General features: G+C 39.6%; 1 protein-coding gene across 2 annotated transcripts; it reads right to left on the bottom strand.

The window, feature by feature from the left end:
• Positions 1–16,184: 16,184 nt before the first annotated feature.
• On the bottom strand, positions 16,185–110,141 carry LOC149205059 (putative RNA 3'-terminal phosphate cyclase-like protein). Of its 2 annotated transcripts, XM_089394880.1 has the most exons (8): positions 110,020–110,141; positions 109,613–109,900; positions 93,981–94,261; positions 93,591–93,740; positions 60,261–60,442; positions 59,977–60,152; positions 16,825–17,044; positions 16,185–16,704 (listed from the first exon to the last, which is right to left on the bottom strand). In XM_089394880.1, exons 3-8 carry the CDS (start codon positions 94,183–94,185, stop codon positions 16,495–16,497), a joined length of 1,143 nt encoding a protein of 380 aa, XP_089251006.1. In that variant the 5' UTR covers positions 94,186–94,261; positions 109,613–109,900; positions 110,020–110,141; the 3' UTR covers positions 16,185–16,494. The 2 variants fall into 2 exon arrangements, with proteins under 2 accessions (XP_089251006.1, XP_089251005.1); XM_089394879.1 differs by having other exon boundaries at positions 109,613–110,086.
• Positions 110,142–144,179: the final 34,038 nt, after the last annotated feature.

Here is a 144,179-nt window from a genome sequence, read left to right on the forward strand (position 1 = left end):
ACCTCTCAATGGACCCTGCTCAATTTCAGCCTTCTTGGGACTATCACTTCACATCGCCCCACCTCACACCTGGAGGTATGGTTGCATGTGATCCCTCTGCTACTTGACTCGAAATTTCCCCCTACTGGAGGTCTCTGCATGAGTGGATGCCTCCACTCGATCTCATCTCAGCATCTCCAACTGTGGCTCCTCCACAATTTTCTGAGACTTCTTCTGGAGCTATATGTTGAGAGGTAATTTACTCTCCCTCTCAACCACCAAGTCACTAACATTTGCCTTGCTCCTCAAGGCTTTGCATGCATCTTGAACCTCAAGAGAATACAAGTTCTTGACTCCTGAACCGATCTATTTCACCTGTCTCATTGTGATGTGTCTAAGGAAAACCTTTCCCTTACTAAAAACAACATAATAGCCTTTTTCCTCCAACATCGCGATCGCTACCAAATTCTTCTTCAGTCCAGGCACATACTTCACATCTGTTAAGGTGATAAGAGCTCCATTCTCCCTCTTAAAAGTAACCGTGCCCACTCCTAAAACACTATACCTTTCATTGTCACCCATCTCTATGCGCATCTTGAGGTCTTTCTCCTCCAAGGTACTGAATAAAATTTTATCATCAGTCATGTGAAATGAGGCTCCACTGTCAAGATACCAACCACAACCCATCATCGATGACACCATGCATACGATGAGGGTGAAGTCCATTTCGAACTAAGAGGCTAATGCCGCACCTTCATATCTTTCTGAGGATCCCTTCTTGGACTTCTTCGATGGGCAATTAGTCGCATAATAACCCATCTCGTGGCAATTAAAGCATCTCACTTTAGACTTGTCAACCTTCTTCCCTCCATGAGAAGAATTCAATTTGGAATGAAAATCCTTCTCCTTCCCTTTCCTTGCCTTACTTTCTAAGGCTAGATTTTCTTCATCATCCTTGGATGAAGAACCATCTCATGTGCTCCTCCTGATCTCCTCTTGCATGAGATCCAACTACAGTCGTTCCCAATCCGGCGGTTTCTCCCTTCCATTCACAGAGTCTTGGTAGCTATTCCAGCTCTTTGGAAGGCCAAGAAAAGAAAGGCTCACCATATCATCATCAGCAATAGTTATTCCCACACTGCTAAGCTCATCTCTGCAAGTCGTGAGCTTGTTCAAATATGTGGAAATAGTATCGCAGTTCTCCATCTTGATTCCTTGAAGCTTATCCTTGAGCACCAATTTCCTCTGGTCGCTACTGTTCTGGTAGAGGTCCTTCAATGTTTTCCACATTGAATATGGAGTATCCTTCCCATAGAGACTCGAGACAATATGGTCTCGAACTCCCTCAAGGATGATCTGTCTCACCCTCGCCACACACTTCTTCCACTCAGCCAACTCTTGTGCATTAGTTGAAGTTGGCTTTTGGATTTCTTTATCAATGAAATCCTTCAAGTCGTTGTCTTCTAATATAGTCTCCATGTGATCTTTCCATGCTATGTAATTTGAGCTGCCTTCCAAGGCATACTTGAGTCTCAAGCCATAGAACGCCATTGACCAACCTTGAAGTATGAGATGAATTCGATTTGCACCTGCAACCCCAAACTTCAAACTTCGAATTCTGTTCTTTGTATGTTGTTCACTGCTCCGATAAACTAGGCTTCGATACCATGTAGAAATTCTGACTGTAGATTAATCTGATAATGCAATATAACTAAAGCAAAATACTTTAATCTACTTCCACAATCAATTAGCGGAAGCTTAAAAGATTTGAGCAATATCAAGCTGAATGTTGAAAATAGCAACAAGAAATGCTAAAAATATAAGTGTTAAAAATAGCATTGTTATAAATAGCAGTTCGGGTACCAGTGTTGGACATAGGAACAAGGAATGAAAAATGGAAGTGCTAAAAATAGCATTGCTATAAATAGTATTTCGAGATACCTTCCTATTTTAGTTAGTCCCCGAACTAAAATAGAGAAGTAAAATTCGAATTTGATCTTAGCAGTTGTTTGTAAAATAATTAATTAATTTATCTTGAGTTAATTAGTTGTAGAAAATCAAAGATGAAGTCTATGTGAAGACATGCAACAGTTTCTCCATTGATTGATGAATTTATCCATCAGTTAAAGAGATAAGGATGAGTTGTAATTTGCGTTGTAATTAATTATCTCAGTTATCTGGTTTAAGTCCAATTAGATTAGTTCCAACAGTTTGTGGAATTAATTGTGAGTTCAATTAGTTAATGCATGGATGCATGTAACTGCTGCACTTCAGATAACTGAATAGTCTCTCATAAATAACTCATGCATGTCAGTTCAGAGAAAGACCCAGTTGATATTAAAGGAAGGGACATTGTACTATCAGTTGGAGGATTTTTCCTATAAAGGAAACTCATCCATGCAAAAGGAATTATCTCCTTCAAGATTGTGCAGTTAGATCAGAGGTTAGTGAGTGTGTGAAGAGTCCAATTCACACAGGTGGTAGCACTGAACCCCAAGGAAAACTGCACAAGGAAACAGGAGGCTTGGAGGGCAGAGGAGAAGTTTTGTGAGAAGCCTTTGACTATCTATGAGCAGTAGTTGGATTGCAGAGAGAGTGGAATAGGTTGTGAGCTGATTCTTTTTATAATCTGAGCATATTTCCACTTGTATGATAATACAGAGATTGGGGTTTTGGGCTGAGGCTTTCCTCAGGTTATTCTTCTGTGTTCATGTGTGATTGATTTCTCATTCTCAATTATATGTGTTCTAATTGATCTTGCTCATATTCGATTAAGCTTCTGCAAGTTTGTTGTAGAAGTAGATATTGTATTTTGCTTGAGTATATTGCATAATTTGTTGATCTACATTGGAAATTTCTACACGGAACACATATAACCAAAAGAAGAATCAATGCACATGAAACACGGAAAATACTCAGGGGAAAGCCTCAGCGAAAAAACCCCACTATCTCTATTATCATACAAGGTAGAAATATATCAGAATAATAAAATGCCTTAGCTCTCACAGCTAACCAGCTCTCAGTACAATCCTCCTGGATGCTCACAAGCAAACAAGGCTTCTCACAAACCTTCTCCTCTGCCCTTCAAGCCTCCTATTTCCTTGCATTGTTTCCCCTGGGTGATCCTACTGTTACCAAGTGTAACACTGATCACTCACACTGATTTCACACCCTGTAAAACTGTGCAATCCTCAAGGAACCTTGTTCCTTCTGCATGCATGATTTTCCTTTATAGGAGAAAACATACAACTGATAGTACATTGTCCCTGTTTTTAATTTCCACTGGGTCTTTCTCAGAATAGACATGCATGAGTTACTGAGGGGAGAATCTTCAGTTATCTGGAGTACACTAGTTGGATGTATGCATGCATTAACTTACTGAACTCACAATTAGTTCCTCAAACGGTTTGGAACTAATTTAAATGGATTTAACTCAGTAAATTGAGCTAACTAATTACAACTCAAATATAACTCAATCTTATCTCCTTTATTAAGGGATAATCTCCTCAATTTAAGAGATAACTGTTGCATGAATTCAGAAAGAATTCTAACTTGAATTTCTCCAACTAATTAACTCAAGATGAATTAATTAATTATTTTTCAAGCAGCGAGTGAGAGTAAATTCAAATTTAAATTCAAGGACAAATTAAAATTGGAATATTCTAGATTCTATTTTTATCATTTCTTGTTGCTATTTTCAACACTAAATTGTAAATTTGAATTTGTAGTTTAATCTTATGACATTTCCCTATACCTTCAATTTTTTCCCATCTCCTACAATAACTTTCATATTGGTCATTGAGTATATCAAAATATTCAACCTTTTTGCAATTTTGTGTCCATGAAATTATGAGTACTTCTTGTATCTATTAGGACCATTACATTGCTCTTCTTGATGTGCCCTTATAATTTTAAGGTCTAGGGTTGAGCTATTATTGTCATGGTTGATAATGGTATTTGTGGCACATTCTCATTATCTAAATCTAGGGAGAAATGTTGATGGTCTTCAACTTCTTCCTCAACTAAATCCTTACTATCTAAATCCTCTTTCACCTCACATTTATATAAATTCTTAGCATTATTTCCCCAAATCCATTTATGTTTGTGGTCCCATTTTTTCCCATAATTTTTGCATTTACCTTCATTTGTTTGTTGGGCTTCCAAATTAGGTTTGATTTATTCTCTTTAACTATGGTGGAAGGCATTTTGAATTTTCTATTTCTATAGTTTGGGGAATCCTTCATCTTGAATATAATTTCTTAGATTTTGGCAACAACACTCTCAAATTTCTTCTTTGTAGGTTTTGATTTCCATATTTCGTCTTCCATAGTTGAAATATCTGTGATGTTAGATCGAACTAGACAACCTGTCCATGATCTAGATATACCATTCTTACAGGACCTTTAACACAGATATGATAAAATAGCAAGGTGGCGGAAAATTGAACAACATCTTTTATTATTTATGGATGCAGATGATACAGAGACAAAATCTCTTCCTCAGATGGACTGCTGCAGCGTTTAGTAGATATGAGTTAGCCGAAGCGTAACAAATATACAGGCTACCTGGCATACAAGCAGACTGAGTCTCGAGATTAAAACAGATTTACAGACTCATAAGACAAACTATGAACCGGCCACTTTAGGTTCACACTGGCGTCAAGCACCAATGCGCAGGCTTCTCAATTCTCCTAAAGACTTGAGCTCTTCTCGTGTTGCAAGCAGTTCAGACTAAAAGTCCGTAGATGTAGAGCAGGAGAAAAAGTTTGACTCAGACTTCTCAACCCTCAAACTCCCCAAAACCCGAATGATTCCTACTTCGCAGCCACTTCTTATTTATAACGTTGGAAGGGAACAAAAATCCGTGAATGGACTATGTACAGACTGATGACTCAAAAGTAAACCACTGAGCAGATCTAGACAAATCGCCGAGAACTGTCCCATGTTATCTCGTCCCTTCTCCTTTTACGGATAGCCATAGGCATGTGGGGACCGAATCTTGGTACAAACAGTAATTACACAGAGGAAATTCATCAAAAGAGAACCCTTGAAAGACTGAAAAGACTAAAAGTTGAGATTCTGCAGATCTCAAAGGTACAAGATTACAGAGTGGAAATTCCAGGACAAGGGAACCCACGAAAGCTTGTCCAACACCATCGTCAGTTGGAAAGACAACACTTAATCCATTGTATAATATTCTATCTGTGGATGTGTATAATGCTGGTACCAGAATCGTTCAACCAGATAATTGTTGAAGTATTGCACTCTTATTTCCTTTTTTGTTTCCCAGGTCTGCGAACTGTTTCTGTCAGGAGGTTCCAAAAAGTTGATATTATGGAAGGGATTTGATGAGATATCAACTTGGTTGTGGAAGTCTTCATAATTTGTACTGGAAGATATCGTCCTTGCTTTGTAGTGGTTTGTGACAAACCATCTGATATGACCACAGCGTCGGATTCCCATTCAAGACTTGCAGTAATGATGAAAGCAGAATTGCGGCTTTCTTTTGTAGGAGAAATTGCGACTTCCTCGCGTACCGAAGTACGAATTCTCGTCCAACGTCTTCAACACCTTCAACCCCAACACACGGCAACAACAGGCTACAAACGCTATTCAGGACTCAAGCGAATTCGCGATCCACTCAAACAATACTTGGCTCTGATACCATTCTTACAGGACCTTTAACACAAATATGATAAAATAGCAAGGTGGCGGAAAATTAAACAACATCTTTTATTATTTATGGATGCAGATGATACAGAGAGAAAATCTCTTCCTCAGATGGACTGCTGCAGCATTCAGTAGATATGAGTTAGCCAAGCGTAACAAATCTACAAGCTACCCGGCATACAAGCAGACTGAGTCTCGAGATTAAAACAAACTTACAGACTCATAAGACAAACTATGAACCGGCCACTTTAGGTTCACATTGGCGTCAAGCACCAATGCACAGGGTTCTCAGTTCTCCTAAAGACTTGAGCTCTTCTCGTGGTGCAAGTAGTTCAGACTAAAAATCCGCAGACGCAGAGCAGGAGAAAAAGTTCGACCCAGACTTCTCAACCCTCAAACTCCCCAAAACCCGAATGAGTCTTACTTCGCAGCCACTTCTTAGATCTCCTCAGTTTTCCGCTGAATTCATTTTTGAGGGGAAGCTCCACTTCCTGCTTCTTGATATGCTAGAAAGCATTTGGGTCATCTGAACAACACTCTTTGAATTTAGCAGTGAGGTCTGCTATTTCAGAGGCATATTTTCCCTTGTCCAAATGTTCTTCTGTTTTCAAAATCTCCTTCTTCACTTCCATTTTCGCTAAGAGGTTCTCCAATCTCTCAATTCTCTTTATTCTATTAGGTGAATTGGAGTTTATAAATGGAAAGAAGATTTCTTTATTTCCTAAATTAAAAAAATAACCATACCTTTGGCTATTTTCATCAAGCTTTGCTCCATGCTTCTTGAAATTCTGAAAAAAAAGGAGTTCCTAGATATATAGCACAGTCTATACCTGGAACTACTGGACAAACTAGATGTACTCCAACATTTTCAGTTAGGAAAACATCTATTTCTGTTTCATGTTTAGTGGCAATTTCACCACTTGCCATAATGACTCTGGGGCAGGCAGTAGGGCTCCATAGATGCATACTAACCACAGTATTGCTGACAATGTTTAATCTGGAGCCAGTATCCAACAATACTTTCCAATACTCAAACTTTCCACCAATTTTTACTTTCATTTTGACACAATACATTACATCTCGGCTCATGGTATTGCATCCAAAATCTGTTCTATCTTTCTCTCCCTCTTCTTCTTCTGGACTATTTTGCTGGTGAATTTTTGTGATAACTGGTTCTGAATGAAAAGTCCAGTTTTCTGTTTTCCCTGATAACTCTGGTCCTTGTGAAGTTGAGGCAGAGGCCCATTGAGCATTCAACAATCTGACATTTAATTCTTCATGCTTTTCTATGCATAATCTCCTATTGTCTTTAATTGTCCTTCTTAGTTCTTTAATTGCCTGATGAACTGCGGGCAATGTTTGCGGCAGGTCTTCACCAAAATCTTCATTCCTGAACTGCCGAGTCAGAGCTTCAACTGAGAATAAGGTGGCAGGAGGCACATACCCTTTATTAGGAGACTTCTTTGATTCAGCAGGTGCTTGCTTCAGATGTTCTGTTAGCAAAGATTTGTACATATTCTTTATTTGAGGCTCAGTAGCATTCATCATTTGTGCAAATATATTCCTGCTGGTCTCATCATAGTCAGATTTCATCATTCTGACTGCATTACATTTACAGACATCAAGGTCACTGCAATCACAATCCCTACATTCTGTGCAATGAGGGTCCCTGCAATATTCATCTTCAGAAGTATCTTTAGAATCAACAAAATTCAAATCATGTTCTGATTCTGAATCAGAAGATATTAATTCATCACAGCTACTTGGTAAATCAAAGAAATTTACTTTTCCTTTTTTATTTCTATACTGGATCTTCCTTTGATTTGTCTTTCTTCTTGTTTGGACAATTTGGAGCTGTATGGCCTTTCTTGTTACAATTGTAACAAATGATTTCTTTGTCTTTAGAAAACATCTTTGTATGCTTGTAAGTTTTAGCTTTGTGATGTTTTCTTTTTGGTTCTTCTTGGGAAAACTGGGAATTCTTTTTGAAATGCCTTTTCTTTCTGCGTTTATGCCCCTCAGAATTTCCAGCTTTACCCAGGTGCCATTGCTTACAGAGCTGCTGATAGCCATGGGGCTTTTTAGGATTAGTAGCTGCTCTAGCAATCTTCATTTGTGAGCATAATTCAACAATGATAGCTTTTACAGCTTGCCTGATTATGCCAAATTTGTAATCACCAACCTTCCCTAGTAATTTACTAACAACAGCAGAAGAGACCCACTGGGGAAGAGATGCTACAAAAATTTCCTTCCATTTTGGCTCAAGGATGAGATCTGGAGTAAGAGTGTGTAGCCTGTGGAGGAACTCATTGAAGTATTCTTCAAAATACTGCATATTATGCAGTTTCATGGCAAGCAAAGTAATTGTTGTAATGTCATTGGTAATTTGGGGAAAACCAATGAAATTGACTGTAATGCCATAAAGGAGACTTCCTATCATATTGCTGACAGGCATATGAGTGACGGGATCCATGTGGGTAGATCCATCTTCATTAAGGACAACAGTTTGTTCCCAAGATGTCAAAAGATTTAGATGTTTGAGGGTTTCTGCTTTTAGCCAAGAATCCAAAATACCCTCAAATCCTCCTATAATCCTCCTGGTGGCATTAATGGGACCTATATCATCTGCAAGATAGGTCCTATAACAAACAAGCATGGAATGCAAAACAGACATAATTTCAGCTTCAGTGCAATTATCTATATTCCATGAATATGTAGCATTAGCAGACCAGTCCTTATGATATTCAGATTTCATAAGGTCTCTGCAATCAGGAGCAGGATTCCAGGTGGTATCCCATCGAGATCTGGAAGAGGTAGCATTTACCTAGTCTTCAGTATCATCAAACTGCTCTCTGTCTGAGATAGAGAAATTGTTGATACAAGCTTCAAGGTCTTCAATTTCTGGCTCAACATCTATCTTATGAATACTTGTATCAAAATCTTCTTTTTCTTCTTCATCTTTAGAAGATGAACCAAATACAAAATCAGAAGTTTCTTTGCTGGTCTCTTTAGTTCCTTTAGTTTTAGGGATAACTTGACTAGGACTGAAGAAGCTAGGATTGGCAAATAAAGAATAGGGATGAGTAGAAGTAGGGGGTGGAAAGGTTATGGAACTGGGTGTTCTTATGAGACTTTCCACAGAAGGAGTAATAGAATAAGGAATGGTAGTCTTGGGTTCGGAGAACAAGGTTGCAGACTTGTATGCCTCTACCCGGGGTTTCTTTTTCAAAGATTCTACTCCTTTAGATACTTCCCATCCCTGTTTCTTAACAATATCCAAAGAAATGCTGATTTTGTCTATTTCTTTTCCATGAGCAAAGGCAGCATCATGGATCTTCCTTTCTGTCTGTAAAGATAATCTGTCAAGACTCTAAGCAAGAGCCTTATCATTCTCTGCTAGGGTAGTTACACTGCTATTCAGACAAACTGTGTTATAATCTTGCTTTCGCAAAATACTTTCAAGCATAGTCTTCATTTCAGAATTAGCAGTTTCAATATTCTCAAATTTAGACCTGACAAATTTTTCAAGACTGGACAGAGCTAGATTGGTCCAATTGGTAGCTGCAATTGAATCTCTTGCTACTAAGGTAGGATCATCATAATGTGATGGAAGTAATTTGTACAATTTTCCATCTTGTCCTCTTATCACAAAATTCTTCCAAGGGGGAAATTTTGTATCTGTCTCCAAGAGATTTCCATCAAGGAGTTCCCACTTGTGTTTATTTGGAGTTCCAATTCGCATCATATTTACATGGAGCTGGGAACAAATCCTTCTTAGTAATTTCTCACCTTCAGTTTGAACAACCATCAGAGATCTAGGAATATTTGGCTTATCCATCATACTCTGAATTTTTGGTTGGAAAACATGGGCTTTCAAAGGTGGAGGAATTACTACAGGGTTTTCTTTCAATTTTTCTTCCACAAATTTCTCTGGATCCTTGATTCTCTTTTGCTTGGCTTGATTTCTGAATTGTTTCATCAAGGATTGTTCTACTATATTTGCAGAAGGGTAATACCATTCATAGAATGATATCCATTGGTTTTCTACCTTCATCCATTCTTTCCAATTTTCAACATTCTGTCTGTTGAAGGTAGGACGATCATCTCTTGGAAGAAGCCTTACTTCTTCGAGGTATAGATGTTCCTTTTCATGTGTAAACATGTCCCAATTGAACATTTTCTTTTTCCATTGATCTTCTGGATCATATGGACTGATACCTTTAGAGATTTTCAAAAAAGAAATTATCTCTGAATCAGAAGGAATTTCTACATGCTTTGGAATCTTATCAATAGGATTCCTTCTATATTCAGGAATAGGTGAAGAATCAACATAACCTAAACCACAAGTAGAAGAACCAGAGACTGTATGTACAAGAAGTTCTTCTTGCGGATTAAAAAATACAACTCTTTTGTAACTTTCTTCAGAAGAGTCAGATGGAGGAGTAAATCTGATCATGTTGATTTTATGACGGTCTGATGACTCACCATGTGGTGTTGGTGGTTCTGAAGAAAACTGACAAAATGTTTTAGAGCAGTGTGGATGGTCACAGACTGAGCTGAATGGCTGAGAAGGGCCTGGCTGTGAAAATAATCTTCTGATGGAATCATACACTGCTTGGTCAATTACAAACTGCGGAGCAGGAGCTTGCGCAGGATGTAATTGATGGATTGTAGTAGGGATAGTAGAGACAGAGGGTCCACCATGTTGTACTGTGTTTACTCTGGGAAATCTAGTGGTTACTTTGCCATCTACTTCCGTGATGATTCACTGGGCTGCAGCAACATTTTTCTTAGTCGGTTTTCGCAAATTTGTTACCCAATCGTCGGGAGGACATAGATCATTACGGGAAACATATACTGGTGCTACTGGATTGCAAGCAGAGTCATATTGTATGAGGGTGACTCGACCTTCATCTTTATCAGGAGTATGTAGTACAGCAGGAACAGTTGTGTTATAGAAACGAACACAGGTGATGTAGAAAATAGCCAAATCTTTTGATTTTGATTTAAAGTTTTCATATCCGGCAGTCTGGATACCTAAAGTTAGGCATTGCAAGATATTGGGATCATCTAATGCAACAGAAAAGTCGGGAAAAACATCATACTGTATAGGGCCTTCAGAGAGGCTAGTCTCAATACCACCTATCATGGCTTGTGTGAATGTAGTCCATCGATTATCAAATAGAGCTGAAAAAACATAAGCTTTCTGTCATTTTCTATGTAAGGCATTCAGTGCTATCCTCACCATCCCCAGATGGGCGTACTGATAACCGGCTTTGAGCGCTGCTTTGACATGTTTGTGCTCAAGAAGAGGAATGGTCATCATGGAATTCAATGTTAGATCAGCATTGATGGATTTTTCTTCGATTTTTATCTGACTAAGGGAACGGAAATTGAAGGATGAAAGACCTCGATATACATCATAAGGTGAGACCGCTGGAAGTTTCCAATCGATAGAAGGGTCGGTCTCTTCTTGTTCAATACAGGCAGAATTACTAGAAGTAGATTTAGAACGACATAAGCTGTCCAAGCCAGATCTTAATTCGTCTTCAGTTTTTATAGATTTGAAATGCTTAGAACCAAACATTCCCATAGACTCAGAAGATTCAGCAGATGAATTTCTACTTGATGCATCCATTTTAAGATAAGTAAGAGAAATACCCATTCAAGAATGGTATCAGAGCCAAGTATCTTTAGCTAGTAATTCATATTCACGAGTAAATTCATCCGCATTTCCTTTTCGTTGCAGCTTGGTAAGTTTTGTGAAAAAAGCATATCCCTTGATACCTTGGAGTCATTTAAAGAATTCATCTTTAAATTTATTCCAATTTATTTAATACTCTGATTTTTTCCACCATATATACTAATTATACGCATCTCCTTTTAGTTGCATGGATGCATATTTGATGTTTTCATCACCGTTATCATAGATCTCAAAATATTCTTCCGTTTGTTGAACCAGGGCACACCTTTTTTTTGTTCCCATCAAATTTTGACAATTCCAATTTTGCGTTGGGTTGATATGCATAAATTGGTTGACTATATGGTGGGTATTGGTTTTAGATCATCGTGCCATCAGTAGGTTTATTTAATTGTGGATTTGAAGTATTAGGCGAGCTCTAAAGATTATTTATTTATGGATTTGGTATGTTTGTGGTGTTTGTGGGTTGAATGTATCTGAAGCATTTTGTTGCGGACTAGCAATGTTTAACGGCATAGTAAGTCTTGTTGTGAGATCTTGTAATATAATGAATTGGTCTTTTAATTTTGCATGATTTTTGTCAGCCAAATTCCTTGGCACTATTTGATCTTGTCGTATGACATTGCAACTTTAATTGATCTACTCTTTTAATTGTGCATATTCCTTTCTAGTTCCCTCTAAAGTACATGATGTTGTTCATCCATTCTAGTCAACCTCATACTGAATTTGCTCGTAAACATTCTCTTAGTGATCAGTGGAGTTTTTTAATCTATTTTAAAGTACTAATACCTCAAAATTTTGTGTGTGTGTGTAATTTTTATTATCTTATTTTATTAAAACTTAATTTTTAAAAAAAGGTCAAAATATATGGTGGAACTTCTTTTGATGCACAAACAGGTAGAGCTCCTTAAAAAACAAAAACAAAAAAAATCACCTTAGTAGTGTACAATCGAGATTGGATAGATCGTACAATGGTTGTGAGGATTGGATAGACGACATAGCGGAGATGGAGACTGTCGGTTGCACTTCGTAAAACAACGACAAACAACGGAGGACTAATAGTGTTGACAAATTGTACATGAATTGTGATGGCCAAACTAAGTGTAGCAATACAATGTGATAGTGAATGATAGTGGATGCATATGAAATTACAACAAATGAGTTCAAATGACGACGGAATAATAAAATAGTAATTGTACAGTGGATTGGTTTGGGTTGTACAATGAATTGGTACAAATTGTATAGGGAATAGCAATGAAAGCCCATGAATTGGCTATGACACCAAATGACACGAGGAACATAGGTTATGCAATATATATTATATATAGAATAAGAATGAATAATAATTGATTGATAAGATGATGGATATTATAGTGAGGACCCCTAATATAAATACCTAGGTGGGGTGCATTTTCACTAATGAACACATCTTTTTTATAAGACGTGTTTTCACTAACTAGTTAATTATTATTTATTATTTTTATAACATATTTCTATTGGCCAAAGCTTCAACAAAACATCTATCGGATTATCAGGTTGTGCACTACTTATGCCATGGCTAAACTAGCCATCAAGAAGTAGGGGGTGTACACTCCTCTTCCTACCTCAGGCAAGCCTTGAGAGTCGGTATCCATAGATTATAAGTCAATTTTTTTCTCAACCACGCATGGTAATGATTGTGTGTTTGTGATTGTCAATTGGTTCTCTAAGATGGTCATTTTGGCACCATAAAAAATAAGTATCATAACCGAAGCCACTACTAAACTCTCCTTTTTGAGTGTGTTTGGGTTCATTTTGGGCTACTTCGAACCATTATTTCAAATAGGGATAACAAGTTCCTCAATACTTTTTGGTCCAACCTGTAGTTTCTTATGGATACCAAGTTGACCAAATCAACCACCTTTCGTCTCCAAACTGAGGGACAAACAAAAGTTGTCAATAGGATTATTGTGCATGTACAACTCCAAGCATCTACATACATTATACAAATATTTTCCATATGTTCAACGTAGCTATACTAGATCCCTCCAGAACTCAATTGGCCAGTATTTTTTAGGTGTGCTTAGGGTTCCAACCATCAGCGCCAACTGATGTAGCTCTACCCATTTCATCTCCACCTACAGATTCCTCCCATGCTCATGCCAAGGTAGATAGAGGGGGCAAATTTGTTTAACATATCCAACACCTCCAACAACAACTTCATGATATCCTACAAAAAGTCAATGCCAAGTACAAGCAATGATATGACCAACATCAAGTTCCACACAAGTTTCAAGTAGGTGATAAAGTGTGGTTGCATCTACAGAAAGAGCGTCTCACAAGTCCCCATAGAAAGATCAAAACACTTCAATATGGTCTTATATAATCACAAAGGCTATGGGTGAAAATGCTTTTTAATAGAGTATTCAGCCCTTCTTTGGCTTGCACCTAGTGTTTAATGTGAAGTTGATTCGACCATATTTTCTACCTTTATTAGACACCTTGGAAGCAATGGCACAATTCAGCCCCGGATAACTCAATCCTATCTACATTGCACAAGCTACAATGGATGGGATCGTAAAGACCAAGATGAAGCATACCTGCTAGCAGAACATACAACTTTATTGTGTTGTCAGAGAAAAGCAACTTCTTCACCAAGGGAAGTGGCTCACCAAGAGCCAAACACAACAAAAGCTTCCTCATCTAATGAGGAAACTTGACGTAATGGAGACCATAGCTTCCCAAGGGGGACGAATTGATCTAGGTGGATATCGATGGCCACCCACCACTTCCATTGGCTCAATTGTTCGTTATCTTCTTGGCAGTGTTCTCATGGTATTTTGGGTACCAAACTTCCAAGGTCATTCAGGGTGCTAAGGGTTGCCATGGAATTCCCTAGCCCTGTATGAAAGTTGTAACGTTAGATGGTTCTTTCCAACGAGCTATTGTGTGCCCCAAATAGAGATTGTATTCAAAAGTTTTGTTCCTTAGTTGATGTACCAACCACCTAGGGGCCCACAAACTTTCTAGCACTTCATTTAATGTTAGAGTTTTCAAACTATAGAGGTCCTTTTATGTTAAAAATCCATTTTTTCAACCTCTTCTAAAAACTTTTGGGAAATACGTGTAGCCACCATATCTCTCTCTCTTTGAAAATGTCTACCACCACTCTAGCCAATTTGTGTTCTACAGTCTTCTACATTTTTATTTATTTTTATTTATTGATAAAGGTTGGATTGTTGGTAAAGTAACTAGATTCGATCTTCATAATTATCATTGTACTTGTGAAAGTATAAAAAAAAAAAATTAAAAACAAATATTATTTCCTCTAGTCAAAGCATTTGCTTAATGTTCATTGGGTTTATTGAGTCAAAAAGAATATTTATTATTAGTCAAAGAGTCAAAGTCACGGTTGGAGTTCTTGGAAGAAAAGAGGAAAATTATTTTATCTTGAATTAAAAAGTCAATTTGTCCTCCACAAGACCACGTCGACCCTCTAGGCGGACAAGTCGGCCTGCCCAAAGGACGTGCCCCTTCGCATAGGCAAACAACTATATATTTGCACTTGTTCTCCTTCATTTTGGAAATTAGTTCATTGAGTTTTTGTGGCAAGTTTTAAGGCTTAATGCGAGTTCTCTGTGGCATAGGATCTGAAAAGGTGCGAGTTTCTCTATGGAATAGGGTCTGAAAAAGTTGAGCCTTTCTGTCGCAGAGGATCTGAAAAGATGCAAGTTTCTGAGGCCAGAATTCAGTGAAGTCGTGCAAGTTATTGAGACTATCTCTTTGTTGACACGTGAGCTAAAGGACTATGATATATGTGAATTGTGAGCCATAAAAGGATTGAAATGACTGTGATATGCAAGCTACAAGAGAACTATAAGGTCTGCAAAATGTGACCTACGGAGAAGACGAGTATCCCTGTGGAATAAGGCATCTAAAGGACAGGCTTGTGACAAACTAGTTCATCATATTGAGGTTAAAACATGACAGAGAATGGAGGGCTGACTTGGATCTTGTGGGTGGTCTTGGTCTTGGTCTTGGTCTTGGTTTTTGGGTCTTGGATTTCTCACTTTGATCTGATTCTATAAGAAGAGGAGATTGGTTGGGTTTTCCCCTTTGTGGGGTTTTGCCCTAGCTTGGAACCTATATTTTGTGTTCTTTGTCTCTTGTTATGTTCATGTTTTAGGTTTTTTATAATTGTTTGATGAGAAACATCATAAGAGAATAAGAATCCAACAAAATTCTCACAGACAATTATCAAGTAAGAGAAATCAACCCTAACTGCTAGCCTATTGGTTTCTCAACAGTTTGCACTATATTATTGTGCTCTCCTATATTCTTCAATGTCTGTTTCATTTCATCTATTACCTTTCATTTTGTTCCTTATACAACCCAAGATCATTGTTTAATTTCACTGATAGATAGACTCTCAAGTCCTTGTCCTTGAATGGTATTCGTTTTAGAAACTAAGAGGACCTGATCATTCAGTTTGCATAGCCAGCATCTGCCAGATCCTTCCATCAAGCTGCTATATGAGTTTTTCAAGATTTTCTACCTAGAGACAACAATGGTTTTCAAACATGAAAATATCAACTCACCACTATACATTTCTGGTCACTTCTTTTGAATATGAACTGAGAGTGCTTTGTGGAGTTATTACAAAAAAATTAAAATAAGATGGCCACAAGTCTATTGGAAAATTTGCTCCTTGCTCCATAACGGATGCAGTAAAGAAGAGGAGTACAATGTTAGTGGTCAGGATTACAATGTCAAATAGAAAAGAAATAAATGCACAGTAATTTGGTGCTCTTCCTCAAAATGTGCAAAATACAAACCAAGAAAACTTGGTCTGCATGTATAAATGTGATAAGAACATTTTTATGAAATATTGTTGTGGTCATCATATTAATTCTAAACAGAAGAAAAGAAACATCCTTGCCATTAAATCGCTGGCAAGAAGGGAAAGTCTGACAGATGGGAAAGAGAAATATCGCAAATGCCAGGGTTGTGATTCCAAACTTTAGTAAATGCTTTCCAATACCCATCAGATGTAAAGGTTCACCAATAACCATCAGATGTAAATATCAACCTTTTCTGAGACAAAAAAATGTTCAGTACACAACCTAATATGCTGACTTCACCATCCAGCAATACTGTAGTCTGAACTTAAGAAACTTTCCGTGCAAAATTCTTGTAACCACAACCAACACACGTCAAAATTACAGTGCCTGTTGTCGGATCTGGTTTGATATTAAACTGAACACCAAGGAAATCCTTGATATGCCGTAAGGTCTTTATGCCATAAGTGGAAAGTTTCCCAACACGAACCTTTGAAACATCCTCTGGACATAAAGCGCAAAGAAGAAATAGTAGACCCTGCAATTAATAACCAGAAACATTATCTCCAGGACTAGCATAGATGGGGCAGATCCTTCTAAACCAAATGAATTGTAGCTTGTAAATATGCTTAATGGAAATGAAACAGAATATAATTACCTGGTGTGTTGAATCAACCACTCCACCCTGTTTGATTTCTTCAAGGAGCATCATTGCACCTTGTGAGCCAATATCTTCTGGAAGAATTGGTGCTTTCTGATTCTTGGCATCAGAAACATCCCCCTCCTCTTCATTTGCAGTATAATTAGCAGCACACTCAGCAGATATCAGGCAACCACTTGTGGTCTCAGCCACTAAAGAGATGCCATAACCTGGAGATCTTCCAAACAGATTATGCAAACAATCAGGTGACCATGATTAATGTTGGAATTCAAGTTGAAGTAAACCTATCAAAGATGAAGATGCACTAAAGAACTAACTAAATAAACCAGTAAAAAGAGCAGGCTTGCAAAAAGCTCAAGGATGGTCTTGAGAAATGAGGTTAGGTAACGATGTCATCTAACATTGAAGCAATAAACAGAAGAATTTATGGCGTTAATCTTCTACTTGTTGGGAAATTACTTATAATCTCCAACAAAACAACAGTGTCATTCATCTTATGGAGTTCTTTATGTAGTCTATGTGTATGGTGACAAGATTAACAGTCAAACCTTTCTTAGTGTATCCTTAATCACCTTCAACGGAAGAGCCTCTTCAACAGATAAGTGATCATATAAAAACCAAGATCATACTCAGATGAGCTTCGAATCTTACATTATCCATAACATCCATATGCAATGCATATCATTTCATTGATGAACGGGTGCCTTAGAACAGTATATATAACATTATTATAGTTTTCACAAGAATGAATATGCAAACTCACTTCCTCATTAACAAAACATACTATCAATGTAATGATATCGAACTTGTGAAATCGCCTACTATTCACCAAGGTTACTAGCATTGTAGCAGAAGTACAACATCAAAGCTTGCTATGATTTCTTCAAACACTTCGCAGGTAATTATGAATGAAGGCAATACCAAAAATAAACCAGCAATATTACCACATGTAACTTGTAAGAAAAAATCTTCTAGCACAATAACAACTCAGCCAATATACATAAAATTCATACTAACAAACTCAGCCAACTGTTTATTAAATCTGATCATGAAATTACATGCTGGGCAGTAAAATCAATTTACTAGGAGCCTGGCTAATAGCACATTTTTTTCTGAGTAGATGGCAGCACTAAAACATCCTGTAGATGACCTTGCTCGACAAGCTTGAGGAGCTGAGTCAACCCTCCTTTTTTGGATGCCACGGCCTAGCAATTGTTGGTTTGTTTGGTATATTGACAGTGGGGCTTCTTCCCACATGAAGAGAGTGAAGGAATACTTCCCCATCTTGAAGGAGAAAAAAATGGACTTCTACATAGAACTTGGGGACAATGCCAAGTACAAGGCAGCTGGAGTTGGCACTGTAGAGCTTCAGAGGGAATCTGGTAAACTCTTGCTGGTAGAAGATGTGTTGTATGTTCCAAGAATGACCAAAAATCTGATTTCTCTTGCTAACTTGGAAGACAAGGGTTATATTATGATCTTTGAGGATGGTAAGATGTACATTTGACCTAAGGATTCCAGGACAGCCAAGGTGATAGGAGTTAGAAAAGATAACCTATTCAGACCTAAGGTCGACCCTGCACGAGCATTGGTAAGTTGCAGCCGAGAGTTGGGCGAGATGTGGCACAGGAGGATGGCTCATCTACACCATGGAGCACTCAAAGTGCTCAAGGAGACTGTGACAGGACTGTCAGAGTTCAGGGTCAAGCAACATAATGGGTACAACGGCTACGCACAGGGCAAGTATGCCAAGACCACCTTTCTGAGCAGCAATACTAGGGCCAAGGCCATTTTGGACCTAATTCACTCATGTGTGCATGGGCCCCCCATGTTAGCAGTATCCTCAAGTGGATACCACTATTATCTGACATTCGTAGATGACTTCTCTAGGAAGATCTGGATATAATTCATGAAGAAGAAGGACGAGCTTTGACGTTGGTTTAAAGAGTAAGAGCCCTTGCAGAAAACCAAACTGGGAGAATGATCAAAGCACTCAGGTCCGACAATGGAAGCAAGTACACCTCAAATGCCTCGAGGACTTTTGTGCGCACAAAGATATCAAAAAAGAGCTAACAGACAACCCTTAGTAAAATGGGGTTGTGGAGCGAAAGAACAGGGCTATTATTGAAGCAGCCAAGGCTATGCTACACAACCAGGAGTTGCCTATGTTTTTATGGGCAGAGACTTGCAACATTGTTGTTTATTTGCAGAACCGGAATCCAGTGTTTGGCAGGTTGACACCTGAGGAGGCTTTCACAGGAAAGAAACCAGATTTGTCACACATTCACATCTTTGGTTGTTTAGTATATAGCCACATTCCTTCAGAAAGAGGACCAGGTTAGAACCTACTTCGGAGAAGGGAATTCCTGTGGGGTACAGTGACAGCTCAAAATCCTATAGGATTTACATTCCAGCATTTAGGAAAACAATGCTACGCAGGGATGTGTAGTTTGAGCAGCAGCGGCCTATCAGGAGGTCTTGCAACACAGATTCCTCTACAGTGGAGGTTCAAGAGCGGGAGACACTGAAGACAAAAACAGTACAGACAGCTCAAGATACCATGACAGAGGCGTTAGCAGAATGAGCAGGCCAAACAGGAGGAGCAAGACGAGGAGCAGAGGTTTCTTCTCTTGCAGGCTCAGACTTCTAGCACAGTGAGGAAGAAGGCCAAGTGGGCAGAGCAGACACTGAGAGATGCTTAGGAGTACATGGGTAATCCTAGATATTCAATCAGAGAGAGTAAGGCACCACAGCAATATTCAAGCTGTATGGCGTTGATGAGCGAGCTGATTGAAGCCGAGCCTTCCAGCTTCCCAGAAGCATCTGAGCATAAGGTGTCAATGGATTCTATGGTGGGAGATGTTGAATTTTGTAGCTATGGTCGGTCTTCATATTAATCTATTTATCATTGATATTTATGTAAAGCATGTTCTTCATGCTCAAAAGAAAATTTATATATTTGTCAAAAGAAAATACAAAGGGTATGTTCTTTGTGACCTTTTAGAAAAGAAAATTTTGAATTTTTGAATTTTAGTTTTTGGCTACACAAGATGTCCAAGTCAGCCCTCCAAACATCAAGTCGACCCAGCCCTTCATGGCACCCATTCGGCCTATTGATCACTTTATATATAAGGTATTCAAACTCTTCTCAAGAACCATTGATCTGATCATCGAGTCTTCTAGCTATATGAAGGAGAAAAAAGAGTGGAACAAAGAGCAAATAAAAGTCATTAAATTACAGGACGAATCTCAGTGAAGGGGTCAAAGGACTGTGGTTGTTCTCTGTGCTAAAGGACCAAAGTTCCTATGGTGAATACTCTGTTACAACTTACAGGGGCCAAAGTTCTCTGATATTTATCTAGCTAATGAGGCCGAAATTCTGTGGTTATATTCTGTGCAAGGAGGCCAGAAATCTGTGATATCTCTCTACTATCAAGACCAGACTCCTGTGGAAGGAAGGCCGAATTTTTCAGACCTCTTTACAGTCCCTTGACCGAGTTGACTAAGGCGGATTGAGGAGAGCTTGACTTGGACTCTTGATGGACGTCTTTGCGGACCAGTTTATCTTGACTTTGATGTCTCTTGTTGAATTGATGCTCTAAGCAAAGATTTGTTGGGTTTTTCCCCGTGTGGGTTTTCCCAAGGTAAATATGTGTGTTATTGTATGGATAACTCTTTACGATCCTTATGACATTTCTGTTTTACAATTAAGCTCCTTTGTGTAGTTGCTTTATGATTGAAAAGATCACAAGAAAAGAACTAAACAAATGGATATCATATGAAAAATTTAGCCTAAATCTGCCCTATTGTCCATGATTTGAAAATCAAAGGAAGTCAAAGATTCGCGAAAGAAAAAAAAAAAAAAAATCATGATCATATTCTAAGGTCAAAGCATCTATGAAACCCTAGCCTGAAATTCTCCAAAGATCCCGGGACCAAAATTCTTAGCAAGTTGCAGAGGAGCGAAAGTCTCAGTAAGCATGATCAAAAATTCAACTAAAGGTCAAGCCTCCTAGAGCAAGATATTGTTGATGCTACAATGTTTCGTTTTTGGATATAAACTTATTGGAAATATGGGGTTTACAAACCCAAGCTGGAAAACAAGGCTTGAATAAGAAAAGCTCTAGGGTTTATGGCCAAAATCCTAGGATTAAACCTAAATAAATGTTTCAGCTAAAAGAAGAAACCATAACCCTAGCAAGGAAGGAATGCCATCATGATAATGATGTGGATGAAGTTGACAAAGTTGCAGATGGATGCGAGAAAACTAAAAATCAAGAGGGAGTTGACTTTCTCCAATTGTTCTTCCATGACATCCTAATGACCTCCAATTTCGATAAGTATTCATGGAGTTATGAATTTATTTGTGTTATAAGACAATTCGTCAAGGTCGGCCAGCAACCAAATAAACCCCACGTGCTCAACGTTTTAGTATAAAAGGGGATAACTTGAGAGTCATTTCTCACACACACTTCTATCTTGATTTCACTCCACTTGTCTTGGGTTTTAGTGGAAGAGAAATCTAGGAGTGGAAGCCCTAGACGTTGGAGGAAAGAAGACTAGGGGAGCTTCCCTAGAGGAGATGCCCTAGCCCTAGAAGTTGTCAAAGAAGAAGTCAAAAACATTGTCAAGGAAGCATGCCCTAGCCGCAGTCTTGGAGGAATCTTATCACAACAAAGAGAGGCCCTAACGTTGTCCAAAAGGCAGCCCTAAACGCAGTCTAAGAGCAGCGCTAAACGCTGAGACCGAATATATAGCTACGAGTATGACCTCGTGTGAACCTGCCTGGTTGTGGAAGCTCTTCAGTGAGTTGTTTGTACACATGATGGATATCACTGTGATCTTCTATGTCAACCAGGGGGGGATTCGATTGTTGAGGAATCCAGTATTCGATGATTGCTCCAGCAGAAAGAGATCAGATACTACCTTATCTGGGATATGGTACGTCGATGAGTGAGGAGGATCCATCGCATTGAGACTGATTTACAGGTCGCAGACATTTTTTCAAAGCCCCGAGGAAAGGTCAAATCTGTGACTTTCCCGAACGACTTAGAGTCGTTGAGAGACCTTCTTATAAGGGTCCTACATGTTGCATGCATTGAGATCTGGGAGCTCCGGGGAGCTTGGGGTACTTACTGGAGCAACGCACAACCATAGGGGTACTCACTTACTGGGGTGCGTTGTGTACAGAGTGAATGGCTCAACCTTCCCCTGTGATACCCCGAGGCGACTTAGGGACAAGATGAATGGTTCTCCTGTCGAGGCATCCTACCCATGCAGTCTGGTACTCATGGGAAGTACCTCTCATCTAGCCAATGAGCAGGGAAATAGGGTTAGGGATCATAGTATTACTATCGATGGACGCATCATTGTATCTACCATACTCCCTATGCTAGTATGACCTCCATTGATCTGGAATCAGTATGAGTGGTTTGAGACACTCTCTTGTGATATTGATCTGGGATCAAAAAAACTGACTTCGGGTCAGTAGAGAATGGTATGCGACATTCTCGATCAATTCTTCTTCTTCATGGTTCAGCAGAGCAGTGCAGCGCACTGATGCCAGAGATAGTACAGTCGGACATATGGATCAGGGGATGGAGTTCTCCCTAGTTGAGAGGGAGTGTTAAAATTGGCAACTAGGGCCAAACTCCATGTGGGTCATCTTATTTATGGCAGCTAATATTTTTCTTGGATCTCTCTCATCGAGAGGTGTAGGATTGATCTAAAGATAAATCTGATTCCAATAAGTATTCATGGAATTATGAATTTATTTGTGTTATAAGACAATTTGTCAAGGTCGGCCAACATCCAAATAAACCCCACATGTGCTCAACGCTTTAGTATAAAAGGAGATTACTTGAGAGTCATTTCTCACACACTTATATCTTGATTTCTCTCCACTTGTCTTGGGTTTTAGTGGAAGAGAAATCTAGGAGCAGAAGCCCTAGACATTGGAGGAAAGAAGACTAGGGGAGCTGCCCTAGAGGAGATGCCCTAGCCCTAGATGTTGTCAAAGAAGAATTCAAAAATGCTATCAAGGAAGCATGCCCTACCCGCAGGCTTGGAGGAATCTTATCACAACAAAGAGAGGCCCTAACGTTGTCCAAAAGGCAGCCCTGAATGCAGTCTAAGAGCAGCCCTAAACGTTGTCAAAAGGCAGCCCTAGACATGGTCTAAGAGAGGCCCTAATGTTGTCCAAAAGGCAACCCTAAACGCAGTCTAAGAGCAGCCCTAAACGCTGTCAAAAGGCAGCCCTAGACGCAGTCTAAGAGCATCCCTAACGCAATCTAAAGGGAGCCCTAACGCTAACCTATAGTGCCCTAGATGCAGGCCTAATACGGCTGAAAAGGTGGGTTGTAGGTGACCCTCAAAACAGGGACAACATGAGAGTTTGAGGACTCAAACATGCCTAGGACAGCAATGCTAATAAATGGGAAAGTTGGGCTACATGGTGCTGCTAAGACACATGGGACAACAGCAGGTATGGCAAGGCTAAGGGGACAGCAGCAAGGTATAGCATGACTGTTAGGGACAACAGCTACACCTATATATCTAGGCAGCAGTGGCAAGGGACAGCTGTATAGTAAATGGGACAGCAAAGGAATGCTAAGGCAAGCATGGTGCTGTAAGCACATGAGACAGCTGTGTGGCAGCATGATCAGCTTCAGAACTATGATGGGACAGGAATGACATTGATGGGATAGCAGCATGTTGGGACAGAACTATGACGGGACAACAATGACACTGTGCAGCGATGGCACAATGGGATAGCAGCAACAGCAAGGTGTAGCAATGGCACAATGGGATAGCAGCAACAGCAATAGTACTTGGGACAGCAATGATGCTTGGTGCAGCAAGTACATGGTACAGTCATGATTGGTGAAGCATGATGAGATGCAACATAGTGATGATGGGTGCAGCATGGTGCAGCACGGTGAGGTGCAACATGATGACGAGATTCAACACAATGATAGGTGAAGGAGTCACCTTGGAGAATCAGTTAAAGCAACATGTCTTCAACTGATCTCACGTATCATCTTCTTAGAGATAATCTATGCTCTTATCTAGATAAGTCAAAGTGTTGACTTGTATTGTAAATGTACTATCTCTCTCTCTCTCTTCGCTGAACTATTGAAGAACATATAAGAAGAATTGATCAAGGGTTTCCCCACATTGGGGTTTGTCCCTGGCTAGCGCCACATCTTGTGTCCTCTTGTCTTGGCTTGTCTTCTGCGATTTATGTTTATGTTCTATCTGCAGTTTACTTTAATGCTAATGTGATTACTAATCTGGAAAAGATGTTGAGCTAACTGTGAAAATTGAAATAAATTGCTCTAAGCATAGAACGTACCTAAAATTAACATGGTATCAGAGTTGAGGTGAAGACAAAGCCCAAGCAAGAGTGAAAGAGCAATCACCGAAGACAGTTGGGAAAGGAAAAAAGGATCAATGTATTCCTCATCCCTCTTCAAATTCACCAAGGGTGAAGTCGAAGCAGAGAATATTATCAAAATGGCGCAATGGAAGCTTCTGATGGCCTACCTAAAGATCACTTCAATGGGAAGTCCAGATCTAAGAGTGGAAGGAAAGGTAGATCCCTTGGTTGTAATAAGTTCGGCCATTATACAGGGACACATCACTTGATGATGATAACAATCATTCCAGGGACATCTTCAATGATCGGAGGAATAACAGGTAATGCAAGTCATCAAGGAAATAGCCGAATCTTCAAAGAAAGCAAGGAACCCCAGGTATGAAAAATCAAATGTTGTTTCTAATGAGAAAAAGAAGCATTATCTTATATTGGCCCTCTCCTTCAGACTCTTTGGGAATCTGGCTTGATTGTAGTGCTTCAAGGCACTTCGTCGGATAGAAGGGTGCTCTCTCTAATTTGGTAGAGATGGAAACAATCGTGGGATTATACTTGGAGTTGATGCCACCTATCCCGAAAAGGGTGTAGGGAATGTTACCCCTCAATTGAATGAGGGTAACTCAATTCATTTACAAGAATCTATTTTATGTACCTGGTCGCAAGAAGAACCTAGTGTCCATTTCGGCAATGGAAGTCAAAGGTTACAGGGTGGCATTCATCGATGGAAAGGTACATGTTTGAAAATGAAATTTTCAAAGATGCTTTTACTCATGGGTTCAGGGTTAACAATTTGTATCAAATTGCAAGATGGTCCATTGGGGACCATGTCAGTTAGCACATCTCATTTATGGCACCGGAGGTCTACTTATTATGGGGCCCTGCCCGATGGGAGTCAGATGGTGACAAGGATGCTTGAATTCAAGAAGAGCATGAAGGTACATGTCTAAGATGTACCGAAGGAAAATCTTGCAAGGGGACCATTCCCCTCATGTAGCAGGTCCACAGGTTTGGAACAACCCGAGGGGTTTGAGATTCATGATCGGGAATCTCATGTATGCAGGTGGAAGAAAGCCCTTTATGGCTTGAAGCAAAACTCTCAAGCTTAGTATGAGAGGATTGATGGCCCTCTGATGAAGCTGAGATTCACTAGGAGTGAAGTCAATCCAAACCATTGCTTGAAGGTTGTGGATGATAGACCTCTCATACAGGCACCTTCTGAGGACGACCTCTTTCTGATAGGTGCAGACCCTCTCATTTGCAAAAGTAAGAGGGAGTTGGATTCCAGATTTGGAATGGTGAACTGCAAACCCGCGACTACCTCGATGGATCTTAACTTTCAGAAGTTATGTGGTAAGGATACCGGACCTGTTTTGGGAAATGCCTCTGAGTTTCACAAACTCATACTAGCATTGATGTTCTTGGTGAACTCTTCCGGATATATGTTTTGCAGTTAGCATGTTGGGCTCATATTTGGTTGAGCCTCACTGAATTGATGCCAAGAATCTTCCAAGATATCTTCAGGGCACAATCTCTCATGGATTGAGATACACTGCCGGAAATGTGAAGCTGCATGACTATTCGAACGCTGACTGGGCAGACAGTGTGGAGGATCGCAAGAGCACTTCTGGGTGTTGATTCTCTTTGGGTTTTGCTCGATATACTGGATGAGCAGGAAGCAGAAGACGATTGCTTTGAGCACTGCTAAGACCGAATACATAGCTACGAGTATGACCTCGTGTGAAGCTGCCTGATTGCGAAAGCTCTTCAGTGAGTTGTTGTACACATGATGGATACCACCGTGATCTTCTGTGTCAACCAGGGGGGGATTCAATTGTTGAGGAATCCCATATTCGATGATTGCTCTAGCAGATAGACATCAGATACTACCTTATCTGGGATATGGTACGTCGATGAGTGAGGAGGCTCCATTACATTGAGACTGATGTACAAGTCGCAGACATTTTTTCAAAACCCCGGGGAAAGGTCAAATCTGTGACTCTCCCGAACGACTTGGAGTCGTTGAGAGACCTTCTTATAAGGGTCCTGCATGTTGCATGCATTGAGCTCTGGGAGCTCCGTGGGGGCTTGGGGTACTTACTAGAGCAACACACGACCATAGGGCGACTCACCCTCCCCTAATGGTGCGATGTGTACAGAGTGAATGGCTTAGCCTTCCCCTGTGATACCCGAGGCGACTTAGGGACAGGATGAATGGTTCTCCTGTCGAGGCATCCTACCCATGCAGTCTAGGACTCATGGGAAGTACCTCTCATCTGGCCAATGAGCAGGGAAATGGGGTTAGGGACCATAGTAGTACTATCGATGGACGCATCGTTGTATCTACCGTACTCCCTATGCTAGGATGACCTCCATTGATTTGGGATCAATGAAACTGATCTGGGATCAGTATGAGTGGTTTGAGACACTCTCTTGTGATATTGATCTGGGATCAATAAAACTGACTTCGGGTCAGTAGAGAATGGTATGAGACATTCTTGATCAATTCTTCTTCTTCATGGTTCAGCAGAGCAGAGTAGAGCAGTGCAGGGCACTGATGCCAGAGATAGTACAGTCGGACATATGGATCAGCGGATGGAGTTCTCCCTAGTTGAGAAGGAGTGTTAAAATCGGCAACTAGGGCCAAACTCCATGTGGGTCATCTTATTTATGGCAGTTGATATTTTTCTTGGATCCCTCTCATCGAGAGGTGTAGGATTGATCTAAAGATCATCCGATTCCGATAAGTATTCATGGAGTTATGAATTTATTTGTGTTATAAGACAATTCGTCAAGGTCGGCCAGCAACCAAATAAACCCCACATGTGCTCAACGTTTTAGTATAAAAGGAGATGACTTGAGAGTCATTTCTCACACACACTTCTATCTTGATTTCTCTCCACTTGTCTTGGGTTTTAGTGGAAGAGAAATCTAGGAGTGGAAGCCCTAGATGTTGGAGGAAAGAAGACTAAGGGAGCTGCCCTAGAGGAGATGCCCTAGCCCTAGACGCTGTCAAAGAAGAAGTCAAAAACGTTGTCAAGGAAGCATGCCCTAGCCACAGTCTTGGAGGAATCTTATCACAACAAAGAGAGGCCCTAACGCTGTCCAAAAGGCAGCCCTAAATGCAGTCTAAGAGCAGCCCTAAACGTTGTCAAAAGGCAGCCCTAGACGCAGTCTAAGAGAGGCCCTAACGCTGTCCAAAAGGCAGCCCTAAACGCAGTCTAAGAGCAGCCCTAAACGCTGTCAAAAGGTAGCCCTAGACGCAGTCTAAGAGCAACCCTAACGCAGTGTAAAGGGAGCCCTAATGCTAACCTACGGTGCCCTAGATGCAGGCCTAATACGGCTGAAAAGGTGGGTTGTAGGTGACCCTCAAAACAGGGACAACATGAGAGTTTGAGGACTCAAACATGCCCAGGACAGCAATGCTAATAAATGGGACAATTAGGCTACATGGTGCTGCTAAGACACATGGGACAGCAGCAGGTATGGCAAGGCTAAGGGGACAGCAGCAAGGGGACAACAGCAAGGTATAGCATGACTGTTAGGGACAGCAGCTACACCTATATATCTAGGCAACAGTGGCAAGGGACAGTTGTATAGTAAATGGGACAGCAAAGGAATGCTAAGGCAAGCATGGAAAGCATGGACAGCATGGCAAGCATGGTGTTGTAAGCACATGACACAGTTGTGTGGCAACATGATCAGCTTCAGAACTATGATGGGGGTCGGGACAGCAATGACATTGATGGGCAGCAGCATGTTGAGACAGAACTATGATGGGACAGCAGCATGTTGGGACAGAACTATGATGGGACAGCAGCATGTTGGGACAAAACTATGACGGGACAGCAATGACACTGTGCAGCAGTGGCACAATGGGATAGCATCAATAACAAGGTGCAGCAATGGCACAATGGGATAGCAGCAACAGCAATAGTACTTGGGACAGCAATGATGCTTGGTGCAGCAAGTATATGGTACAGTCATGATTGGTGAAGCATGATGGGATGCAACATAGTGATGATGGGTGCAGCATGGTGCAACACGGTGAGTTGCAGCATGATGACGAGATTCAGCACAATGATAGGTGAAGGAGTCACCTTGGAGAATCAGTTGAAGCAACATGTCTTCAACTGATCTCACGCATCATCTTCTTAGAGATGATCTATGCTCTTATCTAGATAAGTCAAAGTGTTGACATCTATTGTAAATGTACTATCTCTATCTCTCTCTCTCTCTTTGTTGAACTATTGAAGAACATATAAGAAGAATTGATCAAGGGTTTCCCCACAATGGGCTTTGTCCCTGGCTAGCGCCACATCTTGTGTCCTCTTGTCTTGGCTTGTCTTCTTTGATTTATGTTTATGTTCTATCTACAGTTTACTTTAATGCTGATGTGATTGCTAATCTGGAAAAGATATTAAGCTAGCTGTGAAAATTGAAATAAATTTCTCTAAGCATAGAACATACCTAAAATTAACAGTTGCTCAACATGTGATGGAGTACCAACATGGTACAATTCGTAATGGATTATTTGAGAAGTACAATTGCAGATTTGGTTTGGGCAAAGAGTGCTAAAGACAGAAAGAAATCATCAAGATGTCACTTCAATTTGAGCTTCGTTATAATTTCTTGGATGAGCATGAAGTAGCCATCTGTCACACTCAGTATGGCAAAGGAAAGAGTATATTGCAGTTGGATTAGCAAGTTGAGAAGCAGTGTGACTTCAAAGGTTACTTGCAGGATTATCTTGATCAAGTGCTGGTAATGACAATGATGACAGGTCGAAGCACATTGGGATCAAAAAAAACTTCATTCGAGACATGGTGTTGAAAATAGTGGTGACGCTCCAGTACATCTCCATTGTTGAGCAAATTGTTGATATTCATGCAAAGCCTCTTTCTGGAGGGATGTCTATGTACTTCTAGGGCAAGCTTGGTCTCGTGGAAAATACCTCTCTCTTATTGAGAGGGAGAGTTGATGAGACACCATTATGAATGGACATTCTCCCTATGTCTTCACGACCTTGGTTGGAGAATGGTCTGATATTCTCCTTGTGTCATTATGACCTTGGTTGGAGAAGTTCTCCCTGTGTCATTATGACCTTGGTTGGAGAATGGTTTGACAGATTAGATAGCATCATGGACTGACATTCTTCCTATGTCTTTATGACCTTGGTTGAAGAATGGTCCGGCAAACTGACATTCTTCTTGTGTCACTTTGACCTTGGTTGGAGAATGAACATTCTCCCTGTGTCACTTTGACCTTGGTTTGAAGAATTGCCCGGCAGAGGATATTCTCACTGTGTCAGTTTGACCTTGGTTGGAGAATAGTCCTAAAGGTCGCTCAAATGAGCAGGAGCCTCCTAGCATCATGCTCGGATCTCTTTCTATAGTGAGCTTGTTTATCATTGATGAGGCCTCTGGTGTTTCACCTAGATTATTTCTATAAATATTTGATGGTGAATCTTGATTATGTATGGTTGATGTTGGTGATTATGATAATGATAATGATGCTTATCTTAATCTTGATCTTTCCTTAGAGAATATATCAACTTGAGAACATCTTGACAGGCATTATGAATACCTCCCTAGCTAAGAGGGAGTGTCGAATTTTGTAGCTATGGTCGGTCTTCATATTAGACTATTATGAAATGCATGTTCTTCATGCTAAAAAGAAAATTTTATATATTTGTCAAAAGAAAAATACAAGGCATGTTCTTCGTGACCTTATCAAAAAGAAAAATTTGATATTTTTGAATTTTAGTTTTTGGCTCCACAAGATGTCCAAGTCCGCCCTCAAGACATCAAGTCAGCCTAACCCTTCATGGCACCCATCGACATATTGATCACCATATGTATGAGGTATTCAAACTCTTCTCAAGAAGCATTAATTTGATCATCAAGTCTTCTAGCCATGCAAAGGAGAAAAAGGAGTAGAACAAAGAGCAAATAAAATTCATTAAAGTACAGGATGAATCTTAGTGAAGGGGTCAAAAGTCTATGGTTGTTCTATGTAAATAAAGGATCAAAGTTCATGTGGTGAATACTCTGTTAAAATGGGTCGAATTTCTATGAACATTATCTATGCTAATGAGGGTGAAATTATGTGGTTATACTCTGTGCAAGGAGGCCAAAATTCAGTGATATCTCTTTGTTGTCAAGACCAGACCCCTGCGGAAGGAAGGCTGAATTTTCCAGACCTTTGTACAATCCCTTGACTAAGTTGACTAAGGCAAATTGAAGAGGGCTTGACTTAGACTCTTGATGGACGTCTTTGTTGGTCAGTTTGTCTTGACTTTCATGTCTCTTGTTGAATTGATTATCTAAGGAAATATTTGTTGGTCCCCCCCCCATGTGGGTTTTCCCAGGGTAAATATGTGTGTTATTGTATGGTTGTCTCTTTATGATCCTTGTGGTATTTTTGTTTAACTGTTGAGCTCCTTTGTGTAATTGCATTATGATTGAAAAGATCACAAAAAAAGAATTAAACTAATGAATATCATAAGTAATTATTAGTTTAGAGGATGCCCTAAAAATCAACATAAGAGTACTCTTCCATCGTGAAGAACAATGCCTAGGAGGTTGTGCCACGACCAAAGGGAAAATTTGGGATTCGCTCTAGATGGGTATACAAGATCAAGTTGTTGTAGATGGTAGGGTTGAAAAGTTTAAGGCCCAATTTGTGGCTAAGGGGTTTTCATAGAATGAAGGGATTGACTACGATGATACCTTCACCCCAATTGCCAAATACTCATCCATCAGGGCAGTGATTTCTATTGCAACATAGATGGGTTGGAGGATTCACCAGACGGACGTAAAGACAACCTTCCTCAATGGTGTGGTTGAGGAAGAAATTTATATTGAGCAGCCAAAGGGGTTTGAAGTGCATGGGAGGGAATCCCATGTATGCAGATTGAATTATATATTAAAAAAAACAAATATATATATATATATATATTAAAAAATAACAAATTGGTGAATTACACATACAAAAATGATACATAGACACAAAGAATCAATTTTTTTTAGAATTTTGAAACTAAAGCATTTACATGATGATGATACAAATTCAACCATACAACTAGTCCTACATCAATGATGACCAAATGATGAACACACAAAAAATTAGACCCATAAAATGCATCTTCTCTTTAAGTCATCAAAATCAAAATGCATTACATGGATATTGAGTCACTACCACTATAGGTGGGAATGTCAATGGAAAATACAAAATAGGGTAGATACTAGAACCGTAGATGGAAGAATCTCATAGCTCGTGATTGTCAGTAGACTATCTCCCTATCATCATCATCAAAATCAGTAACAATGCCATTGCTCTCTCCTACATCCTCCTTTATATCCATTCCAATCTCTACATCTATTGGTCTCGAGGATGACCCCTCAAGAGGATCATCATCGTCAAAAGTGATTGGTTCTAGCACTAGTTCATTAAGATACAAGTTAACTAATGACAACTCAACACTTGCCCAACACTAGGAATCCCTTCAACGCTACACAATAATGCTTGGCCACATTCCAAAATGCTCTAGACGTCCAACCCGTTGAATAAAATGAAGTGAAATGATGGACAAATCACTCTTTTATAAGTTGCAAGCCATTTTTTGGAGGGCCACATGTCCAAATCATGAGACAGGTTGAGGGCATGTGTCAAACACACGTTTGGCATATTTCTTCTGAACAGGACACAAGCCAAATGCATGTCCGACATGTGTCTTCATGAATTCATGACATGTGACTCTATTGGACATGTCACATAACTTAGTTGCAGATTTGCTAGTGCAAGATATACACAAATGATGTTTGCACCCGATATGTACAAATGCACTGAACAACGATGTGAGCATCAAACCTATGTAAAGCTAAATGAGAATGGATGAAAATTGCAAATGTTGATATGCACCCACTACTACTCAATAGCCATTCATATCAAACATGTAAATATGAAGTAGTTGAAGCTTGTAGACACAACCTTTACTCCATACCCCATTCTTTCTTGACAACTTACTAGATGTAAACACCACTCTATGTACAATTAATGGCACTGAAAAGGACACATCTCGAATGGAATCATCTATTAAAGAGGTTTTCGAGCTAGGATTATAGCATATATCGCTCTTAAAAATAGTGATTGGTTTTATGTGATTGAACTAGAATGTGAAAAGATCTATTTATAAATCAAGTAAATCATCTTTAAAATGAACCATATGCATAGGGAGAATTAAGTTCCCAATAAAGAAGTTTATCCTCATTACATTAATATATAGCACTCTAATTTGGCTTACGGTTTAACCATCTAACCACTAACCTTAACACCCCAAAGTTATAATGGTCACATAACCACTGCCAATAATGTCTACTAACATAAAATTCACATAATATAAGAGATACAGTCAGTCAGAGTTCAATGTTCCCTCCTCCTAAAGTGCATAGGGAGGATTAAGTCCCTAAAAAATATGACAGGTGGAGGTTTCTATCCATCGTTATCAAAGATGAGACATGACAAGTCTAAGAACCTAAATATATTTCCTCCCATGAGATTTTTTGCCAAAAATTAAATAAACATCAAGAGACAAGGATTGTGTGCCCTGATGCGTCACAATTTTGAAGAACTATGGTAATAAAGAAGATCCCACACTTATTCCACATCAAATTTCAAATATCATTCATCCATGAAATATGGAATAGTGAAGGCCTTGTGTAATAGGTTGGTAGCAAAGGATCTTAGAAATTGGTGTACATTATGAGTTTCAATATAAGTCACCTGACATGCTGACATGGGACATGGAGGACACAAAAATATGAGTGTTTGACACGTGACATGGCACCTTAGAAAGAGGACATGGAGTACACGGTTTATATATATATATAACAAATTACCCATACAAAAATAAAATATAGACATAATGATGCAAATTTTGTTAGAATTTAGAAACTAGGACATTTACAATATACAAATTCAATCATACAAATAGCTACTACTTAGTACTTACAAGTACTACATCAATGATGATCAAATGACAAACACATAAGAAATTAGAACCATAAATTACATTTTTCTCATTAAGTCATCAGAAGCAAAATGTATTACATAGACTCTAGGTCACTACTGCTATAGGTGGGATGCCAATGGAAAATACAAAATGGGGTACATAATAGAACTATAGATGGAAGAATCTCATAGCTCATGACTGTCAATAGTCCTCCTCCACATCAGAATCAACAAATCAGCATCACTGCCACTACTCTCTCCTCCATCCTCACCCTCCAACTCCTCTATATCCAATCCAACTTATGCATCTGTTGGTCTGACATTCAAGAAGATCACCATAATTAAAAGTGATTTGTTGTAGACTAGTTCATTTGTTGAAAATTGGCAGCTCATGGATGAACTTCCTTGAATAGAATCTCATTTCTAACAATTCTGGAGTGACTTTCTAAAATTAGAAAGCCATGTCTAGCATTTCAAGTATGACTTTCCAAAAATACCAAATCACCTTGCATCAATTGGTAATCAAGTATAGTTGAAGGAAAATCACTTAACTTGTCATTAGTCAATCCTAATAGTTCAATCTTGACTTAATCATCAATATTATTAATATTATTATTAATCTCTCTCTCTCTCTCTCTCTCTCTCAATGATACATTACACTCTCTCTTACGCACTCATTAAAAAACATGGCATATTCCTCTTACACTCATTAAAGGCATGTCATAAAAGATTCCTCTTACGCTCTCTTTAATGCATATGTTACACTCTCCTTAATTAAGGCATGTGTACCTCTCCTTAATGGCATAAGTTACTAAGGCATGTGTTTCTCTCCTTAATGGCATGAGTTACACTCCCCTAAATGGCATATGTTACTCTTCCTCAAGGCATGTGTATTGCTCCTCCTTTATGACAAGAATTCATTGCTCCTCCTATATGTGTGTCTCATGTCTTCTCACCTGACCACTACTACTTCTACATTGTGAAAGAAGAATTCGAACTTGTGAGAGAGAGTTGGAGAGACGAAGAAGATCGTGCGAGATAGAAAGACTTGGAAAGAAAGAGCAGAACTTGGTGAGCCAAGGTTGATTCAGTACTCCACTGTTTCAGTGTTGATTCATTTGAAGGGAAGGTTGATTCAGTGTTTGCATTTGTTGTTGCTACCAATGATCTTCATACTACAACTTGTTTAGATTTTGGTGGACTTACTCATTCTCTTGATCTCTCACTGTACTTTGTATCTCTATTGAACAATTGATATCTAATAGAAGAAGAATCTGGTTGGGTTTTCCCCTTGTGGGTTTTGCCTTGGTCATTGGACCTAAATTCTCTGTGTCTCATTTTGTTCTTGGTTGTCTTCTATTGTGCATTTGGTTTATGTTCTATCTACAATTACTTAACTAATATTGCAACAGAAAGAAGTTTTTTTTGGAATAAAAGTAGAAAGAAGTTTTCTTGGAATAAGTAATTGTTTCAGCATAGAACATTAGAATTTCAACATGGTCTCAGAGCTTTGGTGAAGAAAAGTCCAAGAAGATAAGAGTTGTCACTCATTTTGCAGAAATTTTACTTCAAAGAGATCTTGTTGCTGAAATTTGTTGCCTAAGAGAAATTCTACTTCAAAGAGATCTTACTTGCTGTTGAAATCTTACTTGATGCTCCTTTGAAGATCTTACTTGTTGAAATATTACTTGTTGCTCCTTTGAAAATCTTACTCACTGCTGAAATTTGTTTGACTTGATCAAGATGTTTTCTTTTTACTTCAAGAATGAAGAGAAGTTTAATGATTCTTTGAATTTTGGTCCATGGAAGGCAAGATTGGATATTACTCATGAAAAACATGATGTACTTGAATATGTGGAAAGCAGGGTAGCAAAACCACCATAAAATTTGAATGTTGTTGTCAAGGTCAGATTCAAGAAGGGAGAAGTCAAGGCTAAGAAGATTATCCTCGATTCTCTTCGAGACCATCTCATCACCTATGTCTCTAAGTTGAAGAAATCTAAGGAAATGTATGGCAAGCTGATTGAAATGTATCAAGTAAACAACTTGAGTCAAATCAGAGAAGAGGAGATCAGAGGAGAGACCATTCAAGCATACTTGATGAGAATATCAAAAATCAAGGATCAGTGGTCAATTGTTGGTGAAATTGATAAAGAGATGGTGTTGATTACGCTTGGAGGCCTTTCCCCAACTTGAGAAACTTTTATTAATACCTTTAAGCAACAATGATAAGTTTCCCACAATTGATGAAGTCTTGGGAAAGTGCAGTCAAAAAGAGGCCAAAATGATTTCCAGAGGAAGAATTCCCAAGCATGAAAAGGGAGAATCTATTGTCTTTGTTGTCCAAGGCAAGAAGCAGAAAGGAAAAAGAGGTCATCACTTTTCAAGAAGGTTTGCTCCCAGATCCAACAGTTCCTATAAATGGAACAGGGACTTATCAAAAGTTCAATGCTACAATTGCCATAAGCATGGCCATTATGCTCGTGACTATCTAAAAAATGGAAGTGAACCAAGATCCAACCACAACAATCGTAGCAACAATTTTAGATATGATTATAGAACAAGAAGAGAATCTCTTACTATGTGTAAAGAAAGCTACCATTCTTCCAAGAGTTCAAGGAACCCAATGTATGATAATAATGCAACTGAAACAAAATCACAATACTTTCTCATTTTTTCTCTTTCTAGTTCCTCTCCAACAAATTCTTGTGAAAATCGGTTGTTGATAGTGGTCTTCAAGACACTTTACTAGTTATAAAGAAGTTCTCTCAAATCTGGTTGAGAGGGAGACAGATCTGAAAATCATTCTTGGAGATAACTCTACATATCCTATAAAGGGATCTGGTTTTGTTTCTTTTCATTTGGATCAAGGTAAAACTATATCTCTTCAAGAAGTTTTGTATGTACCTGGTTTGAAAAAAAATCTTGTATCTATATTTGCCTTGGAACACAAACGAATGAAAGTTGCTTTCATAAATGGAAAAGTTCTCACTTGGTTAATGAGATATAGCATGAGAGATGCCTTCACTCTGGGATAGAGATTTTAAGGTCTTTATAAAGTCAATGGAAGACCAATCCATGTGTTGATTCATGACAGCAATCATCAATGTGAACTTTGGCACCAAAGGTTTACTCATTTGCACTATAAAGCATTGCCTCATGTGAGAAAGATGGTTTCTGAAATGCTTGAGATTAGAGTGGATCATGATGGTGTCTGCCAAGGGCATGCAAGTAGAAAGCATGTAAAGGGACCATTCCCTTCAAGCACAAGAAAAACCATCCAGGTACTTCATCTTATACATTCTGATTTATGTGGACCTATGCCTGTAACTTCTCTTGGTGGCTACTTGTATTATATAATCTTTGTGGATGATTTTTCTCGCAAGACATGGATTTTCTTTTTGAAAAACAAAAGTCAAGCATTTAACATGTTCAAAGACTTCAAAGCTCTGGTAGAAAAACAAACTAGAAAGCAAATCAAAATCTTCAGATCTGACAATGGAGGAGAGTTCACTTCAAATGATTTCATTGACTTCTGCAAAGAAGTTGGAATCAAGAAAGAGACCACCGTACCATATAACCCAGAACAAAATGGTGTGGCTAAAAGAAAGAATAGAACTATCATGGAAGCAGTCAAAGCTATGTTGCATGATCAAAAGCTACCAAAGTTTCTATGGGGAGAAGTTGCTAACATTGTTGTCTATGTCCAAAATAGATCTCCACACCAAGCCTTAAACAACAAGACTCCTGAAGAAGTCTTCACTGGTGAAAAGCCCGAGGTTAGGCACTTAAAGATCTTTGGTTGTCCTGAGTCCTGTCCACTTTCATGTGTCAAAGGAAAAGACGACCAAGCTAGACACTTCAAGTAAGAAAGGTACGTTTGTTGGTTATTGTGAAAATTCTAAAGCTTACAAAATATACGTACTTGGTGAAAGAACTATAGAATTTAGTGTTGAAAATGTAACTAGTTTCGGTCTTCATAATTGTTGTACACATTTCAATATGTATCATATATAAAAAACAAGATAAGAACAAGAAAAAGTTATTATTATTAAAGCATGGGTTTCATGCTCTTTATTGATGATCTTCTAGGTAGAAGCATGTTCTTCATGCTAGGGTTTGTTAAGTCTTGGGATTTATTGTCATGAGTCAAAGGAGTCAGCATCATGTTTATAAAACCCTTCCGGGCAAAATATAATTGTAAAAAGAATTATTTTTGAGTCTAGAAAATCCTGGAAACTCTTAAAGTACAAGTCGGCCCTAGTAGCATCAAGTCGACCTAATGGAGGGAATTTGACCCCTTGAGAAGGTTATATAAAGGATCAGTTCGACCTCATTTAACACTCACTCACTCCACAGGTTTGATGTCTCAAGAAGAAGTTTGGTCTGTAGGTGGAAGAAGCAGAAAAGGAGAGTGAAGGTCTAGAAGAAGTTGGGAGGACAAAATATCTTGTTTTTGGGCTCTATATCTCTCACGCATGTGAAACTCTAGGGTTTATGGGCTACAGAAAGAGGTCAAAGTTGCAAATCCAAGTTGCAGTAGGACAAAGTGCAGCATCTTATAGCTGGAAGGAAGAAAACTTTGTCTAGACCTCGTTGACCTTAAGAGCAGCTATCTTTCTCTAGGGAGGTCTCAAGAGGAGGCTGAATTAGGGATTCCTTGGAAGTTGCAAGGTTGAAATTTGTTGGTGCAAAATCAAAGAAAGACTTAGTCTAGGGTTTGGATTTTTGTATCTCATTTGAAGCGGATTATAAGAAGAGGAGTTTTTCGAGTTTCCCCCTTGGAGGGGTTTTTCCATGGCTAAGAACTTAAATATCTATGTCCTCTTTCGTTGTTGTTTCTATTCTTGATATTTGTTTGATAAAAAGATATAAGTAAAGAACAAAAGAAGACTAATAAGTTTACAAGCAAATATTAAAGTTAAAGGAAAAATAAGAATCAATTGCTGCCACTTTGCATTTTCCAACATTTAGCAGGGATGTAACATTTGATGAAGATGCAACTCTTGGAAAGGCAAGAGACACTCCTCTTCCTCCTGCTAATGTTGATAGACAAGATCATGCCTTTGAAATTCAAGAAGATCCTGAGCCTAAGCCTAACCCTAATCTTGTTGATGAAACCATGGATCCCATGGACCCCTTGGATCCTCCTCCATGTGGTCTATTGTGACTTCTAAATGGTTGTATAAAATTAAACATGGTGTGGATGGCAATGTTGAAAAATATAAAGCTAGATTTGTGGCTAGAGGTTTCTCTCAGAAAGAGGGAATACACTATGATCATATTTTTGCACCAATTGCCCGATATACAACCATCTGATCTATTGTGGCTCTGGCTACTAGCCAAGGATAGACTCTTCACCAAATGGATGTGAAACTGTTTTTCTGCATGGCTTCCTCAAGAAAGAAGTATTTGTGGACCAACCACAAGGCTTTGAAGTACATGACCAAAAAACTCATGTGTCTAGACTGAAGAAAGCTCTCTATGAATTGAAGTAATCCTCAAGAGCTTGGTATGCCCACATTGATAACTTCTTGATGAAGCTTGGTTTTACCAAAAGTAACGTTGATCCAAATCTCTACTTCAAAACGGTCCAAGGTATGCCATTGATTTTGGTATATTATATGTTGATGACTTATTCTTGACAAGTGGAAATGAAAGATCTTCATTTGATGCACTACTTTTTGAGCCTAAAGGTATGGCAAAGACTTGGTGAGATTTTCCTTTCTCAAGGAAAATATGTTGTCAAGCTACTGAAAAGATTTGGTAGGACAAAATGTTAGTCCATGAATACACCAATGGAAATGAATTTCAAGACGTTATGTGGTGAAGTTACATATCTTGATTTGACAAATCCTTTTAAGTATCGAAAATTGATGGGGGCACAGATGCTCTTAGTGAACATTAGACCGGACATATGTTTTGCGGTCAATACTCTAAGCCAATATATGATTAATCCATTACATGCACACTGGATTGCTGCAAAACATGTGCTGAGATACCAACATGGGACCATCAATCTTGGATTGAGATATACTGTCAGAGATATGAGACTACATGGGTACTCTAATGTTGATTGGGCTGGTAACTTTGCTGACAGAAAGAGCACATCTAGACGCTGCATTAGCTTGATATCTGCCATGATATCTTGGATGAGCAGAAAACAGAATTTTGTAGTGCTTAGCACAACTGAAGTCGAGTACATTGCTGCTAGCATGGCTAGTTGTGAGGCAATATGGCTGAGAACGCTCTTTAGAGAGTTGTTTGAGCATGTATTAGATACAACAGTAATTTACTATGACAATAACAATGGGATTTGACTTGCAGAAAAATCTTGTGTTCCATGATAAGTCCAAGCACATTGAGATTAAATATCTTTTAATTTTTTATGACAATGGTATGTTCTATGCTTAGAGCAATTTTACTTCAATTTCTTTATTAGCCCAATATCAATATCCAGTTTAGCAATCACATCATCATGATAGTAAAAACGCAGATGAACATAGACAATAACAGTAGAAGACAAGCCAAGACAAGAGGACACAAGATATGGCACTAGCCAAGGACAAACCCCAATGTGGGGAAACCCTTGATCAATTCTTCTTATAATTCTTCAAAACTTCACCAGAGAGAGAGAGTACAATATGCAATATTCACTTGCCCAGTCACAGTGAAATCTGATTGGTCAAATAGCAGAAACAGAAATCCCTAACCAGAAAGTCAATGCTAATCAACAGGGCAGATTTTGACCTCCAAAACAGCGCGGTCAAACGCAATCAACTCAGCCTCCAACAGTAAGTCAAATCAGCCCAAAAACAATCTGAAAATATCTAGTCAAACCTGGTCAACAAAAGTCAACGCATCAGCAATCCCTAGCACAGTCAATGCTAGTCAAACAGAGGTCAAACAACCTCAGATTTCGTGCCCTGAACTACGGCCTGCCCAAACAAAAATACCCCATACAAAACCGCAGTCAAAGATGGTCAACACTGGTCAACGCTGGTCAAAACAGCCTTCTGCAATTTTCGATCAACTCTGGTCAACACAGGGACAGCAAAGGAACAGTCCCTTCTTCGCACGTGTGGAGAGAGAGAAACCTCAGAAATTTGTACCCAATCAAGAAGAGAGAGGTGTGAATGAGTGAAGTGTCCAAATGAGGAGAAGGCACCTTGTATTTATATGCAAACATTGAGGATGAATAGACATGACTATTGGGCTTTTGAGCCTACACGAGTTTGTTGGCCGACCTTGACAATTTGTCCATAATCAAAATAAATTCATAATTCCTTTTTTACATGTCATAATGGGATGATCTTTAGATCAATCCTACACCTCTCGGAGAGAGGAATCCAATAAAAATATTAGCTGTCTCATATGAGTTGTCCAAGGTGAAGTTTGGACCTAGTTGCCAAAATTAACACTCCCTCTCAACAAGGGAGAACTACTATCTAACAATCTTTACCATCCCTGTCTCTGCTCTGCTGAACCATGAAAAAAGAAGAAATGATCGAAAATGTATCATACCATTCTCCACTGACCCGAAGTCCTCTCCAATAATAGAGAGTGTGCCATGCCTCTCTTAACCGACCCGAAGTCAGTTTCCATTGATCCCAGATCAATATCAACATCCTAGCATAGGGAGTACGGTAGTACACGATGCATCCATCGATAGTACTATGGTCCCTATCCTCATTTCCCTATTCATTGGCAAGATGAGAGGTACTTCCCATGAGTCCCAGACTGCATGGGTACAATGTGCCAGCAGGAGAAGGTGAACCACTCATCCTGCTCATATGTCATAGGAGAAGGTGAACCACTCAACCTATGCATATGTCACCATGGGGTATCACAAGGGAAGGTGAACCACTCACCCTGTACATCGCGCACCATTAGGGGAAGGTGAATCACTCACCCTATGGTCGCTCATCGCTACAAGAAGTACCCCAAGCCCTGTAGGAATTTACAGGGTAAGTTCCTCAGAAAGAATACCAAAAGGACACCGCTCACAACCAGATCTCAAATCAATACACCAGTATTTTTGACGTGGTTAAAACCCTCAGAGTGCAAGGAGGGAAACAGTCCACGGCCTGTCCCAACGTGGGTACAGACAATTTATTAATCAAAGAATGAAAATTTACATAAGCTTCTCTCATGCACGGATTGCCCGAACAATGACCCTCCATGCGCTTTAAATAGAACTCATGGACCAATCGGGTGTCAAGCCACGGATCAAGTGTCGGTAATACCGAGGTGAGAGTGAACCGTCGGATCACTACATATCGTGACCGTCGGATTGTAAGTTACAAAATGTACAACGGTAAAGAAACACACTTTACCTAACTCTAACCTAACTCTATGCTAGACCAAGTTGAACTTAACTATATCCTATGTGTCGGAATATCCTAACATCCCCCCTTAAGAACAACTTGGGATAGGATTGAAGGATTTACAAATATGACACAATAGGAGAAGGAAGGAGGCACTAGAGCCTATCCCCCCTTAGTGACAACTTCCTGAACTCCAAGCATATATCGAAGTTTAGTGAACTTCGCCTCTGTGAGAGCCTTTGTGAAGATGTCTGCAACCTGATCATCCGTTGGACAATATTGCACTTCAAGAACATGGTCATGAATGAGCTTTCTGATGAAGTGCATGTGTAGTTCAATGTGTTTGCTGCGCTGATGCTGGACTGGATCTTTGCATAGCTGAATGGCACTTTGATTATCACACCAAAGTGTGGTTGGATGCTGCTGCTCAAAGCCAAATTCGGATAGGATCTGACGAAGCCACAAGGCTTCCTTACTAGCTTCCACGGCACCACGATACTCTGCTTCTGCTGACGAAAGAGAAATGGCAGCCTGTTTCTTACAAGCCCATGTAATAGGTCCTGAACCAAGAGTGAAGACATAACCGGCAGTAGACTTCCGATCATCAAGGTCACCAGCCCAATCAGAATCAGTGAAACCAACTAACAGAGGAGCTGCTTTGGCACTGTAATGAATCCCAAACTGTACTGTACCTCGAACATAACGAAGTATTCTTTTAGCTGCTTTCCAATGACTTTCACGGGGGTTTTGCATAAAACGAGCAACAAGGCCAACAGCAAAGGAAAGATCAGGACGAGTATGGGTTAAATACAAGAGTTTTCCGACAAGTTGACGGTATAAGGTAGCATCAACTTCAGGAGAAGTACAAGAGACTGAAAGTTTGACTCCAGACTGAAATGATTGACGATGACATGCAGAAAGTGTCGTTCCGGAAGTTGAAGTTGAAGTAGGCTCCAGATGGATGTTATGTTTCTTCATTGCGGCTTCCAAGGCTTCCATCTTCTTAAAGCATTTAGATTCTAAGTGGCCATCTCGATTACAAAAGTTACAATGTCTGTCAGTCCTCTTCCATTTGTTTTTATTGGTCTTGTCATTTTGCTGAAATGATCTTTCATCTTGAGGCTGAGTTGGTTTAGGACCATTCCTTTGAGGATAAGACTTCTTAGGATTCTTTGAATTTGGTTGCTGCTGAGCGGCTAACGCTTTCGAGGAAGAGTTTCCAAGATTAAGAAGACCAAGGTGTAAGAGTTTTTCTTGTTCTCTTATTAAGGAATCACAAAAGGAGTCAAAGGAAGGGGGTTTGTAGTCTTTGCCTTGACAAATGAAAGCTTCCCTTGTAGAATGGAAAGTGGAAACAAATACAGAGTAGGCTGGTCCCAACTTAGTAAGGATGGAATAAATAAGGTTACCATCTTCTTTCTTAACTTTAACACCTTCCAAGAGATATCTAAGGGTCTTGAATTTGGACAAGAAATCTTCAATGCAAGAAAAATTATTAGGATCCAAAGTAAGCAACTCATTCTCAAGTTGATGGGCTCTAATTTCATTTTTAATCCCAAAAACTTTAGCAAGTTTTTCTAATGCTTCATGAGGAGTTTCAATTTCTGCAATGTGGAATCTAAGATCAGGAGAAACAGACATTCCTATCAAACCACGTGCTTGATCTTGTCTATTTTCCCATTTTTCGGCCTTGTCTTCATCTTTGGGTTTCTTCTCTTGGTCTGTGGCTATTCTGAAGAGACCTTTACTTCTAAGTAAATCTCCCATGTAGGCTACCCATTGGAAGTAGTTAGTGCTGTCAAGAATGACTTGGCATGGACTTTCCATTTTTTGAAAAAAAATCTTGAAGCTGAAGATGCTGAAAGTAAGTGGTCCAATGGATAGATCTCGAAAAAATAGGCGGTTTTAAAAAAAACGGCTCTGAAAAAGGCTTCCGGATGAAGAAGATATGGCTTTTTGAAAAAAAATTGTTGACGTTGCCGGCAAAGTGCGCGAATGTGCGGGAATGAAAAAATCCGCCCCCACAAAATGGAGACTTGAACCCAAGACCTCTACTCTCTTAAAAAGTCTTTGAACCAATTGATCTATACAAAATATTTGAGAGAGAGAGAGAGAGAGAGAGGGGGGGGGGGGGCGGGGGGGGCCTCGATTTGCGTGCTTGCCTTGGGAAGGCTCTTTTCCCCTACAAAACACAAAACACAAAACCCAACACGAATATGCAAAGAAAAACGAACCTTACGGCTCAAAGTTAGCTTTAGCCAAAAAACTAGAATTTTTAAAAAAAAAAAAAAAAAAAATCTCAAAGTTAGCTTTTAACCGAAAAACTAAATATTTTTCTCAATGTTTCTGATTTTCCAAGATCACACTAAGGTGCAGGGAAAAGAGCATACGCATGAGAAAAATCCTTTCTTTCTGTTTCTGATTTGCCCAGATCGCACAGAGTCGCAGGGCAAAGAGCATACGCAGAAATGAAAGGTATAGATCCGGGAAAAAAAAGGCTAAATAAACCGAAACCGAAATAAGCAGAGAGAAAATGACAGTAAACTGCAAAAAAAAACACTGTATACCTCCCGATCTGAAAAATGACGCAGCTAGGGCTACCGGAAACCTTTTCGCGTGAAACGAAAGGGGTTCCTCACTGAAACAGATGCTCCGAACGCAACAGAGCAGTCCTCTCGGCCCGAAAGCAGTCAGAAACAGCAGATCTAGGAAACGACAGCCGCATGCAGTTCTACCGGCTTCAGATTTGGATCACCAACGGACGCGGCCCTCAAATAGCTCTGATTCCATGTAGGAATTTACAGGGTAAGTTCCTCAGAAAGAATACCAAAAGGACACCGCTCACAACCAGATCTCAAATCAATACACCAGTATTTTTGACGTGGTTAAAACCCTCAGAGTGCAAGGAGGGAAACAGTCCACGGCCTGTCCCAACGTGGGTACAGACAATTTATTAATCAAAGAATGAAAATTTACATAAGCTTCTCTCATGCACGGATTGCCCGAACAATGACCCTCCATGCGCTTTAAATAGAACTCATGGACCAATCGGGTGTCAAGCCACGGATCAAGTGTCGGTAATACCGAGGTGAGAGTGAACCGTCGGATCACTACATATCGTGACCGTCGGATTGTAAGTTACAAAATGTACAACGGTAAAGAAACACACTTTACCTAACTCTAACCTAACTCTATGCTAGACCAAGTTGAACTTAACTATATCCTATGTGTCGGAATATCCTAACAAGCCCCCCGGAGCTCCTAGAGCTCAACATCTATCTCATACAAAACCCTCATAAGAGGGTCTCTCCACAACTCCAAGTCATTCACGGATGGTTAAGAATTTGACCTTCCCCAGGGGCTTCATAAGAATACCAGGTTCTTCTTTAGATCGGGTACATATAGTACTTCTTGTAGATGAATGGTGTTACCTTGATTCAATTGAAGAGTAACATTCCCAACTCCCTTTATGGGATAGGTGGCACTGTCTCCAAGGATAATTTCCAAATTTTTATCCTTTTCAATCAGATTTGAAAGAGCTTCCTTATACCCAGTGAAGTGCCTTCAGGAACCACTATCAATCAACCAATTTCCCAAAGTGTCCGGAGGAGATGCAGTGGAGAGGGCAGATATAAGATAAAATAAATTCTTTTTGCTTGTTATCAACAACATTAGATTCATCTTACCTAGTGCTTTTTGATCTCTTGGGAGGGCGACCATTTCCTTGATGAGGAGTGGGAGCATTCCTTCTCCCTTGGTTGTTGAATCTGTCGTTCCTTTGATTGTTGTTGCCCCCAAAATTGTTGTTGTTGTGGTTGTCATCATCATGAGGTGTATCCCTTCTATTAGGACACTCCCTAGCATAGTGACCAAACTTGTTGCAAATGAAGCATCTTCCCTTCCTTCCATTTTTGAAACCCGGCCTTCCTTGACATTGCTTCTTTGAACTTGCATTGTTCTTCTTTTTAGCATGAGTGGAGAATGCAGTAGGATCATTCCTATTTGAAGGCATATCTAGTTCCATCATCCTTATTTCTTCTTGAGAACATCTGGTCAGCAATTCTTCAAAACCTGGAATCATATCGTTGTTAAGAATAGTAGTGTTGAACACGTGCCATTCACGAGGGAGTCCTCCAAGGGCAATGAGAGTAATCTCCCTATCAGCAATAGCTTCTCCAATCAAAAGAAGATCATTTTTTATCTCAGTAATCCTCATGAAGTAGGATTGAATATCTTCATTTCTTCCCTTCTTTATATCCTTCAGCGTGTTCTTGAGGAAAAGAATTTGGTTTGCATTGCTAAATTTGAACATGCCAACCAACCTGTCATATATCTCCTTTGATGTGTTCAAATCGGAGATGTAAGCAACTAAATGCTTATGAATAGAATCCTTGATGATCTTCTTGGATTTGACTTCACCCTTCTTGTACTTTGTCTTAGCAGTAGCCAGTGCATTTGAAGGAGGTTCCGAAATCTTTCCCTGCACATAATCCATAACATCTTGCTCTTCTAATGTCAAATCAAAAGACATCTTCCATGCATGATAATCAGACTTATCATGAGGTAGGATGTGAATGCCATTGAATCTTGTCCTTAATCAGTGATTGCTCCTCTTAGGGATTGCTCTTCTCACTCTTGCTTGGGCTTTGTTTTCACCTCAGCTCTGATACCATGTTAATTTTTTATGACAGTGGTATCTTTTATGTTTAGAGCAATTTTACTTCAATTTCTTTATTAGCCCAATATCAATATCCCGTTTAACAATCACATCATTATCATAGTAAAATGCAGATAGAACATAAACAATAACAGTAGAAGACAAGTCAAGACAAGAGGACACAAGATATGGCACCAGTCAAGGACAAACCCCAATGTGGGGAACCCTTGATCAATTCTTCTTATAATTCTTCAAAAGTTCAGCACAGAGAGAGTACAATATACAATATTCACTTGCCCAGTCACAGTGAAATTTGATTAGTCAAACAGCAGAAACAGAAAGTCCTAACCAGAAAGTCAACGCTGGTCAACAAGACAGATTTTGACTTCCAAAACAGCTCAGTCAAACTTGGTCAAATTAGCCTCCAATAGTAAGTCAAATTAGCCCAAAAACAGTATGAAAATATCTAGTCAAACCTAGTCAACACAACAGCAAGCCCTAGCATAGTCAACACTGGTCAAACAAAAGTCAAACAACCTCGGATTTCGTGCCCAAAACAGCGCCCTACCCAAACAAAAATACCCCATACAAAACCACAATCAAAGATGGTCAACACTGGTCAACGCTGGTCAAAACAGTCTTCTGCAATTTTTGGTCAACTCTGGACAACACAGGGATAGTAAAAGAACACTCCCTTCTTCGCACGTGTGGAGAGAGAGAAGCCTCAGAAATTCGTACCCAATCAAGAAGAGAGAGGTGTGAGTGAGTGAAGTGTCCAAATGAGGAGGAGGCACCATGTATTTATATGCAAACGTTCAAGATGAATAGACATGATTGTTGGGCTTTTGAGCTTACATGAGTTTGTTGGCCGACCTTGACAATTTGTCCATAATCAAAATAAATTCATAATTCCATTTTTACATGTCAGAATGGGATGATCTTTAGATCAATCCTACACCTCTCGAAGAGAGGAATCCAACAAAAATATTAATTGCCTCATATGAGTTGTCCAAGGTAAAGTTTGCCCTAGTTTCCAAAATTAACAATATCACTACATCCGAGATATGGTGAAGACAAGTGCAGTGAGACTCCATCATATTGCGACCAACGATCAAATAGATGACATACTTACCAAGCCTTTGCTGAAAGGGAAGTTCTTAGTATTTAGAAAGCATCTTGGACTAACAGATGTGACCCATCTTCGTGGAGGTGGTCATGGATGATTAAGAACACTAAGCTATGCTCTTCCATCTTGTTTAAGCTCACAAGTTGGGAATGGATCCAGGAGAGAACCTAGCGTTGAGGGAACTCTTGACTATAGGTTGTGCGTGATCCTTGTCATGTGTTGACAAGAGGTAATCCCCCCTACCATCATCTCTGGGACTTGCCAATAGTATAACCCGGTATGCATCCTTCCCCCAAGCTAGGCTTGTTGAGATTGCCACCCGTCTGGCCAATGGGTGTGGTAAAGCTTGGTTGTGCGTGATCCTTGCCATGTGTTGACAAGTGATAATCCCCCCAAGCAGAGATGAGACTTGGTTGTGTGCAATCCTTGTCATGTGTTGACAAGTGGTAATCCCCCCAAGTCTATGTCAAGATAGGAAGATCAATGGATATAGGGTGAGAGATGAATCTCTCCTATGATGATTCTTCTTCATTAGATTGAGACATCATTTTTCCAACGCAGAGATGAACAGAGATAAGCAACGAAAGCACAAATCTTTGTTGCAAAAAGAAATTCCTCCCTAGCTGAGAGGGAGTGTTGAAGATTGGAGAGCTCAGGAATGAATTTCCTTAAATAAAATATAATTTCTGACAATTTTGGAGTGACTTTCTAAAATTAGAAAGTCGTCTCTAACATCTCAAGTATGACTTTCCAAAAATATTAAATCACCTTGCATCGATTGGTAATCAAGTATAGTTGAACAAAAATCACTTAAACTTGTCATTAATCAATACTAATAGTTCAATCTCGACTTAATCATTAATATTCTTATTATTATTATTATTATTATTATCCTTTTATGATACTATGATATTCTTATTAAAAGGAATAACAAGTCATCTCACCTTCATCAGCTCAATTACTTCACACCTCTATCCTTGATGACTCACATGACAATATGTAACTCTCTCTCTCTCTCTTAATGATACGTTACACTCTCTTACGCACTCATTAAAAGACATGGCATATTCCTCTTACACTCATTAAGGCATGTCATGAAAGATTCCTCTTACGCTCTCTTTAATGCATATGTTACACTCTCCTTGATTAAGGCATGTGTACTTCTCCTTAATGGCATGAGTTACACTCCCCTAAATAGCACATGTTACTCTTCCTCAAGTGTTAAATTATGGTATGTTCTATGCTTAGAGCAGTTTACTTATTTTTCTTCTTATTAGCCACAAATTAGCAATCACATATACATAAAGTAAAGCGCAGATAGAACATTAAAAGATCAATAGAAAACAAGCCAAGACAAAAGACACAAGATGTGGCGGCTAGCCAGAGACAAACCCCAATGCGGGGAAACCCTTTGATCAAATCTTCTTTTATCTTCAATAGTTCAGCAAAGAGAAATAGTACAAAATCTGAATTCTGTAATTTTATATCAGCAGCAGCAAACCCTAGATCAGCAAAGTCAAACTTGGCCAAACTAGCTGAAATTGACCTCTAAAATATTTGGTCAATTTCCAGTCAACTTGTCCTCGAACAGCTTGAAGAAACATCCCTTGAACAGCCCCAAAAGTTCAGTCAATTTGCAGATTTATGAAGTCAACTTGCAACCCTAAACTAGGGCAGTCAATACCGGTCAAAACAAAGGTCAAAGGTCAAATCACCTCGATTTTCGTGCCAAAAATTGCAACCTGCCTAAAAGAGGCAACCACACCCAATCTACACTTCTGGAAGGTCAACGCTGGTCAAAGAGATGACCTGCTGCCCTAGCGTCCTTCTTTCTGCGTTTTCTTTGCCCTAGGACGTCTTCCTTTCAGCCACACGTGTGAGAGAGAGAGGCTCCTTTTATGCATAGGAGAGAGAGAGAAAAGATGAGTGAATTGAATTTATCAAATGAGGAGAATGCTCCTTGTATTTATATGCAAATGTTGAGGTTGAATAGACATGACTATTGGACTTTTGAGCCTACATAAGTTCGTTGGCTGACCTTGACAATTTGTCCATAATCAAAATAAATTCATATCTCCATAAATACTTATCGGAATCGGATGATCTTTAGATCAATCCTACACCTCTTGATGAGAGGAATCTAGGAAAAATATTAGAAGCCATAAATAAGATGATCCACATGGAGTTTGGCCCTAGTTGCCAATTTTAACACTCCCTCTCAACTAGGGAGAACTTCATCTGCAATCCGTCAGACCGTCGCTGCTATCCATCCATCAAATGCATTATCCTGTACAACTTGACTCCACTCTGCTCTGCTCTATTTTGCTCTGCTCTGCTCAAACTATGAAGAAGAAGAAATGATCGAGGATGTATCATACCATCCTCCACTGACCCGAAGTCAGTCTCAGAGTGTGAACCACTCTCATTGATCCCAGATCAATGGAGGTCATCCTAGCATAGGGAGTACGATAGATACAGTGATGCGTCCATCGATAGTACTTCTATGGTCCCTATTCTCATTTCCCTGCTCATTGATCAGATGAGAGGTACTTCCCATGAGTCCCAGACTGCATGGGTAGGATGCCTCGACAGGAGAACTAATCATCCTGTCCACAGGAGAACGAATCATTATGTCTAGTGGATGCCACAGAGAACTAATCATCCTGGCCTACAGGAGAACTAATCATCCTGCTCCATAGTCGCCATGGAGAACGAATCATCGTGGCCCACATGAGAACTAATCATTTTGTTCCACAGTCGCCACGAGGTGTCACAGGGGAAGGTTGAACCTTTACCCTGTACATGGTGCACCACCAGGGGATGGTGAGTCGCCCTGTGGTCACATGTCGCTCCAAGAAGTACCCCGCGCCCCCATGGAGCTCCTAGAGCTCAATACATCATACTTGACCCTCATAAGAGGGTCTCTAGATTTGACCTTTCCTAGGGGCTTTGTCAAAATGTCAATGACCTGTTCATCTGTACCGATATGTTGGAGCCTTATTGCTCCTCACTGCACCATATCTCGAATATAGCAGTACCTGATATCGATATGCTTGGAGCAATCATGAAATACGGGATTATCTGATAAACAGATCTCGCTCTAGTTGTCACACAGAATCACGGTGGTATCCAATGTAAATCCAAACAGCTCACTGAAGAACTTTCGCAACCAGACTACCTCACAGGAGGCCATGCTAGCAGCAATGTACTCTGCCTCGGCGGTGCTCAAAGCCATCGACTTCTGCTTCCTGCTCATCCAAGATATCAAGGCAGATCCCAAAGAGAAACAGCACCCAAAAGTGCTTTTTCGATCCACTACACTGCCTGCCCAATCAGCATCAGTATACTCAAGTAGTCTCACATCTCCGGCAGTGTATCTCAACCCATGAGTGATTGTGCCACAAAGATATCTCAATAGATTCTTGGCACCAATCCAATGTGAGTGTTGAGGCTCAACCATATGTTGACTGCAAAGCATATATCCGGACGGGAGTTCACCAAGAACATTAATGCTCCGACGAGTTGATGATATTCAGTAGCATTTCGTAAAACAGGGCCGGCAACACTACCGCTTAACTTCTTGAAGTCAAGTTCCATCGGGTAGTTACGAGCTTGCAGTCCACCATGCCGAATCTCTCCAATATCTTCACCACATATTTTCCTTGAGATATGAAAACCTCCCCTGGTTTCTGCTAGACTTCCAATCCTAGGAAATAGTGCATAAGTCTTAGCTCTTTCATCTCGAACTCAGGAGCCATCTCCCTCTTACATTCGTGAATGAGAGGGTCTGCACCTGTTAGAAAGAGGTCGTCAACATATAGCACCAATATGGGAGGCTTGTCATCTATGACCTTGAAGTCAAGGTTAGGGTCGGCTTCACTCCTAGTGAATCCCAGCTTCATCAAGTAGCTATTGATATTCTCATACCATGCTCGGGGTGCTTGCTTTAGCCCATAAAGGGCCTTCTTCAACCTGCACACATGAGATTCTCAATCATAAATCTCAAATCCTTCGGGTTGCTCCACATAGACCTCCTCTTTGATCGAACCATGTAAGAACGCAGTGTTGACATCCATTTGATGTAGGTTCCATCCTTGCAAAGCAACAAGGGCTATGATCGAGCGGATGGTGGTATATCGGGCAACAGGTGCAAATATCTCGTCATAGTCTATACCTTCCTTCTGGGAGAAGCCACGAGCGACAAAACGAGCCTTATACTTTTTCGCACTTCCATCAACTGCATGCTTTATCTTGTAAAGCCATTTTGAAGTGACAACTGCTTTGTCCTGGGGTCTGGGGACCACATCCCAAACATCGTTTTTCATAATGGACTCATATTCCTCGGTCATAGCATCCTTCCATACTTGATGCTTGACAACATCTGTGAATGACGAAGGCTCATTTTGGATGATCGTGCTCATGATGGTCAAGTATCCCTGATACCTGTTCGGCTTCTTACTTTCACGGAAGGTTCCTCGGGGTGCAATGTGTCCTTCAGCATCATCAAGTGTCCCCCTAAGCCATGAAGGCCTCTTCCTAGAAGAGGAAGGCTCTTGTGGAGGAGGATCAATAGGATCCATAGGTTCTTCCACATCGGGCATCGTCTCATCTTCCTTTTCCTTCGGTTCCCCGATGTCAACTTCTTTAGATCCCCTTAAAGTAGGAAGATTGTCTACTTTACTAAAAGCCATATCTTTGTCAAAGGTGACATCATGACTAATCTCGACTTCCCTTTGACCAACTACATAGATTCTATAGCCCTTAGTATTTTCGCTATAGCCCACGAAGATTCCTTTCTTTCCAGATGCACCCAATTTATTCCTTTTCTCTTTTGGCACATGAAAATATACAGGACTTCCAAAAATGATAAAATGAGATACGTCAGGTTTCTTACCGATGAACATTTCTTTGGGAGTCTTGGAACCCAATGCTTGATGAAGGCATTGGTTTTGTACATATACGACAGTATTTGCAGCTTCGGCCCATAGAAACTTCAAAAGTCTTTGATCATGGAGCATAGCATGGACAGCTTCCACAATTGTACGATTCTTCCTTTTCGCCATACCATTCTGCTCAAGAGTATACGGTGTAGTAGTCTCCCTCTTAATCCCAACCTCTTTACAAAAGTCATGGAACTCATTGGATTCATATTCAGTCCCATTATCAGTCCTTAAGGTCTTGATCTTCTTTTCGGTTTGATTCTTGATCAAGGCTTTGAAGTGTCGAAACCAGGAGAACACTTCATCCTTCTTTTTCAAGAAGTATATCCAAGTCTTGTGAGAATAATCATCTGTAAAAGTGAGGTAATATAAATATCCTCCCAAGGAGTTCACAGGCATCATACCGGATATGTCTGAGTGAACCAACTGCAATATATCGGAGGTCTTGCTTTGGCTTGAGGGGAATGGTCCCCTTTTGAGCTTTCCTTCGGCACATCCTGGACATACACCTTCTTGCTCTAATCTGAACTCGAGCATCCCGGTCACCATTTTTCTTACATCGAGTAGAGCTTTATAATGGAGGTGAGCAAAACTCGATGCCATAGTTCGGACTGAAGAGATGTGTCACAAGACATGACACCCAGCAGACTTCCTCTGACCTGATATAATGAATCAACTCAAAACCCAAGAGTAAAAGCATCTTTAAAGTTCTTTTTCCATACACGTACCTTGCCATCACTGAAATCCACCTTGTAGCCTTTGTCTTCCATTGCCGAAATGGACACCAGGTTCTTTTTGAGATCAGGTACATATAATACATCTTGTAAGTGAATGGTATTACCCTGATTCAATTGAAGAGTGACATTTCCTACGCCTTTCATGGGATATTTTGAATTATCTCCAAGAACAATTTCCAGGTTGGTTTCCTTCTCTATCAGATTATAGAGAGCTTCTTTGTAACCAGTGAAGTGCCTTGAGGTACCACTATCAATAAGCCAATTTCCTAGCGAGTCCAGGGGAGCAGTAGTAGATAGAGCTGCTGGTAGATAATATTCATCTTGCTTATTGTTAACAGTGTTAGATTCATATCTGGAATTTCTTGCCTTCTTGAATGGTTGTCCTCTTTCTTGATTTCCGGCACTTTTTTTACCTCTGCCATTCCATTGATTGCCTTAAGAGGGATTTTGATCATCGTCCCGGTGTGAGTCCCTTTTATCAGGGCACTCCCTTGCATAGTGACCCGTTTTATTGCAATTGTAACATCATCCTTTCCTTCCACCCTTTGGTCCAGCCTTTTCCTTTGAATTTAGCCCCGGAATTGTTTCTTCTTTTAGTATGAGAAGAAAAGGCAGAGGGATGACTTTTAAGTATGGGCATTTCTTGCTCTTCCATCCTCATTTCTTCTTGAATGCATCTGGCCATTAATTCCTCAAATCCAGGAATTACGTTATTGTTGAAAAGAGTAATCCTAAATATATACCATTCAGATGGCAGTCCTCCAAGAATTGTGAATGTCATTTCCCTCTCAGGAATTACTTCCCCAATAGATAGGAGATCATTCTTGATCTCGGTGATCCTTAAGAAATATGCTTGCATACTCTCATCTTTGCCCTTCTTAATTTCCTTCAGCTTATTTCTAAGAAGCAAGACTTGATTTGCATCATTAACTTTAAATAAACTCACCAGTCTATTGTAGATTTCCTTGGAGGTGTTCAGCTTGGAAACATAGGCCACCAAGCGCTTGTCGATAGAGTCCCGGATGATCTTCCTTGCTTTGACTTCTCCCTTGGTCCATTTGTTCCTAGCAGCAGCGGATGCATTTGATGGAGGCTCAACAATTCCGCCTCTCACATGGTCCAACACTTCATGTTCTTCTAATGTTAGATCGAGAGACATCTTCCATCCGTGATAGTCAGATTTCTCACGGAGTTTGTCTTCAGCAAGGAAGTGTGTTAAGGACCACATGTTTTCTTTTTAAGATAGCCTTGCCAACCTTCTCTTCGGTGATTGCTCTTGCTCTTGCTCTTGCTTGGGCTTTGTCTTCATCTCAGCTCTGATACCATGTTAAATTATGGTATGTTCTATGCTTAGAGCAGTTTACTTATTTTTCTTCTTATTAGCCACAGATTAGCAATCACATATACATAAAGTAAAGTGCAGATTGAACATTAAAAAATCAACAGAAAACAAGCCAAGACAAGAGACACAAGATGTGGCGGCTAGCCAGGGACAAACCCCAACACGAGGAAACCCTTTGGTCAAATCTTCTTTTATCTTCAATAGTTCAGCAAAGAGAAATAGTACAAAATCTGAATTCTGTAATTTTATATCAGCAACAACAAACCCTAGATCAGCAAAGTCAAACTTGGTCAAACTAGTTGAAATTGACCTCTAAAATATTTGGTCAATTTCTGGTCAACTTGTCCTCGAACAACCTGAAGAAACAGCCCTTGAACAGCCCCAAAAGTTCAGTTAATTTGCAGATTTCTGAAGTCAACTAGCAAGTTGCAGCCCTAAACTAATGCAATAATACCAGTCAAACCAGAGGTCAGATCACCTCGATTTTCGTGCCAAAAATTGTGGTCTGCCTAGGAGAGGCAACCACACCCAATCCGCACTTCTGGAAGGTCAATGCTGGTCAAAGAGATGACCTGCTGCCCTAGCATCCTCCTTTTTGCGTCTTCTTTGCCTTAGGACATCTTCCTTTCAGCCACACGTGTGAGAGAGAGAGAGGCTCCTTTTATGCGTACGAGAGAGAGAGGAGTGAATTGAATTTTTCAAATGAGGAGAATGCTCCTTGTATTTATATGCAAACATTGAGGTTGAATAGACATGATTGTTGGGCTTCTGAGCCTACATAAGTTTGTTGGCCGACCTTGACAATTTGTCCATAATCAAAATAAATTCATATCTCCATAAATACTTATCGGAATCGGATGATCTTTAGATCAATCCTACACATCTCGATGAGAGGAATCTACAAAAAATATCAGAAGCCATAAATAAGGTGATCCAGATGGAGTTTTGCCCTAGTTGCCAATGTTAACATCAAGGCATGTATATTGCTCCTCCTTTATGACAAGAATTCGCTGCTCCTCCTATATGTGTGTCTCATGTCTTCTCACCGGACCACTACTACTTCTGCATTGTGAGAGAAGAATTTGAACTTGTGAGAGAGAGTTGGAGAGACTTGAAAGAAATTATGAGAGAGAGAGACTTGGAGAGTAAGAGCAAAACTTGGTCATCCAAGGTTGATTCAATACTTCAATGCTTCCGTGTTGATTCAGTTGAAGGGAAAGTTGATTTAGTGTTTGCATCTGCTGCTGCTACCAGTGATTTTCATGTTATAGCTTGTTTAGATTTGGGTGAACTTACTCATTCTCTTGATCTCTCATTGTAGTCTATTGCACAATTGATATCAAATAGAAGAAGAATCTGGTTGGGTTTTCCCCTTGTGGGTTTTGCCCTGGTCATTGGACCTAAATTCTTTGTGTCTCATTTTGATTTTCTCTACCTTCTATTGTGCATTTGGTTTATGTTCTATCTACAATTTCTTAACTAATATTGCAGCAGAAAGAAGTTATTTTTTGGAATAAGTAATTGTTTTGGCATAGAACATCATAATTTCAACATCATTAGGATCCAAGTTGGGTAATTCCAAATCATCACAGCTGTCCAAACCCATATCATCAGGAAAACCATCCCACATCTTTGTCTTTCCCTTCGACCACTCCTCCCTTTGCCTGTACATGCCTCCCACATCTGCTTTTTGACAGGACATGATTCCTAAACCTTAGACATGAGTAGGGCAAGTCTCAGACACGAATTTGGCACATCTCCCGTGAACAAGACATGTGCCAAACTCATGTCCAACACATGGGATATGCAACATGTGACCCCCTAGGGGCATGTCCAGTGACTCAGGTTTCAACTAATGGTCATATCATTAGATTCACAAGTTGTCAATTCCTCCTCTAGTGGAACGAGTTAGATTACTCATCTCTCATCACTGGATGGAAAAAAATAGACTCAAAGATATGTAACTGGAACCTCTGTTATGTGCCTCATTTCCTAATAGGAAACTTTTCCCAGAAAATTTTATAGGTGAAAACGCATGGGAAAAATCTAGGAAGCAAATCCTGGAAGTTTGTGTAAGAAAAAAGCCTGGGAAATTGAAGTGTTTCCTAACAGATTCCAGTATGTCATTTTAAACTGTAGAAAAACAGGTTTAATTTAGCTAAGTTAGGTATAAGTAGGCCCCAAAAACTAGAAGCTGGAAAAATAATCAATAATAATTTAAAAAAATCCATCGCATCAACTCATTTGACTTAGGGATGTGTACTCTACATGACATCATGCACATGCTTTAATTGAATGGAATCTTTTCCTTGTCTATTTTTCCCAAAGCAAAAGCCTCCTAATTTAGAAAGGGAGCTTTACTTGAAGATTCCTCTTTTCAATTTTTAGTGTGATTTCTCATTTATCCTTTCTTCTACAAATGGGGCTAATTTCTTAAGAAGCCTCCTAGCCTCCTGTTTTGGTTTTCTCATCGATGTGCTACAGAAGTCATACACCCTCCCTGAGACTAATATTCATCCCTTCTTCTTCCCTACATGCAGGTACTCCGGGCAGTATATAATGCTTTTGAAGGGGGTATTATTAGCAGCAGCAAGGCACCCCACCATGGCTTTTCACTGACTTTTTAATGCATGTGAAGGGAGTCTTCTTCACTCCCAGCTGGCAAGTAACTAGTGTGCTTTTGTTGGAGATCCTAAAAAGGTTTTATATGTACAGTCCCATGCTCATTCTATAAAAGATGGAGAGGTGACTGAGAATTCTTCTTAATTATATGCTCAAGTCCCTCAACATTTGTTTTCTATTCCTTTCAAGTGACTGTGAGGGAGTCGTCTTGACCCCAAGCTGGTAAGTAACTAGTGCGCTTTTGTTGGAAATCCTAAGAAGGTATTATATGTACAGTCCCATACTCATTCTATAAAGATGGGGAGGTGATTGAGATTTTTCATAATCATATGCTCAAGTCCCTTGTCATTTGTTTTCTATTCCTTTCAAGTGACTGCGAGAAAGTATACCACTTAGAGTTGAAGGTACTTTCATCCTGTCCATGAGATCTACCTGGACTTGGTCATGAACGATGCTTTGGTAGTGATTTGGGTCCCCTGTGGTACTTTGAGCCTAAAACCTATAGGGTCAAACATTGTATACACATCTTAGGTGTAAAGGTATTAAGTTTTGGCAGTGAAATCTCTCTTTTTGGTGTGTTTAAGTGTTGCCATTAAAAAAATTTTGAGTTGGTTGACCTCAGGAATCACTCAACTAATTTTCTTCCTCCTTCAACTCCATACCCAATGGAATCAAGGATACCAGTCATATAATTGATAATTCTGAGTTTTTACTTCACTGTTTTTGAATTTTTATCAGCAGATCAGCAAAATTAGTTTGCTGATTTGAGGTGTTTCAAGGAAGATTTGCATGGAAACTAAGGCAAGATTAATATATCAAACTGTAAACATGATATGTATTTGCTGCTCAGAACCAATTGTTAGCATATTTAATTTCTTACTTTGACAGGACAGTAAGCTTTTTTATGCAGATATGATGTTTTTTTCTTTATAAAAGGTAAAATATTGTCTTCAGATCAACTAGGGATTCACAACCCCCCCCCCTCTGCCCCAGCCAAAATTAGAAAGCACTAACCCAAAGTGCAGAGGGAACACATAGAGGTCACAGCAATGTGCAGAGGGAACATATAGAGGTCACAGCGTAACATCCCTAATTACCTCTTATGAAGATGGTTTTAAGCATTAACAACTCTAAAACAAAATAAATGCATTTCACTATATAACAGGAAACAATGAAGACATTCTATACACAATTTTCTGAGGTAATAACAAGAGGATAAAATAGCGGTGCAAGTACTGACAGGTGAAAAGGCCTTGGTGTTGGATCTAGGGTGGGTGCTCTCCTTCCTTGGCTATGAGAAGAGGTGATATACTCCTTGACTCAGCTAACAAGGAGGTATTCCTCAGTTTTGTCTGTCTAAGTGAAACTAATCAAGAAAAGTTAGCAAGGATTATGATATGAATTATGGACATGTTTAGTATGTATGTGTGGGTTGGCATGAACGCAGTTCCAAGTGGAAATTCTTGGGGCAAGGGCTTCACATCAACATCCTAAATGGACAAAGTGATCAACAGATGAAATTTTTAAGGAAAAAATCACCCAACAGTATATTGGATCCCATGGGACATCAGCAAAAGAGTCTATATCACAATTCACATCATTATAATATCGCAAGTAATAAATCAATTACCAAAGTAATTTATCACTCTTGCACTCATGGATGGTGCCAAGTATCCTAATAATGACAAAAGAGTTACCAAACAAACAGCTTTGGCTATCTAATGCACTCCATCGAAATATTGAGAGTGATGTTAAAACCAAGAAAATGTCATCAATAATTAAGGATGTTCATCATTTAACAGAATCATAGTTACACAGACAGATTCAGGCTAGATGGGGACTTAAAATAAAGATTAACAGGTTATTCAAATAGCTTCAGCCTCGAGATAAAATCCACTAATGCTCATAACATGTAAAACCATGAGATAAATTTAAAAAATCTACCATGAAGAAAGATGTCTTCAAATCCCCATAACATTGCTAGGGTTATTTTTATCCAAAATGACCACTAAGAAGCTTATATGTTATCAGTTAATGCTTCATGCCACCATGTTAATTCACCCATCTGCTTAGGAATACTTCAGCACAAAGAACAACTGTCAAAGGAGGAGCATTCTTCTTTCACTGTTTTGCATTACTTATCATGTCTAATTAGTACTTATTAATTCTCATTCTTTCTAATACTATACATATTTTCGTAATTCATAATCATTTTAGAATACCCATTTTTACAGTATGTGTGTTTTTACTTTTTAGTATTTACCATGATGGACAGAGTGGTCCTCTGTCAACACCATATTGGTATATGAGGTTAATAGCTAAGTTGCACGAAACGGGGAAACGCGGAAGCGAAACGAAACGGGGAAGCGAAACGAAACGCGACCTCCCCAAATTTTGGAAACGGGGAAACGCGAATATATATAATAATATATATATATATTAAAAATATTTAAAAATTATTATTATATATATGTGCAATTATAAAGCATGAATGATACATTTACTTACATAAACATTTAAACATTAAGATTAAATTTACATCACATTTACTACCTGGAAACCCTAAAAAAAATTAAAAAACAAGTGTTTTTTTTGGGGAAACGTGGCACGTACGGCCTGGAAACGCGTTTCCGGCCGTATGGCCAAGTTTCCGTTTCGGGAAACGTGGCCGTACGGCCGGAAACGCATTTCCAGGCCGTACGGTACGGGGAAACGAGTTTCGTTTCGTTTCCCCTGGGGAAACGGACCCCCTGCCCACGTTTCCTGCAACTTAGGTTAATAGTTAAAAAGTAAGTTTCCCTTGTAATTCACATGATCATATGCCCAATAAAATGGAGAATGTAAGTCATCCTGCAGCACTGTACTGGATGCACATCCTACAGTGGATGCACACTCCAACAAGGTGGGGGTTCCATCCACTGTTGAATATACACCCATCACAGACTTGCTAATCTCCTCCTAAAGAGCAACTATAAGAACATTACAAGATTTGGAAACTGTGATTCATATCATACCTCCCTGAAAGTTGACCTGAGTAATGATCAGTGAAAATATAGACATCTGGTAAGAGTCGATTAAGAATGCCACGAGAAGCATCTACCATGCGATTAGACATTTGAGGCGATACTCTAGTTGAATAAGCCACTCCCCTGATTCTTTTCACCATACCCTCATCGACCCATGTGACAGCCTGCAACACCAATTGAATTGATTCTTGCAAAGACAGAAAGCAGATAGGGAGAGTAATCAAACATTTAATCTTCAATGAATAATGAAGCAACAGAAAAGAGATCCTTACTGTCAAACTATTTTGCACAATAGGAACCTTCAGACGCACTTCTCCACCTCCATTAGGAGGTGCCCCTCGACTAACAATTTTCAGTTCTAAGTCCTCTAAGGGAATGCCAAAATGCTTTAGCATAGGCAAGGTAGTTGTTCGAAAAGTATCAACACAAGGGTCCTTATTATCATTTGTAATTCCTGCAAATAAAATAAAAACTTATCAAGTGAGAAGAACCGCATACCTATTTTACATTGAAAGATTCTCTTTTGGGAACTTAAAAGGAATTAAAGTTCTAAGGTAACATCCATTGCATTGTATAAAATAAGATAAAAAAAAATTATTGATGTCTGACAAAGGCCCGCAAAAGTAGGTCAATGGGACTAAAAGAGTACATCAAGTGTAGATAATAGATATAGATTGGGAATGCAAAAACAACTCCCATATCAACGCAATAAAAAGGCAAATAAAGATAAAGGTCTAAGTATCAATGTTTTAAAACTCAGATAAGGACTCAGAATCAGTCAAGAGTCAACTCAGACTTGGAATGACCGGGACTGGTCTGATTTCAATGACAAAATACGTAAAATATTTAAATTTTAATGGAAAAAAATATATCTTAAAGAGTCTAAACCATTGGAGACACAATATGCAAAGTCTGCTCATGCATATACCATGTAAAGGTGAATATATCAAAATGACACCAAGGGCAATAATATCAGCAGCCAAATACATAATCAATGAAGCTTTAAATGGCCTCTAGAATATAGAGTCTGAAAAATATGCTACAAGCATCTCCTTTCACCTAACCTTCTTTTGCAATACATCTCCTCATCAACAAGATCAACATGGATCCATACAAGGTCATTGACTCATGGGGCCATGATAGAATTCCAATCTGCACATTCAAATATGCAACATTGCAAATACTATCTTTCATGTTTCAAACTTCAAACTCATAAAAGGCAGAAAGTACAAAATTTTGAAGACAGATTTCAGATCTGCAATTTAATGAGAAAAAACACAGACAGACTTATCATTTAACTGTTAACATACATGGGAAAGATCACTGCTCTTCAAAGCTGAAACGAAACTCCAAATGCTCAATGAGAGAGGTGTGAGGCAAATGGCGTAGGGGATTTCTAGTTGTTTGGTAGGGTGGATCTTTCCAATTTTTGAGCTGGGGCGGTTGGAGGCTTTTAAGACCCCTTTCTTTCTGATTGGTGCTTATGCATTCTTCCAGCTTATGCATTCTGGCCGAATCTTCTGAGGCACATTGCTCTATGGATATGCGAGTTTTGAAGGGTTGAAAATATGTGTTATGTAAGATCTCTGATTTCTTATACAAGCTCTGTAACATCTCTTTCATGCAAGCTCACTTATGGCACCATATCTCTGTTATACATGCAATCTTTTGGCACAAATTCTCCATGAAATTTGCAGACCTGGAAAGACCTGTGAGGTGAGCCTAATAGAGGTCTGTGATTCGTGCACTGTAGATATGCGAAGTCCTAATATATATATATATATATATATATCCGAATTCATCTCCTTGGCTCCTTATGCAAGCTCACTATGGTATCATCTCTGTTGTTCATGCGAACTACCAGTGGCAACAATAATCTCTATTCGTGAGTGAGCTTGAACATGTTTCTAAGTCGGATTTATTATTTGAGGTCTACACTATAAACAACGGGCTACAGTTCTGGAAGCCACAGGCGTATCTGTGTTCTTCTAACTAGATCAATGAGCCAAACAAAGAATCGACCAGGTCAGCAACTCTTCTCATGTAAGCATCTCTGTGGCAAGGTTCTGTGGATTATTGTGCAAACTCTGTAACACCCTTTTGGGATCTCCAGTCCGATTTCTGTATGGTCCATGTGAGTGTACAAGTTTCTGTTATACGAACCTCTCTGTAGCATGGTATGCGAGCTACTCTGAGGTATATTACAGTGTGGACCTGAGGCTTTGACTCTCTGTGGAATCTATGCGGATTTTCGGTGGAAAAGGCACAATATCTGAGCCTTTTCTCAAGGTATGTAAATTGATCCATGTTTCCCGTGGTATATCATGCAAGTCTGGGCTTGTTATCTCTACAAAATTCTATGTGACATGAGATTCTATGAACTTTCTAATCATGATACAAGGTTCTTTGTAATAAAGCCAAGGACACTGGAATAATTCAAAGAAGTTTGAGGACTGTGTGTGTGTGACAATGGAACTATGCTAAGCTATGCTAGTCGAGGCCTGTTTGAAATCTATGTTTCCTGTGCATAGATATATAGTGATATCTGAAGGCTAAGAAGTCCCGGTACTTCTCTGCATGTCCAGTAGTTAGAATTCATCCCTAAAGCAGGATCCGATCCAAGAAAACTCTGAGACGTTGCTGAACAATCTGAAGGACTGACCTGATCTTTATCCTATACATAAGAGAAGAACGAATTTCTGAAAAAGAAAATCGCACTAACTGGTACGTATTATTTGAATTATTAACTCCTGTGAAGTATTATCTGAAAATTGTTGTTGTGAAGTGAAGCTTGAAATATGAAAATTTGAAGAATGAAGTCTGAGACATAAGTAGAAAATAAGGAAGGTCTCTGATTTCGAAGAGTTCAAGATTTGAATACTACTTTAGATGAAGGATTTCCTAATTGAAAATTTTAGAACTTGCTAACCCTAGCTAACATCAAAATTAGAACAAGTATGGACCTAGGGTTTGTTGACAAAATCCAAAGATGATGAAGATTACACCTCCTGCTAAGCAAGTCGGAACTCCTGAGAAGTTGCATTGAAATAAATATTGTCACAAACCGGAAAGTGTTGTGATGGGTGGCTTTGTAAAGGACAATAAAATTGCAAGTCTGCAAAATGGCTTCTATTAAGCATCAAGTAGATGTTGCGTGTTTCTTGAAGATCAATGTCTCTCTGGATGAAATCCCATGTTTAAGGATAATCCTAGACTTGAATGATGAACCGATGTTGTTATTACAATAACGATGTCATAACAGAATTTCTTGATTTGAAAAATTATTGCATGCATGTAGCTTTGGACAGTGAAATCAAATGCAAGCAAAGCAGAAATAATAGGAGGTCAAAGCCTGAAAGTCTAAATCAAACTATTGTTGAGATCAATGTTTTGGGTTTGTAAAACCCTAGTAAGGATTTGAACAAGAATGACCAAGGGTTTACAGTCAGATCTCTCATAATGCTAATCAAGAATAGTGAAGTTGGATCAGATGAATGTTACTCATCTAGGGTTTGCAAACCCTAGACTAAATTTTAAAAGTTATTAGGGTTTGGAGTCGAAACCCTAGCCAAACAAATGTTAAACCTATCGAGACAAAAGGGGTTGGAAATGAAAGTCCTCAGTCTGTGGATTGATTGCTTCCACTTAAATAAAGAAACCCTAGCTTCTAGAAGATTTGACATCTTGAGGATGAGGATGTTTTGCAAGTTAAACGCAGAAGACTAAAGGTCAAGAGGGAGTTGTCATGATCTCCAAAGATAAGTCTCTTGTATTTCCTTAAGTGTTTTAATCATTATTGACATTGGATTGTTTATGGTTTGTAAACCCTAGGTAGGGTTTAAAAGAAGATCTAAGGCTTATGAACCAAATCCTATAACTGATTATGTTTGTTTGAAAGAAGCAACCCTAACTCCATAATGATGTGGATTTCTTGATGATACTATGGATTTCTTGATGATGATATGGACTCCTTGATGATGTGGATTTCTTGATATGGACTTCTTGATGATGTGGATTCATTGATGATGTGGACTCCTTGATGATGATGATGTGGACAAGATTAACTCCTTGATGAGTTGAACGAGGTTGATTGGACTCAAAGAAAACTACGATCAAGAGGGAGTTGACATGCTCTCAAGAGATAAGTACTTTCTTGATTGTTTCATTATGAATCTCTTGTCTTTGTATGTCTTGCTTGATTGAGATTGTTCTTCCATGGCCTCCTAGTAAGGATTGCAGGAACGTGATGAAGTATGTCAAGGTTGTGGCAATCATTGAAAAGATGAAAGAACAAAGTGACAAGAAGACTTGTGATTGGATGGGATTAGACTTAGAGGGAGTAGACAAAATCGGCCTAATTGAAGCATGTTTTTATGTTAAAATTGGCAACTAGGGCCAAACTCCATGTGGGTCATCTTATTAATGGAAGCTGATATTTTTCTTGGATCCCTCTCATCGAGAGGTGTAGGATTGATCTAAATATCATCCGATTCCGATAAGTATCCATAGAGATATGAATTTATTTGTGTTATGGGACAATTCGTCAAGGTCGGCCAGCAACCAAATATACCCCACTTGTGCTCAACGTTTTACTATAAAAGGAGGAGGTCTTCAAGTCATTTAGACACACACTCTTCTTGTGATCTCTTCCTCTCCACATGTCTTTGGGTTTTGGTGGAAGGAGAGATACTAAGAGTATACGTTGGCCTAAGTCTTATGATGCCCTAGCCGCAGTAAGGAGGATGCCCTAGCAGCAGTCTAGCCACAAGGAGGAACATCTAGACGCAGTCAAAAGAGAAGGCTCTACGCAGATCTAAGGAGCAACTAGAGGAGGCCTCTAGCCACACCATTTAAGGGTGCCCTAGGCCGCAGTCAATGAGGATTTTTATGCAGCAAGAAGAGACACTTACTGCAGTCCTCTATACACAGCTAATCACAAGGCATAATGTAGACTCCATACGTTGTTCTATACGCAGCAAGAAGAGGGACTTCACTGTCCCTAACACAGTCATGGAAGGAGGTTAAACGCAGGCCTTATCTGCTGGCCTTATTCCACTCATACGCTGGAAAGAACACAGCTCTAACGATGCCCTAAATTACAGTCACGGAGAAGCCCTAGACGCAGTGAAGGAAGGAGCCTAATTGAGACCTATACGCTGTCCTAAAAGGGGTTCTAACCACTGTACAGAAGAGCCCTAATCGCTGATCAAAGGAGTCTCCTTATACGCAGTCAATGAAGTTATCTAGCCACAGGTAAAGGAGATGCCTAGCCGCAGTTTGATAAGAGATCTATCAGCTGTCTTAGGGAACATCTATACGCTACAAAAGAAGTCCTAAAGAACCCTATCTGCTGTCCAAGGAGGAGCCCTAATCTGCTGTCAAGCTGCTGTAAAGTGCAGCCATAATCCGCAGTATATGAAGGACAATGGAGCCCTAGCCGCAGCAAGAGGAGCCCTCATCATAGCGTATAGAAGTCTAGATGGACAGCGTTGATATCTTTGGTAACAGCAAGATAAATAAGGCAGTCTTAAGTAACTATAGCCTAGCTGCTCTGCTAGGCTGCAAGCCATAGCAAGCAGCTAAGGCTGATATACATTTGCAGCAAAGTGGACATTGTTTGATAAGAGCAACAAAAGTATTGCAGCAGCATGATGTAGCAACAAGGTATTGCAGCATGATGATGATGATGTATTGAGTATGCCTTGAGTGTATGATTGGGTGAAACACAGTGACAGGTGCAACTGATGATGAAGTGCAGCATAGCAATCATTGAGTACAAATCAGTGATGGTGCAGCATTGAGTAGAGATCAGCGTTGAGTGCAGATCAGCGATGAGTACAACATTGGGTGCAGATCCGTGATAAGAGCAGCTCAATGATTGGAGCAGTACAGTGACAGGAGCAGAAACATGAAGTGCATAGCATGGCCATTGGGTCCAGCACTGTGATGATAAGTGCAACATGGTGCAGCACGATGAGGTGCAGCATATGGACGAGATGCAGCACATGACAGGTGAAGGAGTCACCTTGGAGAATCAATTGAAGCAGCATGTCTTCAACTGATCTCATGTAGAGATGGTTGATTCTCTTATCTAGAAAGTCGAAGTGTTGACTTTTGTTGTAATTGTATTATCTCTCTCTCTCTATTGAACTATTGAAGAACATAGAAGAAGAATTGATCAAAGGTTTCCCCACATTGGGGTTTGTCCCTGGCTAGCGCCACATCTTGTGTCCTCTTGTCTTGGCTTGTGTTCTGCGATTTATGTTCTATCTGCAGTTTACTTTAATGCTGATATGATTGCTAATCTGGAAAAGATATTGAGCTAACTATGAAAATTGAAATAAATTTCTCTAAGCATAGAACATACCTAAAATTAAAAATCCATATAAGATGACTTGAAGTCTTGAAGATTAATGTTGATCCAAATCCGCTGAAGAAGAGCCCCCGACTTTTTTGCTGTGTTGATGATAGTTTTTTTACAAGGACTGAGGTCCTCTTCGTCCAGTGTAAGAGGGAGTTAATCGAAAAATTGCAAGATTAAAACTATGACACAAGTGTGGTGAACTCCTTGCCGAGGTTGCGGCATAATGGACTGTGAGTCCATGGACACTTGCTTGAGGAAAATTTGAAAAAGTTGTGAGACTTTGTTGTTGATTTAATGAATCACTCTAATTGGCTCGTTGAACCACTTGATGCATGAAATTGTTGACTCTATCAAAACTAGATGTATTATGGGTGTTGTATGACATGGATGGTCCTGTTGCATGTAGCACGATTGAAGCTAGAATGTAGTTGATTTATGGCGTTGGTTGTTGATTTGCAAGTTGCTAATATTTGCTTCTGTGAGAAAGTTGCTTAATAAGAGTTGATTTTTCTAGGGCACACAAGCTAGAAAAGTCATTTCCTTCAACAGGTAACTACATCCAATGACTAGTTCGCATTTATAACATTTAATATCAGTAAGAATTTACAGAGAAGAAATTTTCAACCATAAAAACATGAAAGAGCAGTAAAGACAACCATGAGACAATAAGCCAAGAGAGACAGAAAATTTAGGGCTGAGGCCAAGGCAAAACCCACAAGGGTAAACCTGTAAAATCTTTCCTTATTTGAGAGAGAGTTCAATTCATCAGTACAACAGAAACCATCATATAAAGATAATAGTCAAACCAATATTCAAGAGCAACAGAGATCCCAAGCTAAATGTCAAGCCTTCCTTCCTTCAGATTTCAGCCTCCTCCTTCTGCTCCCAACTTCGCTGGATCAGAGCTTAATAAGAGATAGATCGATGTGTCAAATGAGGAGGAAACCTCTCCTTTATATAGACTTCCAAGTGAGTCAAATGGGTGCCTCTTGGGGGCCCAGCTGACCTAAAATAATAGGAGGCTGACTTAAATATATTTTGGAGGGAAAATATAAATTCAAATTTTCAAATTCTTCACATGATGAAAATACCGACCATGGATACTATATTTCCAACAAAATTTAGGAGGGAAAAAACCCTAAGACAAACTATATGGGAGGAGGAGGAGGTTCATTCTCATCATGATGGATTGCAAATCTTTCTAATTTTTGAGTCGGGGCTCTTGGAGGGTTTTAAGACCCCTTTCTTTCTGATTGGTTTCAGTGATGAAAAATTCCACCCTAGTCAATCCCTTTCTCTATACTCTGTTTAGCACAAATTCTGAAACAACATTCATTCATTTTTCTAGTAGCGAGGAATATATGTTGTTGCCTAGCAGTGAAGCATCCCTGTGACAAATCTAAGGTAGCGACCTGTCTTAGAGGAATTTTGTGGAAGCATAAGCTCGTGAGGCAAAGTTGTGTGACAACAGTGACAAGTTTTGAGGCCACCCCTGTTCTAAGGCAGTGAGGGTTTGAGTAAACCCTTCTCTGACTACAGACCATTCCTAGAGTTTGTCTTATGGCAATGGCTTGTATTTAAGGACATTTCTGAGGATTAATTTGTAGTAGTGTATCATTTTGAGGCTAAACCTGAGTCAATGGACCCCCTTTTAGGGATTGATCTATGGCATCGTATCTTTCTGAGTTTAAATCTTTGGCAGCAAATCCTTTTGAGACTAGACTTGAAGGGTCTCTAAGGTTAGATCTTTGGCAACGGGGCTTCCCAAAGTTAGATCTGAGACAGCAAGACCTCTTGAGGCCAGAACTTAGGTAGCGAAGGACTCCTGAGGTTGAATCTAAGGCAGCAAAAGGTTGTTGAGTCTCAACCTGTGGCAGTAGTAGCTGAGGTGTTATTCCAGAGGTTGTTGGTAATAGAAATCAACAAAAAGGTTGTGAGGAAAAAGAGGAGCAGGACAAATACATCTCAAGCAATCAACAAGATCTAATCCAAGGCAGCTAACTGTCCAGGAGAACCAGGACTGTAGTTGGTTGTAAGGACAGGTCGATGGTGTAAGGGCAGTAGGGTTTGTTGATGCAATTAGCATTAGTTTGTGAAACTACATTATAGTGAGTTATTGGAAGGATTATGGATTCGCAACCTATTGTTGAATGGGCTTCATTTTATGAATTGTTGGTGGGATAAAATACTTGTTCACATTGTTTGTGCATTCAATATTATTTATGATTGCAAAATTGACAAAATATTGTTAGAATGCAAATTTTGTCATTTACTCTCTCCAATAGTCAAACCTAAGGGATATTACAGAGTTAGCGAGAAACTTAACCCCCCAACCCCCATGGCATGAAATATGAAATGTCTAGGCCGACGCGTTTCGAACCAACCAGTGTGGTCCATCATCAGGACAAGATGAACCACACTGGTTGGTTCGAAACGCGTCGGCCTAAATATACCAATGTGATTTTTTCCGAAGTTGTTTTCAAATCAGAATATGAATCACAGAAGCTTGAATTTGATTATATGAAATGTCGTCAATTGTATGAAAACAACCATGTTCTTGGCTCACAGAGTCTTGTGATGATATTGTAAAGGGTCTCCAAAATGCCAATGCCACGAAGCCTTTAAAACAAGGCCTCCCTCAGGACTGTGTCAAACACCTTCCAAAAGTCCACAAGGCAACAAAAGATTTGTGAAAAGCAATGATGAGCCTATTCAATAATGACACTCAAATTGAATATATAATCAATAATCCAAAAATTTGGGCAAACCCCACATGTCCTTTAGTCTTTTCGGGTGCCTTCTCTCGAGTCCATTTGAGATCCAAATATGGACTATAGCATAGAGCTCAGAGAAGATGTGTCCAACCATCATGGTCTTATAATTACTCAAATCTAGTCTAGCCCCTCATTTGAAAATGAAGTGGGTGTTATGTTAGAACCATGCCTAAGGGATCCAAATCAAACAACATATTAAACAAATCAGCAATGGGGGAGTCAAGAATATGAATACTACACTTGGGGAACTCGACTTAGAAGCCTTCCTCATCAATTGCCTTACTCGTGCTCATAACCTTCGCAGTTTACTTCATATGTCATTCAAGAAAAGATGACAAGAGTGGGAGAGGAAACATGAATAGAGGATTACACATGTTCATCACAAAGGGAGATAGTATAACATCGATTGAGAATCTAAGTCAAGCAAAAGAGGATTATGTCAAGGAAAAAAGGTGCACTACAATGTTTTAGGTGAGTAAAGAGGGGCTTCGCAAAACTCAATCTCCTCGAAGAAAGGAAAGCCCATTTTTTATGACAAAAGATGGCAATGGTATGATTTTCAAAGATGGGGAAAAGAGGGGGTTGTTTGTAAAAGCAAAACAGAGAAGCCTATGGTGGAGTTTGCGCTCTTCATCAAATTAACAATTCATGAGGCAAAAGTTAGGGTTAGGGGCATGGGTGGGCTACCTGATGAAATGAGGAAAGAGTCAAGAGAAACTTCTAGAAGAGTAGTGCAAAAAGGCTTATATTTTGTTGTAGTTGTCTCAAGCGATAAGAAATGGGAGAGGGGAGAGATCAACTAACAAAAATGAGCAGTGTAAGTGTTGGCATATTCCCTATCAATAAAGATAGTAGCATGAGGAGCATTATAGGGGGGGCTAGATAGGTGAAGATGGAGACGTAGAGATGAAGAAGTGTAGGAAGGCATGTGTCGGAAATATTGAGAGGGTGGTGAATCGGTATTTCACTTACAATTAGTTAATTATTAATTTCAAAGCATTAACATCAAATCAAAAACATAAATCATCAACACATCACGAGAGCAGTACACAAGAAATATTTAGGTGGAAACCCTTTTGGGAGAAAAACAACCAAACGCTTTTCTAATAATTTATTTAGTGCAAGATCTCTCAGCTCCAACTCCCCAGTACTCTAGAAAAGCATTCAATTTATCATAAGCTCCAACTCCTAAAACAATGCTTGCTTCTACACCCTAGTTTTACCAACTCCAACTAGAAGGACACTCCAACGCCCTAGTTTTATCAGCTGCCACTGAAAGGATTCTCCAACACCCTACAAGCTCCAACTTGCCCTAGCACCACCCTGCCACCCCGAAGTATTTTCAGGTTCCAACCTAAAGGAGACTTCACTCTCCTACCTTGCACCACCCAACCACCCTAAAAATATAAAATAGAGAAATGAACTATGGGCCCTCGTACTAGGGACAATGACCCACTACAATGACATTCAATAAACCCACTTTTTACTACCGACAGATATTTAATGATGTACCAACAATATTAATTGCCAACCTTCAGAAAATCTCCTTGTATACTGTCAACTATTAACTGTAAAACTTGATAATGCCTTCAGTCAACTTAATTAAATTTCATAGCATGTTTACATACCTCAAGTTTGCTAATGTAAAGTATGCCACTAACTGCCACGTGTTGTGAAGATGTATTCCTCTGCCATTGATTTGTTGTTCCTTTGATTGCAACACAATGATGCCTTTATCCACTGTTGTAGATGAGACCCCCATTTTTATTGCTTTCAATGGCTGACAAGATAAGGCTTTTATGCTCTCAAGTGGGTCTGAAACTGATCATTGCTCATAGGGTAACTATGGCCCAAATATTATAATAATTTGAACTTAAAGAGGACCTTGGATATCCCTCTGAAATGGTCTGCAATCTAACAATGAAAGTATGCTACACAAATGCTAAGTGCATCACAGATAGACTGAAGAGAAATAGAGATTTGGACACTTGGACAAAGAGATAGTTCTAAGAGTTACGTCCAAGTGGCCTTACCTCAACTAGTCCAAAAGAGGTAATTCAATGAAGCCCTTACCTCGTATTTCATCTGCTCTTGTCTGCACTATAAAGATCAACCTTCAACACTTGGACTTTAGATAATGGCTTCTTGCTAACAAAGAGAGGTCACAAGTGTAGGTGAATTGTACCAAGGAAAATATGCTCTCAGAGGTGCACATAATAAGTCTTCAACAGTGAGCTAAATTTGTCTCAGACTCCACTCCAAACCATTCAAATGGACCTCAGAAAACACAATTGTCTTGTCACAACATGCTTCAAGAAGACATCTCACAGAGGGCTCCACAAATCTGCTTCAATTAGTCAAAAGGAATCTCACCAGACAAGCCTCAAACTGCGCCAAACAGGGCCTTGTATAGCCATGAAAAAAAACCTAAAACAACTCACAAATTAGCCCTTGAATAAACCTTGAATACAATTGAGTATGTCTCCAAACAAGCCTTAGGACTGCCCAGCATTGCGGGGGAGCGCCCCCCCCCCCCCCCCCCCCCCCCGATCCCACTCCCCTAGGCTATCTGAATAGAACAAAGATATTTCAGATTATTGAAGGGAGTATCAAACGCCAGGAGAGGATACTCAGGCAGCCCCGACCTTTCAGGAATTTTGTGACATTAAGTACAAAGGTAGGCCCAAATATTATGGTAAAGGTGCACAACAGAAAGCAATCGTGAGGGATTGGAATGAATTTTGGACTAACCCTATCCGTGATCTTTATTAGTATCCATATGTGGAACAACTGTTGAAGGATCCAGTGAAAAGGACAAGTTTTTCAAATGTTTGGGGTAGTAAGAATAGTCATGGTTCTACAAGCAGCAAGGCTCAAAATAAATTTGGGAATGATGAATCTAAACAGTGCTTATCAAATGGGCAGAATTCAGGCAGTGACGCTGAGTTTCAGTGTTTAGTTGATGAATCTCAGGGTATTTCAATGGAGGAGCAGAAGCTTGAATTATCACCCTCAGTTTTTGTGACCTGCAAGCTCGAAGAAATAAAGAGTGTGGTGGTGAGGAGAACAAGCTGGAAGAGAATTGCAAATCCCAATCTTGGGACTTGGAAATTGAAGGCATTGCCTGCAGCCATGAGGAGAAGTAATTTGAAACTTTGTTTGTATTAAAGGTAGACAAGGTCACTGCATTGGAGTGTGTAGTAGAAAAATCCACTGAGCTTAAATCACATGCTGTTACAGTGAATGATGAAATTGAAATGGAGTGTTGCCAAATGGGGACTGTGAGCTGGAGCCTCATTCTGGTGATAATAATGAGCTTCAATCAGGATATTTCAATAATGAGGATGATTAAAAACACAGGTCAATGGATAAAAGGATTAAAGAGAGCTTACATACAGAAGGTTTCTTAACTCAAGAGCAGGTTGATTTAGATGATGAATTTGATGATGGAACTATGAATGAGCGAATGATACAGATGACAAAGAAGAAAATGATTCTTGAGAACCTTGTTGTTAGCCGTATTAAAACTCAAACAACCCTCAATCAGGAAGAGTTAGATGATATGTTACGGTATGGAGCGCAAGAGCTGTTTGCTGACTCAAATGATGAAGATTTCAGGCCACATCAAATTCACTATGATGATGCAGTTATAGAGAGATTACTGGATCAGGCACAAATCAATAGTGGAGATGCATTAGCTGATGAAGAAGAAAATGGATTTCTGAAGGCATTTAAAGTTGCAAATTTTGAGAATGTAGATGAAGAAGAGGCTGAAGCAACTAGAGTTGAAGAGGCGAAATATCAAGCAGAGACAAAAGAACAGGTCTTGGTAAAGGAGAGCACAGCCGAAAACAAGTTGTATCTATTGAAGAAGAAGATCTAGGTGGATTGGCGGACGTCAGTTCAGATGATGAAGAGGAGGATTGAGGAAGTGACTGGCTGGAAGCTTTAAGTCCAGGTAGAGGATTGACGGGCTCATCTGGACGAAAGTCACATGCTTCAAGAAAGCAAGCATGAGTGGATACGATAGAACCGCCACCTCTAATGGAAGGTGAGGGAAAGTCATTCAAACTGCTAGAATTCACCCAAAGTCAACATGCAAATTTGGTAAAAATATTGATGAGGTTCAGTTTGGGAGATTTTGATTGGAGTGAAATTATTCCCCAAATGAAGCAGAACACTCCCAAGGAGATTAAGGAGTATGGCACTCTCTTTCTAACTCATATTGCCGAGGATATAACTGATTCAATGACATTTTATGACGGTGTACCCAAAGAAGGTCTATGGATACAAGACGTTCTTGTCCGCCTTGCAATTTTGCACCTGCTAAAAGACAAGGTGAAGTTATTAGCAGAAAATCCTGCTATACACTTGTTTGCCATTGATTACTACAACAAAGTTCCTAGACTAAAGAACTCCAGAATTTGGAAGGAGAAACATGATCGCAAGCTGCTACATGAGATCCTTGAGCATGATTGTAGGAGATGGCATGTTATTGTAGACGACAATGATCTTGGATTTCAACTTTCAACATGTCATCCGAAAGGAGTAGCGGTGACCACCCTTAAATATATCTACCATGGGAGATCCATTAAATAAAAATGCTGGAGTCTCCTTTGCTATAGAAAACAAAGGTCCCCATATACAGGAGGATGGTTGTAGCAGCATGGTAGAAGGTCAAGTGAGGCTACCTTCTGTAGAACGTGTTTGTGAGGTTGCAGGTGTTGGTGAAGTAGTAGCAAAATCGGCAACTGAGAAGAGAAGCCAGCTACCTCGAGCTGGATCATCAAAGAGTCTTCTTGTCCAATCAAGAGATGTACAAAAGAGGCTCCTTGAGTTTATCAGGAAGAGAGCCCTTCCAGAAAAAACACTAAATGCTGAGTACCAGAAGGAGTCAATAATTGCAGAGCAGAAGGTATTTGAATCTATTGATAAAGAACCTAAGCAAGAGGCTAAAAATGCAAATGCACCAAGCCCTATAAATCAACCACAGACAGAAACCGGTAACTCTGTTTTTCCTACCCTATCCCCTCTAGCTCCAAAAGAGGTGTCAACATATGCTTTGGATAATGAGTCAACTTGCCTGGAATTAGCCTGACTTTAAAATGAGATGTGTAAGGTGATCAATGAAAATGAGCTGGAGGGGTCTATTGACAGACAACAGCAAAGGCTTTCATAGCTGGACAAGAAGAAAGGGGCCACTGCCCAAGGGTGATCATAATTGGCAAATGACAAACCTATACGCCTCATCTAAAAGCAGCTATCATTCAGTCCCAAAAGAAGAAGGTTTCACAAATGTTGGTAAAGAATATGAACCTTCGATGATTGATGAAGAATGTGATGGTGATGCAACTGTTGGAACAAGTAAAATGGAGGTTCAAAATGCATGGTTGAACATGAAACCTGCTTCAGTAGTAGCACCAATTTGTACTCTTGACCCAGAATTGATCTATGATTTGGTGAATGAAAGCAGTAACTATTGCATGGTGGCATCTCCAGCATCAGAAACCAGCATTTTGATTTTAGGATTGCAAGAAATGGAGATAGGGCTGGTGTTCTGGCTATGGCAACTGCAAAAGAAAGTATTGAACTTTGAAGGGAAGTTCTCAATTTTGAAGATGGGAGGACAAATTGTGCAGCACCCAAACTTGCAATTGTTTGAGGACAAGCAATGTCGGGAAGGGGGAACTATAATGTTCCCTTCTAATTAATGGCCAGTAGGGTACAAAGTAGCCTATCCAACCCCAAAGGCTATAGTCAATGATAAAGGGGGGAAATCCACTATCCAATGTTTTTGGGGCAACATTGGGTAATTTGGGGTAACTGGGGCAAAATTGTTGGACACCTAATCCACTAAGGGTTATGGTGAGGAAGTTGAACAGTCAAAGGGAGTCCAAGGGACCTTGGAAGATGAATCCAAGGGTCACTCCAATGTACTATAAATGTATATCATGTGAATAATATATGCATTCAATGTTTATCCTTCATGTCTCCTGTCTTCGCCATTGTTGTGTTTAACATGGTATCGGAGCTGGTACGTTCATAATCTACTCAATCTTTTGTGAGCCACTTGTTTTTGTGGCCTATGTAAACCTGCGCATCTCTGTGTCTCTACCTATTTGTGTAAGGTTTCAAGGTTTTCTCACATGTGTTTTGCCCACATTGGTGTTATGCTGCAATGTCATGGAAATTGATGCAGAGACTAGAATTTTAAATGTAAAATCGTTGAATTTTTTGCATTTTGATGGTAAATTTATGGGATTTCATTCGGCAACTTAGGATTGGATGGTGCATTCTTGGTTTCTAATTTTGAGATGGACAGTTTGAAAGGGTATTTTTAATTGGAATGTTGTAGAATATGCATTGGTTTTTGCATTTGGGCAGCGACAGAGGCGTAGAGCCTTAGAGGTTAACGCTTAAGCCAGCTTCCAAGAAACGCTCTTCAAACCTTAACGATCTTTCTTCAGTGTCAGTCTTTCCTACATTGCATTTATTTACCTATCACAGTTCTGGTGCCTACTTGAATAGTCTCCTGGTGGTCGTTTCTTTGTCAGTGCGTCAGGCCTTATCTTGCAACCTCCAAAACGCCTCTCGATTGTCCTCTGGCTAATTCTTAGACGAGTGGTGTCTAGATAATTATAGAAATGGTAAACAATACAAAATCCCAATAATCTAAACACAGCCACTGCCTCCACTCAATGACTGCCTCTGGACCCTGATATACATTTCCCATTTTGGGTCATCTTGCTCGATAGATCGGCTTCCTTCAACAAAAGAAAGCACAAGCAGTTCTAAGCGTGCATGCCATTCTCGTATCTGTGGTTCGCTCAATTCAAGGCGGAATATCTCGAACGAGACTCCCATCTCTCTAAATCTCCTTACGTAGACAAAACCTTATCAGTCAAAATCTCACACTCACCTTCATTGTGGATCATACTTTCGATAGATTAAATGTTACTTGAAAATTGTGGATAAATGTGTCAGGCCAGAGTAACTCCAAAATGGGCAGAAGAAACCTGATTGACTATTTCATTAGACAACTATTGTTTATATACATAGAATGGACGGATCAGTTCATCTTCTTGATGACTGTTCACGTTCCAGTTTACCCAACCGTTGAAGATTAGGTGTGAACATTCCCCCCCTTAATCTAAAGGGATGTTGGTGAGTCCAAGCATCGTTCTGAATCTTTCAAGCTTTTCTCTTCCAAGCGCTTTGGTGAAGATGTCTGCAATTTGCTCATTTGTGGAACAATGACGGATATGGATTGTTTTGGCCTCAACATGATGTCGGATCAGATGATATTTAGTATTGATATGCTTAGTACGATCATGGAACTTTGGGTTCTTGACCAACTTTATTGCAGAGGTGTTATCAATCATGAGTGGAGTTGATTGTACTTGTTTTACCTGCAAATCTTCAAGAATTTTCCTGAGCCACACAATTTCTTTCATTGCTTCAGCTGCTGCCACGTATTCTGCTTCTGTTGTGGAATCTGCTGGAACTGATTGTTTGCGTGATCTCCAGGAGACAGCTCCTGATCCAAGACTCATAGCATATCCTGAAGTAGATACCCCAGTTTCTTTGTCTCCATCGAAGTCTGAATCAGAGTATCCAATCAAGCTGAAGTCGTCCACCTATGTATACTTGATTCCAAGGTCTTGAGTTCCCTTCAAGTACCTTAGAACTCTTTTTGCAGCAGACCAATGTCCCTCACAAGGCTTTTGCATAAACCTGGAGAGGATTCCAACAGCAAATGAAATGTCTGGTCTGGTAGTAGTGAGGTAGATGAGACTTCCTACAAGCTGTCTATACTTTGTTGCATCCTCAAATTCCTTTCCTTCAATAGATGTGAGCTTCAAGTTTTGTTCCATTGGAGTAGAAAGAGGATTGCACTCTGTCATGCCAAATCTGTTTAACAAAACTCCAATGTATTTCTTTTGAGAAAGAAATATGGATTTTGGATGTTGGGTTACTTCAATGCCAAGATAGTAATGAACATAGCCCAAATCAGTCATTTCAAAACTTTTTCCTAATTCTTTCTTTATGGATGCAATATAGCTTTCATTGTTCCCTGTCATTAAAAGATCATCTACATATACCACAAGATATACAATTGTTTTGCCAACTTTCATGACAAATAAAGTTGCATCATCAAAATCAAAATGTTTGAAGTTGAGTTTCAGAAGATGCTCAGTTAGTTTTTCATACCAGGCTCGTGGTGCTTGTTTGAGGCCATACAAGGACTTCACAAGTTTGCATACTTTATGTTCATGTCCTTTCACAGCAAATCCTTCAGGCTGGGACATAAAAACATTTTCTTTTAGATCTCCATTCAAGAATGCAGTTTTTACATCCATTTGATGGACTTTCCAACCGTTCTGAGCAGCTAGTGCAAAGAGTGTCCGGATGGTGGCCCATTTTGCTGTGGGGGCAAAAGTTTCCTCATAATCGACCCCTTCCTTCTGTGCAAAACCTTTTTCCACAAGCCTAGCTTTGTGCTTGTCAAGTGAGCCATCAGCTTTGTACTTGTTCTTGTAGACCCACTTGCAGCCAATTGGTTTGATTCCAAATGGAGGATCAACCAGCTTCCAAGTGCCATTCTTTATGAGGGCATCATACTCCTTCTGCATCGCTTTTTTCCATTCATCATGAGAAGCAGCTTCTTTGAAGGAAGTTGGTTCAAAATCTGTAGACAAGTTCAATTCACAATCATAAGTAACATCCATATCAACAGGTGAATTAGAGTTATCTACATCACCTCCATCTTGTCGGTTTGTATTTCTGGTTCCTGTTTTTCCAATTTCATCAGGATGAACACTTTCAAGTGTCTTTGTCAGCCACTTTGGGGGACCTTTCTGAGATGGTCCAGGCTGCTCTATTGATTGAGTTGGGACTGAATCAAGATTAAGTCTCCCAATTCTATCAATTACATCACTTAAAGCATCATCTGTTGTTGGAGTGTCATGCAGGGGAGATTGTTCTTCAGAAGAAGATTCCACATGTTGATCTAGTATAGGAATCCCCCCTTCAAGATGTGGAATCTGATTATCAAACTCTTGAAATGATTTCGGTTTTGTGAATCTATCCAAGCGATCAAGTTGCCGCTCAACAACACTGTCAGATTTGGATGATTCAAGAAAAATGACATCTCTAGATACAACAAACTTTTTATTTACTTCATCATAGAGACGGTATGCTTTAGAGGTGTTTGAATACCCCAGGAAGATACACTTACGACTTCTAGCACCAAGTTTGTTTCTATGTACCTTTGGTATTAAAGCATAACAGGTGGAACCAAAAATCCTGAGATGTTTTACCGAAGGAACATGTCCATACCACAATTCATAAGGAGTCTTGTTTCTTATAGCACTAGATGGACATCTATTCTTTATATATGCAGCACATAGAACAGCATCAGCCCAAAACATTATCTTTACATTTTTGAAGAAAAGCATGGATCGTACCATATTCAAGATTGTTCTATTCATTCTTTCTGCTACACCATTCTGTTGGGGATTATAAGGTACAGTTGTTTGATGTTTCATCCCATGTTGGCAAAGATAGTTTTCAAATTCATTTGATGTATATTCTTTTCCATTATCAGTGCGAATAGACCCAATATGAGATTGTGCATCATTTTCAATCCACTTATGAAAATTCTTGAATGTTTGAAAAGCATCAGATTTGTTCTTCAATAAATAAACCCAACACATTCTGGTGTGATCATCAATAAATGTCATGATATATTTATTTCCATTTGCAGAAGGAACACGCATTGGACCACATAAATCTGAATGAATGAGTTCAAGCTTCCTATGTGCTCTTGAATGTGAATCATGAAAAGACTGTTTGCTATGCTTTCCTAGAATGCAAGCATCACATTGCTTATGTTTTCTAGGAATTGTAGGCAAACCAGCAACACCATTTTTCTTTAATAAGCGAAGACTGTCATAGTTTAAATGTCCAAATCTAGCATGCCATAATAAACTTGATGGAAGTGTACCTTCTTCATGATGAGAAATATATGAGAAATGTTGTGCATGAGCAGAGGTTCCTTGCAGTTTAAGAAGTCTTTCTTCTTCTATTCCCCTCATGACAAGTGAGTGGTCAGATGCCTTTCTTACCTCAAGCTTTCCATCAAACATATGAATGGAGTGACCTTGCTGGCGGATGTGGACCAAGGACAGCAAGTTTCTCTTGAGCTGTGGGAGATATAGAACATGATCCAGAAGAAAGTCTGGAAGACCAGGCAGTTTAACCCTGATTGTGCCAAGCCCTGATGGCTTGATTTTTTACTGATCTGCAAAGTATACTGCTCCATCAACATTGTCAGTGAAATCTTCAAAAAGTCTTTCCTATGGGTCATATGACAGGTTGCTCCTGAATCAAGCAACCAATCATTTTTCGAAGAAGCAAGTGAAGCATTAAATAAATCTTCATTTACTCCAATGTTACATTGTGCCTCAATATAGTGAGCGGATTCAGGTGCTTTACCTTTGTCTGTGTCATCAGTTTTACTTTTCTGCTGGTTTCTTCTCTGCTCAATTTTGTCCCATGGTAGCTTGCAAGTAGAAGCATCATGTGATCCATTTCGTTTGCAGCGAATGCAATGCAGATCTGCCTTTTCTCCTTGAGAATGTCTGCCCCCCCTGCCTCTGAAGTATCTTCTTCTTTCTCTTGAATGCATACTGTAACAAAAATTATTTCTGCTGATAGAAAATCTTTACGTTACAGCCTTCAAATCTCTCTAATATTTGCTAAAAAAACATCAGTATTTCATTGTACATATCACTGCAATACTACTATGTTTTGAAAAATGCGCAAGGGATCACTTCAATACTTCAATGTATTAATATATCACTTCAATATATCAATGTATCATGTAAAGTCACAGGGTTCGGCGAACCTGAAGCTTCAGGTTCGAAATTCGCCGAACCTGTAAAAAAAAATTCAGGTTCGTTCAGGTTCGCCGAACCTGAAATTCGAACCTCAAGGCGAACTCGAACCTGATCGAATTTTATCGAACCTCAACGAACCTCATCGAACCTAATCGCGAACTTCAACGAATTTGTTCAGGTTCGACGGTTTTCCTTAGACGGTTTTGTTGACGGTTTTAGAAGAAAACTAGGGGCCGCATACCGCCTTTTAGCAATTGTTCCCGCCAAATTATTTTTTATAAACCATCGCTGGCTAGCGTTTTGGCACACACTGCCGGCTGAGCGTTTATTTGTGCCATTTGTGGAGTTCAGTTTGCGTTTGCAACTTTGCACTTGCAGTTGCAGTGAGTTTGAAACTTTGAAGTTTGAAGACGTGCCTGAGGCAGTGGGCAGTGGGCCGAGGCTTGCCGCGTGAGGACTGAGGCCTTGAGCAGTCGACGCAGACCACCGACGCACCGCGGGCGGCGACACCAGTGTCACAGTGACGCAGCACCTTCAATCTTAATTTATGATTATTATTATAACTTTTAAATATTTTATTATATAAAATCTATGTTTTTATAATAGATTAGGAGGTTTTAAAAAATTATAAATTTAACTATTCTTTTATTAAAATATATTTTGCAATGGGAAAAATATAAATAAACTAAACTGCAAAATAAGTTGTATATTATCTTTGGATTTTTCGGTTTTTTTATTTTATTTTTAATAACATTTATCTTTCAAAATGGAAAAGGCACGTCATCATATTTTTAATAACATTTATCTTTCAAAATGGAAAAGGTACGTCGTCATAATCTGAATAGATTAAACATGTTCGAAGTTGCTTTAGATGTATATATTAACAATGATAGGGTGATTATTTGAATATGTTTGATTTTTAATTTGTTGTTTTATTATCAAGAATACAAATAAGACCAGAGTTATATATAATATTATTTAATTAATTATAACCAATTATATTTTAAGAAAGATATTTTCAAATTATTATTATAATAATAAAGTTATAGTAATATATAAAGAGTAAATATAAAATATTCAGTGTATATATATATATATGTTTGGTTGTTGTATAAATAATATTTTATTTTATTTTATTACTTTTTAATATATATATATATCCTATTTTAGTGTCTTAAAAGTTATTAAATGTAATTTTAAAGATAATGATTATGAACTATGGTTTATTATAATTTTATTTTATTCAAAGTAATGATCTTTATTTAGTTTTTTGGTTTGTTATTGTTGTTAGGTAAGATTGGATTGTTCATCATCATAATCTATAATTACAATTAACAAAATATTTTAATTTACAAATCAGTAAAACTTAAATTGACTTTAACATTAATTTGAATTCAATACTTTTACTTTAATTTAACTATATTTAAATTAAGCCACAGGTACTAGATAATGTAATTTTAAAGATAATGATTATGAACTATGGTTTATTATAATTTTATTGTATTCAAAGTAATGATCTTTATTTAGTTCTTTGGTTTGTTATTGTTGTTAGGTAAGATTGGATTGTTCATCATCATAATCTATAATTACAATTAACAAAATATTTTAATTTACAAATCAGTAAAACTTAAATTGACTTTAACATTAATTTGAATTCAATACTTTTACTTTAATTTAACTATATTTAAATTAAGCCACAGGGACTAGATACTATGTAGCACTTGTTACATTTTGAGTTAAAATGTCGTATTAGGTATTTATTTGTTTGTTTATTTTATTATTGAAAATGATGAATTAACATTATTTGTTAATATAATAAACAAATTAAACCCTAAATATTTTTTAAACTTAATATAGTATTGTTGGGGAAAATTTGATTTGTAAATAATAATAATTATTAAAAAATATAATATAATATTTTTTATTTATTTTTATTTATAAAATGATTTAATTTTATAAATAATAATAATTATTAAATTTCTATTTATTAAAAGTAAATATGTATATACTACTACTGTATGTTTACATTTAACTAGATGTTAGAATGATTACATTATTCATGTATGTTTACTAATAAGAATTTATGTTCATGTGTTTATGGATCGATTTTGAATTTTCTATTATTTTGTCATATATATATATATATATATATATATATATATATATATATATTGAAAAATATGTATAGCCGAACCTCATTCGAACTTGATCGGAAAATTCGAATTCGAATCGAACTTAATCATTGTCGAACTCGAACCGTGTGACATAGGTATCATGTAATATTACTTTGAAAGCAGCGCAATATATAAATGCTTTGAATGATATAAATGTTTTGAATGATACTGCACAATACTCAACACTTTCAACTATCCTAGCAGCTTCGTGTCAAGAATGCATGGAAAACGACCCTCTGGATCCTTTCCGCTCCAAGTATAAGCATCTGTGTGGCATAGATGATATTGCATACTATAATATTCAATGTCTATACAGCTGACAGTGGATCGCTGCCACCGTTGACATTTCCAAACCCGACCGACCACTACTATGACGTGCGAAAAAAGTCGGTGACTGTAATTCAATAGGCAACGTGATTTTGATTCCGTGAGCGTGAGAAGGAGATTCAATGTGCCATTTGCGTGGACAGCCGAGGTATCTGGACTGTAGTAGTTTAGGTAGTATATCCAATTTCTAAATCTTTTCTTAATCCGTGGGAATTGTTTTGAAACTCATCAAATTACTGTAGGCACATTTATTATAATTAATAAGCAGCTGACAGCTAATAACTCGTTTCAAATACATAGATGATAATGCATACAATAATATCATCTTTATGAGTCACATACAATATCTTTATGCCTTGGTCCCGCTGAGCATATTTTTTGAAACATCAAAGTTTCTGAGAGAAATATGATTAGCCCAGTTCTCAGGAATCCTTCCTGTTAACTTGTTCCCATAGAGCTCAATCTGTCCTATTTGATTCAACTTTGTGATGGTCTCTGGAATAAGTCCCGAGAGCTGATTCGAAGACAGATCCAGGTTTGTCAAAGACGACAGATTGCCAATAGAATCCGGAATATCACCCACTAGATTACAAGAACGAGCAAATAGAATCTGTAACTTTGCTAGCTTCCCCAGCTCCGGAGGTATCACACCGGGGACAAAGCTGCAAGGCCATCACATGCAAAGCTGTTTGGTGAGGGTTTGAGGAGGCAGAGGAGCGACGCTGCAAGCGGAGGTTGCGTGTGAGATTATCTCGATCGATTACAGTGCGAGGCTTAGGATAACTAAATCCTGCCACAATGGGGAAGACGGACTTGCAAAACGATTTGAATTGAAATGGCCAGAGCCAGGGCGGACTTGCGAAAAGAGTTGTTAAGCCAGCTCAAGGAGCTCAAGGCTGAGCTTGCCTTGCTCAGGGTTGCAAAGATCACCGGAGGAGCGCCCAACAAACTCTCAGAAATCAAGGTCGTGAGGCTTTCGATGGCTCTGATCTGAGGCTCGGGGGCGTGACGAGATATGTCAACAGAGACCCAGATGAAAGAGGGGCAGAAAAAAATCTATTATGTCACCGGTGAGAGCAAGAAGGCGGTAGATACCATACAATGGGAAATGTACCTGAATGTTCCTGAGAACAACGAGCTGCAAGTCGGCGTTTCCTTTGAAAACTTCTCAACGGAAGGATCTACAACGTTCTCAATGATCTGTTGCAGAGCCAGTGCATCTGGTGTGGAGAGGCAGCGAATCGCAGGACAATTTTCTTTAACTGATGCGCAGAGAATTAATGACACTCAGGGCAGAGCAGCGCTCAGGAGAGAGCAGCGCTCAGGACTGAGCAGCGCTCAGGACAGAGGAGCGCTCAGGACAGAGATGGGAGTTACAAGGAATCTGGGACCTGCGCTCTGATACCATGTCAGGCCAGGGTAACTCCAAAATGGGCAGAAGAAAACTGATTGACTATTTCATTAGACGACTATTGTTTATATACATAGAATGGACGGATCAGTTCATCTTCTTGATGACTGTTCACGTTCCAGTTTACCCAACCGTTGAAGATTAGGTGTGAACAAAATGCATTACGATCTTCCACCAAGCCACATCCATTCTGCTTTCCTGCCTCTGCGAAGTAAAGGTTTGGGCCTTAGGGTTTTCATGTCTTCAATCAACCATTTCTCTCCTAAGTTCCAACGTGACTATATGTTGCATCATCTACAACAACTTATTGCTTGTCTGGAGGAATAAAACCTTCTTCCCTTGTATGGGACTTGCAGCATGATTCTGACGCGATGGAAATTTGTAGAAAGCGGTTCGGCTTACCTTCGTCAGCCAGAGCACTAGTGTTGGTTGCATCTCAGACAATGCAGGTTTGAGCCTCCTTGACATCGTTATTCAAGAAAAGAGCGACTACATCATGACTACATCCTTGCTTTAAGAGGCGCTCTGCTCCACTCAAACTCGCTAGTAACCAAACTCCTGATCTCATAATGCTGAGAGAAAAACTGGTAACGCAATTGGTGTGTCAACTGGTAGTTGAACTGCACTAAGTTTACTATTGATAGCCGCTTGTGTTTATTCATCTGGTTTCTTGTTGTTGGTCTGGGCTATAAAAGACGAGCAGAAAGTGCAATCCATTATTTCGCTATACCCGTGCATATTATATATCCGCCTAAATATACACCGCTCAACCATTTATATCGTTGAAATCTGGTCTCCGTGTAGCTCCATTTTTTTGAAGGTTGAATGGTATATTATGGTGATGGTATTGAAGAATAGTATAATGTTATATGCTTTATAATATATGTTGGAAACCATGCAATGTAAATCTTATGTGCGTTAAGCACTGTGTTCTTCTTATGTTTGTTGGAAAGTGCTCAACATATGCTACAAAACTAGTGAACCTTCAGTGACTTGTGCATTGTCACCCGTGAGTTGCGTTGATTCTCGTGCTTCTTTGAAAAAGAAGAAATTTGTTGGTTGCATGCAGAAACCAAAGCTAGGGGTGATGTGTTGTTTCATTATATTTTTTGATCTAGAGTGCGTTAATATGTTTTATGTTAAAGACCGTGCTTAACCTTTCATTGGTTCTCTCCATAGGGCACAATAATTCATACAGGGTTTTGACTAGATTATTGAAGGATGGATTTAGACTCGAAGAACTTATGGGATTATTTGGAAAGAGAGAGTTGTCAAGCATTGCGTTTCTGAGTTTCGTTTAGATTGACACCCACAGAGATTATATTAGGCTCTAGTTGTTATATGCGTTCAGGTCATATTAAGAACCAGTCATTACTGCTCATGGTTGGTGTGTATGCTGATTTACATTTAAGTCCTAGCATGTTGATTACGCTGGATAATGTCATATGGCATATGCTTTAGCATTGGATGATTGATTATATTGGACTTTGTTTACAGTGTTGTTAAATTTGTTGCCTCTTATCAATTGTTGAGTTTGTAGCATGGTGGAGTACCCATTTATTTGATTTTGGGATTGCATTCAACAATATAAATTGTTGGAAAATGGCCGATGGAGTGTTGGAATTACTAAACAATTTAATACATTCTATTGTAGACAATACAATCATGATTGATAAAGCCATTCTCAAAGACATTCAAACATGTCTACATAATGCACATGACAGGATTGAAATTTTGCAGCTTGAATCTCCGCTTCAGCAAGATGAGTTACAACAACATTAGCATCATGACACCCATCAGCAGCCAGCAAGTGGTCAAATCAATAACATTGAGATAGACTCCCATCAGCAGCAAATCAATAATGTTGATCTAGTACCCAATGAAGGAGCAAATTTGCATGCAGATGCAGAAATTCAGCATACACTTCCCAAGACCATCATCAGACCTTGGGAAGAGCTTGTCCATAACAAGCACAGAACTAGTCTTGGATATGACAAGGATGTGTCCTTTCATATTCCAGATTACTCAAAGCCCATCCAGTTCCATAGTGTTGGGTTTTTTCATGACATTTCACCTTCAGTTGTTCCAGATTTTGCTCCTCTTCCACAGCAACAACAACAAAATGTTAAATGCCAACATTGTGACTGAGTTGGCCATATCAAAGATCATTGTTTTCATCTTCATCCATGTGAGCATTGTCATAAAACCACTCATTCTTCAAACAGATACTTCAAAAACAAGCCTCCTGCAAGAACAAAGATTCACCTTGGATGGATCGCTTCTTGGCAATGGGCTTCAACATCCAAGAAGATATTTCAGTCATATGTCATAATTTCTTCTAGAGTATTGAAAAGTCTTGCAGTTGAGTTTTCTCCATCATCTGACCTTCTATCTTACGAGGGGGGGAGTGATGGTAATATACAAGTTTCAAAGCCACATCAAGCGAGCCTGATCCACAACCTGCCATACCAAATTCAGAGTTGTAACCAGAGACAGAGATGCCCCTGAGCATGCCTTTGGTTGGTGGTCAGCCTTAAACCATCTATGCAGGATTGGGACCTCCCTTTTCAGGTTGAGCTTCTTCCTCTTCAAATAATTGGGAACCCTTCCTCTAACAAAAAACTTCAACTTCTTGCCAGTTTTGGAAGAGTTCCAAGAATTGCATTAAGCATTCCAGAGTTGGTGGTCATCCTTAAACCACCGCAGGTTGTAGACCTGCATTTTCCAGGTTGAAGGTCTCCCTCTTCAAATCATTAGGGACACTTCCTCTAGCAGAAGATTTCAACTTCTTGCCAGATTTGGAAGAGTTCCAAGAACTGCACTAAGCATTCCAGTGTTGGTGGTCATCCTTAAACCACCCTCTTATACCAACATTTCAGAGAGCACATTCAGCCTAGTGCTGCCATGCACTTTTGCACATTTTGTATTACAGCTCTCTTCTTGGACTCATACATACCCCTTTGGATTAAGGGAGGGAATGTTGGACACCTAATCCACTAAGGGTTATGGTGAGGAAGTTGAACAGTCAAAGGGAGTCCAAGAGACCTTGGAAGATGAATCCAAGGGTCACTCCAATGTACTATAAATGTATATCATGTGAATAATATATGCATTCAATGTTTATCCTTCATATCTTCTGCCTTCGCCATTGTTGTGTTTAACAAAATGTCAAAAACTTGTGAAGGAAGCCAGCAATGGGGGCTAATTGGAGACCCCTCACACTAAAATATGGAAAGAAACACCAAAAGGAAATCTATAAATATGAGAAAGGGAAAATCATTTTAGCATCATTGTAGATTGGATATTTCTGTTTTGTGAGCTGAGGCTCTAGGATTTTAAGACCCCTTTTTCCCTTGATTGGTTTCGGTGGTTGTGATCTGCCCTAGCCAATCCCTTTCTTCCTCTCACCTGTTTGACATAAGCTTCTGAAACGTTTTCATCTTGTTTTGGATATCAAGGAGAGAGATCCGAGGGCTATTGGCTTAGAAAATATGTTGTGGCTCTGTGGCATAGGGCATCAAAGCATTGGAGGAGCAGTAAGATAGTTCTGGTGTCTCATTGGAGGAGCAGTCAGATAGTTCTGGTGTCTCATTGAGGCAGCGACCTCCTTTAAAGAGCTCTCTGTGGGAATCCCAAGGCAAATAGGGCAGAACACTGCGCAAATCAAGGAATATTTCCAAGGTTGGGCGAGGTCTGGGCCTATTCTGGGCAGTCAAGCAAGAATCTGCTCAAGGTGTGGCATTCCCACCATAAAGAAGTGAAATCTGTGTGAATTGCCTACGCGGCAACCAACCTCAGCAGGAGCAAGGAGCTACCCTTATCCCAGCCAGCACCACATATTAAGGTGACCCTTTTCCGCAGAGCAGAAGGGATGGAAACACGGATAACAGCCTGTTAAAGCAAGCATTCAGTACGTGGGAACATAAACAGCAATCAACCCAGTGGCAGCAAAGGTAATAACAACTGCGTAGGAGATCTGGAAGGCTGTGGCCTATATTTCTAAGGCACTGTTGGTTAACTGTTTAGGTCTGGGCAGCAAAGGACGAGTTTGGGGCAGCAGTTGAGTTACGAGTGTGTAAGATAGCTGGTTGGCCAGCCCAATTGAGGCATCGCTGGGATTGATAATAGCCAAGACCAAACTGTTACACAGGTCATAACTATCTTATAATATTGGTTATAAATTGGTTGTTGTATCAGATTGATTCGTTAGATATTAGTTATTACTATTGTTGCAATCACACATAGGACTGCTAGCTTATATTATTAGACTACCACTGTTATGTATAAACAATCAGATCCACTGGTGAAACAGACCTAGGAGCGGTTGATGATAAATTGGAACCACTATGAACGATTGGAGTTTTGTGAAAACCTACTGCTCGACTATATGGCTGTGTTCTCTTTATCTATTTAGAGTTGAAAGGAAGACTGTAAGAGTTAGTCAATTTATTTTGTGATTTTATAAACCTAAGGGCAAAAATTCCCTAGGGATACTACATCACTCGAGGCAGATGTCCTTCAGAACAAGAACACCATGAAGACAAGAAGTGCTCATTTGCATAGGGTCCAAAGAAGTAGAGTGGAGTCTTCACATCCTACAATTTAGCTATTTATCCCACTTAAAGCTTTCCTCTACAATTTTGGCTTGAACCACCTGTTTGACTTTGACAAGTGGGGGGGATCATCTTCTCCTTCAGATTCCAGAACATGTACCAAAGAGTTTAAACTTTAGAATCTGTTGCTAAATTTTCATCTCCCAGTTGAACAGTACTATTGGGACCTCTTGCATGTTTTTAACATTTGCAATTTTAGATGCAATATTGAAGGATCCCCAAACGAGATTTGGGGAAGTAGGTTTTCCTTATTTTTCCTTTCAATGACCAATTCTTTCAGCTTGAGTTTGTTGAATTCCACTTCCACCACCTTGTTTGTGAAATCAAAAACCTCAGAGCATGGCCAACCGTTTTCAGACTCAACTTCCTTGAATCTTGCCAAGATATTTTTTATGTGTGCTACCCAAATGCAGAAATCTACTAGAGAAAAAGAAGAAACGTCAACCAGATGGGTGGCCATGGGACTATACTTCATCAGATGTTTGTTGTCTACAAATCCCTTCCAATCAAGATTCGTTGTTGGAGAAAATAAATGGTTAATGTTTGTTGTGACAATGCTACATGATCCATATGCTTGAGGAAACAAGTAGGGGGGCAAGGGCATGATAAAGTGCAAGAAATAGGGAAACCAAGAGACGGGATTGGGGGGATCAATGAAGAAACACCAGCGCTTGTGAGGGTTACGAGAGAGGTAAAGGGAGACAAGGACAGGCGAAAAGTGGTTGAGGAAGGTGCAATGCTTGCAAAAAAGGTTGAGGACAATAGGTAGGAGGTCATGAAGGTTGTGGGGATAGGGGGGACTGAAACGACTAGGGAAGACAAAGAAAGGGTCAAGGGGTAGGGGAGGTCAAGGATGACGATAGGAAAGATTAGGAGGAATGTGGGGAATAAGGGAAATTCTAGGAGGATTTAGGGGGTGATGATGAAAACAAATAGGACAAGGAGGGGAGAACAGTTTATGGAAGCCTAGGTGGTCACTAAAGATGACAGGGAGAGAAGACAAGGAAGGGATCTAGAAGAAGCTCTGATGCCATGCAAGCTCACAAGCACACACAAATCCAAGAAGCTCATGAATGGGTGTTGCAACAGCTAGAGCTTCACTATGATTGGTGCTCACGAGGTTGCTCATGGAGTGTTCACAAGGATGAAGGGGTACTCATTACAGGACATCTAGAGGACAAAAGGCACAAAAAGAATCTTTTGACACATTTAACCTTATTGATAAGTATTTTAGTAAAAAATGAAGTTTTCACAAGAGTCAAAGTGGTCCAAATGCGAAAGAAAAAACCATATACTATAAAACCTGTCCCAAATAATACGTACAATACAGTGATTACAGTGAACTCAAAACACAACATCAATACAGGTTACGATACAAGTACATAAATGCAAAATATTATGCCTCCAATATACTTTTCCAATATCCAAGATTACAAATACTTTAATAAACAATTTAACATCCTCAAAAACAAACATGGATATCACCACCATCTATTCAAGGACACCCTCTAGTGATGGCTTTCCCTCCCACCAGATACAGATCCCTCTAGAGCAAGGTTGGATCAAAATCAACTTTGATGGGGCAGCCAAAGGCAAACCAAATGATGCAAGTGCAATGCAGTTAACAAGGAAAGTGCGGGATATTGTGAAGCCCATTAGTTCAAAATTTTGGGAGAAAAGATTCATAAATCCATAGGAATTGAAGTAGTCAACACTAGAATCAACTTGTCACTAAAGCTTAAAGTTAACTATCAAAATGGTATCGTTTAAGGTGACTCAAAGTTCATCACAGATGTCATACCCAATAAAAATAATTCACCAACCCATCATTTCCAAGGGTACTTAGAAGAAATTAAGAAAAGTCTCAAAACCCTTTCAAGGAGCCCATTTTGTCCATGCCAGAGTCCAGACAATCAACAAATCAGGTTGCAGACCATATAGCCAAGCTTTCCATTGAAGAGAGTATACACATAAAACATAAAGTTACAAATCAACTTACTAAGACCTCGAGAAGGAGAGAAATTGGAAGTTGAAACTTAAATCTCATTTAGGATAAATGGTTTGCATAAAATGTGGTGCATTAAACTTGACGCCAATGTTACCCTTACATCTTAGTGAAAATTTTGATAATTCTCAAATCAAACTTTAATCATTGGAATGTCGTGGGATTAAGGATGTTGTGCAATTGTCATAGTTATGAGAGGGAAAGATATTGTACCAAAAGGGTGTTGGGAGATTTGCAGGACATATCTATCAATAATCAGCCATGAATTTGTTCATGAACACTGTGTCTCCCTGTCAACCTCGCTCTAAAACTCGGACAAGCTCTAGTAGAATGCATTGACATGGTTTGAGTCTTGATAGCAAAAGAAAAAGGAGACTCAAGAAACCAATTACTCCTCCAGGCACATGAAGCTGCCTTTATTAGTGGCACTAAGTCTGAACTGAGATATTTTCCTGGAATAAACAATGCGTGCAAATATTCCTCAAGTGAAACACTCCATAGGACAAGAACAATACAAGATAAAACCTCGAAACAGCAACCAAGACATGTGCCCACCTCCTCCCGAGTTTGGAATAAAATGAGCTCTGAAAATAGAACCAAGAACGCCCACCATGGACTTCACGATGTGAGGATAAGGCAGTCCAACTGCAGAAGTAGTTCAGCATGAGACAGATTCTAAAACTAATGCCCAAAAGGTATACTCTCCTACTGGTTGCACCCTGACTTAGCATAACTAATTGTGCATGCATGAAGAAACCCAAACAGTCACAAATCTGTGCCTTGATGTGCATGTTGAATACTCCTCAAAACAATGCATAAACTGGGCATAGAAAACAGAGCTTCAATCTACTGGAAATAACCCTCATGACATACAATCAAAGCATGTCAAATTCAAGCTCAAATCAAGCCCATAGCAGCACCCTCACTCCACAATTCTTTGACTGCTGAGTTGGCACCAGAACAGTGCACAAACAGGAGTCTGATCCAATACTACCCATGCAAGAAAAAAAGAAAGAAAGCCAGATCAAAAGAAGTGATATATGAACACCGTCCTGATAGTTATAGACAATTAAACCAGCAGCCACATCCGCTGATCTGGAACTCACAACAAACAATACCCATCACTGGCAAAATAGGGGGCTCAAAAAGAGTGCCTTTTCCACCTCAGATTTCATTAGCACATAAAGATGGCACCCAACTGTAGGCAGGAAAAATACAACAAAAGTGCTCTTATCATGACAAAGTTCGACAAATTTGCAATGCTTTCTTGTATACACAAACTATAACAGAACTGAGAGAGAGAACAGATCCCTAAGACCAAATCCAGGTTTTCTGCGTACATGATGTCTCGAATTGACATAAAGAAAACTGGACAGAAAAATTGGAACATTTGCTCAATTTAGAACACCTTGATAATTAATTGTCACAAAATGGAACTGTTGGCCCACTCTATTCAATCAATAAATCTGCAAATAATCTCCTAAGCCAAACTGCCTCGCATGACCCTTTCACAGCTACCCTGTACTCTTCCTCAGCAAAATAGAGTGAAACAACATGGTGTTTCTTGCTAATGGATGAAACTGCTTATGTTCCAATATTGAACACATAAGCAGTAGTTGAATTTTTATCATCCGCAAATCCTGGTGATACGTAAAATAATAGAAGCTTGAATCTTCCAAGAAAAAAGAAAGTAAGTATGTCAATGTCTGAAATGGCAAAGATAGGTCAATGGGACTCAAAAGCACATCAAACAATAATGGCAATGCAGGAGCACTCAAGGCGTCTCCTGGAGATAAAAACAAACTAAAGATGCAAAGGAGTAAACACAAGAGGTAAAAAACAGTCAATGAAATGGAGACCAGTCCTGTGCAGGAAAAAGAGTTAATCTGCCCCAGAATCAGAATTTAGAAGAGGAACTTGCCCCCTTGTCAACCACTTTGAGAAATAGATTTTAGGACTAAATATTATACCCCTACAAGTGGATAGAGATTGAAGAACTTAGTATAGCTTCCATCACATCTAAATGACATGAAGCATGCACTTATTGTGAAAGACAGGGTAAAGAACATGGGAAAAAAATTGTCACAAAATAGGACTTTGCTCTACCAAACATTTAAGAAAAGTAGGAATTTAGATCAAAACTCCTTTAAATGGAAAACAAAAGATACTAAAACAACATAACAAAAGATAGCCACAAAATAGATAACAGTATATGAGCTTTGAAGGTCCAAAAACTATATAAAGAACTAATTATGATGGATTTCACTTGTGGGCACATTATCATTGCTATTAAAACCAGTTAGAGAGAAAAATGGAAAGAATGTAGATGGATAATGTCATAAATTCACATTAATGGTCACGCTCATGGAATGTTGAGGAAATTTTCCATTGTAGTTATTACAAGGTACAGATTGCTCAGTAAAAGAACAATATCCACCTGATATTGCCAATGCCATTTTAGACAAGACTGAAGTCTAATTCCACAATATAGCCTTCTTCCTTTGATCTCTCATTTTCATTCTCAAATTCAGTTAATTTGCATGAGATTCTCTTCACACATGTCAATAAAATTAGCTTCAAACCATAGATTGTTACCATAAGAGTTGCCCCTATTTACATTTGGGGTCTTATGGAGTATTTCACAAAGTGACCAAATCCAACACAATATAAATCACATTTATATCTGTAATTTATCATGTATATATTCCCTGAAGCAAGACGAAAAATCCAAGTTCATAGTTTTTGTCAGTAGGTCTCCATAAGGATATGCAATTAAACTTCTATAGTCCCATTGCATGGCTTTGACGAGAAGCTTATACAGTTCACTCACAAGAGTGCAAATGGATGATGGTTGGACACTCAACAATTGATTGTGTGGTAAACTCATTACCAACAAAGACCAAACTAACAAGAAAGTTGGCAATGACATTTTAAACTTTTCCAAAGAACACAAACAATTAATGAAACCTGAAAATAATTACCAAGGGGCAGATTGAAAATGCAAATAAGTCTTGAGATGTCCATAAGGTATACCTTTAAGCGTAATAGAAAGAGGTTTCTTGCCAAAGAGCCCCAAAACAATCAAAGGCTCCAAGAAGTAACCTATTGATCTACTTAGGCCACAATCATGGTTCAGTTGTTTTCCACCAACAAGCAAACCAGGCTTAAATCTTAGCTTTGTTCCTGCATGTAAAAATTTTCGATGAGATTGCAAGATGAATGAGACAATAACAAAAGAATGATCTATAGTCCATATGAATACTCAGGGCTCCATGCATGTGCTTGATTGAGAAACAAGTTAGAGGCAATTTGCATCACCATGCCAAAGACGGTTATGTTTGTTCACCAATCATGGTGCAACTGAAAATTGTTGTAAACAAAAAACATCATGCACAAAAGGAAATGCCCTCAAGACATTGTTACCTGTTTCATTGATCTCCACAACACAACCATCACTTACTTTCTCCATTAGGCGGAGAAAGGAGACCTCATAATTTCGCAAACCAGGTGATGTGTCATCTGCTCGGATATCTTCAATACGCACTGCAGTGCCAGACAATGTAGACAATACAAGGCGCTGACGAAAATGTTGTGTGCCACGCAGCTGTAAGGTAGTCGCTTTCACCATATTCACCTAAGCTGATGTTCCTTGAATCCTGATCTAGAACTCCTTGATTTCAGTAGGTTATAAAGTTCATCAAAACCTGCAAACATAAACTCAAGATGAGGGTTTACTATATTTAAATGCATTATCACATATCTACTCATAATGCAATAAGATAAGATAAGATAATTATATTAATGTCCGACAAACCACAATGGAATGAAAATACAGTATACTTCTTTGTGATGAAACTTGATGGAAAATATTTTCCATCATATGCATCTAATGCTAATCCAAAACAAAAGATCATATGATTCCAACAAAAACTACTGAACATGTGCTGTGCCTAAGCCACAGCTTTGGAATTTGAGCTTTTTGTGGATTAGTAATCAGAAGTTCATGCTATTGGATCATACAAGTGTAGTTCCTAGTATCAAGTAATAAATGTCAATTTGTACATAAGCATTCATAATCCTTATAAAGCAGTGTTAACAGAACCGGACCAGAACTGGTTGAACCAGCACGTCCAGCCATTTTCAAGCCCTAACCAGTCCAACCAGTGGCACAAAACCGGAAAAGTCCGGTTCAGTACCAAACCAGCCAGTTCCTGTATAGAATTCACCAGTTTGTTCCATAAAATGCAACTAGGGACCCTTGGAGTGCAAATTTAATATTTCAAAATAAAAATTACGAGTGAGGCAGCCAAATATTCAACCCTAGAGCCATACTACTGCATTGTAATTAATGGTAAAGTTAATAATAGTGACATTCTCCTTTATCTTTCATTTTCATCCTTTTACTTCAATTTTTTAACATTACCATTAATTGTTTCAGGATGTTTGAGTGGTTCCAACCTCCTTGGATTTCATATGGAGAAAGTAGAATTTTAGATCTCACTCAAAATCTGGCAGACTTAACAATTTTCAGGATTTTAGGATTGGGGGGTATTGGAACACTTCCATTGGATTTTGTCATGTATAAGGGTTTGGAACTAACATTTAAACAAGAGCACCAAGCCCTCTGTGTATCTTGATATAATGTCCACTATGTATTAGTTGCCCACAATAGGATGAAATAGTCTATCCAACCCTGTAGGCTATAGTCTTTTTTCCCCAAGGAAGAATCATAATTTTCATTAATGAGTTGAAAATTATATGTTGTAGATGCTAGAAGCATATGCTCCATGTGTGGTCATGCCACTGATTGTGTTGTGCTATCCAAAAATGTAACTATCCCAAGTTGGGAGACTGTTAATATTTACATATGATATGTTTCTCAAATAAATCTGAACATAAATATACAGTGCAAAATTTTAAATACATCAAAAAGTCATGAAAATCAAAATCAGGGTCTGTCGGCCCCATTCAGCTGTTGGTCCTCATATGGTTGATGATAATATCTGTAGAAGTCCTGATCAGTCTGTTCTTGGATCATCCAAAGCCCCCGTGGCTGGTGCGAGGCCTCCTTGGATAGTCCGTCAGAAACTTGATTGCGTTCCCTGTATATATGATGACAAGAGATATAATCAAATTGAGATTTCAGCATCATAGTCTCATCCAATATATTCCAGAGTGTGTGTACATGACATGCAGATTGTTGATTAAACCAGTTTATGATAAGTTTGGAGTCACCAAAAATCTGAATGCGACGACATCCCTTCTCAAGTGCAAAATATAATAAATGACAGAGTGTAATGAGTTCAGCAAAGTTATTTGTCCCATCCCCCAGTCCCATCTGTATCTTATAGAAATGATTATTTGTGATGTGTAGTAAGATACCCCCACCACAGCCATGTAGTTGTGTCGAACCATCAAAATATGCCCAAGGATAATTTCTTTCAATAATCTCAGCTGATATATTACGGACAGTGTGGGTGTGGGTGTGGGGGTGGTCTTCCTCCGAGATACTGTGATAAGTAGAGATGAGGTGTGTTGTGACATGATGTTAAAATTGGCAACTAGGGCCAAACTCCATGTGGGTCATCTTATTTATGGCAGATATTTTTCTTGGATTCCTCTCATCGAGAGGTGTAGGATTGATCTAAAGATCATCCGATTCTGATAAGTATTCATGAAGATATGAATTTATTTGTGTTATGGGACAATTCGTCAAGGTCGGCCAGCAACCAAACTGCCTCCACTTATGCTCAACGTTTTCGTATAAATAAAGGTGCCTTGAAGTTGAAAGTCATTTAGACACACACTCTTGTGATCTCTCCTCTCCACTCGTCTGGGTTTTGGTGGAAGGAGACATCACCAAGAATCTATGCTGCCCTAATGTAATGAAGCTCTACGCTACAGGAGATACCCTAACCCTTATCGTTGTCATGGTGAAGAAGGCCTTAACGCAGTGGAGAAGGTTTCTATAACGCTGGTCCAGAAGAGACCCTAAGCTGCCCTAAACGCAGGTCTAGAAGAGACCTACAATGCTGATCTGAGGCCCTAAGCCAGCTGTCACAATGTGCCCTAGCCGCAGACTTATGACAAGATCTATGGTGCATAAAGAGCTTTGTTTTGGCCGCAGAAGAGAGGAGCCCAGCGAAGGTGAAGGAAGGCATAGTTTATGCCTCCTTCTAGACAGTTAGGGAGCCAAGTTGCTACAGGCAGGAGGCTGAGGTCATGGTCGGAAATTCTGGGCAGAAATAAAAGAAACCTCACAGGTAAACATGTTGAGTTTCCTTGGGTAATTACACGTAGGAAGGGAGGCTTGTTTTGGAGGCTGAGATGAGTATTAGGCCCTCCAAAACAAGGCCACATATTCCTGTAGCAGCAGCGAAGGAAAGGGAGCCTTGTTGAGGGTTTCTGAAGTGTTCTTGTAGGCAGAATGATGCCCTAGACAGTGCTCACCAAGTGTAGTAGGCAGCCGCATTGAAGGACAAACCTAGGTGGTTTGTGGAGCAACTTGTGCATGGAATGATGGGTATTCTCTCTGGTTGGTTGGTTAACTGTGGAGTACGTTTGGGGCTGCGTAAGTGCCCTAACCAGGTCAGCAGCAAACAACGGCATGCAAACATAAATGACAGATGTGTTTTGTTTAGGAGGGCTGTTAGATAGGACTGTCTTGATGCTCAAATCAGTCCATGATGAAGGCTGCCCTATGATCTATCTGCTGTTAGAATGACATTCAATGCAGCAAATAGAGATCCTAAAAGTGAACTAATGTAGTGCATGATAAGGTGCAGCATGATGTTGAGTGTTGCTACATGATGATGGATATATTGATGAAGTGTAGGGTAGCATGATGTGTGCAGCACAAGTGTATCAAAGTGCAGCACTGTGATAATGAATGCTGCGATGGGATGCAGCATGATGGGCACAGTAAAGTACAGCTTGATGATGCAGCACAGGGAGGTGCAGCATGATGATAAGGTGCAGCATGGTAATGAGGTCCAGCATGATGATTGGATGTAGCATGGTAATGAGGTCCAGCATGATGATTGGATGTGGCACAGTGAGGTGCAGCATGGTGATCGAGTCACCTTGGATCAGTGGAAGCAGTATGCCTTCAACTCAGCGCAGATCAGCTACCTCATATGCTATCTACTTAGAGAAGATCTCTGCTCTTATTTTGATGTATATGTACTATCTCTCTCTCTGCTGAACTATTGAAGAACATATAAGAAGAATTGATCAAGGGTTTCCCCACATTGGGGTTTGTCCCTGGCTAGCGCCACATCTTGTGTCCTCTTGTCTTCTGCGATTTATGTTTATGTTCTATCTGCATTTTACTATCATGCTAAATGTGATTGCTAATCTAGAATTGATATTGAGCTAATATGGAAAATTGAAGTAAATTTGCTATCAGCATAAAACATACCTAAAATTAACACATCAGGCCAGCGAGGTATAATACCAGAGAATATGAGTTTGTTTCGTTGAAGCCAAACACTCCAGCAAATCAAAATGGGAAGATTTCGAATCCTAGGAGAGTGAGTTGCTGACCACCACAATTGCCATGCTTCCAAAATATTTGCACCTTGCCATCTATATTGAAGTTGTAGGTTTGTGAGTACCTCATGCCAAAATGCAGTAGTAATAGGACATGTAAGAAAAAGATGATCAATAGTGTCCAATGCCTGTTTGCAAAGTATACACCAGGTTGGTCCATGATAAGTTCGCTTTTGGAGATTATCCCCTATGGGTGCTTTGTTGCAAAGGATGCACCACATAAAAAGCTTAGCTCTAGGTGGCACCTTCAATTTCCAGAGTACATTCCACCACCAACCAGATACAGGCGGTTTATGACCAAAGTAAATAAAGAGGTAACCGGGCTAAGGGGAGTATTTTTCATTCTGTGAGTGTGCCCAATTTAGCTCATCCTCCCCCTCAGTGATCCGGACATGAGATTCAATAAGAGAATTAAGATAAGATTGCCAATTATTTTGCCAGATAGGAGGAATACCCAACTGATCTGCAAATTTCCAGGCTTGGTTGAAAATAGTAGAATTGTCCTGGTCAGCAATATGGGCAAGACTAGTAATACCAGCATTAGTGAGGAAGTGAAGTAATTCCTGTGGTAACTGATAAGCATTCCCACATCCAGACCAGGGGTCCAACCCAATGTGAACCAAGTTGCCATTCCCAATCCTCCAGGTTAATCCATCTCGGATATATGCAAGTGAGTTGAGTACCGCCCTCCAAACTGTAGATATATTTGATCTGTTCCAAGTTGGTTGCCTGATCCAATCAAGAGTATGGAGTGGGGAGATGTACTTCTGAGTGACCACCTCTGACCAAAGGTTCCTGGAAGTAAGAACATTCCACCCCATTTTGGCTGCTAAAGCACTAGCAAAAGCTTCTAAGTTTTTCATGCCCCATCCACCCCATTTCTTTGGAAGAGCAATAATGTCCCATCTGGCCCATGCAAAAGTGTGTCCTTCTTGTTTGCCCTTCCAAAAGAATCTACTACACAACTATTGTATTTTGTGTAATATGCCCCTCGGAATCCAAGCTAGAGACATCCAATACACCGGAGTAGCTTCCAAAACTGATTTGATGAGAATGAGTCTGTCAGCCCTAGATAGCCATCTATGATGCCAGATATTCAGACGCCTTTCGATCTTTGCCACAAGCCAAACCCAGTCAGCAATCTTGTACTTGATAGGCTTGAGTCTAAAGCCTAGATATTTAAGCCCATCATCAAAGGGGAGGATAGTATAAGGAAATATCTGTTGGGCTATGTGGATTTCATTTAGAGAGCAGTCAATAGTTGTCAGTGTTGATTTTAGTTGGTTGCATTCCATTCCAGTAGCAAAACAGAAAGATCTGAGAATAGAGGAAAATGTTGTAATGTCGCCAATCGATCCATTAAGAAATATGAGAACATCATCTACAAAAAGGAGGTGGGTAAGGATGCAGTTGTTAGTGATCTTAATGCCCATCAGTCTGCCCAGTCTTTTTTCCTCGGATATGTACCGACTCAACCCTTCCATGACCAACAAGAAAAGAAGTGGTGAGAGTGGACAACCTTGTCTGAGGCCACATTCAGCATGAAAGAAAGGTGAGGCAGAGCCATTAATAAGAACATTGTATGAGACATTAGAAATACAACACATAATCCATTGAATGAAACTTAAAGGAAAGCCCAAGTGAGTCAATAGCATTCTCAGGTAGAGCCAGTTGGTTTGGTCAAAAGCCTTAGCCAAATCTATCTTAAGCAGTGTTGCATAATCGTGATTTTATCATAAAATCGCGAGTTTTTGAAACCGGCGATATTATCGGCCGATTAGTACATGTATTTTTTTCGGCGAATTTTTGGGAAAAAATCGTGGAATAATTTTTATTTTATTTTTTTGTTCGGATTTTTGATGAGGATGAACAACAGGAGGAGGAGGTGACACAACCTACCCAAGCTACCTTTGTCACCAGTAGAGGACGTGGTCTACCTCCTGTAGCTCCTAGTTCTTCAGCTTCTAGAGCACAGCAGAGTCCACTGCCAACTCCACTGGCATCTACATCTAGAGGAGCAGAGGAAATCAGTAGTATTAGACTTTAATTATTTGGTTCATTGTATATGACATTATGATTCATGATATGAGATACATTATTATATTTTTTGTTGATATTTTGAGGCTGAGTTGGGAGTCAGGACTTACTATTCAGGACATGATTCACTTTTATGTGTGATGTAGCACTAGAAATGATATTAAACATCTTATATATTAGTTCTTTTATCATATTTATGTGTCAATGTATTTATTTTATGTTGTATATGCTTTAGATATTAAAAATTTTGAAAAAAAATTGAATATTTTTGTAAGTTACGATTTTTTCCCGATTTTTACCAATTTTTTCCCCATGTTTACGATTTTTTCCTATTTTTTCCCCGCGCTGATTTAATCCCGATAACGATTAAAGAAACATTGATCTTAAGTATCATACCTTTTAACCTCTTGATCTTGATGGAGTGAAGGACCTCCTGTGCAATACCCACTGCTTCATGAATGTGCTTGTAGTTAAGGAAAGCAAATTGTTTTGGAAATATATGCTTAGATAAGATAGGTTTAAGGCGGTTGGCTAGAATCTTAGCAATGATCTTATATATGCAATTGTAGAGTGAGATAGGTCAGAAGTCATTGAAGGTCTGGGGATCATCTGATTTGGGTATGAGAGCAATGAATGTAGAATTAAATGCATCATACATGCGGCCACTAACTCGACATTCTTCAATAACCTGTAGAAGATCGTTACCCAAAACTTCAAAAAAGGCAAGGTAAAATTCAACCGGCTAACCATCTGGTCCAGGGCTTTTGTCTTTCTTGAACCATTTGAGGGTGCCTTCTAGTTCTCCCAGAGTAACAGGCAGTTCAAGTACCACTGAACCATCATGATTTACGAATCTAGGGAATAGCCCTGCCACCTTAATGATCTTTGCAAGGGTAGCATCCTGTGGAGCTTTGAATAGCCAACTAAAATGTGATGTGTTGAGGTTGGCCAGTTGATTAAAAGTATTTACCTGGTGGCCATTGTCATCCTCCAAGTGCCAGATGGTATTGATGGCCCGTCGACCATTTGCATACCGATGGTAAAACTTCGTATTATCATCCCCAGACTGAAGCCATATAGCTCGACTCCGGAGTCTCCAGGTTTCCTCTTTGTCCTTTAGTATTTTGTTCCGGTCTGCTTCGATTTTGATTAGTCAATCTTTGGCTTCTGTGGTTTCAAAACCACATCCATCCCTATCCTCTAGATTTGCAAGTTCAACTTCGATGTCTTTAAGAATATGGTCATCCTTAGCTCTTTTTTCTCTGGCCCATTCAATAGATTTGTGTTTGAGACAGAGCATCTTTTTAGCAAATGCTTCGGAAATAGACTGACCAGGAACAAGTGGGTGAGCTTTCCAATAATCAGTGACCATGTTAATGTACCCCTCATCTTTGAGCTAGGTCGAGTTGAATTTATAGGGGGCTTTGGGCTTACGATCAGCACTAGCAAATTCAAGATAAATAGGGGAGTGATCAGACAAGCCACCTGAGCCCACCCATTGCCTATATAGTGAAAAATAATCCAAAAGAGATTCTTTAACAAGGAACCAATCTAACCTTCTGGCAAGCATAGCTTCTCTAGTCCTCCGATTATGCCAGGTAGGTTGAATCTGCGCCAAAGGAATATCAGATAGGTGATGATCCTCCAACAGAGAACTGATATGATCAGTTAGAGGGTCAATCTGCGCATTATGTCCCCAGGACTCCGCATGGCCAATAGAGAAATTAAGATCGCCTCCAAGAATGATATTGTCAGCTTGCATGTATGAGAGATTAAGGAGATTTCCCAAAAAAAGAGCCTGGTTGATGCAGGGTCCATAAATATTGATAAGTCTCAATTCCTTCCCAAGATCAGAGGTAAATATATCAACTCCAATGATACCATCCCTCCCCCAGATATTATGAAGCTTTACAGCCGGAGGGTTATAACCCAATGCCATACCACCAAATTGTCCATGGACATCCAATGCTTTAAAGTGCCAACCAAGTGCAAGAGCTTCTAGAGCAGGGATGATCTGGTCGCTAGGTGCAAGGGTTTCCTGTAAGAATATAATGTCCACCATCTCAATCTCAAGTAGTCTTCTAAAGGCTAGTTTTTTGGCAGGACTAGCCATCCCACGACAATTGAAGGATAACCACTTCATGGAGAACCAAGAGGGGGAGAGGTCAATGCTCTAAGGACCTTGTCAATGGGGAGTTGTCGACCATGTGCTACTTCCAAACCCGCCTGGAATATTGCCTTGGACATATTGGAGTGTCTGCCCCGAGGGGTTTTAGTAGGCAAGGAGGGGGTAATAATACCGATGCCACAGTAATCTCTGAATGTGGACTTGGAATTAGAACGGAGATTGTAAGCATGACTCCGACCAGTGTCATGGGAAAGCCCAGCAGAGGGAACGGATCGAGGGACACCGAGGATAGCAGGAGGAGTGGTGGTGAAAGTAGGAGGAGAGGGAATCGGTGGGCACGAAATAGGGGGGGAACATATGCAGGTGTAGAGATGCAATGCGAAATAGATGTACTATGATAAAAATCAGATGTAGATGCATTTGTAAGAGGGGGATCAGAGAAAAAATTACCCGCACTGAAGATAGCAACAGTCGCGACTACACAGGATCTGGTGATGCAAGGAGATGGAGGACAAACAGCTTCCTTGCTTGATCCTCAGATCGACTGGGTGGTCTTCGGTGGGCGTCCATCAACCTTTGCAGGTCTCTTACCCAGCGTACCAGAGGGGTTATCTTCTGCAATATGATCTGGCTGAGCCACAGATGCAGAGCTGGAAGCAAGTAAGGGGCAATCCTTGTACAAGTGCCCAATTTTGTGGCAATGACGGCATCGATAGGGTACCCCCTCATAATCAAGTATCTGGATACGACATGTGTTCCTCCATTGGATCTGAAAATTCTCCTCTAATCCTTCTCTCGTGTCCAAGTGCACCAGGATGCGGGCCATTGCCATATTCCCAGTGACAATGTATGATTTTTCATAGTCCAGGAAAGTCCCCAGAGCATTACCAATTCTCTTAAAGACATCCTCAGACCAGAAGTGAAGCGGAAGTCCTGGCAGACAAACCCAAATTGGGCCAGCCCCCAAATGTTCACGCTCCGGGTCAAAGAGAGGGCTCCATCGCTTAAGTAATACCGGTGCAAGCTCAATGTGCCAGTACTTAGATAGGACCCAAGGAATGAATTCAGGACGTTGAAAGCGAAGTGCAAACCAACCTCAAGAAAGGGTGACCATCGAGGGAAGTTCATCAAGCATATAACCCCAAATTTCTAATATCCATTGTAGCAATCGAGCAGTCGTATAAGATCTTCCACGAACCCGTCCAACCAGTACCCTATCTGTCGTATTGAGCACATCACCCATCTGGAGGTCTTCACCAAAGGTAAGTGATATCTTCCTGCTCCCAGCCTTAACTCCTTTATACTTCTTTGCAAGCCTGGCCGATTTCCCTGAGGGAGGGTTAGCAATGTGATTGGAGGGTGTACCAAATCTTGTACTAGACTGAGGTTCCCCGCCCAAATTCGGAGGCGGAAGAGTGGTTCCTTCAAAGAAGCCCGAAGTAGGAGGGTTTGAAACCAGTGGAGGTGGGATCGGGGAGGATAGATTAGATGAAGGAGGGTAATGAGGGCCCAGGTCTGAGGGAAAGGTAGGAATAGGGTTCACAAAGGAGGGGAACTCGGGGGGATCTAGTGTAAAAGAGGCAGAGGACAGGTCCAAGCAGGACGCAAGGAATTGGAGCGATGTCGGAGAGGGATGGGAATAGTCAGAGCCTGGCACAAAGAAGGAGTCGTCTGGTAAGCCTGAAACCAGCAGTGAAGAAGTTCATGGACCGGAAGACGACACAAACGGATGGGCCAGAAGGGAATGAGAAAAAACCAGGATCGAAAAAACCCTAGGGTCACCGGCCAACATTAGTGGAAATGTTAGTGGAAGTAACTGGTAGCTGTGGAGGAGAGATCGTCCAGATAGGCACAGAATCATAAGGATCCTCCGAATAATCAACCATATCCTACTCCATCACAGCCGACAAACAACGAGAGAAGGTCTACCCAAAAATGCGTCAACTGACAATTGCCCAGACAAAGACCAATGTGTCCAGGTGCCAGAGTAACGGAATGGAGACAGTGACAGCAGATAGTTGCAGACAGCAAGAGGGTAAGTAGGTGCCTAGCCCCAGCCACATTCAGAAGGTGTCTCGGATGAGTGAGCTCGATAACCAAGATTGAGCGAACGCAGAAGCTCCTCCATCGCTCCCCAATCTTGTAGGTTATAGTCTTGATAAAGAGGGAAAACCCAATTATCCATTGTTTGGGGCACCATTAGATGAATTTTGGTTTGGTTGTGGCAAAAAAGCCCAAATTGGGGGTTGCGCATGCAACCCCTCACATTTGAGAAACCCCATGAGGAATCTATAAATAGAGGAGAGTTGGAATCAATTTGGATCATCAATTTAGATCATCAATTTGGATTGGAATATCTCTGATTCTCTTGAGCCTAAGGCCCTGAGGGTTTTAAGACCCCCCTTCTTTTTTATTAGCTTCAGTGGAGATGATCCCACCCTATCTAATCCTTTTGTCTAGTTTCAGTGGAGCTGATCCCACCCTACCTAGACACCTTTTTTTCTTGTTTTGGTAAAGCAATAACATTTGGAACATCTATGATTGTCAAATATATTTAAAAAGAACCTAAAACAGTGATTCTCACCTTGGGAATTTTCATTTGATTAGTCATCAGGATCTGGCATTGGTCACTCTAAGTATTTTGAGGTCCAGGTTGAGGGACGCAGGGCATCTGCACAAGAGAATGGCTCATTCTGAGCACCAACATCTTGGTCTGGAGTAGACATCAAAGGTTTAAGGTCCAGCAAAGAGAATTGAAGTAGCATTTGAGAAGATTCTAGGCCGCAGGCCAGGGCCATAGAGCCGCACAGCGAATCGAGCTCTATTAATCCGTTCATCCAAACCCTATTACAGTTTGAGTCCATTACAGTGCAGACAATCGACAAGCAATTGCTATCTCCACAAACAAGTCCGCAAATATCCTAGAACAATTCGTGCTCCTGTTCAGTAAGGTTTGGACAGCACAGTTGATGGTCAATTAACGTAGCTCATTTTGAGTAGTCTAGTATAGTCGATGATTGGTTTATTAATTTGTTGAAGCTGAAAAACAGTATTATATTGGTGATCATTGGTTGGATAAATTTACTATGCGCAGCCAACCCTCACAGTGATTTTGTTGGAGGATCAGAATCAATGTTGCAGGAAGCGTCCCCCCCGTTCTAAGGCCCGAAGCGCGCTTCGTACGGCGCTTCGGCCGTACGAAGCGTGACGCTTTGGAGGGCGAAGCGTACGCTTCTGTACAATTCCGAAAAAGTGCCGCGATGTTTAGAAAATCTTCTTCTTTTTTTCTTTTTTTTAGGTGAGTTTGCTTGTTCGGGGTGGGTCCACCTTGGGTTAGGGTGAGGAATGAAGGCAAAATATATATATATATATATATATATATATATATATATAGCAGATGCTCCCTCATGGTAATGTTAAATTCTTAAAGTAAAAGGATGAAAATGAAAAATAAAGGAGAATGTCACTTTTACTTAAATTTTTAACATTACCATGCAATGACTCAAGATGTTTGAGAGTGGTTCCAGCCTCATTGGACTTCATATGGAGAAAATAGAATTTCATATCCTATTCAAAATTCAACAGACTTAACAGTTTTCAGGAATTCGGGATCAATGGGATTGTGGCATTTCATTAGATTATATCAAGTATGAAGGTATGCGATTAGCATTTAATCAAGAGCACCAAGCCCTATATGTACCCTAGTGTTGGTGGTGTTAATTGTTGAACTCCTTTGTCACGCGGCACGCCCTTGGCAAAAAATTACCTTTCAATCAAGTCAAAATCATCGATCAAGCATGTTAAGCTTTTTCTACCATATTTTAAGTCTTAAATTAGGTAGTTTGATCAAAATTGGGCAATGTTGACTAATATCCCTAGACAATCGAGGTAGAGGCAAAGGCTAGACAAGAGGAGAAAAATCTAGATTCTAGATGGTTGATGCATCTAAATGGTTGGTGCTCGAATAATTAATCATTAATGTACAATGGATGCTATATCTATCTTGATTTATGCAAAAATATGCATGTTTTCATGTCTTCTACAACTAATTTGGTATTTGGGATGTTTGTTTTGAGTATAAATGCAAAAAAAATATAAAAATACACATATATATATAGCAAACGCTTCGCTTCCTAGATTTTTGGAAAATGACGCTTCCGCATCCCACGTCCCCGCTTCGTGCAACATTGATCAGAATATTGTGGAACTTCATATACTATTCCATAACACCTATGGTTATATAAAATTGTGGATGTGCATTACTGTTGAACAATTATATTGCTATGAAGATCTTTTATACTCATGCATGCCTATAGTTTGATGAATAAATGAGTCTGCACTATTGTGAAACCCTAACAGCAAAGAAACAATTATCCTAGGACATTACACTCGATGTTGGTGGCATTGTTTGTTGAATTACTGTCATGACCCTAGTAAAAATGTACCCATCACTCGAAGAAAATCTCAATTTGACATGTTAGGCATTTTCTATCTTACCTTAATGCTTAGAAAGTGATATTGATGATAAGGATCTCAATATAGGCAATGAATCTGATGATATGTAGGTCTTTGTTGCAGCATGATACTTTTGGACTCTAGAAGCCATCTAGAGCCTCTTTCTTGATGTATTTTTGGTTCAAAGATGGATTGCACTCGATGCTATTTTGGTCATGTGCACCCTTACTTGCTATATATATGAGAAACTTCACATATTGTGTATTATGGTTTGGATTCATATAAATGCACATGAATATATATGTTTTTTTCAAAACTTGTATATTTATGTATTTTTTAGCGGACTGATTGTTTTCCCCTTCCCAGTTTTGGGGTCAACTGGTTGATGATCAGTCTGGTTCTGATAACATTGTTATGAAGAACCATGTTAACAAGGGTAGGGTAGGGTTTTAGTTTATCATTGTTTATAAATTCTCAGTGAGAAAGTCATTTTGTTAGTTTCTTTACCTTGCTACTGCAAGCCTTTTCTCCTTCAACTGGTAAAGTGCTTGACTTTTGCTGGAAAGAGGATGCCCTAAAAGAATTTCACATGAAGGTAAGTTTCTTTTGTAGACATTTTCATCTTATTTTGGTGGTGTGCATTTACCTAGGGATGCAAGGCAGATTTATCATGGGAGTTACCACTTGCATGTGGTCCACTAGTCCACCAGAGATTCCCTAATGTATGGCATAGTGACTCTAGAAGTTATACTACATGCATGGCATATTCATTCCAGAAATGAAAGGCACATTTATTTATTTGAGAAGTTTAAGTACTGTCCATAGCATTCACGTGGGTTACATCACTTGGGAAAGATTCCCCTACATGCACGAGCACACACCATTCTTGAGGCTATTCTTATCCCTGTTTGTAACATCTTCTTCTCTTGTTATATAAAGGAGATAAAGGCACGCTAGTTAGACAAGGGCTCAGTGTGATTTGCAGCGTGACCTTGTGAGGAGTTTTTGTGTGAGTAGAGTAGAATTGATGTAATCTTTTCTTTTAATGTAATAGAAAGAGATGTGATTGCTGCTACAGATTTTAGTATGCTGATGTGCATTTCCATATTTTTTCTTTCGTAGATCTACTACCTACTTAGTTATCAAAGAGACCTAATCCTCTGATGTACAGTGTCCACACACTTGAATCTTCAATCTTATGTTTCAGTAGTTGCGCATCTGAAGTTTCAATAGGTGGTTTCCGAATGTTTCTGGTTGCAGCAGTCAAGATTAAATTCTTCTACACAATTGAGAGATACAAAAGTTCATGTTTCTCTTTTTTTGTTTGTGTTTGTCCTCTCTGTGCCCTAGGGATGCACTGTGCAGTACACCTCTTATTAGAACTAGAAGTAATGAAAAATCCTCTGAAGCCTACCAGAAGCAGTTAACCGCAAAGTTTTGTGCCAACAAGCATATAAACATGATGGACTGATGCATCACGCTTCCGTACTACATTGCTGCTGTTGCACGAAGTGAATCAGCAAGTTGGCATAGTCAAAGTGTAATGTACTAGGGCAATCTGCCCTCGGGGTTTACTATAGCAGCACTCCTTCCTTTCCAATTACAGTAGTAATATTTAATACAATTTACAAATGATTTAATGTTTGCTCAAAAAAAGTGTAATACACTGACAGAAAATGACAATACAATCTATCATAATAGAGTCGAATCTACCAATACACAGGATTTTTCAATAATTGAAACATGGAATCCAATGTACCACAGTACCACGACTTTCCATCCAAGTATATCAACATACCCACAAAACATAAACGATCCAATAGTCTATAGATTTGCAACCAATCAGCGAATTACAGTGACCTAACAACAGAAAGACCTAATTTCGACCTTGGCGGTCAAACCAGCGTGAATCTGCGAAACGGGCCACTGCGTTGCTTCCCGACTTCCTTGTGACTGACGCATGCTTCAGAAAACTCGTCTTTGAACCATTTGTATTTACCGTCAAATTATTTTTACCAACCCGTCAAAAGAATTTCTAATTTAATTTCCCAAGTCGGCGGTCAACAGAGGAGTGCAAAGCGAACTAAAACAGCAATCGGAAAATTAGAGTCCAGCGATAAGAACTTAGTATCTACGCTGGCTTCTACGGCTGCGTTAGAGTTGTATTTCTGTTTAGAATCACCACGTCTTTCAGCGGCCTGCTTAATTCCACGGCTTGTTTAAATCCGCAGTAATCCGTCCCGCTTAGGTGCATCGCATGGCTTTCAAATATGCCCCAATCCTCTCGCATGACCCAAATCGGAACCTTTGCTTCCAACAGAACCTTCTTCGGTTAGCCAATTTCTCACGGAAAACGCAATCTCAGCTACAGGACACTCGGCGAAGGCTTCTTAATATGCGTTCTTGTTTCAAACCAGAGAAGATATCCACCGAGATCCTGTACAGAGCCTTTAGGAGTTTCGCTGCCTTTAATTTGGGATGACGTCCTGTAGCGAGAACAGAGACCAAAAACAAGAGAGACTTCGCTGCCTTTCCAAAACCAAAAATCCAAATTCACAGTAGTGTAGCATTAATCTACAACACGACATTGAGAGCTCGAGCATTAAATGACATGAAATTTAATCCAATGGGTTGATTAAGCCAAATTTGATCGCTGATCAATTTGAATCTATAACTATAAACGTGCAAACCCTGTAAGAGGTTAGAAAGTTGGACAGCTAAGTTACCGGGAAACATAAAAAAGGAAACGACGGCCACACAGGAAAACAAGTCCAGTTATCCACTGTATATACAAAAAATCATTTGCAAGGCATGATCATGTTGCAAACATAACTGAAAAATCGTATTGCAAAATGCCTAATTACAAAAGTTAATCATATCTAACCTGCTACCAGCCGAGTAGTATGAAGCCAACAGCTGAACACCAAGTAGCAAGGTGGGGTTCAATCCAGAAAATTCTGGCTGATACCGCTGAGGAAGTAGTTATTGCCTCTAACCAATATTACCCCTAAGGAGTGACATCAACTGCTGGTGATTTTTCTCCTTGACGATGAACGACTCACCTGAACAATGGGCTGAGCCCTTTGCAACTACAGACTGACGAACTTCTTCTTGAAAGCTTGAATCTCCTTGCGATTTTCCAACAGCGGCCTCAATTTTCAATAAAAAAATTCTGCAACAGATTTTTCAGGCAAACAGCGGCCTCGATTATTACAATTTAGTCCTTTCTAAAAATATGTTTCAAATCTTGAAGAGAAATCTGGAATAAAATACAGAGGTCGTGTGAAATACTGTGTCCACTGTCAAAATCCTGGGTGGTGGGTAGCACAAGTGCGCTCAACCCGAAACACGAGTTCCTTAGGGTTTGTTGGCTAACTTTGTGACTTCCCCCATGAATGTTGTTTGTAAGGCTCCCCAAAAATTTTAGTATATTTTAAAGGTACTTAAGTTAATTCCAATTTTATGGTCGATTGGTATTTGGTATCGAGCATCCTTACGAGTTATTATTAGGCCCCACAAATGGAATATAGCTCTTGCATTACATGTGATTTCAAGCAAATTTGTAATTTATGTCCAGAATTTCCAAAAATTTATGGAAATATTATTATTTTGTTTTATTGGTAAAATTTAATTTAATTTCATATTTTATTAAATTTGATTTTTTTATTTTTAATTGATCAAAGATTATTTAATGGGATCTTAATTTTTTTTGTTATGTGATTGTTTTTTTTTATATTTATCGGATTGTATAATTATTTAAAATAAAAATCAAGCGGTCACTATTAAGACTGATAATTTGTAATAATTGTAATTTTTTTATTCAAGATTCTAATAATTTGTAATAATTGTAATGTTTTTATTTAACTAACACAAGGATATAGGGGAGGGACGCCATTACCTGTGCGCCCTCCCCTCCACCTGGCGGACGGGCACGTTGCAGGCACGTGGCCTCGTACGACACCACGCCAACTCAATCCGCCACCTGTTAAGGAACGTGTCAAGGGTTTAGGGTTTATTTAACGAGCATGGAGGGGCTCATTTCCGCCTTTACCGCGCGATGTATGCTCCGACTGTGGGTTTTCTGTTCGGGTCTGGTGGTTGTTCGAAGCCCTCCGCCGATGATGGCGCGGGAGGGCTCCATTACCTGTGCATGAGGTCCGCCATTGTTGAGCTCATGTCCGCCAATTGCTGTTCAGCCAGGACCGCCGGTGGTTTAGGGTGGTCCGCCATTGTTGAGCTCATGTCCGCCAATTGCTGTTCAGCCAGGACCGCCGGTGGTTTAGGGTGGTCCGCCATTGTTGAGCTCATGTCCGCCAATTGCTGTTCAGCCAGGACCGTCGGTGGTTTAGGGTTTCCTGGGTGGTTGTTTAATTCGTGCTATTTGCTGTTTGGGGAGGAGCCAGTACCAATTTACAGGTAACTGCAAATTTCGGTGGTATTTGTGTGGTTTTTTGGGTTTTTTTCTTCTGCATTTGCTCATTTGTTAATTTTTTCCAATTGTTGCAGGTGTGGCAGGTCCGGCGAGCACTGGAGAAGGTCCGCCGAATGTGTGGCGAGCTCTGGACTGATGGCTTCTATCCGGTAGGATTTTTATCCTACCAGCCATTTTCTGAAGTGTTTTTCAACACCTCTCACCGTGTGTTTCTCAACACCTCACCTCGCTTATTGGAAGTTTTGTTGTAGCTTTTCGGTGTTAAGGTCTTGTGCTTTTTTCGGTGTTAAGGTCTTGTGCTTTTTTCGGTGTTAAGGTCTTGTGCTTTTTTCTGATATAATGGTAGCCCTCTGGTTTTGTTGAATGTATAATTTATTAGCTGCTTTGTTGAAGGGTTTAGGGTTTTGGATTCTAATGGCAGCTTGGTTTTGGTTGCCATCTCCAAAGCTTGCAGCTAGTGTGAGACTCGGAACATACGGAAATGATGTTGTAGCTTTTTGGTGTTAAGGTCTTGTGCTTTTTTCTGATATAATGGTAGCCCTCTGGTTTTGTTGAAGGTATAATTTATTAGCTGCTTTGTTGAAGGGTTTAAGGTTTTGGATTCTCATGTGTATATTTCTTAATAGGAATTGTAAATGCTCTTCCGAGGCCAAGATATGCTATTTTTACTACACCTCTTCGCGTATCCACCAGGAGATTGTGAGGCTTCAGGTCCCTGCCATATTATAGGCTGCCTTTCAATATTGGAGCATGAACAGAGAATGTTTCAATTGCCTTTCGAGCTTCTGTACCATTCCATATAATTTAGGCATACTTCATGAATTGTAAGACTCCTAAGCCGGTGGTGTTCTAAGTTGTTTGCTTGTAGGAAGTTTGTCAGACTGTCTTAAGGTGGCTAAGCTGTTTCTAGGGTTCTACTGCGTCTAGTCTTGTTCTGAGGGTTTGAAGGGAGTTATACAGATAAGATGGTATGCGGATTCCTTCCTAAGCAGGTATTGGAATTGAACCACTAGTTCTTTGATATCATGATTTGAACAAGGTTACTGCTACTAATTTGAATACATCTTATATGTGTTAACACTATCATACCTAAGCTTTGAACAGTGTTAATTGAGTACCCCACTAGTTCTGTCCAATAATGATTGTTGTTGTATTTTATTCTTATCGCTAGTTCTGTCCAATAAAGATTGTTGTGGGTAAAGTTACACTATCATTACATGGATCTTCTTGAAGCGTGGTTGAGCTTACGAGTAGTCTAACTTATGACTACTAGATTGTTTCACTTTCTTATATTCTTTTTTCACAATATTTTGGGACCTTAACGCATGCTCTAGGATGTTTTCTTTTTGTTTTTCCACCTTATGTTTTCTATGAGATGTAAGGTTGTTTGCTTGTAGGAAGTTTGTCAGACTGTCTTAAGGTGGCTAAGCTGTTTCTAGGGTTCTACTGCGTCTAGTCTTGTTCTGAGGGTTTGAAGGGAGTTATACAGATAAGAAGGTATGCGGATTCCTTCCTAAGCAGGTATTGTAAGGATTCAAGGTCTAGTGTTTCATTCCAAAGATCTAGCTTCCTCAGTCCTTCTAAGCTAATGTCTCAGACCATCTTCAGATTGTCTCTGTCCTTCTTCGGAATGTTGGTTTGCTTCTTGAAGGATACTAGAGCCTATGGTGTAAGCAGCTTACGTATTATTCATATATTATGATAGCTTGTTTCTCTGTATTGGTTACTAGTAACCACAATGCATAACCTTATGGACAGTGTTCACATAATCTACATGCCTTAATTACGATAAGCTCTTGTTCCTGTATTAGTATAGCTTGATTACAGTGATATCATAACTCTTACATATTACTGATATAAGCTCAATGTAAGGATATGGAATATGAAGCGTATAGTCTAATCACTTACACGGGATCAATTGATGTACCATATATAATTGACTAAGCTTAAACTCCATATTAGTAGAAGCTGTAATACATTTATACCTATAACTATTTCACGCATATGGCTCTGATTCCCATTGAATTGATTACAATGAGTACTCTTATTCAAGCATTGTGTTAGCTTCTCACTTCCATGGGACTAATCTGATGAATACCGATATAGTGCTTGCAGTAGTTTGGGTTAGGTTCCTAAAGACTATCTCCCATGTTTGCCTATGCCATTCAATTTTGTCTATCACATGCATTTTGTTCGTTTCCTTGGAAAAATACTTAGCTCAATTATTTTAGAACTATATATGACTACATATTTGATTATATTAAAATCAGATTTGTTGGATTTATTTACTTATTTATGGTTGAGAATTTATTTGCAGCTCTGTGTCTTATTATCTCAGTGTTTCAGGTTTTCTTCAACAAATTTAAATAATAATTACTTCAAAAATGAAGAAAATGACTTCAAAGAGTCCAGTAGTTCCAATTGTAACTCTTTATGATCTTTGTGGAGTAAATATGTTGTGTAGGCTTTAAGTTTAGTTCAGTTTTGGTTTTGAGCTATTGTTGTGTATTAACTTCTTTCTGTATTCAATAGAAGATGGATGTGTTTGAGAGTTGGGATATTTTACAGAAGTATGTGCTTGTAGGTAAGCTTACTTAGATCTAGGTTATTCTTTCAAAGTTGAAAAACTGCTTACAGTGGCCTGCTTTCTATGATACTTGTTGACTGCAATGAATAATTAGATCTAAAGCATATTGCTACGGTGACTGCATAAATACCATAAGACAATAATAATAAGCCCAAGACCACTGCACATTGACCATAAGAGACTAATAAAGTCATATGTTTTTCTGTTGGTGACTTTCCAAGTGTTTATCTAAGGTCTGGTATATGTTTTCTGATATCTGAAATATGCTTTTCGAGATCTGGTGTACTTGTTTTAGTAAGAAGAAATCAATTTGCTAAGGTTTAATATCCATAAGAAATCACTTATCAGTGTTGGGAGCATCATTTTGAAGCTAATGGTGAAGTATTAAGTGATTTATTTTGTGAAATATAGTTCATCTTTGCAGTGGAAAAAGATGCCCCAAGACATAATATGAATTGACATAACAATTTCAAAAGGGAAATAAGTATCTAAGTTATCATTGTAGTGTCTTTTGTGGACTGATATCATTTGTGCTTAACTCGCAAATAAAACTACTTTACAACCAACCAAGCTGCTGTTGGCTTTTCAATGTAGTGAATGCATAGCACCATAATGTTGTTAGTGTTTCAAAGCAATAAAACAACCTAGGTTGTAAGCCAGAATGTTTTTGTGACAAGAAAAAGACACAATCCATCCAAAATCCACATCATAATGTGGTTACAAACAAAAACATATGACACCCCTATTCTTTATGGCCCTGAGAATCTTGAGTGCCAAAACTCCCCGAGTTACCTTCTTGAGCCAAGTAGGTTGGCCTACCTGTCAAGGGTTGATTAGGAAATGGTTGATTGCTGCCATATGATTGACTCCAATTTGCAGCTTCCAACCATGGAGGTATTGAGTACCCATACCTCACATTTGCACTACTGGTCCCTGCATTAAGTGGAGGTGTGTAATGAGCATACATAGAATTGGCACCAACTCTGGTAGGAATAAGGCAAGTGGGTAAACCCTCAGTAGTATAGTGAGGCACTTGAATGTTTATGAGATCTTGGAATAATGGTGTATTATCTGCAATGGAGTCCAATGAGTTTGAAATAATTCTGGTTTCATTGGCTATTCTTGTATCATTGTCAACCATATTGATCATCCCTTGTTCCTTTTCAAGCATTTGTTGTGCCTTTCGTTTTTCCTTTTCCTGTCTTGCCATTTGCTTTTGTTGGTCCTTAATTTGCCTTGCTTTATCTCTTTCAATCTTTTCATCTGCTCGATGTTGTGCGGCAACAATCCTTGCTGCCTTCTTCTCCTTGACTAGATCCTTCTTTTTCTGTTTTAATTCTTGCATTTCAAATTTCTTTTTTTCAGACTCAACTAACAGGGTTATATAGTCCTCTGAGGTGGGTAACTGTGAGCTTCGGCCCAGACGAAGACTACCTGGTGCACCTTGCTTTTTTTTCATTGATACTCTCTGTACTGGTAGCTTTAGGAATTGTCCAAGTGTCTTCTCCACCCCTCCCACCTGCATGTCATTGCTTGGTACTTCCCTTCCAGTTTCTGTTGGAACTGATTGAACTATATCATTATCTTCATTTGATGCCTCATTATGTCCTTCATCTTCTTCCATTGATATATTGTCCACAAAAAAATGAACAATTTCACTGTTCAATTCTGCTGGTTGTGAGGGCATGTTCATGCTTTCTTCATTGGTTGCTGAGACACTATGTGCATTCATATTGATCATTGCTTCTGCTAGCCATGAAGGTGGGGTTACTTGGCTTGGCAATGTCAATTGGTCATTGTCAACTGCATGTTCAGCAATAACATTAACAATATCAACAACAGGAATTTCATGTTCTTGAGTTGGTGGAACAATCTCCATGTTACTGCGAATTTGTTCATTGTTATATTGTGTTTCACATACAGTTTCATCATCTTCAGCATATAAGTGTCCTTGAGACAAGGAAATCATATTACCAGCTGCAACAACATCATCTTGGTCATCTACTTCTTGCACTTCAACACCTGTTTGGGCATTCCCTTCTTCCTGACCATCCACATGAAACGCTTGGCTACAACCAGTATCATGCATGAGAGCATCATAGTTCAGTGGCTAGATTCCTGTCCTCCTAAAGCCAGCCTTGATATTTGATGGTGTCAAAGCCCTTTTAAAAGCTTTACTTGCAAGCTCTGCTAGCTCAAACCTTTTCACCTCAACCCCTGGATTCTTTGCCATCCATGCAGCACGCTCCGACCTGAAATAGTTCTTGAAAGGGCCAAACACACTAACATCAAGGGGTTGCAGTCTATGAGTGGTATGAGCTGGCAATGTCAATAGGTCGATGCCTAAATTGTTTGCTTCCTCAATTGTTTGTACAGCCATGTGGCTCCCATGGCCATCTAATATCAAAAGGTGTCTGTTATTAGGCGAGACGCCACCTGGTACCGATGCAGCAAAGTGAAAAAGCCAACTTAGAAACAGTTCTTTAGTCATCCATGCATGGGGATGTGCAGCCATGCATGCACCTGGTTCGCAGTTCTGTATATAGTTTTTCAGTTGATTTTTACCTTTGAATAGATAAAATCCTGGGATTGAAGTACCAATTGCATTAACACAACATAAAATAGTTATCCACTCCCTGCTCTTGGGCAAAATCTTTGGCACATTTCGGCTCCCTCTCTTGGCAATTACCCGCATGCCACAATTCCTCCCTGCCTGTAAACCTGTTTCATCACAGTTCCATATATGGCCTGCTCCATAAGAATGTTTATCATAAGCACTAGAAAGTGTGTCATAGAATTTTTGCACAACTGCAGGGCGCAAATTTAATGCTCTGTCTCTGTCAAGGCCCTCAGCAGTACGCAATACAAGTTCTGGATGCCTTTTTTTAAACCCAAACCACCATGATTTACCAGGAAACCCATCTTTGAATGGGTTTGGCCTCCCTTGACAGATTTGAGCAACTGTTGATTTGAGTTGTATCAACTCTAGCCCATGTCCCAGTTGGGCCATCTCTTTACACCACTCAACCACCTCGGCCTCCTCATCCTCAGTCATAACTGTAAGAGGCCCTCTACGTTTTGTATGAGTCAGTCCATTTATCCAATAATGTATTGATGAGGGAGGAATACCATGTTTTTTTGCAGATGCCCGAACTGAGTATCCATTAAACTCTATGTCGTCAATTGCAACTAACATTTGTTCTTTTGTCCATCCTCTTATAGCACTGATTTTTTTAGTTGAGCTTGCCCCTTGGACTGTTGTTGATGGTGGTTCTGTGGCTGATGGTGTGTTAACATCAGCAGCTGTCACATGGTCATCTTCAACAATGTTCCCTGGTGCATTGCTGGCATCGACATCAGCTGGCCTGTCATCATCGGACGATGTGCATCGCAGCTGCGCACCCCTTGTCACTCTCCTGCCACTTCTCCTTGTACGAGCAGAGTAACTTCCTTTTGCCATAGATGCAACAACCTATAAAATTATTGCATGCATTTAGACATTAGAATATATGTTAAATTATGCTTTATTACTTCTGCAAAAATTATCCCTATGAAGCTGATGATCGAATAATTCCTGTAAGCTAACCTTCAATTCCTGTAAGGTAAGCAACAAATAAGGTCAACAAATTATTACAGTTTTAAAATAAAATTAAACATAAATAGATAGCATTCTTAAATTTTCAAGGCTAACAAAAGACTTACACACATGAATACCATTTTGAAAGAATTCATACCATTTGTAACTTACAACACTAGGTAGATCTTGAGATTAAGATTTTTTCTCATCTGTGATGTCAGAACAAGTTTTTACCATGGTGGTGAACTTGTGCTTTTATTTACATTATTGGGACTTTCTTTCTCTGCTTAGCATATTTGACTACAAAAATTTAGGTAGATAAGATGTTTTCTCATCTGTGGTGTCAAAACAAGATTTTTACGATGGAGGTAAACTTGTGCTTTTATTTACATTATTGGGACATGTCTTCCTCTGCTTCGCATATCTGGTTACAAAAACTTAGAAATGCTTCCCACTTGACTGATATGGAATTTGTGAGTTTGATTTTAGTTTTTCATGTAATGTCTAAATGAGTCTTTTTCTCTATCTTTACATAATTTCAAAAGAGTTGAAATTATTGCTTCAGTGCTTAGTATTTTATTGGTGTTTACCATGCTTACTGGAAATTTGGATTCAGTGCCCTGTTTTGATTGTTTCCTTTACAGTTACTCTGTCTCTTCTTTCAATTAATTTGTCCTTAGGCTTTTTGAAACAAATGGCTTGCATCTCCTCATATTACTTCACCGATAGTTCACTAAAATCCTATTTAGTTTGTTCCATGTGCTTGTTGCATGAGCAAAAATAAGCGCGACCTTTGTAAAATGTGACTGAACTTAAAATTCGGCTGAGAGGTCTCACTTTTCATTATATTTTGATATATAAGTTCACGGGGTTTCTTCAGTATCTGTTTTTTTCTGGTATACCACTTTTGTTGCAGTTCCAAAATCTTTGCAATTCTAATATATATTCATAACATGACCAAGTGTGAAATAATAATTCTTACGCCAGGAGAACTTAAACTAGTATTTCTGAAATTGGCACCTTTAAAGTTTTGAGTTTTGCAGCTATGGCTTAATAGCGAGCTGGATTACTAATGTAGCCCAAGTATTTTTAAACTTAAAAACACCTGTTTTATTAAGCAGACTTAAAATCTAATAGCATCTTGTCCTCTTATTTGATTTGTTGTCTTTCTGAGCAAAATGTTTGATAGCTTACTGCACTAATTTGTTTGTAATCCTAGAAAAAATGATCTATTTTAGAAGTCTGAAAGTTGAGCTTACTGTACAGTGTATTGTTTCATATTGCTTTTGTTAAGTTGGTCCAATCAACATGGACACAGCGGGGCTTTCGTTGCGCTTACTGTACAGTGTATTGTTTCATATTGCTTTTGTTAAGTTGGTCCAATCAACATGGACACAGCGGGGCTTTCGTTGCGGAGACCCTACCGTGTATAAAGGGTTATCGGGAATGACAACAGGACGAGGAACGATGTTTAGAAGTTTCCCATTGAAGAAACTAGGAGAAACGATGTTTAGATGTTTAGAAGTTTCCCACTGTATTCAATAGGTTAACTGTATAAGCTAGAACACATACATAAACTCTGTATAAAAAAGGTTAATTGTAACTGTATAGGTTAACTGTCACCACCCTATGGACAGAACTGTAATGTAAGAAATCTGATAAATGAATGGACAGAACTGTAATGTAAGAAATCTGATAAATGAAAACAATGAAAACAGAACTGTAACAGAACTGTAATGTAAGAAAAATCTGATAAATGAAAACAGAACTGTAAGAAGATATAACTAACTTGAATATATTGGCCACTGTTTTGTGATGTTGTCTTCAAGTTTGCTGAATAGTTTGAAAGCATAAGATGCAACTTCAACAGTGGGTGGATTTGTTTTATAGTTTTGGGGACTTGATTTTAATTGGTGGACATGGATGCACATGGATTGCAATGGCTTCATTTTGAATGTGTGGTATGGATTTAATTTGCTGTGATCTAATGGTTGGGAATTGTTTATTTGTTGATCCATGTGCTTTGATTTGTTTTAATGAGAAATAGAATGAGTTGGGTGTCATTTATTGCAGTTATTGGGTCTGGGTGTCATTTATTGAACAAAGTGGATTTAATTGTTATTGGGTTGGGTGTCATTTATTGAACAAATTGGATTTAATTGTTATTGGGTTGGGTGTCATTTATTGAACATAGGGTGCTTAGTTGTTGAACAACACAGCAGTTATGGCTGACATACATTCCTTTTGTTATGTGCAGGTAGGCATATTTATTTGGGATGCAAAGTTGGAGTTCTCATGAGTGGGGGTTGAAGTGACTGCTGTTTTGTACTTCTGGAATAGACCAGTTTGGAAGCCTTTATGGCTCTAGCTGTTTTCTACTTGCGTCAATATGTTTTGCAATATTAAGTAGTAAAATACTATTTATGGACAGTTGTGGGCCCAGTCAATGTATGGGTGATTTTTGGACATAATTTAAAACTTATTTATACATAATGTTATTTATTTCTGTTTAAAATTTGGTTTCACAAGTCTTAATCACTGGTGGTTTGGTGGGACCAGTATTATATCAACTACTGGTCCCTGCACAAGAATAGGAATCCCTCCCCTAACAGTAGATGGTTGTTATTGTCAATGTTTGTGGTGTTGTTGCAACCAATACTTGTTCTATGGATTGTTTGTTATAGTCAATACATGTCCATTGGCATCATGCACAGTGTCTTTCTTGTGGTGTCATGCACAATGCATGTCCCGTGGTAGCCTACATGCACAAGGATATTGTATATAAAACACCATTGTTCACACTTCAAAAAGCAAAGTAGGTCTACAAAAAATGTTTAAATGTACAAATGAAGAAAAGCAATCCACGACCTTATAACACAATTAAGAAGAAGAAGCCAAAATGAGGCTCATGAGTGAGTGGGATAGCAAAAGTTAGTCCATAACTTGAGAGATAAATAATAGAAGAATTAAGAGTAGTTCCAATTACTCTCAAATTCAGAGGAATGACATAATGATAGCATCGTGACAAAGTTGTTATTGTCACGAGTAAGCATATGAGTCTATATAGCACTCAATGGAGCATCTCTAGTTCTAGGATATCATCACCTAATTCAACTAAGCAAGGTGCCCTACCAGATTATAATAGCAAAGAGAAACAACTTTAGTCACACATTCTCCCAGCTACACACATTCAACATTGGTAAATATTGATATATGTTAAATATTGAAGCTCAAGTGGTTGCTTACCATTGAGAAACGAAAATGCCTTGGCAACTCGAACCCACAATCTGTGATTAAACTTTCTCATAGAAACCTTCATCCTCTTCTTCGAAAATTTGTTTTGGAGATAATTCTTGAGTACAGACATTTAATTCATGTGACTTCACAGAAATCTTGTCATTGTGTCGCTTGACCTTAATCTCTACAACATCAAATCCTTGATTTGTAAACTATTAGGGATATAACACTAGACAATTTGTCATTGCAAATCAGATAAAATTATATTTAAAATCTAAAATCTAAACGATGAGGATTAATTTCTCCTTAGATTTAGGGATTCATTAATTATTGTGTTGTACTTATGCATGCAATAGATAAAATACATAGAAAACAGAGAACAACAAAATAAAGCCCACAAACCACAATTAACATCTAGGAAACATTTTTGAGAGAAAACTTAGCTTGAAGGTGAGGTTACTCTGCTCCCTTTCTTTGAATGGGAAATGGATGTGAGTACAAGAAGTAAGACCTATGGCCTGTAGGTTGCTACAATGCACAAACCTTCTTTGTTTTCTCTCTCCCTGTCCACTCTTAGCTATTATAATCATCTATGGAACAAAATGCATTCGAATAGAATGGAACCCATTTTCCTCCTAGTGGCCTAGTTATAACACACCCCGATAGCCTACTAAAGGTTAGGTTTGACTCCTTCAACTCTTAACAAGAGTCACAATATGGATTATTTTAGAGTATTCTTCATCATGATCACATGGCCAACACCTTTTCCATGAATAATGTGGGATGACATGACATCCTCTCGAATTATGGTGGTCAACATACGAAGGTCAAGTTCTAGGTGGCATAACTTTTGCATAGACTCTAATTGAGGCAATTCTTGCACCCTTGGAAAGGTATCTATGTGTAAAATAGCACAAAAAGGTGATATGCTTAAGCAATAAAGTTTTATTCTCATTAAATGTTGTTTGATGCCTCAAACTACATCTAAAAGGTTTTAGAACCCAATTTGTCAAACTGGGTCTCGCCGGTAAAATTGGTTATGTGAATTGATTCATCCACTTTTCTCACTTTTAAAGCTTCAAGATGGATGAAAAATAACATATTAGACATGAAAAGCTTCTACTAAAGCTTCTACTAGATGAGGTGAGGAAGTTTTTTCTCCACCTTCTCACGTGTGTACCATTTAGCTTTACTTGGAAGTTGTCCTTTCAACCCAATCTACCAAAAGTCATGTTACCCATTCCTTGTAGTTATAGACCTCTTCTGTAAAAGTGTATCCTCTTTCAACTCTTCCTGAGCATTTGGTGTCAATTGTGTGTCAAATCCTCTGTAGAAAGGAGGACTTGTTCCTCTTCGTGGTCTAGCATGGGAAGCTCATAGAGTTTAAGATTGTCTACATTCACCACTAAGTAAATGTGCATGTATGGGGGTAGATTGAGTCTATAGGTGTTGAGAATGCAACAAGATGATGGAGCTTAGTGGAAAGGAGTCACCTTCACTAAGTGGGCTCGCAGGAAAATTATGGCGAAAAGTCTCTTTTTGGATCACAGCAGGAGTGATCAGAGTCTATTTTTAGACTTCTAGTCAAAAATAGAAAAGTCAAATATTATTGTCTCATAATAATATTTAGACTATAAACTTTATCTTATTCTCTTGGAGCACTTCAGTTTGAGCTACAGATGTGGCACATGCAACTGTTAGAAGGAAATACGCTTTCTTTGTGGGTCAGTTGAGTTGTTGCATGCATGACTTCAGTTAGAACTCAAGCAGTTGAGTTTGGTGGAGTTGATTGTGGAGTTGATGGAGTTGTGTTCAGTTTGACTTGGTTAAACTAGCTGTAATTAGTCTAACTGCAAATAGACTAATGTTGAGTTGTTAAACTAATTATTAACTCATAAAGCAACTAAAGAATACATCAGTTAACTCAGTTGCATGTTAGTGCATGTGCAGTTCAGCAGGGACAAGTGTTAGAGGATGAGATTGCTATCAGTAGTGACTATAGTTGTGCATGAGGATTTGCACAAGCAATGAATTGAGTATGCCAATGAGTATTGCATTGATTTGCCCAGTAGAATAGCCTCTCCTCACGTGATTTCCAGTGTGAGTGATTCTCAGCAGGTTTATGCAATAGAGGCAGGCAAAGCAATGGAGCAGATTTGAACTTGTGACTTGTTTGGGTATGAGCTGGTTTGTGTGTAACAGGTGGAGATAGTGTTGGATACTTGTGAGGAGTATTGACTATGTAATGTTACATGTTCTCAATCATTAATATACAGATAGTGTGGGGTTTTCAGTTGTAAGCTTTCCCCAGGTTACATATTGTGTTAATGTGTGCATGCTATTGATGTTTCATTGCTTTTGATGCTGCTAAATTGTTGATCAACGTAGAGGAGCTTATGTATTGTGCATGTATTCCGCAATAGTGCATGATCAGGATAATCTCTGTTAAATATGTGTTTATTATTCAAAAAAATTCTACATGGTATCAGAGCTGTTGATCATCAGATCTACTATTCAAGAAGTGTTTACATTCTATTTCTTCAGGCAGAGTCTGTAATCGGCCAGGTAGCCTCTGGATTCATCCTTCCTTAGGAAGGTGAGATATCCGGTGAATTCCCATACAGTCAATCTCTGTACGAGAAATATTTTGTTCTCACGAATCTTAGATCCGAGGCAATTGAGTTTGGAGCTGGTGGAATTCGAATTTGCAACAGTGTTTTCTTGGTGTCAAAGAAGCAATGTCTTTCAACGGATTGCGATTGGAGTATGCTCTTGAGGGCAGCTCAAACTATATTGCATGGAAGGATAGGATGGAGGCAGAATTGGATGATAACGGGCTGAAGGAGTTCATAGAGATTGATGTCCCGAAGCCCACTGATGCTACTCGAGCTGATGCTTGGCAAAAGAAGACAGCAAAGTGTCAAAGGATTTTGTTGGAGGGCTTGAAGGATCACATTGTGTCCAGCCTGCATGGAAAGACTTCTCCATACTTGATGTGGAAGGCTTTAACAGATCTATTCCAAAGAAAGAGCGATCAGAGGAAGCTGGCGCTCAAAGATAAACTCAAAAACATCAAATGCGAGAAGGGTGACAGTATGCCCAAGTATCTCACGAAGTTCACTCAGTGTCGAGATGAGCTGGGAAGTGTGGGGGTTACTGTTGATGATGAGGACTTGGTGAACTTGGCTCTCCTTGGTCTTCCGAAGAGTTGGCATTCCTATCAGGACTCTATCAATGGTCGGGAGAAATTGCCAGGATGGGAGAGACTGTGGTCAGATGTTGTGCAGGAGGAGATCAGGCAGAGTACCGGGGACAGATCTTCATCAAAGGGAACTGATGAAGAAAATTGCGCTTTGGCTGCCAAAGCAAAGAAGGGGAAGAGCAAGAAATCTTCTCAGTCTAGTGCGAAAGGCAAGAAGTAGGACATGTCCAAGGTGAAGTGTTTTCACTGTCACCAGCACAGACACTATGCCACTAATTGTCCGCAAAAGAAGAAGAACAAGCAGGCTGCTGGATCTGCAACAGGAGCGGCTCTAGCTTCGCAGTTTGAGCTTGATTTTTCATTGATCGCATGCTTGGTTTCAAGTGTGATGGGATCGGTGTGGTTCTTGGACAGTAGTGCATCTTTTCACATGACGGGAGATCGAGATTTGTTTTCTGATCTGGAGGACAAAGATCTTGGAGTGCACATCGAGATGGGCGATGATGGTAGATACAATGCGACTGGTATCGGTACCATTTCCTTTGAGAGGGAGTCTGGTAAACCCTTCGTATTGAAGGAAGTCATGCATGTTCCAGGATTGAAGAAGAATCTTATCTCTGTGGCGATGTTAGAAGACAAGGGATATGATGTTGTTTTCAGCGAGGGAAAGGCTTTCCTGCGCAACAAGACAACTGGAGAAACCCGGAAGATAGGGGTTCGAGTGAGGAACCTTTATCAGTTGCATGTAGATGGATGCGCAACAATGGCATGCAAGGCAGAAGGATTGGTGAGCCGGGATGATGGCGAGTTGTGGCACAGGAGATTGGGTCACCTTCACCATGGAGCCTTGAAGATACTGCAGCAGATCACTACAGGGCTTCCTAAAGGCACTCTTGCGCAGTCAGATCAGTGCAAGGGGTGTACTTTGGGAAAGTTTGTGAAAGCCACCTTTCACGAGAAGGATAGTCACGCCACGACGATCCTTGAGAGAATTCACACAGACGTGTGTGGACCTTTCTCAGTTGCTTCGATAGCAAAACACAAGTATTATGTGATTTTTGTTGATGATTTCTCTCGTAAGTGCTGGATCTTCTTCATGCAGAAGAAGAGCGAGACATATTCAAAGTTCTGTGAATTCAAAGCACTGGTCGAGAAGGAGTCGGGGAAGAAGGTGAAGGCTCTTAGGAGCGATAATGGTGGTGAATACATCTCTGACGAGTTCAAGGATTTCTGCAAGGCAGAAGGGATTCGAAGAGAGCTCATAGCTCCCCATAACCCACAGCAGAACAGGGTTGCTAAGCGGAAGAACAGAACAATCGTGGGTGCTGCACGGGCGATGTTGCATGATCAGGGCCTACCCCTTCACTTGTGGGCCGAAGCCTGCAATGCAGCAATTTATGTGCAGAACCGTTGTCCTCACAGGATACTTGGCATGAGTACACCCGAGGAGGCTTATTCTGGTAAGAAGCCTGATCTTTCTCATTTGAGGATTTTTGGTGCTAATGTTTACATGCATGTGATGAAGGATGCCAGGAAGAAGTTGGAGCCGACCGCAGAGGTTGGGATATTTGTGGGGTACACTAATACGCCCCACAACTATCGTGTGTATTTGCTAGACAGTGGTAAAATTGTTGTGCGACAGGATATAAAATTTCAGGAGGAGAAAGCCATGAAGTGTTCGCTTGAGAGGGAGCTACACTTGCATGCAGATGAGGAGCTATTAGTTCCTAAGGATGAGCTTCAGGACGTGGATCAGCCACATGACGAGGTTCATGGAGTGGAAGAGACCACTCATGCAAAGCCAACCATCAGAGGGCGAAAGCACTTGACAGAAGCTGAGCGACTGGCTCAAGATGCAGAGAAAGTTGTAAGACCACCTACAGCCCAACGCAAGCATAGACAGTCACCTGATCGGTACACTGGATACATGGCTCTTATGAGCAAGTGTGTTCTGACTAAGCCATCCTCTTTCGAGGAAGCTGTGGAGGATCCCGCATGGGTAGACGCCATGGTGGAAGAGTATGATTCTATTGTCAGAAACAGTGCATCGGAGATTGTTCCTAGACCGGAAGGGAAATTAGTGGTGGGTTCGAGATGGATCTACAAAGTTAAGCAGGCAGCTGACGGGAGTGTGGAGAAGTACAAGGCAAGATTTGTTGCCCGAGGCTTTTCACAGATAGAGGGGATCGATTATGAGGAGACCTTTGCACCTGTTGCAAGGTATTCTTCCATACAGACGATTCTTGCTCTCTCAGTGCAGATGGGGTGGCACATTCATCAGATGGATGTGAAGACTGCGTTCCTCAACAGAGTCATTGAGGAGGAGGTGTACATTGAGCAACCCGAAGGTTTTGAGATCTTCAGCAGCGAGTCGCATGTGTGCAAGCTCAAGAGAGCGTTGTATGGGTTGAAACAAGCACCACGTGCTTGGTACACACGGATAGACAGCTATTTCACCGAACTTGGATTCTCCAAGAGTGAGGCGGATCCTAACCTATACCAGATTGTGGTGGAGGGTAAGTTGCTTATCATTGTACTTTATGTAGATGATTTGATTCTAACGTGTGATGAACTGTTGATACTTTCATGCAAGGATGATCTTGCTAAGGAGTTTGAGATGAAGGACTTGGGCCTCCTTCATTATTTCCTGGGATTGGAAATTTTGCAGTGCAGTGGTGGACTGTTTGTTTCTCAGGGTAAGTATGCTCGGGAGATACTGGAGAAGTTCAACATGCATGGCTGCAATCCTGTTGATACTCCTCTTTTTGGAGGTTGGAGGAAGGAGGATGCCACTTCGACAGAAGAAGTGGATGCCATTGTTTATCGACAGTTGGTGGGGTCGCTTATGTATCTGGTCAATACACGACCCGATATATGCTATGCAGTTAACCAACTTTCACAAGCTATGGTTAAGCCTACCAAGCTCTTCTGGAAGGCGGGCAAGCATGTATTGCGTTATTTGAGAGGCACATCGGGATATGGATTGTGGTACAGATAGGAGGATGAGGTGAAGCTATGTGGCTTCACGGATGCAGATTGGGCAGGGAGCCCAACGGACAGAAAGAGCACATCAGGAGGGGTCTTCAGTATCGGGTCGACAACAGTTTCTTGGTACAGCAGGAAGCAGAGATCCATGGCACTCAGTTCAGCAGAGGCCAAGTATATGGCAGCAAGTTTGGCTGCATGCGAGGCTATATGGATGAGGAAGATCCTAGTCGGTTTGTTTGGTTCTCACTTGGATCCTACTGTGATTTACTGTGATAACCAGAGTTGCATTAAACTCTCAGCTAATCCTGTATTTCATGATAGATCTAAGCATATTGACATCAGGTACCACCATATCAAAGATTGTGTGCAACGGAGAATCATGTTACTTTCATACATTCCAACGGAGGATCAGGATGTCGATATCTTGACGAAGGCGCTCACCAGGAGCAAATTCGAATACCACCGAGGCAGGATAGGGGTTGCTGATAATCCATATCTTGTTGAGAGGGAGTGTTGAGAATGCAACAAGATGATGGAGCTTAGTGGAAAGGAGTCGCCTTCACTAAGTGGGCCCGCAGGCAAATTATGGCGCAAATTCTATTTTTGGATCACAGCAGGAGTGATCACAGTCTCTTTTTAGACTGCTAGTCAAAAATAGAAAAGTCAAATATTATTGTCTTATAATAATATTTAGACTATAAACTTTATCTTATTCTCTTGGAGCACTTCAGTTTGAGCTATAGATGTGGCACATGCAGCTGTCAGAAGGAAATACGCTTTCTTTGTGGGTTAGTTGAGTTGTTGCATGCATGACTTCAATTAGAACTCAAGCAGTTGAGTTTGGTGGAGTTGATTGTGGATTTGATGGAGTTGTGTTCAGTTTGACTTGGTTAAACTAGTTGTAATTAGTCTAACTGCAAATAGACTAATGATGTGTTGTTAAACTAATTATTAACTCATAAAGCAACTAAAGGATACATCAGTTAACTCAGTTGCATGTCAGTGCATGTACAGTTCAGCAGGGACAGGTGTTAGAGGATGAGATTGCCATCAGTAGTGACTATAGTTGTGCATGAGGATTTGCACAAGCAATGAATTGAGTATGCCAATGAGTATTGTGTTGATTTTCCCAGTAGAATAGCCTCTGCTCACGTGATTTCCAGTGTGAGTGATTCTCAGCAGGTTTATGCAATAGAGGCAGGCAAAGCAATGGAGCAGATTTGAACTTGTGACTTGTTTGGGTCTGAGCTGGTTTGTGTGTAACAGGTGGAGATAGTGTTGGATACTTGTGAGGAGTATTGACTATGTAGTGTTACATGTTCTCAATCATTAATATACAGATAGTGTGGGGTTTTCAGCTATAAGCTTTCCCCGGGTTACATATTGTGTTAATGTGTGCATGCTATTGATGTTTCATTGCTTTTGATGCTGCTAAATTGTTGATCAACGTAAAGGAGCTTATGTATTATGCATGTATTCCGCAATAGTGCATGATCAGGATAATCTTTGTTGAATATGTGTTTATTATTCAAAAAATTTCTACAATAGGTGTTATCTCCCATCATTGCTAATATCTCAAAAGGACCATATTGCAAAGCCTCGATTTTCATACTAGGACCTTATAGCCTCTCCTTGTTCAACTGTAACCATACTTTGTATCCCACCTTGAATGACTTCTCTATCCTGTGTTGGTCATGCCTGGCCTTATAATTTTTCCTGTGACTTTTGGAGTGTCTCATGTACCTGTATATGGATTTTCTTGATCTTCTCCACAAATATTTATGCCCTTAAAGCATCCCTTGTAAGATCCTCCCTCACTCCTCCTTGTTGTTGATATGTCATATCCAAAGGGGAAGGTGGCAAATATCCAAAACAAGTTTCAAATGGGGACTTACTAATAGAAGTGTCGAGTGTTATACCATATTTTCATCCCAAGTCTTCAAATGCTTATGATTGCAACCCCACAAAAGTTGCACCAAAGTCCTATTGACTACTTTTATTTGTCAACCTATCTGTGGATGGAATGTTGTAGACCTCTTCAACTTCGTGCCCCATCTTCTCCCACAATGTATTCCAAAATGTACTGAGAAATTTGGTGTTCTTGTTTGAAATGATGCTCCTTGGTATCCCAAAGTGCACCCAAACCTATCCAAAGAACAAGCACTACAACAAATCCTTGTGATTAGCTCCCTTTTTTGTTTCCATTGATTGTTTTAGTGTATTTTTCTCCACCCTTTCAAAAAAATTGGTGTTATTTATCGGGATGGCGCTAATTTTGGTGTTTTTTATGCAAATCACAGAGAGTTAACATTATTTTATCACCGACTATTTCGCCCAGTTTAGCCTCGTCTTTAGTTCTTGATGTAGCTCTGTATATAGCTTCCTATGTAACATCATTTTTAGCTCCTAGTTATGGCATTGTTTTTAGTGTCCATTTTAGCTTTATTTGCAGCTTCCACCGAACATCGTGTGTTGCTCCTAATTATGGCATTGGATATGACTTTTTTTGTTACACATGTCGATCGAGGACAACTTTTGTAATTAAGTTGGGGGGAGGAGTGTACGTTAAGCCAAATTCAATAATTACTATCTAGCGGGCACACAATACATGTATCCTAAATCAGTGATTACCTATTGTCGCCCTTACACATGTTGTCAATGGTGAAAATCAATGTAACTACTTAGAAACCATTCATGGTAGTTGTCATTTATCATTGAAAGCCTAAATTCATTGAAAGGGTAACCTTAGTTATTCCCTACTCATTGTCGAATTTCATTTAACTGATATTCTCTACTCAAGTGTTTGTATTGACCAAGTGTCACCCTATAACAGTCTCTAAGTCATTCTGAGCAATAACAATCTCTGAAACAACAATGGGAGGAGCGACAATCTATCATGAACCGGACTCCATTGATGCACTGCTACACCATCCAGAAGCCCTAGAAATATTTAGGAATGTAGGGTGGTTAGTCTACTTTGAGAAGCTACAGGGTTTCAACGAACAAATTGCTATGAAATTCACATAGGCTCTGCGGAAGCAATATTCGTGGGTTAAAGGATTCAGAATTGTTGTTATAGAGGACATTATTGCCAGGGTGATAGGTTTACCTCAGATAGGGGCTCGTTGGTTTTGTTGGAAAATAACAGTTCCAACAGCTAGGGCAACATTTTTACATTGAGGAGAGGAAGTAAGGAGCAAGGGGAGAGGTATCGATATAACATTCCTTCCTAACCATTAAGATGATGTGGCTTTATTTATTCATAAGTTCATTACTTGCAAGGGATGTTTTGGGATAGTATTCAATTATCATTTTCAATTATTGGCACATCTTCATAATGGAGAATTGATAAATTTGCCCTATTATTTGCTAATTTTTTTTACAACATATGGCAGAGGCAATGAGTATAACAAAACATCTAAAGAGACACTTAACCAACCATGTGCTCATCAGGTTAATCATAATTCATTCACTGCACCAGCAAGGAAGCACGTGGATCAGTTTATTGGCAAAGTCATATGCATCAGCCACTGAAACAAAGGAAATTGAAAGTGGAGAACAGGAGGCAAGTGTTGAAACAACACCAGAAGATAGAGTAATTACACCTCCCAGACAAAGTAGAGCAGCTACACTTCCTGGACAAAGAATAGTGGTTACACCTCCTAGACCCCGTCGCAAAAACAATACGAGACAGAGTTCCATAAGAACGTCTACCGGTACATCCGTTGGAGGAAAAAGAGCATACACTAAAGAACATGTGGATATACCTAGTGGACAACCTGAGGATAATTACCATGAATTCCATTTTGAGGAAGAAGGGAATGAGGCAGAGACTGTTGAAAAAGGGGCACTTAGAACAACATCAACTGAAGAAAGGGTTCCTAAAACAGAAATGCCCTAGGAATCTAAGGAAGTATCTGAAAAACCTACTCTTGTACAAACTGCAATGAAAAAGACGAAATTAAAGTAACTAGAAACTGAAGAATGGGAGGCAAGTGTTGAAATGACACCAGAAGATAGAGCAATTACACCTCCCAGACAAAGTAGAGTAGCTACACTTCCTAGACAAAGAAGATTGGTTACACCTCTTAGACTATGTTGTAGAAACAGTGAGAGATGGAGTTCCATAAGAACGTTTGTTGGATATATCCAATGGACAACCTAAGGATAGTTATTATGAATACCTTATTGGGAAAGAAGGGCCTAAGGCAGAGACTACTGAAAAAGGGGCACCTGGTGTTAAGAAGTGTGACAAGAAAGTCTCAATTTGACTTTGCCTTAGTCAAATTGAGAAAATTCGAATTTCCACATGAGCTTGGAGTTCATTTAAGCATGTGTGATTGCTAAATTTTAGTAATCTAGTTCAATTATCTCATTAAACTAGTCCAAATAGTTGAAGGAACTAGTGGAAGTTCAGTTGTGCAGTGGGACAACAGTCTAACTCAGTGATCTTCTAGTTAACTGATGAATCAACCTAGAATAGCTAGTGCATGCAGAGAATTTGAGTTCCCCAGTTGTGGTGGATATTTCAAGGCAGTGTAACAACAATTGTAGACTAATCCTGAGTGTACAAGTGTTGCGTGCAGTCAGATGATCAACCTAGGGAATTGCGTAATCATTTTGGAGGAAATTCCTAAATAATAGGGGCCTAATTTCCTCAGGAATTGCATAAGGAAAAAGGGGCTCCAGCTGAGGCAAAAATTGATTAAGTCTAGGTCAGAGCTTCTCATTGAGCAAAGAGATAGGTTATTCACTTGTAGGTTGTGCTCAGAGCGAGCAATTGTAATACATTATTTATTCATCTGATTAATGCAGGTGGACTTAAGGGGTTTTTAGCAGTTGCTTTCCCCTAGAAAAATATTATGCATGTGTGTTATTTCTTATTGCAAGATTGTTGTTCTAAATTGTGAATTAATTTTCGCAGAGTAGTACAGTAGAATTGTGTCTCTTGATTTAGATTAAAATTTCTTGACCAATTGCAATTCTACACCATATTTCTACATGGTATCAGAGTTAGATTCACATTAGAACAAGAATTTCAAACTTGTTTCTCAGGAGGTTCGACTTTGCAACTTCAGTGTAGTAGGATCCCTTTAGAGTTGGGAAAATAACCTTCAACATGTTGAGACTAAAGTATGCCTTGGAAGGCAACTCTAATTCCATTGCATGGAGGTGGTGTTGGATGACAATGGATTGCTAGAATATGTCAAGACAAACATTGCAAAACCACAGGCATCTAATGCACAAAACCTAGCCCAATGGAAGAAAGATGTAGCCAAGGTGAGGAGAATAATATTGGAGGGAGTGTGAGACCAGATTGTCTCAAATCTCCATGGGAAAGAAAAATCTTTCACAATGTGGTAGGCACTAACAGATCTATTCCAAAATAGTAGCGAACATAAGAAACTGACCCTCAAAGATAAACTTCGAAATATCAAGATGCGGAAGAATGACACTATTTCGTAGTATCTGAACAGATTGACCCAAGTTCGTGATGAATTTGGAGGGGTTGGTGTGGATGTTGCAGAAGATGACCTGGTGAGCCTAGCTCTTTTATGCCTTCTCAAAAGCTGGCATAGCTACTAGGACTCAATGAATGGGAGGGAGAATTACCAAATTGGGAACTCTTGTGGCCTGATTCAGTACAAGAAGAAATCAGGCAAAGTACCAGAGATGGAGTAACATCCACAAAAGCAGAAGAGGACTTTGCTCTAGTTGGAAAAGGATTGGATTCCAACGGCAAGAAATCCCAAGGTGAGGTTGAATCCAACCAAAGGGGAAAGAAGAAGGACTTGTCCAAAATAAAATGCTTCAATTGTGATGAATTCAAGCACTATGCTACAAAGTGTCCACAGAAAAATTCTAGAAAGAAGGAGCCTGCAGTAGGAGCAACAAGTGAAACATTGGCTTCACAATTTGAGTTATACTTCACCCTAATCGCATGCATGGCCAACATTGTGATGGGGAGTGTGTGGTACTTGGATTTGGGTGCCTTGTTCAACATGACAAGGTGTAGAGAGTTTTTCAGTGACCTAGAGGAGAAAGATCTCCATATGTATATTGAGATTGGGGATGACGGAAGGTACAATGCTACCAAGATTGGAATAATAACCTTTCAGAGGGAGTTAGGATCTCCTCTTCACCTAAAAGATGCCATGTTTTTTCCAGGCCTGAAGAAGAACCTCATCTCTATAACAATTTTAGAAGATTGTGGCTATGATGTGATCTTCAGTAAAGGGAAATCATTTTTGAGACTCGTAGCTACCAGGCAAGAGAAGCAGATTGGAGTCGGAGTGAGAAACCTCTATAAGCTATAGGTATATTTTGTCATGCATGCAACTATACCTCTAGGAGTGAGGTGGGGCGATGTATATCCTTAGTCCCAGAGTTGTAGAAATGTGGGCAGGATCCATGGAGGTGTTATCCTCATGGATCATTACCTTGCTACAGGGGCCCTCGGTATTCAGTGTTAGTCAAATACTGAGGAGTGCAGAGGAGTGTTGACACTAGAATAGAAGGCTCATTGGTAGACTCAATAGCAACAGAGTTTTCCCAGTAGATGGTTGCAGACACAGTTGATTCAACCTTTTTTTATGCTTCCTAGTCTCAATTTGACTTTACCTTAGTGAATTTGAGAAAATTCGAATTTCCATATCAACAGACAACGTGGAGGTAGTTAACTTGTGTGACATGGATCTTGTCACTCAATTAACTTAGTAAATTAGAGTTAGACGGCTTGGATTTCAATTAAGCATGTGTGATTGCTGAATTTTAGTAATTCAGCTCAGTTATATCTAGTTGAGTTCAGTTAAACTAGTTCTAATAGTTGGAGGAACTAATGGAAGGTTAGTTGTGCAGTGGGGCAACAATCTAACTCAATGATCATCCAATTAGCTGATCAATCAGCCTTAAATATATAGTGCATGCAAAGGATTCGAGTTCCCCACATGTGGTGGAGATTCCAAGGCAGTGTAACATCAGTTGTAGACTAGTCCTGACTGTACAAGTGTTGCATGCAATCAGATGATCAACCTTGGGAACTACACAATATTTTGAAGGAAATTGCTAAATAATAGGAGTCTAATTTCCTTGGGAATTGAGCAAGGAAATAGGTGCTCAAGCTAAGGTAGAAATTGACTAAGTCTGGGTCACAACTTCTCATTGAGCAGAGAGATAGGTTATTCACTTGCAGGTTGTGCTCAGAGTAAGCAAGTAATTGTAATAAATTATTTATTCATCTGATTAATGAAAGCATGATTAAGGGGTTTTTAGCAGTTTCTCCCTCTTAGAAAAATGTTGTGCATGTGTGTTATTTCTTATTGCATGTCTGAGATTGTTGTTCTAAATCGTGAATTAATTTCCGCAGAGCAGTAGAGTAGAATTGTGTCTTTTGATTTAGATTAAAATCTCTTGAGCAATTACAATTCTATACCATATTTCTACACATGGAACAACGACAACTGAAGTAGGGGTTCCTGAAACAGAGATGCCTGGAGAATCTAAGGAAGTATCTAAAAAATATACTCTTGTACAAACTGCGGTGAAAAAGAGGAAATTAAAGAAGCCGGAAAGTGAAAAACATGAGGTAAGTGTTGAAACAACACCAGAAGATAAAGAAGTTACACCTCCTAGATAGAGTAGAGCAGCTACACTTCCTAGACAAAGAAGAGTGGTTACACCTTCTAGACCTCATCGCATAAACAATAAGAGACGGATTTCAATAAGAATTTATGTTGGTATATTCACTGAAGAAAAAAGAGCATGCACTAAATATATATGGACATATCCAGTGGACAATTTGAGGATAGTTATCATGGATCCCCTATTGAGGAAGAAGGGCTTGAGGTAGAGACTATTGATACAGGGGCACCTAGAACAACATCAACTAAATCAAGGGTTCTTGAAATATAAATGTCTAGGGAATCAAAGGAAGTATCTGAAAAATCTACTCATGTACAGACTGCAGTGAAAAAAAGGAAATTGAAGAAGCTAGAAAGTGAAGAAAAAGAGGTAAGTGTTGAAACAACACCAAATTATAGAGCAGTTACACCTCCTAGAACCCTTCGCAGAAACCCTAAGAGATGGAGTTCCATAAGAACGTCTGTTAGTACATCCATTGAAGGAAAAAGTGTTGAGAAATGTAACTAGTTTTGGTCTTCATAATTGTTATACTCATTTTAGTATGTATCATATGTAAAAAATAAGAAAAAGAAAAAGGAAAATTATTATTATTAAAGCATGGGTTTCATGCTCATTATTGATGGTCTTTTAGGTAAAAGTGTGTTCTTCGTGCTTCTAGGGTTTGTTAGGTCTTAGGATTTATTGCCATGAGTCAAAGGTGTCAAAATGATGTTTATAAGACCCTTCCGAGCAATTTGTAATTTTAAAAAGAATTATTTTTTAGTCTAGAAAGTCCTGGAATCTCCAAGAGTGCAAGTCGACCCTGAGATCCTTGATTCGGCCTAAAGGAGGGAACTTGAGCCCTTGAGAAGGATATATATAAAGAGTAGTTCGACTTCATTGAGAGAAACACACTCACACAAGTTCAATCTACAAGAAAGAGTCTGTCTGTAGTTCTGAGAGGCAGAAGACAGAGAGAAAAAGTTTGGAAGAAGCTAGGAGGACAACATATTTTTTTTTTGGGTTCTATCTCTCTCATACATGTGAAGAAGCTAGGGTTTCTACAGCCAAAAAGAGACTGAAGTTGCAGGTGTGAATTGTTGGGAAGTGAAGTTGTTGCTAGGGAGCAAAAATGCAAGAACAAGTTGTTGGATAGAGTGAAATCCTTGTCTTGACCTTGTTGACCTTAGGGAGAGTTGTTTTACTCTAGGAAGGTCTTAAAAGGAAGATAGATTAGGGTTTTTGTAGCAGTTACTGGGACAAAATTACTAGAGGTCAAAGTTGTTGGGTAAAGTAGCTAGGTTGTTGCTAGCAGGTCGAAGTTGTTGGGTAAAGTAACTAGGTTGTTGCTGGTAGGTTGAATTTGCAAGGAAAAAGCAGACATATTTAAAGGAAGGGTTGACTTAGCACTAGGAGAATGACTTGGTCTAAGGATTGGGTCAATGTATCTCATTTGAAGCGGATTCTAAGAAAAGAATAGTTTTCAGGTTTCCCCCTTGGAGGAGTTTTTCCCTAGCTAAGAGCCTATATATGTGTCATATTTTATTGTTATTGTTTCTTGATATTGTGTGATGAAAATAGATAACTAAAGATCAAAGAAGATAACTAAATATTCACAAGAAAGTATTAAGGATAAAGAAAATAAGTTATAATAAGCTGCCACTCTACATTTTCTAACAAAAAGATCATGCACTAAAGAGCCTGTGGATATATCCAGTAGAAAATTTGAGGATAGTTATCATGTATGAACTATTGAGGAAGAAGGGCCTAAGGCAGAGACTGCTGAAATAGGGGCACCTAGAATGACGTTTGCTAAAGCAAGTGTTTCTGAGACAGAAATTCCCGAGGAATTTAAGAAAGCATCTGAAAAATCTACTCATGTACAAACTATGGTGAAAAAGAGGAAATTGAAGAAGTGATTGGGTGGAAAGAATCCCAAGAAGAGAGTGCAGGTAATTGTTACACCATCAATGACCCAAATATCTGACAAATGTACTGATACATTAGAACCAAAGGAGTTTGAGGGACAACAATGAAGAGAAAGAAGAAGAATTTGTAAAAGAACATACCCCGACACCTAAAGTTCATGTTGTTCCACCTAAATCAAAGGAATTTGTCGAACAATAGATAGAGTAGGAGTTCAGAAAGGAGTAAGAAGATGTCTCTTTACCGGGTAAGTCTGAAACTAACCTCCTTATTCAACAAATTAATAAATTGAAGGAGGAAAATGAGAATTTAAGGAAAGAACTTGCCATGGTTGAAGGGCAACTTTAGTATAGTAAACAAAATGGATTAGAAACCCTGGCAGAAGTGGCAAAAGTAATGTCAGTTAGATTTTTTGATGGATGTAACGAAGTGATGGTGGAAGCAGGCTATGAAAGGCCAAACACTATTTCAGTTGGAATTCAAGTTGGAGAGCAAGATAAAGAATTCCAAACTGTTGTTCCACAATAACATGTTGAAGTTTTTGTTGTTGTTACACAAGAAGCAACAGTTGAAGTAGAGAGGGATGGAGATGTTGGGATGTGAAATCATGCAGATATGGACATGCAGATACTTAAGTTGGGGGGAGATATTGGGATGTGAAATTGACATATTTTTGCACTCATTTTCCTACCTTTTCTTTACCTTTTTTTATTCTCAAGACCATACTCTGCCACTGTAACAACCATTATCAACTTTGGTATGTCTCTTTTTATATGTCATCCTTATGATCCAATTATACTTGTAATTTGGCATGAGAACTACTATTTTAGGTTGTTTTTCTCATAAATTTGACAACTGGGTTGTTATAGGGTTTGTGGTCTGTTTAGATGTTGTTGCAGGATTACACATTCAAGTTTTTCCTCACCAAGGTGTTATCGGGAAAACTAGTGTCTATTCAGAGTTGCTAGTCCCACTAAGATGGATAGCTATCTTAGAAACAAACAAACTAAAGTCGTTCATGTTTTCCTTTACGAGAGATAGATGAGAAAGAAGCAGAGAGTACCAACCTCAGTCTTTCGCTTGGCTCCTTGCTTGTTTCCTTTCCCCTTTGACAGAATCTCGCCACTCCTTCCTTACTTGTCCCGCTTAAAAGAGCACCTATAGAGTCAAAGCAACATAATACCATCAAAGCATAGAGATCTATCACTGTAAACAATATAGGATCAAATATATATTGACCATACAAATGCATATATCAACACAATATTCAGAGATACACAAGAATATGGAGGAAAACTCAAATAGCTTTATTGATAGAAGTAGTAGAAGAGAGAATTACAACCACTTGGTCTGACCCAACGCCATCTTCCCAGCATGAAAGCCCTCTTCACCTCATACAAAGCAAGATCACCCAATAATGTCTTCAAAGAGAAACCAACAACACTTCCTTGCAAATTACAAAATTCCAGCCTTTTGGATCTCTGGGATGAGGGATCCATATATAGATGTTTGCAGGGGGTGAGTCAGCTTCTGGGATTTTGATTAGTGTCATCCCTCTGTTAGTTCTTGGTTCCACTTGGAGATTTCATGATCTCTTACTCATCTTTGGGCGAATTCAGAGAGGCAAGTGTCAAATGAGCAGCTTCTAGAAGATTCTCAGGGTCTCCACCTAGCAAACTGCTTGTGCCATTTGTCTGCTCTCGCTCATCGCACCCTACAGAAGAGCTTTCCAGTATGCATCACACTTTTTGCATGTGGCAGGTGAGATGCATCGCACCCTTAGCACTGGGCAGTCTGTATGGTCCTGCTTTGACCAGTTCTGAGTAGTTTTTCATGGAGAACTTCTCGGAGATGATGTAATTAGCTAACCTTGCTCCTTTAGGGTATGAAACAAAACTTTTAGGGACTTAGAAGCCCTTGGTTTAGGACATATGTGATTGGGGTTGCAGTGCCCAAATATATCTATAACAGTTGCCCCCTAAAGCATGAGGTCGTAAATCTTTTTGATGTCGGGTGAAATGCTTTATAATGAGGATCTGAGGTTTTTCGAACTGGAAGGTGACCTGTAATAAGATACACTACAATACATTATCTTCATAATATTTTCATGATCTAGTTGAGGCGGGCATTCCCATGCTCAGCTTGATAAATTCATTTTTATGTACATAGGACAGACAACCGTCTGTGTGCAGACTGATGATTCTAGTAGAGTCATCATCCCTTAGTTTGGATGATTATCTGTGCAGCAATGATGTACATTTGATGTCTTTATTTTCCTGAATATATCACAGCCCGGATGGATGAAACTAGATCCGGGGTCTTCAAAACGCGTTCAATCTTCGCCCAAAAGTACAAGTCGGTCCATGTGAAAAGATTTTCTGATGTCGAACATGGAAAGACATCGCCTGATTACCAGCCAATGATTAAGCTGTTAACAGGCGCGAGAGGAATCACCGATGATGATGATGACCCTCAAGGTACTGCAGTACAATTCACGTGGTTCGAATACATGAGTCAATGTTGAACACCATGCAAAATCTTTCGGTCGAAGGCCATTAATGTAAACCTGTCAGTGAGAAACTTGCCATTGAGACATGCAAGCTTCAAAGTACTTAAAGGGTTGTTCCTAGGTCGACTTCTTGGATAATGAGCTGATGTCGACAAGAAGTGACCCGTCATAGGAGGGCTTTAATGAATCCCACATCTACTACACGAAACAGAGCAAATGATTTTGTGGAGGTGAAAACGATCTGATGATACAAGGTTCAGGGTGGCGGTCATGAAAGAATGAAGCATAAAGGTATTGCAGCGGATGAGACACAAGCTGGGTTGGTGAATTCTCTGAGCGACTTCTCTTGAACATATCGACGACACTGAAATGGATTGGTAGCGTTAACCCCAAAAATGGATGGTATGGTGGACCAATGGTGATATGACCGGTGAAAGGAATAACCCAACCCAACTCAATCATGGTGATGGAGTGAAAGTGTCATGTTCAAGAGCAACCTGCTACCAATAAAGTTTCTTCAAGTTTTCTTCCCAATTTTTCCCCAGTCATTTCTGACCAGTACCTCTTATTTTTGTCAAGCTTGAGGAGGATAACATATGCTTGTTCTATAATTTGCCCTTCGTGTAAACTCATCGCTATGTTTTAATGAGCCTAGCGACAATGAAACTCATTCTTGTCTGCATGGACAAGTTTGTCGCTATTGTTTTAACGAGTTTAACGACAAAGAAAACTCGGTCCTTTTCAATTTTAGAGAGTCTGAAAAAAGTCGGAAAGGAAACTCTAGTGATCCTTTTTCGTAATATAATCCCTTAAGTCTGGAAAAAGTATAAAATAATACGAAAGGGATGACTTTTCGATAGTTTTAACGAGCCGAACAAGACAAGCGCTCGATCTTTTTGTGCAATGATCCATGAGGTCCAAAAAGATTAAAATCTAGAGGAGAGATGGCACTTCCAATCACTTTAACGAGCCGGAGAGGCCAATTGCTCGACAATCTTTTCATATTTTACGAGTCAAATGAAAAGAGCTTAAAGAAGACTCGTTTTTTGAGGAACGAGTGTTGATTTTGGATAGTAGCTGGTTCCAAGTAAGGTTTGGAACTTTTCAATCACAACAGTGTAAAGAAGATGGCTAATAGAATCACTCGTTGCAGCTGTTCCTCAAAAGGGGTAAACAATCAAATGGAGGCATATGATCGGCTAAAAAAGAGTGGAGGTGATGGTAAGAACATGACCAAGGCTCAAAAGCTGATAATTATGTGATCATAATGGTTATTTACCAGAGGTGGGTTCATTTTTTAATGAGCCTAAACTCTGGTGGAACATATGCTCATTGCTAGGTTTATTTTTTAATGAGCTTGAACTTCGCGTAAAACTGCTCATGGCCTGATTCATTTTTTAATGAGCCTGAACCCTGCGACAACATATGCTCATATTCGATTTCATGTTTAAACAAGCTTGAAATGAAAAACTATGCTTGTTATAAGTTCGCATGCCCCCAGCATAATGACACAAATCGAGGTGCATGCCCCCCAAGCTTCATTGCATTCAACAAGGTGGATGGAATGAAGGTTCAATTTCGAGATTTTTGAAATACTCGACTTGGATTTTATGAGATCATAATCAAAGACTCAATTTGGAAAGGGAGTTGTTTCATTTTTAATGAGGTTGGCACAGTAAAAGAACTATCCTCATGGCGACCTTTGATCACAACTCATAAGGGGTCATGAAGGAAAGATCTGGTTCCAATGCCCCCAGTACATAATGTACAACATCACTGAATTGATCGTTAGATGATGTAGCTATGGTAGGGCTTGGAGGCAATACCTCGCGATGATCGACACTATCAAAATGTTCAGAGTTCTTCTTCATCTTTGTTGATGTAGAAGATATCATGTGACAGGTTTCCACTGTGGCCACTTTTGCCAGATTACTCAGAGGCGGAAGGGCAAAAGTCCCCATTAAGGAAGGGTCTTTTAGGAGACCTACTTCGATATTTTGAAGCAGTTGAGAGCTTCCATGGATCAATGGAATGCTTCCGGTAACTTGAGAACTGTTGGGGAGAAAGGTTTGTTGATCAATGATTGTAATTCCTCCTTGAAAGGGAAATGCAATCTTTCAAAGTAAGTTGACACAACAACAGCCATAGCATAAATCCAAGGCCTTCCCAGTGGGATATTGTAATCGAGGTTTCCATCGATAACTTCGACGTCAATTTCGACTGTCTTTCCCCCCAGTTCAACTTTCAAGTTACTTAATATCCCATACGGTGTGTATGTTCTTCCATCAAACATTTTTAATGTTGTTGATGATCGTGACAAGGGTGGAGAGCCTAAAGTTTTCCAGCAACTCATTGACATAATACAAGTAGATGCCCCCTCATCAATGATTGTTTGATGAACAGTTTTGTCGAGGCCTTCTACTTGTATGAGGAAAGGGAGTTGGGCCGGTAACTGAGGTTCGTATCCTTTATGATTAAAGGCCACTAGATCGGAATCCGTTGGATCAATCCCACCTATCGTTGATAACAAAGCCTGCTTTTGGGAGGGGCAATTCTGCAGTACTTCAAGTGTCGACATAGCGGATGGCGATTGGGCCAAATCCTCCACTATATTATAATTCTTTGCTACTTGAGCACGAGGATTAAACGTCGATTTATGTACTACTCCCTTAGGCGGTATTATTTTTAATTCGGGAATGATTGGTGGAACAACTTCTGGAGAAGTTGTTGTCGAACTACCGGGCTGACCTGTAGCCTTGCCGTTCGACGATTATGGGATTCCCATAATCTTTATTCCTTGTCGTTATCAAAGCATCATTTTGTTGTTTTGAAATGGACAACATAAGCACTTGGGATGGGGAAGCATTGTCGCTAGCAACCAGATTGGTTCCTGGGTTCGGAAATGGGTCAGTCAATACTGTTGAAGTTCTTGAATTCTTAAATATTTTCTTAACTTCAGCTTTATATGGACAATCTCTCGTCCAATGATCCTCATCGCATATGAGGCATGGCTGACTAGGTTTCTTTTGCCCAGAAGGGTTTGCAGAAGATTTTTCAGGAGACGAATCGTCCTGTTTCTTCTTTTTGCTCTTCCCTTTCTTCTTGACCCCTGGTTGCTTCGGTTCTTTGCCTTTGTCGGTCGACACAACATTAACCTCCGAGGCTAGAAGTTCTTCATTTTCATTTTGACCAGAAACCTTACGGGCTTTCTTAGATGTAGCCTTTGTTGATTTCGTGCTTGTCATACCTATCACGCCATCGTCGGCATGAGAGTCCTTGTTTGATTTAGGAGGAGAAGGAACATAAAATTTTGGTCTGGAAGCATCAGGGATTTTGTCATAGAGCGTGCCGGAATGAGTATAGATCAAGTCTAGATATTGCGCAGGAGCAATGACTTGCTCTTCGGTGACGACTCCTCCCTTTGCCACATCTTCTGTAATAGAATGTAACAATGACTTAATAAACCATTAAGCTAGTAACTGATCAGGAACATATGTTTTTACCATTCTACGAAGGCATCGCCACTCATGAATATGATCAGATATGTGAGTGGTCGTCGTCTGCTTGAAATTGGTAAGAAGCTCTGTTCTTGTTTCGTACCTTAATGGTAACTGAAAATGGGTTAAAAAGTGGTGGCAGGGGCGCCGAAGTTATCAGACGAAGCTCTAGGCAATTCAATGTACCATTTTTCTGCCGGACCAGTTAACATTCACTGAAAAAGGCGAAGCCTAATCGAATCATCATTTAGAGTGTTGGAGGAACACCATAGATGAAAGGTCATCACATGATTCGACAGATCTTCACCCGGATTTCCATTAAATTTAGGAATATCTGATGGAAGTTTATGAGGAATCGTTGGCCACCAAGGGGCACAAGCAATTGGATCGTTTGTTAGCCGTTTTAGATCTGGTAACTCTAAAGTCGCCGCGAAGGGCAACTGTTGATTCAGGTTCGGCGAAGCATACCCAGGATAAGATGGGATTGCCTGAGCAGTAGGTCTTTGCATACTAGCATAATGCATTTGATGCTGATAACTTTGATAAGGTTGCTGGGCATAACCAATTTGGGATGATTGATGATAACCGTTTTGAATATACGGCTGCCCATTACTTGCAAAGTTTTGTTTCTCAGGTCCTTGGTACACTTGCTGGAATTGCGGTTGTTGGTGTTGCACTAGCCATGGTTGTGAAACCATTTGCTATTGCCCAATACTGGATGTTTGACCAAGATGAGGGGTAATAGTACCCGTTTGAGCCTGAGTCGCTCCAGTTAAGGAGCCACTAACCGGCGATTGCGGTTGCGTCGTGGAGACAAGAGGCTGTTGTATTACGACCTGAGAAACTTGAGGCTGGCATACAACAGGCAACGCTTGTACTTGCGACACTATCACAGTAGCTGGTGTAGTGGGGATATTCAAAACAGGTAGACTCGGTTGCATTGAGTATATAACTCTTGGTTGTTGAGGCAGTGTTTGCACCCAACCAGTAGATGTGATTCCATTTTGACCTGAATTCGGTTGAGAACTCTCATATGGTTGTTCTCCCGGAGGGAACAAGGAAAGGGCATACTGCCCCCCATACGGCGGCAATCCAATGCTCACAGGAAAGATTGGCCTTTGGAGACCGGACTGCCCAAATTGATACTGTCGTGAAGGATCAATTTGTTGAGACTCAACATAAGAAATTCCAGATATCATTCCGGACGAACAAATGGGAATAGACCATACTGTTGAAACAGTCCCTAGGTGGACTCCCTCTAGCGGTTGAGAGCTAGTTGGGACAGATGGTATGCCAGCGAACATCGTTGGAGTGGTGGTAGGAGGTTCTGCTACTGTTGTATTGGATGACACAGTCCTAGATGTCGATGGTTGTCCAAACATATCGAGTCTATCCAAAAGACTTCCTAGCGATTCTACAGGAACTTGCAATGAAGGGGTATTAACTTCTGAAGCAGAAGGATATAGGTGGATCCCAGTTCCAAAATGCGATGGAGTACTGGATGGAAGATCCTCCATAATCTCTTCTATAACAATCAATCCAAGTGGAAGAGGTAGACCGTCAGGTTCGTAAAATATTTCTGGTTCCGAAGAAGGTATAGATTCTGCAGCGACAGATGTTGGAGGGCTAACACCTTCTGAATCAACTCTAAATGGAGCTAGTTCAGGAATAGAAGTGTTTACTGTTACACTAGGATCAATTTTAATGTCCTCTTGTAACTACGGAACTTCCTTTGTAGAGGCAGGGATACCAGAAATGGTTGGAGTAACTGGAGTCTCAGAGGATGTTGAAACACAAGTTTGAAACAAACCAAGAGACTTTGACCCAATTAAACGAGTTCGCTTGGCCCGGAATGGTTTCGCTTTCGGAGTCAAAG

This window comes from Pinus tabuliformis, chromosome 1_2 (assembly GCF_031772625.1).
Source record: "Pinus tabuliformis cultivar Carrire ecotype Pingquan chromosome 1_2, CPIR1, whole genome shotgun sequence".
In the NCBI taxonomy this organism is placed as follows: Eukaryota; Viridiplantae; Streptophyta; class Pinopsida; order Pinales; family Pinaceae; genus Pinus; species Pinus tabuliformis.

What these genes read in the sequence shown, in the direction of transcription:
- LOC149205059 (XM_089394880.1), bottom strand. Translation starts at nt 94,185, where the DNA reads ATGGTGAAAGCGACTACCTTACAGCTGCGTGGCACACAACATTTTCGT. An exon ending in TGTGGAGATCAATGAAACAG is followed by an intron (nt 93,741 to 93,980) that starts GTAACAATGTCT and finishes TTTTACATGCAG; the next exon opens with GAACAAAGCTAAGATTTAAG. An exon ending in TCAGGTCAACTTTCAGGGAG is followed by an intron (nt 17,045 to 59,976) that starts GTATGATATGAA and finishes TCTGTTTGGAAG; the next exon opens with ATCTCCAGGTTATGGCATCT.